The sequence below is a fragment of the Parambassis ranga genome, chromosome 4 (assembly GCF_900634625.1).
Source record: "Parambassis ranga chromosome 4, fParRan2.1, whole genome shotgun sequence".
Classification (NCBI taxonomy): domain Eukaryota; kingdom Metazoa; phylum Chordata; class Actinopteri; family Ambassidae; genus Parambassis; species Parambassis ranga.
The window spans coordinates 15,494,506-15,628,962 of record NC_041025.1 but is presented as its reverse complement, the minus strand read 5'-3'; the positions used below and the strand labels follow the sequence as shown (position 1 = coordinate 15,628,962).

Genomic DNA, 134,457 nt, shown 5'->3' with positions numbered 1-134,457 from the left:
AGGATGGCTGTACTGGCCATCATCATGACATGGAGCACATCTAATAACTGATAACCCTCTATTGGGTTGAGGTTGGCTTCAGTCACTGTCTTGAAATAGATTAACCTATAATATGAAGATTATAATTATAATATAGTACCTACTAGTATAGTATGGCAAGAGAAGATCTGCGTATCCTTCTCGTTCCTGAGGTTCATGTGTGATCCACCGAATGATGGCCTCAAACACAGCTGCCTCCGGTCTCACATTGAGGTTGTCACTGCTGATGATATCACTGACATCCTGGTCCGAGAGCTGCAGGAACTCTTTGCCGAAAACCACTTTCTCAAAGTGACTGAGGACATAGTGGAAAGCCTTGAGGTGCAGTTCAGGGGCGTGGTAGGTTTTTGTGAACTGCCAGATGCCAATGCTGTTGTGTGGGCAGAACACCTCTTCAAAAAAGTTGCAGCATATTTGCACCAGCTTCACTATATTGAGGTAATCAGCTGCCATGAAAAGCCTCTGTGCATTGGACTCTGTCACGTTAACAGAGCTGGTGTATGCAAACTCAATGATGAGCTCCATCATGTCTGAGGATAGGTCAGGAATACTGTAGACTTTCTTGTCAGGGTCAGACCAGCATGTGAAAAGAGCTCTGAAAGACACAGAAAAAGTTCCACAACATTATACACCACTTTTATGCATTTGAGTTTTTAAAACAGATACTAAAATTAGTCACTAAGTCACTGGTGGATTTATGGGTAACTTTATTCAACAGTCTAGTTAAAAGTCTAAATCTGATTGAACATTATCTAACTCACTTATGACTTCTAAGATAAAATAAGTTTGAGCCTATAGAGGGAGAAATCATGATTAGATGCTTTAATGTCAACATGTCAAACATGTCATACCATCCAAGTCCCTCCTAGGGCCAGCAGATTAACACACACTTGTTCACCGGTTGTTTTTGTCATTTTCAAACATTAAGGACTGCTGCTGCTTTCTTTATGTGTTCAGGCTGACAACATTTTCCCCAGCAGTTGACTAGTCACCACAACAATATCAGCAAACACACTAAAACACTGTAAACTATAAAATCAAGATTGCACTGAATAATCTCCAAACACTCACATCATAAACTACAACAAATCCTTGTTTTTGTCTCCCTATGTAAAGGTTACTAACACACAAAATTGAGATAATCAGTTCACCTGAAGTAAGGGGTGCAGTTCGCCAAGATGACTTTGTGGATGGGAAAGTCATCATCCTCCACTCTGATGACAGCATCGCAGAGCAGCTCCTGGTCAAGGAGATCCTTGTAATCTAATTCCCCGTCTTTTTGAGTCATGTTGACTTCGCAGACTTTATATTTACTCTGTGTTTGTTGCCTGTCTCCTCTCAGTATTTGACAGAAGTTCAAAGACACACTGCTTATGGAGTGTCATCAAATCAATGACAAACTTGTCATCAAAGCACTTCACATCACCATGGAGACATGTATACATGTTTACATTTAAAAACTACTCTTTTGGCATTGCATTTGTGTTTTTAGTTTATTTTTAAAACCAAAGGTGGAGGTGTCTGTTTCTATATCAACAGTGGTTGGTGTACTGATGTGACTGTGATCTCCCAGCACTGCTCTCCTGCTCTGGAATACTTATTCATTCACTGTAAGCCATTTTACTCTCCACGTGAGTTTGCTTCATTCATTCTGGCCGCTGTTTACATCTCGCCCGGTGCGGACGTGCACGAGGCTCAGCGTGCACTCGCGGATCAGATCCTGTGTTTGGAGCAAACATATCCGGACTCCTTAATTATTGTCCTTGGTGACTTTAATAAAGGAAACCTGAGCAAAGAACTCCCGAAGTACAAACAGCTGATCAAATGCCCGACCAGAGAGGAGAACACACTGGATCACTGTTACACCACAATAAACGAGGCATATCGCGCAGTGCCCCGTGCTGCTCTTGGACTATCTGACCACGTGATGGTCCATCTGATTCCTGCGTACAGACAGAGGCTGAAGCTCTCCAAACCTGTGGTGAGGACATCTAAAAAGTGGACCAGCCAGGCTGTGGAGGAGCTTCGCTCCTGTTTTGAGACGACGGACTGGGAGGTGTTCAGGGCTGCCACTGATAGTCTTGATGAGTATACAGACACTGTGACGTCATATATACAGTACTGTGAGGACAGTATTGTGCCAACACGCACCAGGGTGAGTTATAACAATGACAAACCCTGGTTCACAGCTAAACTCAGACAGCTGAGGCTAGAGAAGGAGGCCGCTTTCAGAAGTGGGGACAGAGACTGCTACAAACAGGCCAAGTACAGGTTTAGCAAGGAGGTGAGAAGTGCTAAATCACTGTACTCTGAGAAAATCCAGCAGCAGTTCTCTGCTAACGACTCTGCCTCTGTGTGGAAAGGACTGAGGCAGATCACCAACTACAAGCCCAAAGCCCCCCACTCAGCTGACGACCTGCAATTAGCCAACAGTCTGAACGAGTTCTACTGCCGCTTTGATGGACTATCAGCCAGCCCTGACACCTCTCCACACACCTCTCCACACCCCATCAACACGGACATCCACATCAAAGATACCCCATCAGAGTCCTCCTTGCCCCCCTCCTCCTCCCCCTCAGCTGCCCTCTCAATCCTGGAGGAGGATGTTAACAGGCTGTTCAGGAGACTGAACCCCCGCAAGGCTCCTGGACCTGATAGTGTGTCCCCCTCCTCCCTAAGACACTGTGCAGATGAGCTGACTCCAGTGCTCACAGACATCTTTAACACCTCTCTGGAGTCATGCCATGTGCCAGCCTGCTTCAAATCCTCCACCATTGTTCCAGTTCCCAAGAAACCAAGGATCACTGGTCTTAATGACTACAGACCTGTGGCACTAACGTCTGTAGTCATGAAGTCCTTTGAGCGCCTGGTACTGTCCCACCTCAAGACCATCACAGCCCCCCTCCTGGACCCCCTGCAGTTCGCCTACAGAGCTAACAGATCTGTGGACGATGCTGTCAACCTGGCTCTTCACTACATCCTGCAGCATCTGGACTCCCCGGGAACCTATGCTAGGATCCTGTTTGTGGACTTCAGCTCTGCTTTCAACACAATCTGCCCAGCTCTCCTCCAAGACAAGCTGTCCCTGCTGCATGTTCCAGACTCCATCTGCCGGTGGATCACTGACTTCCTGACAGACAGGAGACAGCATGTGAGGCTGGGGACGAATGTCTCGGAAACAAGGACCATCAGCACCGGTACCCCCCAAGGCTGTGTACTTTCCCCTCTGCTCTTCTCCCTGTACACCAACTGCTGCACCTCCAGCCACCAGTCTGTCAAGCTGATTAAGTTTGCTGATGACACCACCCTCATTGGACTCAGATGGGGATGAGTCTGCCTACAGGATGGAGGTGGACCGTCTGGTGTCCTGGTGTGCTGACAACAACCTGGAGCTGAATGCCCAGAAGACAGTGGAGATGACAGTAGACTTTCAGAAAGTGCCAGCTCCATCACCCCCCCTCACCCTGACAGACACCCCCATCTCCACAGTGGACTCTTTCCGCTTCCTGGGTACCACCATCACCCAGGACCTCAAGTGGGAGCTCACCATCAGCTCCCTCATCAAAAAGGCCCAGCAGAGGATGTACTTCCTGCGGCAGCTGAGGAAACTCAAGGTGCCAGCCAGGATGATGGTTCAGTTCTACACGGCCATCATTGAGTCCATCCTCACCTCCTCCATCACAGTGTGGTACGCTGGGGCCACTGCCAAGGACAGGCACAGACTGCAGCGTGTTGTGCACTCTGCTGAGAAGGTGATTGGCTGCAGCCTGCCATCTATCGAGGACCTGTACGTCTCCAGGACTCTGAGGCGTGCAGGTCGGATCACAGCTGACCCTTCTCACCCTGGACACGGACTCTTTGAGCCACTCCCCTCAGGCAGGAGGTTACGGTCCATTCGGACCAGAACCTCACGCCACAAGAACAGCTTCATCCCCTCTGCTGTTGGACTGTTAAACTGTAATTAATGCACTGCTCTGCACTGTCACTTCAGAAGGTCACTTTAGTATAGTCACTGCACAATGACGACTATTTGCACTGTTTACTCCATCTTGCAGCTCCAGCACTGCTGCCGGCTCCACAGTCAGTACCTCGGACAGCTCCAGCACTGCTGCTGGCTCCACAGTCAGCACCATGGACAGAGACACAGCACAGGTATTCACCAAGCGGCAACCTTCGGGGCTCAAAGTTGAAGCCCATGCGGAAGTGTCAAAACTTGTAATTCACGCCGCAACTGCTGGGGGCTGGCTCCAAATGCAAGTAATTTCCCATAGACTCCCATTAAAATGGCCGACTTCACAGAAGAAAAGAACATGTTTACAGCCTGGTACAAAAAACCACTCTGGTCTCAGATGATAGATAAGATAAGATAAGATAAGATAAGATAAGATAAGATAAAACTTTATTAATCCCGAAGGAAATTCTTGTGCCAGAGGTATTAAGTTACATTAAATGCAGTTAAGTACAGAGTATAAGTGTCACTATAATCCAAAAAGAGTACAGTACGCGGTATGAGCACAATATATGATACATGGATACAATATGGAGATGTAAGGTGCTAAGTAAACATAATATAGGAATGACAGTGATGCCTGACATGATTATCTAGCGCTTCTCCCTACAGAAAGGGGAGGAGTTATACAGTCTGATGGCCACTGGCAGGAAGGACCTCCTGTGGCGTTCTGTGCTGCTCCTCGGTAGTCTCAGTCTACCACTGAATGTGCTCCTGTAGGACAGCAGTGTGTCGTGCAGGGGGTGAGACGTGTTGTTACGAATACTGAGGAGTTTCCTCAGTATCCTCCTCTCCGTCACCTCCACCACAGACTCCAGCTCCACTCCCAGCACCGAGCCAGCCTTCCTAATGAGCTTGTTGAGTCTGTTGGTGTCGGCCGCCTTCATCCTGCTGCCCCAGCACACTACAGCGTAGAAGATGACGCTGGAGACCACCGAGTGGTAAAACATCTGCAGCATGGTCTGGCAGACGTTAAAGGACCTGAGTCTCCTCAGTAGATACAGGCGACTCTGTCCCTTCCTGTATATTGCCTCTGCGTTTGTGGAACAGTCCAGTTTGTGGTCAATGTGGACACCCAGGTATTTGTAGCTGTCCACAATGTCCACGTTGGTACCCTTGATGCTGACCGGGTTAGGGAGTGTCTGGTGCTTCCTGAAGTCCACCACCAGCTCTCTTGTCTTTGTGACATTCAGCTGCAGGTGGTTCTGTCCGCACCACTCCACAAAGCTGTCCACCACACTCATATACTCCGCCTCCCGACCTCTGCTGGTACAGCCCACAATGGCAGAGTCATCCGAGAACTTCTGCAGGTGGCAGGACTGTGAGCAGTGTCTGAAGTCCGATGTATAGAGTGTGAACAGGAATGGAGACAGTACCGTGCCCTGGGGTGCCCCCGTGCTACTCACTATCGTGTCCGAGACGGTGTTCCTCAGCCTCACAAATTGTGGTCGACCTGTAAGATAGTTAGTGATCCAGGTGACCAGTGGGGTCTCTACCTGCATGTCCAGGAGCTTCCTATTCAAAAGGGCAGGCTGCACGGTGTTAAACGCACTGGAAAAATCAAAGAACATGATTCCAACAGTGTTACCTGCCTCCTCCAAGTAGGTGCGTGCTCTGTGCAGCAGGTAGATGATGGCGTCCTCCACTCCAATACGGGGCTGGTAAGCAAACTGGTTCTCTTCTAGTGTCGATTCTAGTGTACGGGGGGATGAATTTTTTTACAACCCACTTGTTTCAATTGTATTCGGACTTAAAATTATGCCGCTTGAGTGACAGACAGTTGACGTATCACAGCGTGAGTTTCCTGCTTCCATGATCCCCCGCCCCCCTAAACCCCGCTCAAAACGGCTCTTCAGAAACAAACGGGTGATGATTGATGGTCTCCTCCAAGCAGCTTCATCAGTTCAAGCTCTGGAATGAAAGTGACCTGGATGACTGAGAATCTTAATCAACATAATGCCAAATAGGGTTAAAAATCTATGTGTAACATAATGTACAGAGTTGTTCTTCATTCAGTTTTTGGCACTGTGGTTGTAAAATTCTTATCATGTCTCAGCTTTGATATAAATTAAATGTTTATTCTCAGCCTGTGTGTGACTGTTGATTTTTAGGTCAGTCTGTGTTAAATCAGATGAAACATACAAAGCTGGAGCTCTAAATATGAAGCATGTTGCAGTTTGGATGATTAAATATTACTTGTTTGTGCACATTATTATATATTCATGAGATGAATAGCCATGGACATCATGGCCATGATGAGGTTAAATGAGGGCAAACAAACTTTTTGCAATACTCTAAACTTTAAGTTAAATATTTTTTTTATGATGCTGACTCTTATTTAACTTAGAAGTATGAAAACTAGTGACATGATAAGACAAATCTGTGTGGTGTTGGTAGATGATGGTATCTGCATCTTGTGGGGTTGTTGTTTCCTTGTGGAGAGGCACAAACAAAAAATGTCAGCTGGTCATCCAGTGCTGGAGTTGTTTTTATGTCTGACCACAGATGCACACAGCATATTATTACGAGTATATTGAGTTTATCCTCCCCGCTCATCTTTACTCAGAAGGTAGAGTGGCTTATTAACATTCGGTTCAGTGGGGACATTTTGAGTGTGTTTAGCTGAAGTGCCTTGTTTTCTTTTTAGGTTTGGACACACAGTGTACATTACATGGTCAGTAAGTGTCCTTATCTGTGTGCTGTTTGTTTTGCGCCATTCAATTTGCTATTGAGAGAAGTAAACCAGAGCTAAATTATTATTTCTACTTTGGACAGTCTCAACAGAACCAACAAGTGTAAATGTCCCCTCCATCATCCCCAAATCCAGAGGGACAAACTTCATATTCTGTCCCGTGGTCAACACATGCTAATGCTAATCATGTCCTTCCAGCATAACAAAAAGTTAATCTGAAAACAGGGCTGCATAATCCTACAAAACAATAGCCACAAATAATTATTTTAATTGCTGTACATTGGAATTCACCTCATGCCCTCATAATTTTCCCTGAATAGCTTTCACATGCAACATTAATGACAGATGACTGCAAAGGTTCCTGGAAGGCATTTACAATTCACCGAACCATGAAGTTGTTTTGAAATAACAATTATGTGTCAGCTTTTGATGTGGCAATAACCAGCGGCAACCACACAGAGGAGCTCCTCCAACATCCTACACATGTGAGCTGCACCATACACATTTAAGATTAAAGATTAAGATATAAAAAATTGTGAAGAATTAATCTTCTTTGAGTCAAACATTGACATCATATTGGCTGGCTATTAGAGGTTTTGTGGTGACTTACAGGTGTAAAATGTTGTGGATGTTTTCTCACACTCTTCATAGAGTGTTACCAGATCAGATCATCTGCAGCATAGTCACGTTGAGCAGCCATGGATAAACTCGTCATGTTTACTAACTTGCCTGGCTGAATACCTCAGATGAAATGTGACAGAGAAATATTCTCTCTATATGCATCTGTTGCTGCAGAGGGAGCAGCGCGCTCAAGGAGACTCGATTACTCCCCTACAGCAATAAAGACAAGACGAGCTCTGAGGGATGTGTCTTACATGAAACGGTGGAATCATGAAGGCTGAACACTGAATGGCCTCCGTTACTTGTACTGGATGTTAGGGTGTTGAATCAAGAGAGCATTCTTTAGATTATTATGCAAAAATATCATACATTGTTGTAGACACAAGTAGTCAGGAAGGTATCATTTTAAATTCATTTTCACAATTATGCAGAACCAACAACAACAAAAAATGGGCAGGCAATGTTGTGTATGTAAAGAATCCCTACTGTGAACCTACAGGCTGACGCTCTGTTTTTGGTCACTGTTGTTTGGAGACAAATAAAGACTTTGTGCAATTGTAGAGTAAAGAGAAGTGTAATACAGAGAGACAGAAAAGCCACGGTATGATGTTCAGCAGGATGCAGAGAGCAGTGGCATGGGTCTCATCTCTTAGCAGCCTCATAGAGTGTGACTTTGTTAAGCAACCTCGTTGAGATCAATGAAAGGTCCAAGTCTTGGCCCACAAAGGACATCCAGAGGAGGCATTTTGTTTATTCTCAGCTTGATTTGACTTTCCTGTTTATATGATGTAGAGAGCAATAAAAGGAGCACAGAGCATTCCAATTATAATAAAGGAGCAGCTAGCTTAAGTCTCAATGGGACTGAGCTGCTGCTTGAAAAGAAAACAGATCATTTAACATTTGCTGGGGTGCAGAGGTTGTTTCTTTCCTTGAGAGAAAAAACAACAACAAAGAGACTCCTTGAAGTAACATTTCAGATTATCAGTCACACACTGATTTCTGACCCAGCTGTGATTCAGTGAAAGGTAATCCAAGCTGTTTCTTTGTCAGTTTGGTTGACATTTAACACACAGACCGATATTTGCTGAGAACAATTGGCTGTGACTCAGAAGCTGCTGCAAAAAAGGCTTGCACATGAGAGAAATGCACATTGTGAAGGAGGTTAAGAAACAATGAAGTGTAACTAAAAAACGAAAGACAGCCTCGTGTAATAAAACCAGCCCCTGACTGGGACAAACTTCCTGTTCTATAGGTTATTGTGTCATTGTCATATTAGCCGGCAGGTACTTAAAGATGATGAGATAAAACAGAATTTCATTGCTTTGAACAAACATAGCCAAAACTAAGAAAACTACAGATAAACGGGCAGAAAGCTCTGTAATTGACCTCCGTCACACAATGTAGAGGAGGAGAAAATGGTAACCATGTAAATGCATTGTTTTTGCAGCCTCCATCTGCCATCTTGTCCATATTTATTTGAGTCATACAGAATTCCCCATGAGCAACATGACAGCTGTGAAACACACCCTGGTGACACTGCATATGAATATCCTTCAATGATAGCTACCAGCAGTGATCATGTTCCTTGACTGCCATGATGCTGGTTAAAATTCAGATATTCTGTAAATAATCTGTACCTCCACAACACACTGTTTTAAATGTAAAGGCTGGCTACTGTTCCTTTTTTAATGCCTACTGTATCACTTAGAGACTCCTGCTGCAGAGAGTGTTGTGGATGAGCTGCTTCTGAACTGTGATGGCCTGGGGTCTAAAAGGTGACTGCATGTGCATGCTAAGAGCACCTGTCTGACTGATTTAATGATTGATTGATTGATTGTGTGGCTAAAGGTATAATTTGCAGGCAACTGGCTCATCCTGACTGACACCAGCCTGTGTATGTGTGAAGCAGCTAACGTTGATCTGGTGGGACAAAACTCCTCTCTCTGAACTCCAAGCTGAGCTGCCTTTGTTTGACCATTGTCTACTCTGGGCTTTGTTCACTAGACAGGCCATGGTGATGCATGGTGTGATGGTAGGGCACCAGTTAAAATTGACCTTATTATTTTTAGCCCTTCTGTCACAGAGGCCTCTGGGGTGGCAATGAAGCCCTGTTGGTCAGTCAACTTCTCTGTAGACTGAAATCATTTAATTATATTTAGAGCTACTGCTCTGATTTTTAAAGAAGTTAAACAACTGACTTTGGAGGTTTCCTCACTTTTCTTTGGTCCAGTCTGCTCTCATTGGTCAGCTGCAACGGACTGAGCAGCACTGTTCTTATTCAGCTTCTTTGTTTTTCTCTTTTGGCCAGTATAATGTCTGCGTCTACATTTGCTAGTGTCACACCTGGGACAAAATTGAGCCAAGATCTGATCACAGCACTGTGTTGTTCAGATTTCATTAGACACAAATTTACCACCTCATTAGTGCAGAATGAGTCATCAAACTTATATGTGTAATTTTTCACAAGAGAAACTTAAAATCCCAAAGAGAGATTTAACAAACAAACATTGATTTTGTTGTTTCTAGGCCAAAGATCATGCTTATAAATGACATACAGCACATAAGAATTAAACAAGGAAACGTTGTCTAATATGAGATTTCAATCATAGATACATAAACTGGATTTGACAGCCCTGAAGGCTACTCACCATGTTCCCTGCTGAGTTAAAAAGAATGGAGTGCTCACTTTTAAACTTGCATCATAAAAGAATTGAAATAGTCTGAAAGAACACAAACTAGATATTGATGTGCTTTTTTTATGGAAATTTATATTTGAGCCATCGTATTAACTGATGTATAATTGACAATTTACCTGCCCACATAACTACCTGTTGACAATTCTACTTTTATTTTATTCATGCTGTTTTCTTTTGTTTTTTGTCCTTTCTTTCATTTTATGAATTTCTTTTCAAATGCTTAATTTTGCCTTTAATGTGTGTGATCAGTTTTGTGACACATTACATGCAGCAATTCAAATGAAGTGTGAGTCATTTAATTAAAAACACAGACACCTGACTTTTACTGTGTCACTTACTATTATTATCTGACATAAAAGTTTCACAATAAGAATTGTAATGTAATAAAAGCATAATGGCTTTTCTAACTTGTTCTTGGGAACTGCAGGGGTGTCTTTGAATCACAATTACAATAACACACAGTTACATTTCTGCTAATGGATCATTTGGACGTATTGCCTGACAGGCAACATTATATTACTTTTCCATTAACGAAACACATGATTGTATTATACGACTTGCGAAGGAAGTATCGACCTCATCTTATATTTTCCTGGTGAGGATGGACTGCTGTGAATCTCACTTCCCAAAAAAGTAGACATGACATCAGCTAAATGTTAACTCCACCTAGCACTTCTGCTAGAAACTTAACAGCTGGGTGATGGATCATGTGTCACTGTGCACACATACATGCAGGTCCAGACTCACATTATTTCACCATAAGGCTGCAGTCTTTATCGCCATTTTGTCACCAACCAGATTTCAGTATGGACAACATCGGCAGGTATCCAGGATGGCCTTTTGTTGGGGGCAGCACAAAGCCCTCAATTTAAGAAAACCCATCACTTAAAATCACTCATGTGTGTCTGGCCTTGAAGATCTCACGGAGGTGATGGGAGATGGGAATTGGGGCAGAGTACCATAAAGTGATCTCTGGTATCCCCACTGGAGTGGGGATGGCAGGGAGCAGGGGAATCTATGCAATTTGGGTAAAAGCCATCAGGTGCCCAGTTCAGAATAACGAGAAGAGAAGAAGAGGAGAAACATATCAAAGACAAAGGTATATATGGTTGCATCATCTCTTTGTATTTACATATTATATAAGTCGTGTAATTATATATGTTAATTAGTATAACTCTCATCTGCCTATTGCTATATGTTGCAGGCACAGGGGTACATTTTTCTATTGTCAATCCAACAAGCATTTGTCGTAGTTTCACATTGTTTCATATTGATAATGCATGTAGAGAGCAACAAAACTGTTGTACTACTTTAATGTGTGTCTAATACCTAGCTGTTACCTAGCTGGTTCGGTTGCTAATTTAGTTCCTATTCTGAAAGGCTGATAAAGTGTGCATGCTGACATGTTGTGTGTCAAGTGTGAGTATAATGTGAGACTCGTATATTGTCTTTAAATGTAAAATTATGTGTTTTTTTTCTTTATGGACTGCCAGCAGGCAGGAGGAGCCTTTAAGCTTTCTCATTCAGCATATCAGGAGGAAATAAGCCTAAGACGAACAGGCTTCCTGCATGAGAGGAGAAAAAGAATAAAACTGCAAATCCATTTTCCCTGAACAGCAGAATAAAATGTGTGAAAAAATAAATTAGAGCTATATAGTGGCTTTATCGTCAGCTGAGCTCAGCATACTGTCACAGTAGTCTGACTCCATAAATTAACAATCACAGGCAGAGTAATAGGTACCAATTATTTTATGAATCATCTCTGTTATAGACATTTAGGAAAACACCATCAGTTGTATCCCAGGTTTCCTAGATGTACCTCACTATAATCTAGCTATAAACTAGAATTTCTTTGCAATAACCAACATGAATGACAGGACTGCTTTGCCGAATCACTTTCCCGTGGAATTCATTTTCCTCCTCCATTCACCCACACGTGCACAGACTTCAAAATCAAAGAACAAATATTTAACAGTCAAACCATAAGTCCCAATAACCACTATAAGAATCACTCACAGACCACAATTCCCTGAACAAATGGCCTTTTCTGACATTGCCTGCAGCCCTAACACTGCGTTCATAACATGCAAGCATAACCTCAAATACAAATCAAGCCTCTTTACACCACTGCATGAAAGCACTCCACTTTCATCATTTTCTCTTATTACAATATATTGTGTATCTCAGGATAAAATAAAATTCATACATAGCTGTTTCCTTTGGCATTATAGCTGATAATTATGATTATAATGTTATGATATTTACAGAATGACTGGAATCACAACAATAAATCAGCAAGCACAAATACCAGGATAGTAATTACCGGTAGCTAAATTGAATTTAGTCATGGTATAGTTTTAGCCTTGGTTATTTCTGTTGTGATATGGTACGTCAAAAAGAAATTGTTTAACTTTTTTCCTGAATTTCCCTGAGGGACCTTCCTGAAGGGATTAATAAAGTATATTCTATTCTAAGTATATTCTATTCTATTCTATTCTATTGAATAAACTGAGGGCAGCACTATGGTGCAGTGGTTGCCTCATAGCTGGAAGGTTCCTGGTTTAAATCAGTGCTTTCTGTGTGTATTCTGTACTGTAGTATTGCATAATTACAGTACATGTTGCAAATGTGGTGCTTGATTATGGGCAGAAATCTATCATTAAGGAAAATTCAGGGGGAAAATGATTTCTTGTGCTTGAGAGCCTACAGAAATAGGTAGCACAAATGAGATCCTTCATGCATTGATGCCATGAGGTGGGCTGATTAATGATTATGTTGATTCTAATTATGATGAAGTTGTGATTACAGCCAAACAGGTTCCTCTCTTGGGTGATGAGGACTTCTCTCTTAAATACTGCCTTATAAGTGTCAACATGTTGGTGGCAGGGTAACTGGTCTTTTTTTTGCAAGTCTCCGGTTCACTGCAAAACCAAATTAATGTTACAGGAAAGCTACATTTGTGATACATGTGCTGCTGTTATTTCTGCCATTATATGACACATTATATGACAGACACATGAGTTGTTCACAGTGGCCTCTCGCCCCGAGGCTGCTTAGTGAAGGCATGTCAAAAAATAATGGTTTTTAACCCAAAGGAGAAGCCATCATGTTGTCATGGCTGTAAAACAATCCACAGACACACATGCCACAAAATCAAGGACGTCAGTGCCTTCGGTGATTGCAGCACAGTCATTTAAATATAAGAATGATTAAATATAAGAATTAAATGCTGTTTAAAACAAGAGGGAATGTCTGGCAGCTGCAGGCACACATGCACAACTCCTGATTGTCATGTTCTAAAGTACCACCAAGGCTGCTGGTCAATGATTAGCAGCTAGCTGCAGCATTAACCGACAGGGAACTGGACATTTAAATAGACCAATCTAGTCCGATAATGGCATTTGTGGTAATGATTTCATGTTCCTATCTCAAACTTCCATCTCAATTTTGCACACTGCATGTCGGCTATTATCTTGCTCTATTTGAGGCATTATTGCAAAAGATAAGATAGACGTAGTGAAGCTGATGAAAATACAAAAAGCATTCACATGAAGACTTTGTAATGTGTTTCAATCAGGTACACAATACATGACGACAACCCCATGAAAATGGGGATGAAAATTGCGCAAGAGAGCAAAAGGTCATTGTGATCCCTTATTAACATGCATCAGTCTTGTTCCACATAATTGCGGAGGTCAGCATCTGTTCTGTAGAGAATTGTCATTCATGAAAAACAGAAATGCCATGAGATACCCACAGGCTGGTAAATTATTCACTTTTTTATCTACACCTCTGTTACACCTATAATGATGATTCACAAGTTCATTAAGAAAGCAGGTAATACAATTACTTACAAATGTCAGAATCATCACTGAATGTTAAGTCGGACTTTTATATGGTTTGATTGCTGGAATAGATTAAAAAGTGTCTGACATACGGTTATCTAAAGCTGTAGTGGAATCATCTTGCCTCAGGCTTCTGCTTTTTACTTAAACAGAGAAAGATTGGCAAATTTTTGTCCTCGTAAAGACGAACAACAAGGGTATCATAATAACCAGACTGTGATCTTTCAACCTGATGAGTGCGACGTGATTTTATGTACATGAGCTAAACCTAAGGGCTGGGTTGGAAAATGACAGCTTCCATTGAGTGAGATAGAATGTGAAACTTTAATAGAACTCGGGGCGACCAGGTAATATAAACATTCTGCAGCCCAGAAGGCAAAAACAAATTATTTATCAAGAGTAGTGCTGTTCGTCCTTGAGCTTGGATTGATTGAAATATATTTGAAACAATTCCACTGCAAAATTGTAAAAAGTTTTCAATTCAAACTTTGGCAGTTTAACATGTATCTCTATTCGGTCCAACAAGCTGCCTATAACATAAATAAGGTACCGTAATGTAGCACAGTATACGATAAGACACCTTGCTAACCTTTACTGATAGTGAAGAATATGATTCCACCACTTCACTGTGCGAGGGTTGATAAGATGCTAAAAGAAAAGGGTTTGAAAGGTCAACCTGATGCAAAATGAAGAAATCTGAGTGTTCTTAATGAGTCATGATCTCAATTAGTAGTTTCAAGTCTTCCTCATTGCATTTAGTTTGCACACAATATAAATTAAATGATGTAAAAAAATATAAACAGGGCTAAATTTATACAAGGTACCACAAAACAACTACATAAATACTACAGGAATGGAACAGCCGCCATGTTGAACTTCTGGTTAATACACCCTATCTTCCTGTCAGTTGGTATACAGTAGCATTCTTTGACTGGGCCAAGGTTGTTGTCTAATGAACACATCACCAGTGCAATCTCAGAAATCATGCCTCTGTTGCATGTTAGAATCTGTCAAAACATTCAGCTGTGACCTATCGGCATACTGGAAGTCAGTACTTCACTTAAGAGTCTGGAGGTCTCATTAAACCCTTTCAATGTGAGCATAAAGCTGTCAGCTACACAAGAAACAACTGACTGTGTAAAATTAATTTGCAGATCATGGGGTTTTATAGATCTATCCAGCAGAGGTAATTAGAGCATTTATACTTGTTCATCATTCCTTTGAATCTGCCTCGCTAATTTTGAACAGAGTGTTATTTAAGGTGAAGCAGGTGACAGAGCTTTCAGTATGTTCCCACTTGTAACAACAAAGCCGATTGTGATTAGGGTCAGAGGAGGATACGTTTTTTTTCTGTTGTGAGAAAGATACATGCTGGCAAGAAAGACAGGGAAATAAGAGAGAATGAGGTGAGGGATAAAGGAGGGAGTCGACAGGGATTGGAATAACAGCGAGCTTGCAGGCACTGAGGACACACTGCTGTCTCTCATGGTTTGATGTGACATAACACCCCTTATCTACCAGCTTAATTTGAGATTTTTCAAAAGTATCACATATTTGCTCTTTGTCCTGTGTATAATGAAGCACTGTGAAACTATTGATTTAATCCATGGCTATTTTTGACAAGACAAAATGCAGTTTGTTTTTTTCTGATTTGTATTTCAACTGCATCAGAAATGGGAAAAAAAAACATTAAGTCTAAAATGTTGCAATCATGAGTCATGCTGGAAAAGGCCAAGTTTAATGTTTCATAGATTTCCATTGACCAAAGCCTGTTGGACACTTTCCTGCGATTAAAGACAGAAAAACTGCATAATTTCCAACCTAGCTGCACCTTTTTCTATTGCAGTGCATAAAATTAGAAAAAATTATGTGTAAATTTAAGATTTTGAAGTTTGTGGATAACATATTTTCACTCTTAAAGTGCTTCACTTGTTGATTGTGTAGTTCTGTACTGTAGATGTGTGACTTTGAGGTGACTGACGCAATCCAGCTGTGGGGCGGATGTGCAGCAAACAGTCATTTCAATGGCCTCAGAAAATGGACCTTATCTGACCTTGTCCTGGTGATGATGAGCTGAAATGTCAGACATGGGCCATGTATTAAAACAACAAAATAAGAAAAAACAACACTGACAACTTCAGAGTCAAATTTGATTTGTCTTACGGCTTACTCAAAATTTGGAAACTCTACAGTTTCTTTCAAAGAGGGAAAAATGCTATAATTATCTGTGTGGGCCACTTTATTGCATGTCTTTGATTATGTCAATCACATAACTCTTGACAGCTAGGAGGAGACCATGGGCTTGTACACACAAGACACCACGCCCAAGGCCTCAAATGTTAAACAGCAAACGAACTAATCTCACTCAGCAGGTTCAAGGTTTGGTTAAGTGCACTTAGTAATGCCTGCAGACCTTTAAAGAACCTTATTATTGACTTGGTTTTTTCCAAAAACACTTTTTCTTTTTTTAAACAGTGTTTCACTTGAGGGGAAAACAATTGTCTTTGTTAGCTACTGTCGGTTAGCACAGCCTCTGGCTCACACTCATCTCTGTCCATTACTGATGTGACCCGACAGACACACTGGTCACCTGCACTCTGAGGACAATGGTTCTGTGTGAAGCCTTGTTTTAATGGACACCCATTAAACTCACAGTCCATGTAATGCGTCTGACATGAAGGACTGTGGTTTGTCACGCACATTTTGGGTTTCTGAAATAGCATCAAAATGGTTTTAGGCAGTGTGATATTTTCTGACAGTCTGAGAGTCATGCCTCACTCTATATGATCCAACCTATCTCCAAAACTAAGTGAATGTAGTGCACCTGCTGACTGTCAATGACTGCATGCTGTGTAAGGGCATGAGACTCTAATAGGAACTCTTCCAAAAGGGAAATTAGGAACATATAGATTCAACCTACTCTTTACAGCAGGACCAGTCAGCTGTGAAACTCCATATACAGCCGCCCACCCAATGTGAATGTGCATCCTGTTTATGGCCAATTGACAGTGACTGAAACCAGTCAATTAGCCCCAAGTTAGACTCTAGGAGATAACCCTGGTCTAAATAGCGCTCACAGACAGAACTACCACTGTCTGTAATTACACTGTGTACTTTAGACAGTAATACCTGAAACTGAGTAGACTGTAGTAGAGTTAGAGCTAAACAATGTTGAACAGTTACTTGTATTGAATGTATACTGTAACTCAAACAAGAGAGAGAAATAGGAGATGGTGTTGAGCAAGCTGACAAGTAAAACTGTTGCCCTCTGGGGTCGCTACTTCTGGCTATCATCATATCGATGCCTCACTCCCAATAAGCACGAAGAAATGCAGCCAACATGTTCCTGAATGACTAAATCATCGACCTCATGTTACGTCCCCCTGGAGAGGATGGGGACCAGGTGTGGACCTAAGTACTGTGAGAAAGGACCTAAAGTTCCAGTTACCTGCCATGTAGATTTGAAAGTGCCTGCTCTTTCCAAACTCTTCCACATTCCGTACTCTTCCAACAACAACTTAACTCAAAGATCTCAACAACTAGTTCTTGACACATCTGCATTGCGTATAAGCAATGCTGCAACTCCGCCTCTTTTCCTTGTGGGTACCAGAAGGAATGATGGTGGTGTACATGATATGCAAATAGTAGCACTGATGGTGGAGGCAGGGAAGGTGGTAACAATTCCTGCCCCAAAACAGGACGTGGAACCGAGAGGTTCAACCTGACTACAAACTGTCAGACAAATACCTGAGCATCATGAAGAGAGTGTACAACATACAGTGAGGAACAGAGTTCAAACATGCAGTACATAAATCATGCATCCAACTGGATATGTGCCTCACACAGCGCAGCATGGACAGTCTCGGAGGCACGTGGACACCCACAGAGGGGGGTGGTCCACCCCTTGGGGCCATGGATGGCCTTCATACAGCTACAACACAGCAACTTTTCACTCAGAGGTATGTCAGCCAGTATTTCTGTGAGAAGAACAGACATGAGCACCCATCGCAGACAGACTGCAGCACTTTGGGAGCCACTGTCAAAGCCAGAGACTCATGTCTCACATGAAGGTTTGCATAAAACTCCTCTATATATATGGTGCATAACAACAATGTGGAAAACAGTAAGCACTAGCTCATTAGCTGCATGTGAGGGGTTTTCATCTCAGTGAGCCTATAAGTGAAAGGCGTGCACCTCACATTACAGTAATTATACAGTATGTGTGGGCACTGATAGAAATGATAAATATAGTTTGGGATGTCTACATGTTTATGTGTGAGAGAGCGGAGGTGAGAGAGGATAACAGAAACAGAGTTTGTGTGTGTGTGTGCGCGCTGTATGTATGTGTGTGATTGCGAGTGAGGCATGAGGAGAGAGCGACAGACCAGGAGGAGAGTGGACTCAGAGAGCAGCACATTGTTCACACTGAAGACGCTCCAGATCAGGGTTTACACTAAGGAATAACAACAAGAGGTAAGAAGATTTATACTGCCTGGAGAGGTAGATATGCTGAGCACAAGGATAAATTACTGTAATGCATGTCTCCACTATTAGATGTGAACAATTTCACATTTACAGACTTGATCGTCTATATAAAGTAGTAAATAAATACATTATTATTTCAAATCAGGACTACTCTACACTGTATGTTTCTGTTACTTTAAAGCCTCAGTGGAAAAAGGTATGACACAGACTGTATAATTTAATTTGTGTCTTTTACCTTCATTTCTGTAAGTGGTGTCTTTGAGCATAACTGGATTGCAGGAAAAAGCATTGAATTAAATTTAATAAGGGCATTCACAGGAATAAGAATTAAATGGCTTTGGATAATTTAAAACAAAGATGTGGCTCTATTTTACATTTTTAAAATTTGATGCATTTGTTATATGTCATTTCTGTTTTATTCTGTTTTTAACTTTGCAAAAATGTAAAATATGAACTATAGGCATCTCTTTAAAAGCCTGATGGGGATGATGTATGTCCGAGAAGCAGAAAATATTGGAAGATGAGACATATTTGTGAGAAAAGATAGGAAATATCAGATAGATTTTCATACAGAATAAATAGAAAGGAGATGTTGATACATCAGACTGTGTGATGTATCATGGGCAGGTAATCCCTTAAATTCATTATTCTGGCTTTCTACAATTTTTGAAAAAATCTGCACTTACTTCATGTACTGTTTATGCATTTATAACATTTCTGCCCACTCAAAAATGTCATTTTCCTGTTCTCATAGGAAGCAGTGTCATGTAAGCTTTCGGGGAACAGGATGTTATTTTTTTATCAAGGCAGCTTCACATGACTCAGACATGTGGTTTGGATTATTTATGACAAAAACAAGAGAAACCAGATTAGAGAAGTGTGCACTCTGGGGACAAAAAGCTGTGACGTCCATCTGTTACTGAGAGGCGGAAGCTTCGGAGTGAGATAATGGTTCCACTTTCCTCGGTTGTGATGTCAGAAGTGTTAACAGTGTTACAGACCGGATTTGTATCTGTGAAAGTTGGTTCTATTGATTGCATTACTTGCTGGCCTTGAATCACTATGTTGAGAAGATGAGGATGAATTTCCCCCCTAGTGATCAATAAAATATATTCTACCAACTTACCTTAGAGACTTTCATCAGCAGCTGACCAGTGATCAAATCTGACAGCTTCCCAGACGCTTCAAAGAGAGGTGCTTTGTTTTATTGCTTTGTAAGATAAAACGTGTTGTGACTTTATTTCACTCACTCCAGGTTAAAACAAATCATGACTCTCAGGTGGACCGTGTAATAATCCAACTTTAGAGAAACAGCTTGAGATATATGTAATTATTAATCACCTAATATCCACAAAGTGTTCCTATATTCACACCTATCTGTATTACACTTGGAGTCAGCGTAATATGCTAATATTCATCATAATTGTAATTATGCACAGTAAGCCTGTGCACAAAGAGGTAATGTAAAACTCTTAGGTGATATTTCTTCAGTCTTCTATGTGCAATGTGCTAGTATGTGGCTTGATAGACATCACAGGTTACAATGTCAAAATGCACCTGACACTGGAAGTAATTGATGCACAGAAATGGCTGCACTCTATAGTCACAGGTTTAATGCTTTATGGCATCATTATAATGCAGTGGAGGTGCACACTGCAGTGCGCTGACAACATGCCATGCCATTGATTGTGTTTCAAGCGCCTTTTCTGCCAGACTGAAGACTTTACTAAACAGGCACAGAATGCACCCTGATGAAATACACAATGCAGAAGCTCTCTCCTCTAACACATGCTAAATGTATGGAAATCAAATCACTTTTATAGTCACATATGTTTCCTGTTTGTATTACTTACTATTCTTACTATCCACATTTTTGTCAGTATTACATTTCAGCCCCAATCTATATTCACCTAAATAATTAAGTTTTCTGAAGTCTAAGAGATGGAAGATATCTTTTTCCTTTTCTAATAAACCCACAAAAAGTTCTAAAAGATAATCACATTCTTAAAATGTCATAAATCCCTGCATTTAAATAATCATTTAAACATGGATTATCAATGTGACACAGGATCTTTTTTAACTTTCATCTTGTCCAGGTTCCTCTAAAGTCCTTCACCTGGGAAACAATTATTACCAAATTACTTTCCTTTGACCGGAACTTCAAAAGATTTCATATATACGCATACTGTATAATGAGTCACTGCTTATTGATGTAGGCTCCTTTGAACAGCTGGTACTACCCAGGAAGATATTGCTGGCAATGAGAATTTGTCCCTGCACTTGTAATGTGTAAGCAGTGGCCTGAAAGGTTACCACACATGGCAGGATAAATCTTGTCTGGGTGCAACGTGATAAAAATTCGGAGCCAGCTCTGCCTCATTATCAAGTGTCTTCAGAGAAAAAGCTTCTTGCTAAAACTTACAGTACAGAAGACAAAATCTTACAGTCAGTTCGGTGCTATAGCAAATTATTTCTGGATTGTCAGTGTAGATTCTCAGCTATCCATGTCATTTTTCATTTAAGAGCTTGAAGTAGGACAACTGATACTCTAAGCAGCCTCATGTACAGGTTTATATGTGATTGGGGACCTGGCTTCCTTTCAGCACAGGAGAGTCAGATCCATCCACACCTAAAAAAACAGACTTTTAAGGACAATAAAGTACACATTTTAGCCTGAGGGGCCAGATGGTGTGAACAAGGAGTCAAGAAGGCAATTCTTGTCTAGGTGGAAAAACCGTTCCTTAACAGCACTAAGATCTTTCAAACACATACAGAGCAGTGGTAACATCCATCCCTAGGAGTCTGCGAGTCCTATGAAAACAGTGAGTTGTTTTGACGTGGATATGATGTAGACATCTCTACCTTGACAGTGTCTTATACCCTCTAAACTTATGGTTAATCCAACCATGGACTAAAAAGTGAGGTACAACTGGAATTGACCACTCTGCGTTTCAAACCACCCACTCCCTAAAAGCATGCACAACTCTCTTAATATAATTTATATGATTATCTTGCTTTGGGCGACTCAACAGTGGTTAGCCAGCTGTTAAACAGACTAAGACTGTGTCCAAAATCACTCACTCACTATAAGGGGACTTTGCTGGAAGGTACTCTGCAGTGAGCTCATCACATATTCAGACCACACTACAAAATGGTGAACACACTATAGTGGTCACTAGATAATAAGTAGGAGGTGACTTTGGACACAAAGTTTAGACAGACAGAACAACAAACTCAGGTACGTTTTGGGACATTAACAGCAAGTTTATCTCACTACCTACCTACTGAGATCATCAACCATACAAACCTGTATTTCCCAACAAACAGAATTAATGATGCTGTGGGATAGGCAGCGAAAAATTGTCAAGGAATTCTAACAGGTCTAGTTGCCCTACTTGAAGATTGAACTTAAATCAGGGTAACTAGACGAATTATTACTTTTTGGTTTTTAGCAGCAAAAGGTATGCTTCCAGAAGCTTCAGAAAGGAAACTGTGTACTCAAAAGAGGGGTCGCATACTAAAAATGAAAACACTATATTTCTATATCACACTAACAGCTCTGAAAGTCCTAGAAAATTCAGAAATTGTTGCAATATTTTTGCAGAGCATAATTCAGAGGAAAAAGGTTAATCAATGTTAGAAAATTAGCTACCTAGGTAACAGCAAGAAAACTGACTGAAAATGATTTTAAACTTTTCTTTTCTTTTTTACTTCCAAACTGTATTAACCATGCTGTATATCAATGAACTACCAGCAACAAAAGTTCATCTCCTGTGCCAAAAACTGATGCACATAAACACACCCCAAAGACCTCAGCCAATACGTTGCTATAGTGTACAATCTGTGCACACATAGGCAATAACTTTCCATACAGCAGCCAGTATTCATCATACAAAACTGAAACTAGATTTATTGCTGGATGTTTTTGTCACTGCTGTTTCTTTTATCCTATCAATCATAAGTAGGTATATGAGGTAGAAAATTCTGTTGACGAGCTGGTAGGGGGATTTTGTTACCATACATGAAGAAAAGAGTTATAAAAATGTATCTGACTACTTGCATGAAACTATACAAAACAAACTGGTGCACTTTGAATTACAGACCGTTTCTGTGAGTACACATGGTGATAAAACAGATCTCCACATGTACAAACAAAAGCAGCGTTTCATTATGTTCCATTACGTGTCATTCACACAGGGGCTAGATACCCCACCACACACTCCACCCGGCAAGCGTCAAAGGCCAAGGTAATGGGAAATAATAAGAGAACCAGGGAGGACCTTTTATTGCTGTCTATATGAATCCTCTTGTTCTAAATCTTCCCAGTGCAGACTGACTGCATTTTAATGTGCTCCCACAGTGAAATATTTGCTCTGCTAAGAAACTTCAAAGAAACATTAAAGCATAGCCCTCATGATATCCCATATTTCTGAATGTCAATAAATGCCATGAAAAGAATTATGATACCTAAACTGATGCCTGTGTACCTGAACACTTTGGTCTAGTGAGTTTTGTCGGTATGGGGGATAGGAAGACGGTTGGTCTTTGTAAAATGAAAGTAGATTTTTACCTTTGCCAATGTGACCTACTGCTGTTGAGGGCTCACACCGGCTCATTTAAATAACTATGCCCTCTAAAATGCAGCATGGAATGGCCACCATTCAACCAAAGATTTACTGGAGACTGATGTGTGACTGATGTAGACATCTCACTCAGAAGTCTGAAGCGAGACATGCTGACTCTAGAGTTATCTTGAAAACATTTCAAGCAGTGAAACGTTCAGTTGCCTCGCTTCAAACTACTGAATGATTAGAGAGAATCTACATGTAAACATCTCCGTCCATTTTCTCCATCCTGAGAAAACAACATAATATATAGAAAACTGCTTCAGCTTGTTCACCTGTTACTGTATCTGTACTGTGTCTCTAACAGTCTTTTGGTCCCGGACATAGTGCAGGCTGTTTAACAGACCCTTCAAATGAAAAAGTGGGAAGAGTAACTGTCAAGTTATGGGCCAGACAAACAAGTAGTTCAGCAGACAAACAACTGGAAAGCTCACTCTATTGAAACTTTGAAAAGTTGGCACACGGGTACAGGCCTTTTCTGTGCAATATCCGACTCAGACACTGTCTCAGGACCCCCTCTGTGGCGCATCCCATATCAGATTAGTGAGTTGGACTGAGATTCTACGGAGCAGTGGCTGGCACCAACAAACCAATCTCTCTGATGTCTAAATTTGTTTGTGAACATCATATTTCCAGGAAATTCAGAGTATGTGCGCTTGCTGCAGCACAGACAAAAGGCTTTTGAAGTTTTGGAGCTTTTTCTTCATGGGCAGGAAACAGATGGCAGTTCAAGCTTATTCAATCACAGTTTTCTGCTCGCTGTCAGAAGTGAACTTAAAGACTGTTGACAGGAACAGCAGTAATGGCTAATCTAATTCAGAGTATGGGGAATTGGTAAGGAAACACAGAGACTGATGAATGGGAATTAACTCTTTCTCTGATTATTTACAGTGATCATAAAAACTAAATTATATTTACAAATCTATTTTGACATATGTCATTCCTTTGTTTTTATCTAAATCTGTTTTAAAGGACAGCGATGACTAATGACTCACTTATTGTTAGGGGTTTCTTTCATTATTTGTGATAGCAGCACGGAGTTGACAGCTTTGTCCTCACTAATGTCGAACTCCCCCTTCATTCACGGTTTCACTTAACCACCAATGTTTCAAGATGTTTAGGTAAATCAAGGAAAGTTCAATGGTCATTGTTGTGGTTGTTGATTTTTATTATCTGTCTTAGTCAATAGTGGTTCTTCACTATTTCTCATACTCTACTGCTATACATAGTCATATTTTTCATAGCATTTAATGGTTACAACAGTTTCTTCTCTTCCAGACAGTGAACCTGACCACTTCAGCAGGATGTCAGCTTACAATTGTTCTTTTGTGCTGCTGGGTGAAAGAGGGGAATGGCTTTGTCCGCCAGGAGAAAAGTGTGCCAATGTGACCTCTGCCATTAACGGCAGCCACATCGATCCAGATGATTCATGTCTGTCAGAAGAAATGTACCTAGAGAAATATCTGGGACCTCGCCGCTCACCTGTGTTTCTCCCTGTTTGCCTCATTTACCTGACCATCTTTCTGGTGGGCGTGGTGGGGAATGTGCTGACGTGCACCGTCATTGCACGCAACAAAGTCATGTGGACGCCAACGAACTACTACTTGTTCAGCTTAGCAGTGTCAGATCTGTTGGTGCTATTGCTTGGGATGCCACTAGAGCTGTATGAGCTGTGGCAAAACTACCCCTTCCTCCTGGGGAGGGGTGGCTGCTACTTCAAGACCTTCATTTTTGAGACGGTCTGCTTGGCGTCCATCCTCAACGTGACAGCTCTGAGTGTGGAGCGTTACATTGCTGTGGTGCACCCATTACGGGCAAAATACGTTGTGACACGTACCCACGCCAAACGGGTCATCCTCACAGTGTGGGGGGTGTCGCTGTTGTGTGCTGTGCCCAACACAAGTCTGCACGGGATCTTCTTCCTCCACAGTCATTCCGCCGGCCCTGCTGGGCAGATGAATCAGGAGATTCCTGACTCTGCCATCTGTACATTGGTGAAACCGCGCTGGATATACAACCTGACCATACAGGTGACCACGCTGCTGTTTTTTGTCCTGCCCATGCTCACTATCAGCGTTCTATACATGCTCATTGGGCTGCAATTGAAGCACGAGAAGATGCGGCAGACACTGGAGGCAAAGTCAGGTTTTGGACAAGACAGCTTCTGTAACGTCCGCACACAGCAGCAGAAAGCACGCCGTCGGCAGGTCACCAAGATGTTGTGTAAGTATAATGACTTGTAAGGTAAGAAAATGTATGTATAAAGTTACTACACATGGAAAACTGCGTTTTATGGAATGGCTGTGTTTAAGCATATATAAAAACAAGTAATTGGACCCTAATTGAATTAATTAAAACTATGACGTATTTTTGGAGACATTCACAGCACGGTCTTCCAATTATTGTAGCATATTAAAAACAAATGCTTGATGCGTAAGAACAAACTTGGTTGAGCTATTATTCTTTCCCTTATCTTGATATAACACTATGGCATTGATTTACAGGCTCTCAGATGATAGGCTGCACAGATGAAGTTGTTGAATCGTCTACCTGCAGAATAAAGAATATTTCAAGAGTTATCTGTCCAAGATCTGTCTGACTTTGTACATTACTATTCATGACACTGTTCAGTGTCTCTATGGTTATCATTATTCTTTTTTCAAGTAATATTTCATCAAGAAACCATCGAGATTTTACATCAAGGGATTCTACATTTTAAAAGGTCAGACTGTTCCAGGAGGATTTTCAATCAATATGGCAAAAATGTTGGAAGTTTAAAAGGTCATACAAAAAATAGACAGTTCATGCCCCAACTGTCAGGAAAAGGCATTACTTCTGATGATAGCCCCTGAAGTAGCTTAGAACAGAAAGTACTGTAGAGCTTCACCAATCTAAAGAATAACATTGCGCTCGCTTACGCGAACAGTGTGTAGGCCAGGTAAGGGTAAATGCCACAAGATAAAGTCAGCAGTCATAGCTGCTATTTAATTTAATAATCGTGCTGGTAAGGGGCACTCCAAAACCAGGAGGGGGGGTTTGAGCACAGGTAGCTCTTAATTTAGAGCAGAAAAAACATGTTGTCAGCATCAATCTGTATATTTGTCACCACACATCGCTCATTGTGTCCTTTGTTGCTGTCTTCCAGTTGTTTTAGTTGTGGTTTTTGGGATCTGCTGGGCCCCATTTCACACTGACCGGCTCATGTGGAGTTTCATCAATGACTGGACTGACAACCACCTGGAAATGTTCGAGTACGTGCACATACTCTCCGGAGTCTTTTTCTACCTCAGCTCAACAGTCAACCCAGTCCTGTACAACCTCATGTCCACACGCTTTAGAGAAATGTTTAAGGAAGTCATGTGCCATCGGCCACATCACATCACTGCTCGAAAATACTCACTCAGTGTCACCAGGGTGACCCTTCGCAGCACACTGAGTGACGCTCCGCTTAGCAATGGAGCCACTGTCACCGAAGCCGAGGCAGAATATGGAGAAGTGAGGATGAAAGATGAGACGAGTTTTTCATAATAAAAAAGACATTTAAATGGCATGTCACGCAGGTAACATAACGTATTGTTGGCAGGATTAGATGGTGTTCAGAAAGACTGGCTTTTTCTGAGCCTGTGCAGTCATCACCTGTCAGTAACCACTTTGCCACAGGTGCATCAGCAAAATACTTAAAATAGATTGAGTGGAGGAATTACAGAAAAAAGGCAGATGATGTAGAGATCAAGCTGCCTTCCCTTATGGCTAACGTGGCAGCGTGGTATCAACCCACATCACCCTGTCTCTGGTTGACGGTTGTCTTTCTTTAAAGTTCAATGGAACAAGCACTGCAGAAGCCATGCTTCTAATGCTTTGGTTGGTTGGTTGGTGTATGCTCCATGAATGTACAATTTAATTTAAGTGACTGCTATCCAATGTGTACAAAGTCTGCTAACTGTAAATATGTATTTTTAAGCATTTATTTCTTTTTGGTAAAAAAAACTTGTGTTGAGAAAAGCCATGTAGATGCAGACATTATTGTGGATAACAAAAGATGTACAAGTTCTTTATATAATGACTTTTGAAATTCTATGTTTATGTAACAAAACCTGCATGTGTTAGGTGTTGTGTGGCTTAATGCCTTTTATATTTAGATGTGTTCCGCAGTGTTGTTATTGAAAGCTTTAGAATGAGTTTAATGTTTTTGTTGTCACTGTCATTTTCTCTTGTGTTTTGACTTGATTATGTGTTGCTTTCAAATCTTTTCCACAACAATTGACTGTGTTTCTATAAAATGTGTGTGTCAGGTAATGGAGATATGTGTTTACTAGCTGAACAAAACCATGCTCGGCACATTTCATGACAATAATGAAATGGTGACCTACAAAAGTACTTGCACTTACACTCAAATGGTTTTTAGTGCTTAATTCCTCCTATCAATAGCTGGCTGTCACCAGCAGCACCTGAGTCTGGTCAGTCAAAGTGGTCATAGCCTTGTCTATTGTTATAGACAGTAAATGATAACAATCCTCAAGTCTTGTTGTCATATTAAATTATTAGTGACATCCCCTAATCATCAAGAAAAACAAAGCTTAAATACACAGCAATTTTCCTCCAAGCTGGTTGCCTGTTATTTTTGTTGAACCATAAAAAAGTAATTGAACAACATGACAACATAATTGGAAACAGCCTCTGTATCTGGCTCCATTATATGAGCCATTTATGCTTTAGGTCAGAAGTCCACTGGAGTCATTTGTAGTCCTGGTCACAGGTATTAAGCTTTCAAGGCTGAAACAGCAAATGAAATGACTTTTTGAGGCATTTAAAAATCATTAAATCTCTCAGAGCTGACAGGTGCAAAAGTGCTGGGGCAGTGCAGAGCAGTTTCACCTCCTGTTATTCTAGTACCAAATCATCCTCATCATCATCATCATCAGTGCACAGCAGCACAAAATGCTTTGCTGCATTTTTCATTTGAACCATTTGTGATACGGTTTTAAGGTAGAGAACTTCAGTGACACTGCTTCTTCAAATTTAAAGTGTGGTGTAATCAAAGCTGTTACAGTTAAAACAGACAATCTTAGGCAAATCCATGTGTCATTTATGGTGCTGAAGCAAACCCTTATAGGGATATTCAAGAAAAAAAAGCTTAAAAGGCAATCTCAAAATAAAAGCTCTTAAATACCATGTCTAAGTCCAGTTTTTGTGGACTGTTGTTCACCAGACTGGGAGTGAAGCAATCAGAAAAATAGGTTAAGAGGTTCCTGATGAGCTACTGTACACAAGCTGAGTTTGTTTTTCACAAACAGTGTATGAAGTCAGCACACTGAATCATAACAGAACCCGCAGCAATGCCCTTGGCTCTGTTTTACTTGAGGCAGTGGCTTGACAGCCAACACTCTCCTGAAATACAGTCCTCTTTAATCCCATTTAATGCTATACCTAAGGCTATACCAGGGCTTTGGCTGCATGAACCTGCATGACTCCACAGGCTAACAAGAGTTATACACCAGCTCTCTAAGAACATTAAGTGCATTGGAATTTCAAGGACTGTGCCAAGCAGGGGAAACAAAAAAAAATGTTACTTTCACTTCTTGTTACATTTTCTGTTATTTGTGATTTTCAGTCCGAGTGCCCTCAGCTGAGGACCCCTGAACTCAATACTCATTTTTCAGAACTAGCTTCTGAAATTACCAAGTCGAGGCTCAATTCATTATCAGTACATAATACATAAATAGGATAATAATGTTCATATATCCACAAAAAAGACTGATAAAAACATTCAACCCCTGTGTACATATTGTACATAACATTAAAATAGGAACAGCTGTGGTCCTACTAAAAGTGCATGCTTCATGCACCCATCCAAATAAAGTATAATTGCAACCTAATTACACCATTTGGTCTAAGGTAGAGCTGTCACACAAACTTAGCAAGAGCGCACACACTAAGACACACACACACACTCATACTGGCAGTGTGCACATTCTAACACTACAGAGTTGCAGCACTGAGTGCAAATACAAATGGTGAAATTTACAAGCAAGAGCATCAATCCAACAAACCCTGTTTAAGTCTGCACCAAAAGTGTCCTCTGTGTTGTTCATATAATTCAAAGAACATATGGGACTTACAAAATTCCTATGCTAATGTTTGTGATACGTCGCTCATGGGACATTCTACCACTGAGCTGCACAGTCGTCCATCAACCATCAGGTTGATGTGTAGTAGCCATAGACTGTACATAAAGGTGGACAAACCTTCCAGTATGTCACTAGTAGGTTTCCAAAGAGCCAGCTTTTGGCATATAGGCGACATAGGCAATCGCCTAGGGCGCCACTTGCTGGAGGGGGTGCTGCTGCAGGTAGATCACAAAATTTGCCGGTCATGGCTCAAATCAGGCATGATTCATTTCGCTCTATTTTTATTTTATTATATTCTATTTTAATTCTAGCTTATTTGTTATTTATCTAGTTTTTATGCTTTAGTGGCACATTGTGCACTGTCTTGTTATTTGTTCTGTTATTGTTCTGCTGTATTGACTTAATTTCCCTCCAGGGATGAATAAAGTCTTATCTTATCTTATCTGATATTGATCAATATAAATGTACAGTAATTAGTGTTATACAATGTGGTTACCTTAAAAAACCCTACCTCATGCCCTGCACCAGGGAAATTGCGATGACTGGATTAAAATGTTCTGTTAAGGTTAGTAAAGGACACATGGTCGTCAGTAAACAGTTAAATCTAAGTCATCCACTTTTTGTGGTTTTGCTGATGAATGAGCTTTTTAGACACTCCATGAATAATAAAGGCTACTTTCAAATCCATTCCTTAAAATGCTATCAATTTTGCATGTACAATTCAAGCTCTTCAAGCCTATTTATTAGTGAATAATGGCATCAGAATAAACTGCAACTGAAGGATAAACAATGTAATGAATAAACTGACAGATACATCTGATTATTTCTGATTGTATATTGCATAATGATTTCACTGTAAGGTCCTGAAATAAACCTTTAAACAACACTGCGCAGAGCAAAGGTCTTCTTCTCATAAATATTTAATACTGGATAATAGCATGTGTCAAGATACAAGGGTGGATGCAGGACATTTGCATGACACAAATATCTATCTAGCAGGCACTATCCACTCGCCCCCCGTCAGATGAATAATGAAGCCACTTTAGCAGAGGCTGAAGGCCTCAAATGACACTATTTAGTTAAGTATAACATTCACCTTCCTCTGAATCAGAAATGTGTACCGTGACTATGACTCAGAGTGGTGTGAGGTCAACATAAATAAACGGTTTAGACTATGCATCTTGGAGATCTAAGGAACTATCTTGCAGCGTTCACTTGACATGAGCATGATCTGACTGCCATAGCGCTCAGCTTCCCCACTGCTCAGTTTTCTTTCTTTAATGCTTAAACTCAACTCAGTGCTGGATGAGTTAGCTTTAGACTGAAAAATGATGATTTGCCTATTCTGAAATAAATTCTTTCTTTACAGACAAGCAGGTAGTGTTGTTAAAAATGACATACAGTATATTTAATCTCCCCAATCACGACATGAAAATACTCAACGGATGCCTTTGTGTGTTAGCTGTGGTCTTGGCTACATGTTCAAAGAAACTTTAAACAAACAATTGTTATACTTTAGGATGTGAAAAATTAAAAAACTGTGTTTTCTAATTAAAGATGTGAGGCACAATGCACACTGCTTTTTTGATATATAACATTTTTCTGGGTGTTTTTCACTGCTATCACATTTTATGGTTCTGTGGGCTCATTGTTCACTGTAATGTGAAGTCCCACACTCTAAAGAAACAGAACAAACAAAAATATAAAGCTGCACAACTAATGGACTGCTGGGTAAACTGAAAAAAAATCAAATTAAACTGAGAGGATCTATGTTGACCATTATTCCTTCTTCAGATAAACATTTATTTTTTTGAAAATATCTGAAAAGAAAACACTGAATATGTTTTGTGCCTCTGTCCGAGCTGATGCCCCCCCCTCCCCCTCCCTAAGGAGCCACTGTCTATAGAATTTCCAACTACATATGTACTTAGACTCGGCAATAAAAGATAGAGGTAGGAGAGGGGCAGATTGAGGCTAAGAAGTCACAGTAATGGGGTCATAAAAACTGAAGATATTTCCCTGAATCGTGGATTGAGTCAATTTTTCTGCCCTACATTCAACATCAACATTCAACATGTCAAGCGGCAGGTTTAGTCCTGTTTAGTCTGTGATTCTCTCATGTGACATCACAAATACAACATCAAGGCTAACATTTACTCAAGTCTCTTCAAACCTGACACTGACCGACAGACATTGTAAAAACCTGTCTTGACTTCTGACTTTTCCCCCAGAATTCTAAGGAACACCTGAAATGTAAGCAATTTCCCCCTGGGAATAATAAAGTATCATTGATTCTGATGATGATGCTGATGAAGGGCCTGTACCTGAAAGCTACATCTCTAGACCTTGTAATGCACAAGGTGTAGACACCAGCACAACAAGACTAAGTCTACATGCTTTTTATTTCCTAGTAGTGATGTGTCCTTTCCGACCAAGCCAATCCAAAGATTCATTTTGCAGGAGGACTACGTCATGACAGCCTGTGATGCAAATAGGAAATTGTATTTCAAAGCATCTAATTTAAAGTCACTCTGTGACCTTTAAAAGATGCAGCCCCTGACCTGTAAGTGTTGCATTTGGTTTGTTATTGACTTTGTGATTGTCCACATATAGCAAAGCCTGTTTCTTATTTAACCCTCCTGTTGTCCTCGGGTCAAAATGACCCGCTACTGTGTTTAAAAACCCCAAAAAATGACCTTAATGATAATTTTTGTACTTGAAATTTTATGACTTTTCCTAGATTGACCCAAACTTTACATTGACCCAATAAAAATCTGTGAAGCAAAAGACCAAACGTTACATTTCTCCTTAGAGTCTTTCATGGAGGAGTCTTTCATAAATAAAAAGGCACAAATAAAAACAGGGGAAACAAAAACACTTCCAGTGGATGCTGACACTTTGACGCATAAGTGTTAAAGTAGTGACACAACTGCAATATGACACAATGGTCACTGAGGGTAAGAGACTTGAGATGCAGATATGAGAACAACCAGGCAGCTGTAGTATGGCAGTGAACTTCAACGCCAACTATGGAGCCAATTTCAGCAGGGGAAAAGCGTGACTACATCAGTGGATCTCCAGAACTGAAATCACCTCCCCTTAGTGACAGGTGATAATACATTTCCTGCCACCTTCTACAACACATACACTCAAACAATGTGGACTTTGAGATGCCCCTGATCTTGATTATTGTTTCCTTATATACCTCTTCAAAACTCTAGAGCTTACCAATGCATACAAAGTGTTCCTTGTTACTGACAGCAGTTGTTATAGAAACCATGCATTGTCTCAATGAACTCATAGGTGAAGGCAAATACACACACTGTTCCCTGTGCGCCTCACAGATCCATCTATAAAAACAGAGACTAAAATTGTTCTCTGCAACCTCCACCTGTGTGCTGTGAGGAAATGTTAGGTGAATCTCCACCAACCCTTTAATTATAGGAACATATTTAGTTCAGCATTACTTATAAATACATGAGTACACTTTTCATTCAACTTACCACTTCAATCCATTTCAATATTGTAAGTGAAGAAGAGTTTAAATGACAAGACTCAGATGGGATTTAAGCTATGATGCACATTTTTGATAAAGAGGCTGAAACAAACGTGATTTAAATGTTTCATTTTTTAATGCTGTTATCTTGAGATCACAATGATTCCATTATGTCTTTATCTCATTATCTCATGGCAACAAAAGGCAGATTTGTCAAGATAACAACATTTATGGCAAGAAAATGATTTCTGTATTTAAGAGAGTGTAATTATGGAGATTAGGAAAATTACACCTTAATGTAGTTAAAGCCAGATACAGTCATTTTATCGAAGAGGTTGGCCCATGTATCTGCTTCAGCGAGCAGCTGCTCCAATAAAGGCCACGATAATGGCTGAGGTAATGGTAAAAGTCACAATTAGACAATGTAGTGTCCAGTTAGCTGTTGGATTACAGGCCATTCCATTCGTTATGATTAATAACAAGGAAAAACAACTTTGTTTTTATGTGATAACAAAACAATAAATCTATGATCTGAATCTTGAGATAAGAGCATGAACAATCCTTGTAGCACAGCTGTTTAGAGTCTGACCTGTCAGGTCTGCTCGTGCTTTTGGTTTACAAACCCTAAGGAGAAACACCCAACGAAGGCGATTTCCGCTGCACACCTTCTGATCTTCATTTATTAAGTGAATGAATGTAAACACATTTAGTTCAACCTTGAATGATTGCAGGCAATATTCTCCTATTTAGCAGCACAGCAAATGTTCAGCCTGGCCTGGTAGCACAAAGTGAATAAGAGGATGTAAACACTATTACCCTGAAAAATGTATTTAAAGCGTGACATGGCCTGATATTGTGCTACAGAGGTAGTATGAATGTGCAAAATGTGGTAATCGACTACATTAATTCCAAAGCCAGGGGCACCTAGGGAGTGTATGTTTAGATAGATAGATAGATAAGATAGAAAATAAGTGGGCTTTATAAGAACAACAGGAAAATTGCAGCCTATTATTACTATTCCCTAATTATACTAACTACTAGTTCTTAATAGCCTTCATGGGAATGATCATAACTACAGCACTGGCTGCAAATCTTGCAGTCAGGTAATTATATCTAAATTATAAATACAGCTAATGAGAGGGAAATTGGTTGTCATTGCAAAGTTCTTCAAGGAGTCACACACAGACTATTTAAATGTTACCACTTTGAACTATACTTTTGACACAATATGACAAGAAGCCTTAGTTCTATTAATCAGTGAAGATATCTACCAAGCAGAAAAAAATGTTATTTTTGTTTCATTTACTCACTAAAATCTCTAAAAAGGCCCTTTTACTGACCATTTTCACAACCCACATTTGACCTTCGATCTCTGTTGCAGATAGTTTAGCTCTATTAAATCACCCTGTAAATCTGCATAAATAAAAACCGCCTCCTGTGAAAAGATTATAATGTACAACCACCAAACACCTAAGGAAAACAATCTGACCAAACTTGATAAACATTTGATCCTGAGCAATATATCACTTTGACATTATTATCAGCTCTGTTAGGGGCTTGTTTCTGTAGGTCAATTGTGGCATTTTGTGGTCTGAATAACAAACCACAGCTATGCCAAACCGACTGTCTTCATAGTTGCTGTTGTCATTGTCAAATGAATCCATGAATCCATTCATATGCATCAATTGAAGCAAATATTCATAAAGATGAGCACAAGGAGTCAAAAGCTGTATTCAAAGTGAGTTGCCTATATATATATATATATATATATATATATATATATATATATATATATATATATACACACTACAGGACATAGTATAATACAAGCATCGTGTCAGCAGTGACAGATTAAATATCATCATCAACCCAACAAACATTTTAGAAAGACGCATTATGTCTCAAAATAATAACACTTAAAGTAAAAGTAGACCACAAGTGGCTGACTTTTTTCTTTCTATGCTGTCTGATGAATAGCCTCTGCAATATGCTAATCCTCAGACGTGTTAAAAAAAAACGCACTATAAAACTGCTGTGCTGTATGTAGACAGCAGCGAAGCCATAACAACCATGAATAGGAAAATATTAACATCAGACCTAACCTGTCTGATAATTTTTTTCTGTAACTAAGTGAACATGTACTGCTGTGCCAGCCAGAAAAGAAGACCCTTTAAAATGGTAAGATGAACAATGCAGTTGATAACGCTGTAATGTTTCCACTGCAATGGCCCTGTGAGAGTAATGTGACACTGTGGTACTCTAGAGGCGTATGTTAATACCACAATAAAAACAAAAACATACATTAACCTGCCCATGAAAATCACTGCGCCTGTCCATGTTAAAGCAGCTCATCCATTACATTCATTTAGAGCTGAAGTGAAAATTCCATCCAACATCATCCAGTTTATCCTTTGCTCACACATTTGTTGTTTCCAGCCAAAGCAACTCTGGATTATGATCTAAAGGGCAGGCATTTAGGTTCATCTGTTGGCTTTAAGCTAAAAGCAAAAATGTCTCAAGAGACCAGGGTTTAACTCAGGAAAATCAATATATTTGCTTAATCCCTACACAGGTTTATTGGAATAAAAGCCATGCTCATCTTGGGGGTGAAGCTGACTACAGAAACCTTTGTTTGTTTAGTATATTTGAGGAGAGAGACTTTATTATCATCCATTGCAATATTTTATGCACACAAACAAGGACACTTTTTTAAATACAGCATCTAAATATTTATCTTGCCAGCAGTACCTGGGTATCTCACAAAGAGCTTTACTATAAAAGAGATGAAGAACAAGTCAGTAACAAGGCTCCACCCTGTTCAAAAGGCAAAAGTGAGAGCAAATAACCAAGAAGCTTGTTCTCGTTTTGTAATGAATACTACTTTGTAGCTGTCAAAATAAGGAGTTGGGCACTGTTCCGATTCTCAAAAGATTAGTTAATGTTCTCCAGCTCAGTTGTCAACAAAGCCAAAGAAAGGACTGTCCTGTCACCTGTTAAGCTATATTGCTGACCTCAACATCCTCACAGGGGGATAAATGTCCCCCACTCTTTTAGAAACTCAAGGATACAGAACTTTTACAGAAGAAATTTGTGCTCTTACACTGTGATTGCATCTGCACGTGTGGGTAAGTAACATCTGCAAGAGAACAGAGCAGTCCAGGAGTCCAGACATAAACAGAGTCACTGGAATAAGTGCAGGTGTTAGTTGCATACTCCCACCCACAGTATGAGAGAGAAAAAATGAGCCACACAGATGGAAATGTGGAAAGAGAGGTGCTGTATCCATCACAGTTTCTTGTCCTTGCAAAAAATGTGTTCAGTGGATTTAGTTCTGTTGGAAAGAGATAGATAGCTGTAGGGTGTGAAGTATGGAGTACAAGTGTGCCAGTCAATCCAACTTTGTAACATCTAAATGCATATATTAGGAAACTGAGCTGAATGGCACAAAAAGGAATATTCCCAGTCAGAGTTTGGTTCTATATAAACACTTGCTGAGAGGATAAATTCACTGTTAGTTTTGGTCCTGTAATGGGATTGTCACAGCTTATAAAATAGACCCATAAGCATGGCTCAGACTGGCAGGTAGAAGTCCACATTGATATGCTGACACCCAGGAAAATATAGAAAATCACTAGCCTCATACTTTCAGTGCATTTCCAGCCCCAAAAGCACTGCATCGTCTCATTCAAGTCAAGTAAATGTGCCGAGACCAGTTTAAATGTTGCAAATTGGCCATCTGGACTCAAAGAATTACACTGTTCATTCAAGACTGCCAGTAATACGCCGGTGTGACTGCGACTGCGAGTGCGATTACTGGGCTGAATGTTGTGAAAGTGGATAGGTTTTTGTAAACCCAATACCTTTAAATTAAGCAAATAAAACAGAATCCACTTAGAGTGAAGCATGATTTACGCAAATGAAGTCAGCCTCAATAACCATACATATCTATAGCCTCGTGCTGCATAACACTGTTTCCAGAACAGACAGAAAAGATGAGAGGAGAGGAGAGAGTACAACAGAGGGTACGCAGAAGTCACCACTATCGCTGCATCCAGTGGCAAAGCCTCAACAGACGATGTCTGTCATCGTGCATTCACATGGAAAAACAACATAAAAGGTGCTGGTTAAATTGTGAAGAGCTGCTGTGCAATAAGACTTACAGACAAAGAAAGAAAGTATGGACACTGAGACTATTCAACTGCCTGACTGATGGGACAGTGGAGAGGCAAAAGGAGGTTCTATGAGGTTGTCTAACATAAAAATAAAAATTATTTTCTTACAATATATTTGCCCGTTTATAGACAACCAGGAGTCCTTCTACTGTTAATCCATGTTTGGAAATACAGTAGAGCTTAGTAGACATTGGTCACTACAGTTTATACAGCACACAATATGAAGTCTAGTATAAATTTTTTTTTTTGCGATTACATTTTCAATAATATTCTTTTTTTCTATTGACCTACAATGCTAAAAATAACTAAATGACATTCCCAAAAATCATTCTGTCATTTTTGCGTCTGTCATGTCTCCTTGGGAAAATAATAATCCGGTGGTCAAATGCCAATTTGATTTAGCAAATCAGTAGGAATGATTCACTTCAATTATCCTAATGTCAACAATTTTCAACAAACACTGCAGCCAGAAAAGCAAACCGCCTGCCTGCTCCTACCTGAAATAAAAACATCATGTGGAACTGTTCAATTATTTTATTTGATGTCTGCTTTATTTGAGCTCCATGTGGAGTAAGTTTAGTTTTATCAGCTGGAAGATAATTAGCATTGATACGATGGGTCAAAACAGCAGAAACATCGATGAGTGAACTTGATGTAAACATACGGTACATTTAATCATTCAGATGATTATCAAATGAAGCAGATACCATCCAATAAAACAGCATGCTTTCACCATCACTCTGACTCACAGCGACATAAGACATAAGGAACATGACTGGGTTATGCATAATGTAAAGAGGATTCTCTAAATACTATATATACATCCAACTGTGTGCGCTACTTTGTGCAATGTTGAAAAGAGCTGTAGAGATCAGAAGCTTTTGTGACAGAGGACAGTCTCATTTTTGTCTAACTGCTGTATTTGGAGGAGCCTGCACTGCCAGCTTCAAACTGAGCCACTTAGCTAAAAGCTGAATATGAAAATATAATTCAGGCTAATACATGGTAATACAAACTTACATAAATTGTGTCAGTGCCACCACAAATAAGAGCAAGAAACAGTTTTTAGCATGTAGTATATGTAATCAGTGTATGCGTCATTTGACTAATCGATTCAGATAAGCGTGATCACTTCAGCTGCTCACTTCTGTCTCATTAGTCTTTATATTGCATCTCAAAAGCATCTACTTTTCCAGATGGGGGACCAGTTTACTTAAATCAATGAATGACGCCTAAATACAGAAATAGCCAAAAGTGACCTGCAGCCTAATTGAAGTTTATTTTAAAGTAATTCAATTAGGGAAGAAACATTTGACTCTTTTTTTAAATAGAAATAACTGCCAACTGATCCAAAGATTTAAAAGCTGAAAGGGAAGATTGTTGTGTGACCAAAATATTAAAGTTCATAGTCAGCCTTTGAGGAAAAAGAATGAGACACTTGACAATAAAGGCCACATCATAAAGTCTAAAGAGCTGTTCACGTGGTTTGTTATTTAATGACTTAGAGGTTAGAAAAACGTTGTCATGTCACCCATTTTATTGTGACAGCCAAGTCACGTGGATAAATAAGGACACATAGAATCCACGGACAGACCTTCAGAGGGGCTGTGTGAAGAGCTGCCTCTTTACACTGTCTGAGATGCTGCTCCCTTTTACTATATAGACATGATCATCTTGATGTGGCACAGCATGTACCGTCATACAAAATGACATTTTAAAGTTCCAGATGGTTGCTATTTGCAACATCACATTACTTCAACTCAACTAAATTACCTGTCTGAACTGTAATTACAAAGAGAGGGCTTGATGTTCTGTTATTACCAGTAAAGTGTGAAGTAAGCCTAAGGCTTACTTAGATGTTCCATTGATGTGCAACTCCAAAGTTTTTTTTTGTTTTTTTTAAATAATAATGAACCTCCGTTCCTGCTGAAATCCAAAAATGTTTTACTGGTAAATACTTTTCCTTGTTCTCCTCTTAAGTGTCTGGCTGAACACACTAAACTTCCCCTATCTTTAGTATGTCTCAACTATTGCAACAATAAAATTCAGGTTTAGTTGCATCGTCTGCAGCATGCAAACAGAACAGTGGAAGAGAAAACCCAATATGTCAATTGACCAAGATCCTTGATTGATTATAATGCTGCAAAAAGGAAATATTGCATCTGTCTAATTGCAGCCACTCTCACTTAGGGATGATGCAAAGTGTCATAAGGCATAGATTTGTTTTTGATGTGTGCCTTTGTTCTGCTGTCTAGCCTGTAACCTTTCTACAAACATAGAGCTGCTTGGCTACCACCTGGATTTAATGAGCTAACAGACTTGATTGAAAGCCAAAGGCAGGGCCGTGAAAGAAAAATGCGTTAATGGAGGAGGCAGAAGCATGTGCTTACATCAACTAATCAGCTTGCAGTGACTAACACATTTTCTAATTCTCACACTGGAACACAAGCGACAGATTGCACAAAAGAGACTGATTGGAGTTAGTTGAGCTGTCATGCTGAGGAACAAAAGCGATTCTTTGAGACACATTTTTGGGACATTTAGGAGAAAGCATCACTCTGCTAACAACTTCACAACAACTAACCAGCTTTAACTTTAGTCATCTTTCACCAAACATTACAATGAGCTTCTTCCTGGATCCATTTGTATTTATTTTCTTGTTGATTTGGTCCATCAACTTCATCAGAACATTTGACCAAACAAACATGTTCATAAAGCGTGTGCTTCCTGAAAGCTGACAAAAAAAAAACTTTACTGTAACAGGTTCAAATTTCCTTTTGAGATTTCCGAGACAACTATTCAAAATTGTAGGCAGTATTTCATGATTGCAGTGGCCATGTGAAAAATACAAAGAAAGAAAAATCCAATCGAGGTCACTACAGGTGGCTTCTCATGGCAGAAACCCACAAACCTCAAACTGTATACAGCTAGACATGTGAGAATTCTGTATTTTAACCTTTCACCAGTTTAAAAATATAACCCTTTTAAACATTTATGGCATTAGTTTAGTTTTTCATATTTTATTTGAACTGAGACCACAAGAGTGCCTCAATATAAAAAACTTAAATGTACTCATCAACATTGCCTGTTGTTAAACTCAATCCTGAAAAAATATTAGTGAAGTCAGATAGTTCAAGATCTTTTCTGAAACGTTTTCTTTTATTTATTAAAAAAATCTATAAACACTCAGTGTGATTACTGAGTTTCTAACAATACACAGTGCGACGTACAATAAATATTATCCATTGGTTATTTTTGTGTTACATGTGTTATAGAAGACTCCTACAATAACAGAAATCAGACAGCTGCATAGGAGCATTACGCAGTGATTATGTTCATTATGGTGGTGACGCAGTCACAACAATGACAGTTGACATCAGGAAACTGTCCTAATACTGACCTCTAGTGTTCTTGCAGTGCAAATTCAAGCACCTAAACTTTAATTTAAATATGGATTGTGCTGCAATACATATGACGGCTTTTAATGTTTTTCTAGGGGGAGGAAATTCAATTCATTCCAATTATTGCAGACAGCGACCGCTGCAAACCTCAGTGCTTAGAACCTGCAAGATTAGAAGATCCTAAAGACACAATAAATCGGTCAATAACCTTCAACAGAATTGCTGTTTCAGTCTTTGTTGTAAAATCAACAAAGACTGTCTTCTGAAGTAAACCCAGCAGTGTGTGAATATTCCCACTCTTATCAAACACATTTCTAAATCGGTATATTTACAAATAAGGTGTAATACCTTTCAAAAATTAAATTCTTTAATTATTTAATCATAAATACGATCAATCTTTAATCATCTTGTTGGCTCAAGTAATGAATTCTTGCACCCTGGAGTTGAAATGTTGGTGGAATGCTGTCTCATAAATGTTCGCCTCACATCTCTTTATCTGAGTCACCCTTCCTTTCATCCTCAGTAGTAGTAACTTCCAAAAACCGCCACCACACAGAACAGGTTGTCCTATGGAGGAAAACATTGGATGAATGAATAAATCTGTATTATTCTCATCATATTCAATCTAACTGAGAAGCTGAGCTCTTACATTCATGAAAACATCTTCTGCATAGCTGTCTGTGTCAGCGTCCCACAAACACCTGGAAGACATCCTGGAAAAGCAGTCAGAAATCACCTGAGGCCCAGGCCAGTTTATTTTTGTTTTTAATCTCTGCCTGCCTATTAGTCTGTTTTTTAGTGGTACAAGAAATTCTGCACCATTTGTGCAGACTGTGATATGTTGAATGAGTTTTTGGATATGTAAAGCTTACTTAAAGATGTTTAGCAGCTTCATGACTTCTAACTGTTTGGTGGGGAAACAGGTTTATATGTGGTGAAGGACCTCAGTGGCTGGATGTGTGTCAAACTCCCATAACTATAGTTCTCTCCATACTTTCCTGTGTGGTTATTCTGACTGTCTGGCTAACAACTATGGCGCTGCAGGGGAGCTGTATTTTGTATTAACAGAACCATTTTTTGTATAATCACTTACTTGACTCCCTGCCCCCGTTGTTCACCAATGACCACCTGCACAACAAGCTTGTATCTGTCAAATCCTGCATCTGTCCAGAAAGAGAAAGAAAAGGTTGACGTTTGTGCATCAACACACAATAATATTCTTCCCATGTAATTAAATACGATTTATTCTATTGTAAAGACAAACAATGTCTTTAATGGCATCTCTTTTTGTCACTGATGAATGAACACAGCCCAGTGGGGGAATAAGAAGCAGAATAATTCACTCACTTTTTACTTTGACTTTAATGCTCTCTGCCAATGAACGGGACAGTTCAGGAACCTCTTCTGGGTCATACTGCACCCCAGACAGTCGCTCTCTCAAAACTTCACGAACATGCTCTTTCACAATGGTCGGCTTAAACCTGGAAAGACAGAAAGAAATCAGGGGAGGCAATATTTCTTACATAATTTATCATATAAAAGTGCATACATATGTATAAGATTGTTAAAGAGATTACAGTATATCACAAAAGTCTGTGGGAGTAGTTCAAGTACCGGTAGTTTGAAGTTATGCTAACCATAAATACATAACATACTTATGTACCCAAAATTTAGAACCAATTGGCAAAACTAAACTCAGAAACCTGTAACCTCTATATAACTTTATAAACGAATGTAGCAACCCTAGCAAGGAAGGCTGTCGTTTGACAGCACGACACCACGTTACTCACGTAATAACAGGATTTATATTTATGGGAATATACATGTTTGCTGTATAATATACATGTACGTTAGAGATGCTTGTAAAGAACGAAACCTTTATAAACCCAGCGTCTTAAAACCACTGATGTAGCCCCTAGCTAGTAAGCTAATGTTAGCTACAATCTGCCTGGCTAAAAGCTAAATTACGCTTTATCTTCTAACTGACAGTTATGCAGACTCACTTGTGCTGATGATTTGGCCGTATGAGGTATGTATCTGACCCTTCCATGGCGTCTGAGGGATCTAAACGAATTTCTAGTTTCTAAACGAATAGCATGTAAAGTTGTCTATGAAGCTGACGCGGACTGTTGCAAAGGGTTTGAACCTGTTACCATAGTTACGTCTTCTTCTTCTTCTGTCGTTTTATGGAGGACCTGGTTTCCTGTTTCAAAATAAGAGCATGCTGAAGAACTGCAACTACATAAAAAATCTTTAAACATAAAAAGTTTTTTTTCTTTTTCTTTCTTTTTTATCATTACTCAAACCACTTCAACCTATTCTTGCTAAACTCCATGGTAACCCTCCTATTTTCCATGTTGCCTTCTCTTCACTCTCATAATAACACTGTGCAGACCCTTTTTGCTGAGGCCTTCAAGTGATTTCTGCACTCACCCGCTTTTAAAGCAAATCAGTGGTGCCATTTGCCTTCACTTACGCTACAAAAAAAGAGCACACAACTGCTCTGATAGCTTGGGAGGAAGCATGATTACTTTTTGTGTGCTTTAAAGGTAAATCCTAAGTTTTGATATCAGGTACACTGGGAGATTTTTACAGGTCCAGAAATCCTATAGCATATTAGACTTGAACTATCTACACTACGGTTCTCTTTGCATCACTACCAGTAGTTAAACTCTGTAAGGGCTCAATGCTATGCTACAGCAGCTGCTACAAACACATATTAACACAGAGGAATATTACAATATTTTGTCATGTTGTCCCAGATCAATTGGCCTTGTGTCAAAAGGCCAGAGGGGTAAACACTATTTACTAATTAATTACTCATCATCTGCAAGACTGCAGGCCAACAGGGGAGAAGGGCATTAAATGCATTAACATGTCTACTAATACCAAGACTAATGTTTGAACTGGGTGGCATTCATTATACTCAGTAGTGATCACCATTAACCTTTAGGGTACAGATGAGGGACAAATTGCAGATTGTAGAAATGTAATTGGTCTCTTTTTAAACATTAAACTTGTAAATTAGGTTTAATGAGCCATTAGAACACATTGGATTTTTATATTATTCCCCTGAAAGAGAAAATTAAGGTTTATATGAGTTTATTGTTTGTTAAGCACCATTTACGCTTCTAAACCTCCACTCAAAGCTCAGAGGTATTTTTATTAAATTAAAATGAAATAAAGATATTTTTATCTATTGTTTTTACATTTAAATTTAATAAAATCGTATTTTTTTTCAATATACATGAAAAACCATGTCTTTGTCAATCTGATGTGTCCTTCATTTACTGCATTTATGGCAGATATGGAGGGTTTACACTCTCCATCTCCATGGCTGAAAATAGATCTTGTAATTGAATTCATATAAAATTACAAATAGGCTTTAAAGTGTACCATTCTTACCATTCTATTCTTATACCATAAATATCCAGCTCTATGGACTACTAAGAGAAGAGTGTCATATCACCAGCAGGTGTCAGTGTGACAAGCAGTACTAGAAGAGAACCTTTCAGTTTCCTTTCTTGTGCAGTCATGGTTCATGGTAAAGCCTCAAATGAAACTTAAGGAAACCTGGTTTGCACTTTCAGTTTCCTCACCCTCAGCTGTAAAGGGGCATATAAAAGCTGAGTCACTCTGTTTGTACACATCAGCTGTCAGGGTTTTGCTTCTTCTTCAGCCACCAGCATGACGGTTCCTCCGGAGTGGGTGCTTATCTTTCTGGAAAAAACATTGGCTCTCCCACCAGGACACAGATGGGTTTTGGACTTTGATGACCATATTGAGCCTGACCACCCAAACAGTGGCTGGAAGAAATACATCAGGAACACAAGTGCAAGGTCAGTGTGCTGGAGCAATGTTGACTGCTGCTGCTGTGTACAGTATATGTAAGGGAGCAATATACATGATTATGACTGTATGGTCCAGTGCTGTCTAAGCAAAAATAAGGCATAGGGCCTGATAACCGGGTGGTGGTTAAAGGTCACCTGACTCCATTTACCACATTTTTGGCTTTAAGCTATATGACAAACCTTCATTTCATTTTTTCATTTTCAAGGTTCAAATGCTCCAAGTGTGGGAGAAGCTGGCCTTCCAACCGGGTGATGGTGGTCTTCCACATGTGCCTGATAGATACGAAGGGTGTAGTCAAAGTGAGGATCTTCCGCCAGAAATGCAAGAATTGCAGCGATGCACAGATGGAGAAGCCCAGCATCGATTCTGAAAACATAAAAATCCTCTTGGAGAACTTGGTGGAGAAGATAAGAAGGAATTGCTACTTTGAAGACATTGGTTCAAAGAACAGGAATCCTAAAAGCATTGATGTCAAGAGTCCTCATGAGCCTGATCACTGTGAGGCCTGCATGAAAGGTGTCTGTACCAGGAATGATGCATCTGCTGTCTTCAAGCCAGATTTCTATTAATACTGTAAAGTATTTTTCTTTAGTGTATAAATGTAAGCTCCAAAGCTTTACAAAAGCTTAGTGTGTCTGTTTACTCTTAACAAATAAAATACATTTAAACTGAAGTTGTCTACTTTCATGTTTAAATATGACAAAAATGAACCTGAACCTGATACACTCTCCTTCATATCATATAACTTTTGTTTTAATTTTCCATTCTCTCTCCGGGTACAGAGGGAGGGGGGGGCTTTCTATTACATAAAGTAATTTCTTGTTCACTCATTGCAGTAATTACTTGTGTAAGATTAGAATATAGCCATACAAACAAAGAGTAGCTGTGTTTTTTTTATACATTTCATTTTGCTTCCTCATATTTGCATATCTGATGGTTAATGACTAGTTAAACTGGATCCAAAAGTATCAGAATCATGTGTCGTAGTCACAAGTGTGTGTGCGCAGAGCAGCTCTCACACAACTGCACCACTCACCGACAGGATGGCACACGGTGGCTTGGACCCCAACGCATGGAGAGAAATCTTCAAAACTGAAGCAGCCAATCTTGAAGAAGAAAAAAAACACATATGGGATCTGGAGTTTGATGACTCCATCACACCCAAGTGGCCACAGCAAGGGTGGTCGGTGTGTAACTGGAAGACCAGTGGCAGGTCTGAACATTGTATTTTATTAATAGACAGGTTACATTAACTAAACTGACTTCTAAATTAACCAGATGCTTCCTTATGTTGTGATGTGGCATATTATGCCAGGTTGAATTAAGGGGAAATCAATAACTAATGATGCCAGATGATCTATATATAATGTTTACACTGTTGGTCATCCTGTAGGTGGTAACGTATGGTACATCTAAGAGAAATCTGAGGGAACTTCAGTGTCAAATAAAAATTGTGATCTGAATTGAAGCTAATGTTTTGCATGGGTGGAGTCACATGAAGCCTGCTGGTGACTGTGAACAGCAATCCTTTGTCCCTTTGTTTCTCTTTGGTGTTATGGTATTACTAGTATGTATTGGAGTGCTGTGGTGGTTTGGCTTGCTGTAAATTTGGAAACCTGTTTCTGTTGTTTTTGAAGGTTTCAATGTGACCTGTGTAGACGAACCTGGCCATCTAACCTGGTGAAGGTTGTTTTCATTATGCGCCTGAAAAATGGGCGAGGCATTGTAAAGACGAGGCTGTACCGTCAGAACTGCAAAATCTGCAAAAATGCACCAATGGTGAAGCCAGGCATCGACTCCACCAACATCCACTCCCTCATGCAGAGCCTGGTGAAAAAGATAAGACGAAAATGGTACGAAGAAGGCCAAGACCAAGGCAATCCTCACTTTGAGAGGATTGAAGTCAATCAACAACATGAGCCCCGGCACTGTGAGGCCTGCATTGAGGGCTACTGTGCCCAGATGGAATACTACTGAGCTTAAGAATGATGACCTGGTTTTCTTTCTTTTTGGTGATAGATTTTAATTAGATTTACTTACTCAGAACCTAATAACCTATTTCACTATGGAATGTACCAGTTGTTTGCTGAAAAACTTGGTTTTTGTTGCTTGTAACTGGGGACCTCTAGTAAAAGTAAAGCTGAGTAAATGAAAACTTAAATATTCCTGCATAACTATTGTTTGATCAATTACAGCATCAGATCAGTTTTCAGACTGGGTGGAGTATGGCAAACTGTACTGTGTGTGTTTCTACCTTGAAATAAAACAATTTGAGAAAAATAACATTATCAGTGTCATGGTTTGGGGATGTGGACACAAGTGCACTTTCAGTTTCCTCACCCTCAGCTGTTAAGGGGCATATAAAAGCTGAGTCACTCTGTTTGTACACATCAGCTGTCACAAAGTGTGTGTGTGTGTGTGCAGAGCAGCTCTCACACAGCTGCACCACTCACTGACAGGATGGCACATGGTGGCTTGGACCTCAACGCATGGAAACATATATTCATCATTGAAGCAGCCAATCTTGAACAAGAAAAAGAACACACATGGGATCTGGAGTTTGATGACTCCATCACACCAGAATGGCCACAGCAAGGTGGTCAGTGTGCAACTGGAACACCAGTGGCAGGTCTGAACAAAAGCTCAAAACTGTATTTTATTTATAGACAGGTTATGTTAACTAAACTGACCTCTAAATTAACCAGAAGTTTCTTTAAAATATTTCACTTCCTATGCATCCAAAGACATGTGGCATATTATACCAGGTTGAATTAAGGGGAAATCAATAAAATAATGACGCCAATGATCTATATATTTAATGTTTACACTGTTGGTCATCCTGTAGGTGGTAACGTATGATACATCTAAGAGAAATCTGAGGGAACTTCAGAGAGTCAAATAAAAATTGTGATCTGAATTGAAGCTAATATTTTGCATGGGTGAAGTCACATGAAGCCTGCTGGTTACTGTGAACAGCAATCCTTTGTCCCTTTGTTTTTCTTTGGTGTTATGGTATTACTAGTATGTAATGTACTGCTGTGGTGGTTTGGCTTGCTGTAAATTTGGAAACCTGTTCTTTTTGTTGTTTTTGAAGGTTTCGATGTGACCTGTGTAGACGAACCTGGCCATCTAACCTGGTGACAGTTGTTTTCATCATGCGCCTGAAAAATGGGCGAGGCATTGTAAAGACGAGGCTGTACCGTCAGAACTGCAAAATCTGCAAAAATGCACCAATGGTGAAGCCAGACGTCGACTCCACCAACATCCACTCCCTCATGGAGAGCCTGGTATAAAAGATAAGACGAAAATGGTATAAAGAAGGCCAAGACCAAGGCAATCCTCACTTTGGGAGGATTTATGTCAACCAACAACACGAGCCCAGGCACTGTGAGGCCTGTAAGGAAGGCTGCTGTGCCCGGATGAAATACTACAGAGCTTAAGAATGATGACCTAGTTGAATTTTTTCTTATTTTTTGGTGATATTTTATTATAATTTACTTACTTAGAACCTAATAACCTATTTCACTATGGATCTGTTTGATCAATTATAGCATCAGATCCGTTTTCAGACTGGGTGGACTATGGCAAACTAAATAAAAAAAATGGAGAACTATAACATTATTAGTGTCACAGTTTGGAGATGGGGACACAAGTGCAAAGGCAGCAGGCAGTAGTATGGCAAAACAAAGTCTCTTATTCTAGCAGTGGCTAGTCTGCCACGGTGATATCCAAAAACAAAGCTTGGCATAGAGTTCATTAAACACTCACAAGAACCCAAAAAACAATGTCTGAAGACGAAGTTCATGGCTTAGCATAGAGTTCACAAAAACATTCACGAGAAACATGATCCTCTTAGAACAAGGTTTGAAGGCTGGTAAGGCTTGGTGTGGCACACAAGGTAGCAGGGTAACAAACTGACAAAGGGGAGCACAGGACTTAAGTAGAGACAGACAACAAGACACAGGTGAACACAATCAGGGCGGAGCAGGTAATCACAAAAGGCGGGAAACAACAGGAAAACACAAAGAAGACGGGACTTTCAAAGTAAAACAGGAAGCACAGGACAGAACTACAACACAGCATAGACAGACACTACTAAGGACACCAAGATGCATCAGGAACTAAACAAAAACCCAGAGTAACACGAACACCAACCCTACAGCTACAAGGAAAATAATAACTGAACACAGGATTCAACAGAAACCCAAACCAAGGAGAACAATGCACTAAAGAAACACACACACAATCTGAGTATTCACAGAAATATAGTAAGCTCTCAAACACTCATTAGCCCTCCTTAGATAATATAGAAAAATGTTTGTTTGCACTGCTGAGGAATGTCTTCTGACTTTGTAAGGAAATCAGTAACATAGCATGAAAAGTGGCTGGCTGGCAGAGGGGGTTTGTTCTGACACACAACACGGCACACACTCTTCATTTGCCTGTGACCAACAGGTGTGACTGTGACCACTGTGGTCAGTCTTCACCCTCTGCATGTCACACAGTGAGGTACACTGCATTACCTGTGGGTTATGCTTGCTTTGTATGAAACCACCTACAAAGAAGGCAGCTGCTGTGTCTTGAGTTTTTCATTTCCCACATCATTTGCCAACAGTTTGTCCACAGCACGCTTTGATCACAGTGGCATTAAGTATATATATCTCAGCCACACAGGGTGAATTTAATCTGGAAGGTAGTCGACAGGTAAGCAGTGAGCCGTTAACAGCTTAAAGTTTTCAATGAGGCTTTGAAGAAGAGATTCTGCTGTGACCTTTCCACCTATGAGATATTGAAGAAACAGACAGCTCCTGGAATATCTCCAAAAGATGGCATCCAAGGACTCTACACTGAAGGTAAAGCAGTCCTCTATATGTTATAATGATAACCTTAAATAATAAATCCTTCAATCTGAATGAATTTACTTTACTGTAATTGCAGTGGCGCTTTCCCTTAGTGAAGTCCACCCTGGTTCTTTTCATTATTTTCATGCCAGGTAAGGACCTTTTCATATCGTGTGTTCACAATCACACAGTCAGACTCATGCCTGTCTCTGCATCCTGTCATCAGCTCTGTGCGGTACCATCCAGGTGAACTGCTCTCAGCCAAACCAACCAGCTCTGCTGGACGCCCTGACTCCAGTCTTTAACATGAGCGCCATTCGGCCTGTCAAGAACTCATCAACCCCCACCAACGTTATCACGTTCTTCACCTTGTATGGAATACTGGGAGTGGTATGTTCTAATAATGTTGCTGGGCTGAACTCTTTTTAGGATTCATGTTTTTGTCACATAAACATTTACTGCATTCATCATCTTCTGGTGTTTCAGGATGAAAAGGCTCAACTCCTGACAACTTACATCTGGCTAGATTATGTAAGTGGGGAAATCCTCCACCTTTGTGTCTGTATCAGTCATGTTAGCATGATTAAGGGACATTGCTTTATATTATGATGCACTCTTACACCAGCTGTGTTCTTTCAGTGGTGGAGGAACCAGTTTGTCAGTTGGGACCCAATCCAATGCGGTAGCAGCAACATTTCTCTGCCCAGAGACAAATTTTGGGTTCCAGACATTGTTATCAATGAATTGTGAGTATTGATTACATCATTTATGTAAACCATGCATTGTGCATAGTCTACATCTTCCTCATTGCTCTTATTTTGGAGACATTCCACCTTTTCCTCCTGTTCCGTTCTTACAGTATGGATGAGAACACAGCCCCACCCGTCCCATATGTGTACCTGTATAGTGATGGAGTGGTGCACGATGCTCAGCCTGTCAGAGTCGTCAGCTCCTGCAACCTCAACATCTACACCTTCCCATTTGACATACAGAACTGCACTTTGACTTTTTACTCCTACATCCACTTTGGTAAGACACTTCATCTTTGTTCCCTGTGTAGGTACAAATATGCTGTGCTGATATTACTTTCCTTTTGAGAAACTGCACAATTACTTGCAGTGAAGGAACTAAGTGTCTGATGTTTAGATACTTGCCTAACCAATACGTCTGCGTCCTCCATCATCCTCCATCATGCTCCATTATGCGATGTTGTTTTTCCCTTTTTTACTATCACCATTGTCCTCTTCACTTTTCCTCTCTCTTTCTCCAGCATTTGATATAACAATTAACCTTGGGAGATCTGCAGCAGATATCACAAGGGTCTCCAAGAGTGTGATGACCACCATGGGGGAATGGGAGCTGCTGGACATCACTTCCCACAAAATCATGGAGGATGATGACAAATTTGACTCGCTTACATTTCATGTAGGTTGAGTTAAATAAAAGAGTAAATCCTGAGTTACATCCTGAGGTACAGTTACCTGAAATTGTTTCTGTCTTCTTTCACAGATCAGAGTGAGGCGTCGGGCCATGCTGTATGTGGTGAACCTTCTGATCCCCAGCTGCTTCCTCATAACAGTGGACCTCTTCAGCTTCCTGCTGCCTCCACAGACTGTGGACCGATCCTCCTTCAAGATGACCCTCATCCTGGGCTACACCGTCTTCCTCCTCATCATGAACGACCTGCTGCCTATCACCGGAAACACCATTCCTCTCATGAGTCAGTATCACAAATACTGTCTGTGTTGACTCACTGAAGTTTGCTACAGTAGAGCTTAACTCTCCATTGAAATAATGTTAAGGCTTAAAGTAAGAGAATGGGTTTGGAGTGACAGGTCACTAGACGTCACTCGTTAGCAACCAAAAAACTAGACTTAATAGCTTAGAATAGATTTACATTAATTTACACATAAACATATGCATGGTTCAAATAAATAAATGTGTCAACCATGAATATGTGATCAATCATATTCTAACATTTATTCTGAGTCTTGATGAATACTCTCATCTCTCTCCATCTCTGTGCCAGATGTGTTCTTCTCTCTGTGCCTGGCTCTGATGGTGGCCAGTCTTCTAGAGACAATCCTCATCACCAACCTGCTGTTCGGGTCAGCTGACTTCTCTCCAGTCCCTAATTGGGTCAGAGTAGTCTTCCTGCAAATTCTAGGCTTTGTGGTTTGTCTGCCAAGAAAGAAAGAGGAACCAGGAGATTTAGGTAGGTAGTTTATGAGTGACTGAATTGTGGTGTAAATTAAACGATACAAATACTGTAAGTATAGAAAATCAACACATATATAGATGCATCATCCACTTAACTCTTTGTTTACAAGCAGAATTGGAGACCAGCACTGCCACAAAGTGTACAGCTGTTGAGCAGCTTACAGACACCAGGGGTCCCCCAGTGGAAGACAAGGCTCTGCTAGAGCTGAGGAACCTGAGCAAGGACCTGAAGGCCATCCGCCTTCAGGTGGAGCAGCAGAAAGGCAGCCGAAGTTCAGAGGAGTGGATCCAGGTGGGTTTCATCATAGACCGCCTGCTGTTTGGCCTCTACATCCTCTTCATATCAGTCAGCTTTGTCACCATCATCATTATCTGGGTGAACTCATACAGTCAGTAGATAATTTAGATAATTGCTGTTAATTTTAAGAGTAGTGACACAGCTGGAATTGTTTCAACAACTGTAATGCCAACATTCTTGGAGTCATCCCATTTAAGCAATACACATATAATGCAGTTATTTTACCTGTTTATAGCAATGAATGATCCTATTATCCTCCTGAACTTCCATTCTGCATCAGTTAGAAGCAGCTTTCAGACGTTTTTGTGTGCAATTTAAAAATGGAGGAAACCACTGTATTTAAAAAATAAAATAACTTGAAAAATTTTATTCAGTTTTTGATTGACATTTATTTCAAACATAACAAATGTTATGACTATTTCTTTTTTTTTGTTGGTATTCATGTCAGCTTTTAGTTGTAGCTTTAATTTCTGCAGAAAAAAAGAATAAAGCTAAACTACCACAGTGGTAAAATGTTATAGTTATAATATTATAATCTATCAACAACGTATTCTTTATACTCAGGTCTATAAAGACTACGATTGTTATTTTAACAAGATACTCTCTCATTAAAAAAGCTTCACCAAAAGTGAGATTTAGGTTAGATTTGTAGCCCATGTCCAATCCAGTTGGGAAGTTGTTGGGACAGTGTCCAAAAAAAATGGTGATGCTAGATGTAAGTAAGTGTAGTGTGCATGTAAAGTGGTCTATTTTAACTCAATATGATCTTTAATTTAACATGATCTTACCCAAAACCTAACAAAGTGGTTTCGGTCTCAGCAACTTAAAAAGGGAAGGTTCAAGTGACAAATAGGACAATAAGCCCAACATCTGGTACCATCTGTCCAACCTTTTTCAGACCTCTCTCGGTCTTCATATTAGCTACCATGTCTCCAATGACTAAGTTTTATATCTTAAAACAGATTTCAATAGAAACATTTGTGAATATTTCACAAAATACTGTTAAAAGGATAAAATCTGTGAAGCCAAGCCATCACCCACACACGCTCACCACACATAAAGAAGCACTTTTGACCCAGTGTTAATGTTTTTAGTGCTGCCCGCTGAAAGTCAAGCCGTGTAAGGTTCTATTCATCTTCATCTGCATCTCCCTGCTCATCAGTGGTGAGTACACCTGCTGTCCTTTACTAATAGTTTTGTCTGCATTGAAAAAAAGACAGAGACGTCACTGAAAATAGAGCAGTGGAGTTTTTTTTCGATCAAATCATGATGACAGGTGTTTACGCCTTTCCTCTGAAGCTTCATGCAGTTCCAGCATGCTGCGCTGCTCCCGACCTGACCCCCCTTCAATGCTGGAAGCCCTGGATCCGGTTTTCAACCTGAGCTCCATTCGACCTGTCATGAATTTATCAACCCCAACCAATGTCAGCATTTACTTCACTCTGTTTGGCATTTTGGGTGTGGTAAGTCACAAAGTCATGTCAGTAATAGGCCACTGCACAGCTTTTATTTATTCTACTCATCTGGAAATTGTTTTCATACAAACAATGTTTTGTTCTTCTCAGGATGAGAAGGCCCAAGTCTTGACAACGTATATCTGGCAAACTTTAGTAAGTGCTTAATCTAGCTGTGGTAACATCTGACATTTTAAAGTCTAATCAACTAATGTGATTCTGAACCTAGCTGGTTGTTTCTGTATGATCTGTGCTGCAGCAATGGACTAATGAGTTTTTCAGCTGGGATCCAGAAGAGTGTGGAGTATCATGGATTACAGTTCCAAGATCCAAGCTCTGGGTGCCAGATGTGGTCATCAATGAGTTGTAAGTCCTGTCTATTGATCTATACTGTGAGAACAAGGACACACATCATCAAGGGATCTCAACATGAGATTAACATGAGTCAGTTTATGATCTAACAAAAGAATTCAGTCTATCCAGGTGAGGCTGAGTCAATCAATAATGCAGTCCGATCTGCACACATTTATCTTTATAGGATTATATTTTTTTGTGGTCTTTCTGCAGCATGGAGAAAAACACAGCCCCCTTTGTCCCATATACCTACCTGTATTATAATGGCCATGTAATGGATTCACAACCTGTGAAAGTCATCAGCTCCTGCAGGCTCGACATATATGCGTTTCCATTTGACATTCAGAACTGCACTTTAACTTTCAACTCCTACATACACAAAAGTAAGAGCTGTGAATCCCAATTTGCAGTGCAGATATTTTATCAGTTAAAAAAGAACTGCTTAATCTGACACAACACTCTTGTGTTTCCAGACACAGATGTGCAGGTGTACCTGTCAGGGCCTGTAGAAGAAATATCTGAGCAATCTAAAAAAGTGATGACAACTATGGGTGAATGGGAGCTGATCAGAATCACAGCAAAGAAATTCGAACTACCATCAGCAGGTGGAGGGAATTATGAAGAGCTTTGCTTCTGTGTAAGACTTTATAAAGTTTTATACTATAAGATTTTTATGTATTAACACAACAAAGAACAGAGAAACTTGACTCCTGCAAACGTAATATGCTGCATGTATGGCAATCACATTATTCTGTCCATTAACATATTGGAGATTTACCAGCTGTTACATATACGCTGACTCCTCTGCAGGTAGTAGTGCGACGTCGGGCCACCTTGTATGTGGTGAACCTCCTGATACCCAGCTGCTTCCTGATTACAGTGGACCTGTTCAGCTTCATGTTGCCTCCTCAGAATGTTGACCGCTCTTTGTTCAAGATGACCCTTATCCTGGGCTACACTGTCTTCCTGCTCAACGTGAACAGCCTGCTTCCTGTTACAGGAGACACCATACCGCTTATAAGTCAGTAAGCAAAGCATGTATGGATACAGTCATTGGACAAAAATAGCACAATGCAGATTGAAATCATTGTGTATTCTTGGCTTCTAGATGTATTCCTCGGTCTTTGCCTGGCTCTGATGGTGGCCAGTCTACTAGAAACAATCATCATTACCAACCTCATGTGCGGCTCGGCTCACTATTCTCCAGTGCCTCGCTGGATCAGGGTATTTGTTCTTCACATCCTGGGCCGACTAGTTGGGCTCTCTCCAAAGCCTAGAGCACAAGAAGACACAGTAATCCCAAATCCTGCTGCACAAGGTGGGACGCCAGAACAAGGATGTGAATTTTGTCATATAGAGTCAGAGCTGCTGTCACATTTACCATTTCTTTCCTCTGCAGCAGAGGACAGCAAAACTCCAGACCACAAGGGGGAGCCAAAGGAGGACAAGGCTCTGCAGGAGCTGAGGAGCATGGGCACAGATCTGCAGGCCATCCGGTGTCAGGTGGAGCATCAGCTAAGTAGAGGCCAGGGCACAGAAGAGTGGATCCAGGTGGGGGCTGTCATAGACCGCCTGCTGTTCATCCTCTACATCCTCTTCATATCAGTCAGCTTCATCACCATCATCATTCTCTGGTCGAACTCATTCAACACATCATGACTTAATTTTTAGGTTTTTACCTAAATCATGATAAAATATACAAAATATATTAAAAAAGCTGTAGAATACCTTCGGTCAGTGTGTTGACATTTTGCTTAGGAAGAGTAGTGGGATGTGTTGTTGTCACAGTCACTTAGCTTAGCATGTCAGCATAATAAGTGGTGTATCTACTAATATACATGTCCACAAAACAATAAGGCACTTTGTAAGTTTGTGCTCTTTGTTTAATCCAGGTTATGTTGCAGCCTTGATAAATGTATGAATGTAAGATTTTCAATTACATTATAAATGTATAGTTTGTAGTTCATTACAACTGCTAGTAAATACAGTTACCTTACCACATATGTAAAACACAGTGCGTTAAAATTAAAAAGGGGGTGTTTTTAAGCTTAATTATCTAGTATTGTTCTGTTGTAGGAGTGGAATATACACTGCTCAAAAACTAAAAGGGAACACTTAAACATAACAATGTAACTCCAAGTCAATCCCACTACTGTGAAATCAACCTGTCTAATAGAAGCACAGCCCTCCATGTGCTAACCAGAGGTACCCTGGGATGAGATCCTCAGACCCTTTGTCAGACCATATGCTGGTGCAGTGGGCCCTGGGTTCCTTCTGATGCATGACAATGGTAGGCCTCATGTGGCTGAAGTGTGTCAGCAGTTCCTGCATGATGAAGGCATTGACATCATGTCTCATTCCATCCACCAACGCCACGTTGCACCAGAGACTGTCCTGGAGTTGACTGATGCTGATGGTCTGGGAGGAGATCTTTCAGGACAACATCCGCCGCCTCATTGGGATCATGCCCAGACATTGTAGGGAGGTCATACAGGCACATGGAGGCCACACATATCACTGAGAAGAAATTAACAAAGATATTGGGGGCAGCTAACACTTTCTTTGGGTAAATGCATAGAGTGATTGTAAGGTTTTGACGTTGGCAGACTCCCATGGGTGGCAGGTGTTGAAAAATAAAATGGGTGAATGGTTACTGGAGGTGTGAAAGAACAAGTTCTACTCCGTCCTGTTACACCTTCTTTCCAAAACCTCCTGACACAAACACATATGTACATGTTTAATATTTATCAAACATAAGTGTATATTTAGCTTTTTTTTGTTTGTTTGTTTTATAAGTTTGTTGTTGATTTTTGTTTTTTTAGTTTAGGTTAGTCCACAATTTCACTTTAGTCTAGGCAATGTGGAGCGGTTAGTGATAGTGAGGTCTCCCAGGAATTAAAGTTCATCATTATAATGTCTCACTAAGAAACAAAAACAGCTGTGTGTGTGTGTGTGTGTGTGTGTGTGTGTGTGTGTGTGCGTACACATATACAGGAGGAGCAGTTCTTTCTACATTATTAGATCTACAGTTGTGGAGAATGTTTAGTGCATGTGAAACTTTCAGCATGAGTCTGAATGAGCAAAGAATGACCTTTATCGCAGGATTACTCCTGATGTCAGGTACTGGTAACTTTGTTTTACTCACTAATAGTTCATAGTAGAAGCAGCTTCTTCTTTTTTTAACAGAGTGCTACTACTATTTTTGATTTAAGTAGTCTATCCTGTCTCTTTCAGGTGCAAATTGTTTACGCGTTAATTCTAATTCAATAATTATTCAAAGTGTGCATATATATTTTTCCTCGAAGATATTTTTGAAATTTTTTATTAATATTATGAATTTGTGTTTTGAATTTTCAAGCTTGAATGCAAAGCTCTATGCATATTTTTGCAGTTAGTAGCTTTTAATTCCTTAAGCAACATGTCTCCTTTTGTTCAGTGTCTCTGTGTTGTGGTAAACTGTCGTGCCACGAAGGCCACAGTGGGCCGACCTACGAGTCCATGCAGGCTGTCTTTGACCTCCAGTCCTTCAGACCAGCCGTAAACCTCAGCAACCCCACCATCACCAACATCTCCTTCACCTTGTATGCTGTCCTCGGGGTGGTGAGTGTTTAACTAACAACCGCAAGGGTCGCACATTTAGTTCATATCACTGATAATTTTATTATTAACTGTTGTCATTTCAGAATGAGAAAACACAGATACTCACTACTTTCTTGTGGCTGAGGCTGGTAAGCTGCTTTGAAATATAGAATGCACTGTTATGGAATTTGATGAATTTTAATTACCAGCCAAAACAAACTTTATGTTAAAAGTTTTTAGACTATATTAATATTTCAATTCACGACAGTACTGGCAACATGAGTTCCTGGTTTGGGACCCTGATGAGTGTGACGGAGTGACCAGGATTTCTCTACCCGTGAGGCAGCTCTGGTCTCCAGACATCATTGTTTATGAGTTGTAAGTGTTGCATAGATACTTCACAGTGAAGCCTGTGACCACTAGGTGGCTCCTGTGAGCAGGAGATGATATAACAATAGAGATAATAAGCTGCATGCAAAGTGTTGTTGACACAGATCTGTAGGAGCTCACACCTCAGAGCTGCTAACAGGTTTGCAAACAGTCAGGTATACCTTAGTCCTGATACAATCTGGCAAAAAAAAAATGGACAACTGAGCTGTCCAGATTATGTGAGGCTATACTCTCTGAGGTGGCATGAGGCAACAGTCCTAGAGGCAACAGTTGCTAGTCCTCCTAGGCTTACACAGGGCAGTTTTGTTTTGTGAACACAGACAGATCTGTTACTCATCTAAATGATGGGAAGCCACAGGCTGAGATTTCAAACCACATGTTGAAGGCCCTCAGGAAAACAGGCTGATGATCTCCATTTTAAATACAGTGAGCTATTAATCTATGTCTATGTCTATACACACCTTGTCTGTGTGGTTTTTCCACTTCCAACCCTCCTCAGCGTGGATGATGACGTCTCCCAGGCATGTCCTTATGTCTACGTTAACCACACGGGTCACATCCGCTGGGACAGGATGTTGCGGCTCGTCTCCGCCTGCAACCTTGAGATCTTCAGTTTTCCTTTTGACGTGCAGAACTGTACCTTTACCTTCGGCTCCTACATGCACACCAGTAAGAAAGGAATTCTTATTATGTACACAAACATAAACTATATAATTGTCTCTGCAGCTTTTCCTCTCTGCTCTTCTTTCCTCGTTGATAGTTCGGGATGTGAGGGTCAGTCCCGCTCTGACCTTTAAGGAGATGTCTGGGAACTCTAAACGTTACCTGGAAGCCAGTGGAGAGTGGGAGCTGGTGGACATACTGGGAGAGACTTCCATCCTGCAGTTTGGGATTGACGAGTGGGACATCATCACCTTCTGGGTCAGACAACACAAAGATTGTGTGTTAGCATCACAGTAGTACCTGTTACATAAACAAAAAAGAGTGTGTTTGTTTCAAATCTTCCTCTCATCCTCACCAGGTGGTCATAAAGAGGCGTCCAGTGCTCTACGTGGTCAACCTGCTGATCCCGAGCTCCTTCCTCATGCTCATCGATATTCTGTCCTTCTACCTGCCGCCCCACAGCGTCGACCGCGCATCCTTCAAAATGACCCTCATCCTGGGCTACACCGTCTTCCTGCTCATCATGAACGACCTCCTGCCCAGCACAGCAAATGGCACTCCTATCATAGGTCAGAGGTGGTGATACAGTCTATGTGTGGGGTCCAAGTTCAGAAACAGAATTCACCCTAACATGTGCTTCATCTTGTTGATCTGGTCTTTATCATAGGTATCTATTTCTCTGTGTGTCTGGCCCTCATGGTCATCAGCCTGCTGGAGACAGTCATCATTACAAATGTGCTCCACCACAACTCCATGAAGTATCAGGAGGTTCCAAACTGGGTCAGGGTGGTCGTCCTCAAACACATTGCAAGGCTTATCTGCTATCGCTGGCCAGATGACGTCCGGCTGCCTACTGTCCAACCATCCAACAATAAAACGGAAACTTCCAACGGCAGCTCAGGACAATGCGTCATCCAAGAGACCAGCCAGGCGCCTGCAGAACACCAGACCAGCAGCACAGGTAATGAGCAGCCACTGCTGTTAAGAATTTGTTAGTGTATTGTAATCAGTTTTAATGTTGCATAATTCTCCAGGGAGCACAGCTCCCCCTGAGCTGCAGCAGATCTGTCACTACCTGCGTGACCTACGCAACCACCTGACCTCCCTGCAAAAGGAGAGCGAGTTACAGGACCAGTGGTGCCACGTGGGGTATGTTCTAGACTACCTGCTGTTCCGCATCTATCTGCTGTTGATCACCTTCTACGCCCTGGTCATCATCTCCATGTGGTGCATCTGGATCAGCCAGTCCTAACTGAAGAAGAAGAAGAATTCAGAATGCAAGAATAAAACCTGTTTCTTGATACGGTAAAGAAAAACCCAGATCATGTAGCACTGATGCTTATAAAGTCAGAACAATAAAGTGTAATTAAATCAAGATACAGCCTTTGTTTTCTTCAACACACAGATGTATAACACTTTACACAGCTGTCTGCTTTGGTTCCAGCTGTCATGAATATAGGTCGTTGACTCATACAATACAAATCCACACAAAGATGATTTAAGATCCTGTTGTAAATCCAAACACTCATAATGCAAATATAATAATGAAAGTGTGCATCTCTGCAGCCTAAAGGCTGACGTCACGCTCCTGTGCGTCTAAGTCAATATTAGCCTCTGGAGGAGGTGATAACTTTCAATAACTGACAAGCTCACGCTGCTCTGGTAGAAGATCAATCTCTCCATCCATCCGTCTGAGGGGACAGGCATCGTTTTGTCTTCGGGATTGGGTCATTTTGAGGACTGGAAATGGCAGTGGTCAAGCCTGCTGAGCTCATCTTCATCAGTGTCATGCTGCTTCACGGTAAGGAAGGAAGACATTTTAACGATTAAATAAATAAAACTAAAGCGGATGGCTATTAATTAAATAAATGAAGCTCTGTCACTTTTGACACTATAACGGCAAACTAAAGCAAAAAAATAAAAGATGTTCCTCTATCATAATGTACTAACAGCTCTATTAAATTATAGCTTAATGTCATAATGAATTTTGTTCCTATAGGGATTGTTTGCAGCTTTTATTTAGGAAAAAAAATACGTTTGTAAGAGTCTGAGACACACAAATGCTGCTGTGGTTCAAGTTCACCACAATTTCTATAAACCAAAAGGAACCTCACTTATCAAATAATGTGTCGGCCAACTTACAGAAGAGCAGGACAAATGTGGCAACTGAGTGGATGAAGATTTTATCTCTCATCAAACAAATGTTTTTGTTTGTCTAGAATAAAGCTGATTCAGATTCATGTGGTGAACTTTGTTTCCACTTTTTCTTTTCTTTCCTCAATGCAGGTTTAGTTGCAGCTTTTAACTGCAGCAGTCCGACTCCAGCAGCACTTTTCACAGAATTGGAGAATAACTTATTTTCTAAGAAACTAGTGCCGCCTGTACAAAGCTTTCAAAAACCACTTAATGTGACCATCAGCATCACCTTGGTGGGAGTTCTAGGAGTGGTAAGTCTACACACACACACACACACACACACACAATGTCTCAATTCATTGTTTTCTAAAGTCCTCTGACTCTAATGATTATTATTACATCATATTTGTAGGATGAAAAGTCACAAACTCTGAGTTCAGTTTTATGGGAAGTCCTGGTATGTTTTTATTCACTGAAATAAAATCATCAATCAAAGGTTTACATGTGTGTTTCTGTAATGAGACCATGGTTTCACATTATATAGTTTTTTTTTAATGTTTTTGTTTTATGTAGGAGTGGGATATCGACGGACTGAGCTGGGATGAAGAGGAATGTGGGGCGAGTAGAGTCTCCATCCCTCGGGATAATCTCTGGGTCCCAGACATTCACATCACAGAATTGTAAGGTTTTTTGGTTTTTAAATAAATCTGAAAGATAAAAAAAATATCTACCAATGACTTGTTTCTGTTCTACTTCAGTGTGGACGACAACAATTTCCCCATAACTCCTTACGTCTACCTATCTAACACAGGACATGTGTTTGATGATAAACCAATAAGAGTGGTCAGCTCCTGCCCATTAGGCATCTACACTTTCCCATTTGATGTGCAAAACTGTACGCTGACATTTGGATCATATCTACACGTTGGTAATAAAAGTTATTATTACTATTATTATTACTGTTAGAATATGTAACTCAAAACATCTAAAACAAACTCCTGTGCTGTTAAATGTAACTTTAGCTACGGACATAAGGATGATTCAAGGAGCCTCAGCTCAAGTTATCCTGGGGGAGTCCAGGAAAGTGATGGAGACCAATGGCGAGTGGGAGCTGGCAGATATCGGCATAGCCCATTCCACTCTGGCTCTGGATGGTGGAAACTTCTCTGAGATCAAATACTTTGTACGCTCTTTCTTTCCCCTTTATAGTGTCTCTATTTACCACAATACATACATAACCCCGCTTTTATTCCTGCACTGTACCTGACAAACAAAAATGTACTTTATTCCCTGAACACTCATGCTCATGGTACATATTGTCAATGTTTTGTACCTGTTTCTTCCAAAGATCGTTCTGAGACGCAGGCCGACCATGTATGTGGTGAACCTCCTGATCCCCAGCTGCTTTCTCCTTGCACTGGATCTCTTCAGCTTCATATTACCTCCAGCAAGTGTGGACCGATCCTCCTTCAAGATGACCCTCATCCTGGGTTACACCGTCTTCCTGCTCATCATGAACGACCTGCTGCCCATCACTGGGGAAGAGACACCTCTCCTGAGTGAGTGACCCTGGTACAAAGTTAAAAATGCTCTTAGTGATACACTGAATCGAAGTAGCATCATTGACTCTTACTACCATAATATTTTCATGGATGAACTCTTAAAATCTATACTGCTGATTTTATCAGCTGATATTTTGGGTCATATTTATTCAGAAAGGAATCACAAACCTTTAAGCAGCACTGTAAATCTTCTCCCACAGCTCCCAGACATTGTGGGCTCCACCCTCTGTAAACTCTGCAGCGAGTGTGTTTATTTGGTCTGTTTGAGTATCTTCCGTGCTGATGGTCAGGATCATGTCTCACACGAGATGACAGGTTTTTCTAGTTGTTAAGTAAATATTCTTTTATAAAGAAGATCCTGAACTGTCAGAATTCTATTAGACCTGAAGCTGGAGGACGAGCGTGCATGTGCAGCATATGACTGTGGCTTTTACTGGACTTGATGTGTGTGTTCCTGCAGATGTTTTCTTCTCCATCAGTCTGGCTCTGATGGTGGCCAGCCTGCTGGAGACGGTGTTCATCACAAACATCCAGTTCAGCTCGGGTGAATACAGCGCCGTGCCTCACTGGCTCCGTGTGTTTGTGTTGCATTATGTGGCTGTTGTAGTTTGCCTGCCGCCAAAGAAAAAGAGCAACAGAGTCACAGTCCACATCAGCCCAGCCTGTAAAGGTATATTCTTCTTTTCTTCTATTCAAAAGAGACAAAGATATTCTGACAAGCTGCTCGATGTTTTTGACAGAACCGGTAAGGAATACAAACACCACAAACCTGTCAGTGAGTGAGGGCATCTATAATGACACACCAGCAGTGAAACCGCCTACAACACCACTGGTTCTCCAGCCCCGTTCATCACCTGTGGATCCGGCACTGGATGAACTGAGGAGGCTGAGTAGAGACCTCACATCCATTCGCCTTCAGGTAGACAAATACTTCCAGGGATCCAAAACATCTCAGGAATGGCAGATGATCGGGGAAGTGATCGACCGGCTGCTGTTCTATTTGTACCTCTTCTTCATCATAGCCAGCTTAGTCACAATTTCAGGTATCTGGGCCTGGAATAACTCATATGTAAAGTCATAGTAACAGATTTATAATATTCCAGAGGGAGGTCATATGAAGCAATTTTGTTTGGTATAAGATTTTTTTTCCCATCTCAGTATCATCGTGTATTTCCATGTATTCTCCTTGCAACAAGTCAGATACTGATATTTTCACTGGGACCACAAGCTCCAACACCCCTACAACTTCTTTACATCCCAAATCTGCACATATTTATCTCAGTGAGACTATGAGATTATTCTCAATTTGTACAATGACACTATGTATAGTTTATAATGTATATTTGTTACTCATTTTGAAGTAGCTTTGTTTGTGTATGTGACATATGCTGTGAAGTAGGAAAATGTTGTAGTCCCTTTAAGTACAGGCTCCTACCCGAACTCCAAAGTTTCCCATTACTAGTGCAGGTGATACAGATGCTCTCATGCAAAGACAGAGGTGTCATCAGAGTGATTCTGGAAATAGCTGCAGTTTGGGGGCTGAAAACACACATCCTGACTAAACAAAGTAACTCTGAACCTGACTGTCTCACTGCAAGAGACACAGAAGCATTTCAATGCTTATTCTATTTTGTATTAATATTTTTCAGTGGAGAAACACACTGTATTTGTCTTGTGTAAAATAAAGTTATCATGCAGTAGCAGTTAAAATACTTTTTGTAATAATAAACATAGGTGCTAATAATAAAATATGTAACTTTAGACAACAATAACAATAATTAATAAAAATCTGTTCTCATATTTGCCCCAGATGTTAAGTCTGACCACCTTATGATCACAAAACAGAAGCTCAGACTGTAGCTGATAAATATCCTATGTATCCTACCACCAGACATACTTAGTTCTTGACTAATGTCATCCACCGCTGACACATTACTGCCCCCTTGTGGTGCGGCTGCATCTTTTCTGGTGAAAGTGGAGCAGTTAAGGCTACTACATCAGTGTGCTGTACAGACAAATCACAGTACATTTACTCAACTCCACTAACTTCAATTGAAAAGGGATGCTCAGGTAAATGTTTTATTTCTTATTTCTATACTAATATATATATATATATATATATATATATATATATATGTTATATAGAATTACATGTTAAAGCGTATGAAGCCAGATGGCAGCTTATAAAATGACTGATTACACTTGATCACTGTGGATCTACCCCCACTATATATATATATATATATACATATATATTGCATTACTTACACATTGCATTTGTAGCTCTCTGTCAAAAGCAGCTATTTTTGGGATTTCTGAGTAACTAAAAAGGAAACAGAACAGCTGCAGTGATCTTAGTTTCAGTTCTGTGGACTGGAAAGTAAAACTAAAATGTGCTGTTTTTCAGTCGTATTTCACGATGATTTTTGACCTGAATTGAAATGAAACATAAGCAAGTCTCATACCACTCACCAACAGTCTAGCCAGTCATTTATTTTCAAATTAACACAAACAATAAAGATAACATTTATTAACATTTTTAATAATCTGTAGTGCACTTTAAAACTCCTCTCTCCTCCATGTTAAAGGCGGTTACGGACAGTCAAAGGAGATTTTTCAGTGGAGTTGATAATTCGCTTTCTTCAGGAGAGTTCAACATTTTCTTTTCTTTTTTTTTCTTTTTTTTCTTTTTTAAAAAAACAACTTGGTCAAAGAACCCAACAATACTTGTGAGGATTCAAATACTCATGTAGCAAAGCATGTTTATTAATGGGATGAACTTTGAGGTTTGACTTCTAAAAAGGTTGGAGTACATAAAAAAACTTGTTCTTGGATATTAAATCTAAGGGCAATAAAATTTCTTGCAGGGACAGAAAAAGACTCCGACCTCTTTATTGTCTATTGCTAGAGCCAGCAGTCTGTTAGGTCGTTAGTTTACCAGTTGCCAACAGAGAAACCGTAAAAGTGATTTTTTTAAGGTTTAAGCAAATAAAATATTAAGAAATATTTGTGAGTTTTAGGTGAGCTGGCAGGACTATTTTGCTTGCTGCAAAATATAAAAAAAAGATAGTCCTGGTGTGGGGGAAGAAAAGTACAAATGAAGAATTTTAAACCAAGAGGTGGGACTGAAACCCCTCACAACACTGTGCAACCCCAGTGACAGATGTTTCATCAAAGAAACAATTCAAGTTAAAGTTTCATGTTCTTAAAACGAACAACAGACAATTCCCCCAAAGCGTGACGCCTCCATCCAACAAACACACAGGATCAGTGCAATTAAACTGGTCACACACCTACATCATTAGAAAACAGGCAAGTGCTGATTAGGCTGGTGCAAACTATCCGCGCACGACTGCATGCACAGCAGGTAGACGTGTGTACACACACACACACACACACACACACACCTCACTATTAACCACACACACAAAGCAGCATGAAAAATGGTTTCTATTAAAATAGACTGGCTCTGAAACCTTCTTCTGAAGTCCAGTCCTTCTAGAAAATCTCTTAGTGACCCCACTACATCTGTTCATTGGTCCCAGAGGCACCGAAATCAGGCTAAAATAGCTTAAAAAGGGGGCAGCGTAATAAAGAAAAACAAAGATTAAATATCTGCAGAACTTTCAAATTAAAAGCATCAACATAACCTGAAAAATCAGACGACTTATAAAAGATCTACACTTTTAAACTTTCAGTTTGATTCTTTTAAAAATCTTATTTTTTGGTTCACAAAATAAGCTAAGCCAGCAGCCAGTAGAACAAACAAACAAAACAATCACCTAACACCTGCCAGCTATTGTAGGACAGGAAAAATGATCTGGGACCTGGAAACAAAAGTCTGAGCCCATACCTGTTTTTTGTTAGGCCCACAAAACAGGACGTGCTGACAATCTTTGGCTCTTTCCATGCCTGAAACTGTGTAAGGCAGCAGGTTTTTCCTTATTCACACTCTCTCATACAGAGCAACACCATGAGCTGAGGAATGATGAGGATGGAACGATGGAAGAATAAGAAGCAGCCAGCAGTGCCCACACTGAGTGAGTCACTGGCAGCAATAAGAATTTCTAATCTATGTGGAATTGGAAGAAACAGAATTCTGGAGATGACATTGTTTTAGAATATTTTTTGATTTTTATGTAGTATTACTACTGCAAGTGGGCGCAGTAAAGTGCATGTCTGAAAATCAACAGTAGCCATGTTTATCTTGACACTCTGGTGTAGTAAAACCTGCACATCTGTTGAGGTCAAAACATGTGGAATGGGGGGGGGGCAGACTACAATCATGGTCACATTGTACTCTTCTTCTTTCCTGACGGTGCCAGCACTAAGTCCCACCTCCCTCATCTTCTTGCTCCTCCATGTTTTTGCGAGTCATCCTCTCTCTGCGCTCTGCCAGCCGCTGACAGCGAGGACAGTCTTTACCTGTGCGGAAGCAGCTGCGGTGGTAACACGCGTGGCACTCTGGGGGAAAAAAAAGACAGAAACCGTGATTTAAGAGTTGTGTCATCCTAACAGAGAAGGATCGTGTTCACAGCTCCAGCTGTGCTCACTACCAGTTTAACTGGTTTTCTGTGGAGTTATATGCAAAGACAACAGCCAATCAGGATCAGACCTGAGGGAGGACGGGTGAGGGGGGCGGGTATAAAAGGTGAAGAATTTAAAGGCAGAGGCAGAAAGCAGGAGAGAGCAGATATGTGAACCTAGACCTGTTCAGACCCATCCTGTTCTCCTCTACAACCAAGACTCTCTAACAGATAACTGGTAGATATGTTAATGGTGGATTCATGAAATGATAGGCAACTCAACTTTAAAAAAAATAGTGTTTATTTCATGTCCAAATGAAGATGAAACTTAAATAGTACAACTAAAAAGGCATAAATTACACATTCATTCTGGCACAAGCAGTCACCTCCCTATAATATAAAACTATCAAACTAAAAACAAAACATGAACAGATGAGGCAGCATGATATCAGGTGTCAGGTTACCTATTCTACATTTTCATGACTAAACAAACGGCTCACATCACACAGTGAAACCGCCTCTGACTCAAGCAGATCAAATGGTAAAAGCTGACACTAACAAACAGCCCCAGACTGAAAGTCATGACCAAAGCATACTGAAATGTAAAGAGTGATGCACCTCTTCCTAAAAGAGAAATCCACATGCAAACAACTTTAAGCAGCAATCTCTCTCTCCCTCTGCAACAGAAACAGATGCAGAGCTCAGAGCCAAAGAACAGGAAAGCAGCAACACCTACAGAAACCAAACACCAAAAGCTATCCACCACCAAAAAGCTGCCTGAACACCAACCCTCCACCATCTGTGCAACTGAACCAAAGTCAACACATAACATCATCACCGGTGTTGCAAACTAAACGCCAAAACCGAGAAAGAAGTGAAAAGAACAGAGATATGACCAGAGAGTGTCATAATTATAGGACATTTAAAGTGACAGAGTCATTTAGGATATGTTCACAGCCTTAAAGAGAGTTCAAAAGAAGACTGATACCACACATCCACGAAGCAGCTATAAAGCTACAAACATTTTATCACATCGTGATTTAACCTCCCAAAGTGTGAGCTCTGCTTGAACAGAGACACTGCAAACAAGAGTGTCATGTTAGTGGGTTTACATCCAGTGTAAAAGGCATCAATCTTCTCACACACTTGATACAAGAGGAGTTGAAACTTCTAGACTAAAAACACTGCTAAAAACATGTAAAACATGGGCTGTCATCTCCAAAATGTCAGTCAAAGTGTCCCTTGACAGGGTTATTTAAAGACCACCAGTCCTGCCCTTAGATTTGGGCTGATTATAGTTTGACTTGAGGGACTGGCTGATGATTCTAATCCTTAGTGATTCCAAGGCTGCTTCAAACCTTTAAATAACTGATTTATCTTCATACTGTTCTCACTCTTGTCCTCAATCATCTGCATCACCCTCCTCTGCAGCCCTGCTGTGTACGTCCATATTTTCCCTCACCTTCCTGCCTCTGGTTATTCTCCTGGCTCTACGAGTTTTCAGCCCTCGCCAGTTAGTCTGAGCTGTAATTGGTGGCTCTTCTCCTTGGCTGTCTTCTGTATTCATCTCACTTTTGTCACTGCTTTCTCCACCTCCACTATCATCCACATGTTTCCATCTCCCTCTGGAGAAAACAGTACTCAGCTCGTGAGGTTTAAACAATCTCTTACCTGTAAATTTCGGACTTTCTGTTTTTACTGTTTCAGCTTTCCTTTCCTCCACTGTTTCCTCTCCTTTGTCCGAGGATACTAAATCTATACATCCTTTTGTTCCATCTTTGTCTTTCACTTCTGCTTTGCTCTCATCTTCGCTCTCTCTTTTTGAGAAACCCTTGACTCGTTTCGTTAGGGCTGATACAGTCCAATGCTCTTTCCTCTCTTGTCCAACTTCATCTAAACTTTCAACACTGCTGCATGTATCACTGTCTCTTCTGTCTCCTTTTAAGAGGCTTTTCTTTAGTCTGTCTATTTGCAGAACTTTCAATAAATTGACTTTTTCCCTTCTTGCATGGCCATCTCCTCTTTCCTGACTCTTCTCCCTCTCTTTGCTCTTAACCCTTTTATGTTGATCTACATTTTCCTCTCTTCTGTTGATACATTCTGTCGTTTCCTGCTCCTCCTCACCTTTACTCCTAGAAAAAGCTTTAACCAGTTTTCCATAAGTGAAAGCTTGCAATACACCTTCCCTTTCGTGCCTCTCTCCCACCTCCTCTTGCTCTTTGCTTCTCACATCCTGATTCACTTCTTGCTCTAAACCCTCCTCCCCACCCTCCCCTTCTTTCCTGCCTTGAAAGAGGGCTTTTGCCAGGTTACGAGGCTTGGAGATTTTCCAGTCTCTCCATGTAAGTGAAATGGGGGAACGGGAAGAGGGGGCTCTCAAGCCTCCCAGGCCTGCCACCAGCAGAGAGGGCTCACCTTCGCAGCGTTGGCACTTGTTCAGCTGGAAGGGGAAGATGATGTCTTTGTCGTTGCCGCAGAATTCACACACAAAGCCCTTTGCCTGGCACAACTAGGGAGATCACAAAAAGACAGTGGATTATAATCAAATGAAAAGATATATAAAGTGACTGGATACAGTTTCCATGTTCTATGAATAAATCCACACGAGTGTCTTACCACACAGCCAGCTACATGCATGGTACCAAGTTTGAGCAACTCTTTCATTCTGGGGGCCAGGTCCCCATTACGCACAGCAGTGAGATCACTGAGGGAGAAGAGGTGAAGGTCCTCGGTCAGGTGACCTGGTAGACTGCCAAACTGGTCCAGCACCCTGAGAAGAATAGAAAAAGGCAAAGAGAGATATTCTTGCATCATTCTGTCTCCTCCAATATTTAAAATGATTATAAAAACTAAAAAAAAAATGCACAGATATCTTACTCTTTGGCAAAGCGACAGGTCTTCAAGAGATTTTTCATGTGAAACAGTTGCACCCTCAAAACCTAAACAGCAAATCATTAAAAAATTACACAAGTGTACAATATTGTACAGGGAAAAAAGTGTTTGAAACAAAAGGTCATTTTCAGTTCCCAGGTATGATTAATGATTAATACATTTATAGCCTGAAGAAGAGGGAGATTCTAACACAGCTATTCTGACAGATAAGGCACAAAGTGTGTGGTATTACAAGCCCTATTTGTCTAATTTTGCAAGATGGAGTAGGAGCTCCATGGTAGCCATTTTTTACTGCGACAATGACTCCAAACTAAGTGTGTAAATATAGGAAGGCCACAAACCTATGAGGAATTCCTCACACATTATCTGTAATGGCAGCCTCAAGTATAACAGGCTACCACACCCAACCAAAGTACTGGCTTAAAGGAAAATTTGATTCATTATTTGATAAAGTGAACCACAAGCTGCAACGAACATATTTCACTGCTTTGAAAGGTTATTTCTGTTCACTAAGGGCTGTCAGCAAGAGTCCTGAAGCAATTTTCTTTACTTTTTTTAGCATCAGCTAAATGGCAGCTGTTCCCAAACAGCCACTGGTCACAAGTTTGTTATTTCACCAATAAGGACACTTTTTGTTCAGTGTCCAACTGTACTCTGTAGTGATTAGCTTAATTAATGTAAACAGTTACCACTTTGAATATGTAATTAGATTCCACCCGGCCACGGCCTCCAGACTCACCCTTACAGCCTCCAGTGCTTTGACTTTCTTGTACAGGCCACTGTTAATGTCATTGGGGTTGAACAGAGGATCTCCGGCGATCTTGCTCAGCAGGTCCCGGGCAAAGTTGCTGACATAGTATTTGCTGAAGTCCCACTTCCTCAGAACTCTACCGGGAACCACAGCCTGCGCATTTTCATGGCAGCACTGACAGAAGTAACGGCCGAGGTATTCACAGTAACGCAGTCGCTTAATATAGTCTGTAAGAAAAAAGCAGCATAAACATGGAGAGGTAAGAATCTGTGCCTGAGGACGAAATGTAAATGCTTCTCTTCAGATCATTAAAAGAGAAAATACAAAAGAAGAAAAAAGGTTGGAATAATATTTTAGCGGAAGTCTTACAGCTGCACATTTTGATTGTGAAATGAATTTAAAAACAAGAAGTGAAAGTATGGATGTAAACAGACTTACAGTAGTAACAATTTAATTAATAGATGAACGTTTACAAGTGAAAAAAATATGTGAACAGCAAAGAAGCCTATCTGTGGTGGCTGGCCATACCTGGGTCAATGCGGGTTCCACAGCCAGCACAGCGGTAGTTCTGCTTAGCCACGACTATCTTCCTCCTGAAACGGACGACAGTCATGTAAGTTACAAGCATCCAGGTCCCAAGGTCAAGCTTACCATTTATGCTTTCTATCTATCTATCCTTTCTACTAAAAAACACCTTGTTGTAAGAAAATCTCAAAGCAAGAGTCACTTGTTAGTCCTTTACTTTGGATGTTGCTTATTGATGCATCTAAAAAAGCGGATTTTCCCAAACTTATTAAATGTTCTAGCTCCTTTTGGGTAATAGGAACCATCTGAACTCTTGTAGGGTCACCCCCCCAGTCATTATTCTGTGATTTACAGCTTCTTGGCAAACTCTTTTATTAAATCATACTTATGTATGTCATTAATGAAACAACAAGAAATGAAAAGATAATGAAGGCAGGTGTGGACTCACTTGGGAGCAGGGTGAATGTTGAAAATAATCTGTGGTCGAGGGGGTGCCCACTCGAGGTTGCCTCTCACACGAATCCTCAACTTGTAGATGTCTGCATGCTCACCATCATCAGGGGAGATCGGCAGAGAGTCCGGGATAGGGAGCAACTGGGAGACAGTACAACCAAGGTTCAGTTGTGCAGGCCAACTACATGTTATTGCAACGATTTCAAATTTTAAAATTCCACTTCACTATCTAATATTACTGCACAATTGTGTACAGTAGCAGGCACCTTCTGCGGAGCGTCGTGTTCTGGGACCAGCCAGTCAAGCTCAGAGGCTGCAGGAAGCTGCATGCCCTCAAACTGCCTGAGTAAACCCATCGCAACTGACTCAGCTGAGTTTGACTGGAGGAAGGAGGGAGAGCTGAAATGAAAAGAAAAAAACTAATTTAAACATAAATTCCTTAGTGAGTTAACAACTGAGCTAAAAATGAGTGAACCTTCTCTAGGGAAAGTCCTTCAGGTTTTTCCTTGAGCAATTAAAATAAGTGGGTCGATTCTTTTACACCCAATAGATGTGTTTTAGCATTTAGTATTTGGATGATTAAAACTGGTAAAGAGAATACATGACTTACATAGACTCTGAGCTGAGAAAAGACCTGCCACTGGAGCTTACACTGCGCTTTATATCCGCATCTAGAAGACACAGTTATAAAAGTGAGATAAAAGACATTTGACCATAGATACACACACCAAATAATCCAAAATTTAAGAAATGAAATTTATGATCTTTAGAACAGTGATATAATCTACAAATGTATTAAGATAAGTATCCAAAACTAATTCTTCTCACATCACATCTGATGAAACTACTTACTACAGCAAAGCAGGGTTCAGTATGTTACAAGAGCAATAAAAAGTAAAATACAGGAAATTGCCCTTTAGGGTAATATGGTACACTGGAAATAAACCAATCATATCTCAGAAATAATTCAGCAGGAAGCAAGCAGCAAAAGCTTGAAGTGGTATCAACACACCTCTAAAGCACCACAAACATGTAAGCAAAGGCATGAGTAGCACAGCACAGGTTTGGCAAGACAGGAGACTGCCTGTTGGGACTTCTGCCTGTTTTAAATCACAGGATCAACATTTCTTTTTCCTCACATAAAAACAACAATTTAGTGTTGCAGTAAGATATCATCACATGAACAATAACAAGCAGGCTCTGTTTGTACTGATAGTTTGGGCCGATTGTTACAGGTCAAATTGGTGTAGCGCATCTCAAAAAGCACATTTGATATTTAAAGTCAGAGGCAATTGATTATTGGTTATTTTGTGTCTAGAAGAGAGCAATCATAGCATAATTAGAAAGATGATTTTGTTTACTATATTACCTTTAAGCAGTGTTCCATAAGACTGAGTAAATACTCTAAAACATCTACATAAAATCCTCTTAAGCAAAACTGCAGCCTGATCCTGAAACACCCCCAAAATAAAATATTAAGACATTCCTACATATTTACCACATAGAGCCACAAATGTGCATATGACAACAATCACACTTCATGGACAAGTGCTGCTCAGAATGGATAAAGATGTGAATGGATGCATGGATATGTAAATGAATATGGGTGTTGTTATAGTCACCACAGGATGCAACTTGTTAACCCCTCCCTCGAGCCTTCCTACACTCTAACAGGTACGTGCACATCTGTCCTCTCCTGCACCACCAAAACCCGGAGCGTTGAGCAACAAGCACACAAAACAGCCACAAAGCACAAAGTGTCATGTAAGGTGAGGAGGCAGCTGGCTTATTTCCAAACTGAGAACATGTGGAAAGATTACTGGCAGGATTCTGGAGAGCCTTACTGAAAACCAAAGTGCAACAGCTGCTTTATACAAATATGTTCTTAACGACAGCTGATTACCTGCCTGGAGTGAAATGGCTCTTAGAAACATCTTTTATTAACAATCAGCCAGAACTAAACAAATTGAACCAAGCATGTGATCTACATGTCTCAGGTTTTCTGCTTGATTGAACTGTATCTTGTATTTTGTAGTTCTCATTTGCATCTAGTAAGCTTCTACTGCAACTAAATTTGAGGTTTTATTCTTTGTAACGGCAGTGAGAGTTTTGCAACAGGAATGAAAGGTGGATTTCTTTCAGTTTGGAGCGGCGCCACCAGCTTCCTCTCAAAGAAACAGTCTGTATGTAGCTCTGGAGCCTCGCACAGCAGCCTAACCTGCAAATACCTGAGAAGAGGGAGGCGAGTGACAGGGAGAGGCCACTCTGAGACACCGCCAGCAGGGACTGACCCTCACAGCCATCTGAGAGACAGAAACTAACACTCAGCACCACCGTCACCACATGCTCAGACATTTAGGTGCTCCACAGAGCTCGGTGAGTGTGCATATGTACGTCATTTTCAGAGGCTAGGATACAGCACTCTATGCTGCATTGCTGTGTTGAAAGGTGCATGTGGAGTTCATGCAGTTAAAGAATCCCAACATACACGCATCCCTATACAGTAAAACCCACACTCAAACACATGCACATATGAAAAATCATAGCTTGTGTTAGTAGTGTCAAACCAAACTATGACAGTGAAAATCTTTTAAGTGCTCAATCTAAAACTACTATTCTGTCACCCCTGTACACATTCTGTGCTTCAAGTTTATGGTATATGGTAAAGTGTGACATGGTGAGCAGGAAGTGTGTTGATGAGGTTATGGATGATGACTGCAGCAAAAAATAAGTCATTGACACAAGCAAATGACTGAAATGTTATATTGTATAATAAATTAATTTTGAGGTTCCCCCATCCCCTCTCTGTACCTCGGAGTTCACACTCCTCCACCTCCTCAGCTGAGCCAGAGTCAGACAGGCCCTGGTAGGAGTCCTGAGAGCTCCTTCTGGAACCTCCACTGTCCGTGGAGTGGAAAACTGCACAAAGGACAACAGATAACATCAGCAACCTGTGCCTGTTATTGATTACAACATATGTATATGTATGTATGTGTGCATACTTTAAGTAATAATCATTAATATTTCTGGAACTACCGTAATCAACTATAAATGTCCACAAACTGATATTTTAACTGCATCATATTATAACTATGATAGGCTTACTGTGTTGGGAGGTTGTGCAGGGCGGCAGACGACTGCGTCGGATCTGTTGCCTCCGCAGGCGGATCTTCTGCTTAAGCTGCTGAATCTCACAGTCGCTGTCTCCTTCCTCCTCACCCTCCTCTTCTTGACGCCGCAGGTTGTACTTCATCAGCTCAATGGCCGCTATGAGTGACTCTGAGATGCTAAAATGAGCGTTTTCCTACAGAACACAGAGATAAATGTATAATAATAATTATAAATTCAAATCAAGCTAACCTGTTCTTTTCTACTATTTTATTCTACACAAGGCATGCGAAATAATAATGTTAAATTTGCAATGGATCAAGTACTGACCTTTTCCAGGTCGGCACAGCTGCCAAAGTCCTGCTCTGACAGGTAGCTGATGAGGCTCTGCCCCTCCGACGGCTTTCTGAACATCCCATCTGGCACACAGTTACCCTGGGACCCATCTGAAGCAACAAACAATTAGCATAATAATTATTATTTTTTTTACTGCTAGAATTTTATTAGACAACTGCACTGTAGAATCCCAATTTAAAAATCAAAATAAGTATGTGTCTATTAGGACCATGCTTAACTGAATGCTTAATAAGAAGAATTAATGTGGATTCAGAAATGTTACAGTTACAGTTATAGTCCTCCTGAAGCTAGTTTTAACTACTTTTCTGTAGAAGTTCATAACAATTTATCAGCTAAACACATTTTCGTAGATAAAGACCATATTTTTCATAACCTTGCTGAGACCAGCTGATACTCTTGCTTAACAGACAATCAGGAAGTGACAAAATTCTTCAAGCAACATTATGTGGCCACTTTTGTTGCATATTTTCTTATTTTAAGGGCAACATTAAGTCCTTCTGACTTACATTAGATCATCTCGATACAATGTGCAATACATGGTGGCTAAAAGCACATTTAACACTGAAAATAATATCAGGAAACTTACGGGACTCCATATAAAGAGAACTAGGGGTGCTGGCATCACTGCACTGAGGTGAGAAAGGGCTGTAGTCCTTCATACGGCAGTCGTTTTCTGCTGATTCTGTGACACAGAGTGTATGTTGACAGCCTTCTATCACCAAATAACAGCCTTTTAATTCAATACATCTTTTCTTTAAAACTGATGGGAACATGCGTCGAAACAGGGAACCAACTGGTTAAACGAATTGATTTTATTGATATATTTGTTTCAAACAACCAATAAAATCTATGGAGATGATTCATATTTATGCATGCAGAAACAAAAATCACAGCTAAGTCATAGCACTATCACTGCATGATGACAGCGAGTCATGGGAATGAAATTAGAAATGCACAGAGTGAATGTTTTCCAATAAAAAATATGTTACACAATAGTGACCAAGTTATTCTGCTTTGTACTACACAATTTCTTTGCATCTGCCTGCTACATGTGCACTATACATATGGCTCCTTTATAGTGTGTTAGGGGTGTTTCTTCTTACTAATTCCAGGACAAAGCCATCATTATAAAGAAATCAAGACTTAAGTATCTATGTGTTTTTATGGAAATGGCCATGAAAAATGTGCACATGAACAAAAACCCCAATGACAGTGATCGATCATGGTATTGGAAAATGGTATTGACCTGACTGATAAAAATAAACAAAACAATGCTCAAATAATAAGTTGGGGCTGCACATGAGAGGAATGGAGCTTATCAACATGCAGAGAATAGTAAAAATGGAGAGAGGGGCTGTGGTAAGGGTCAAGTTATGGAGTACAGTAAAAACTGCACTGCCAACCTGCTACCGGATCCTCTATTATTATGGTGATTTTTCTGTGGCCCCCTCCTTCGCACAAACGAAAGAGAAGAGAGAGATAGAGCAGAAGGACAGAAGGTTAGCACAAGCCAGGAGGGAGAAACGATCTGAGCAAAACCAGAGGGTGTTAATTAGGAAAGCTTTAAAACCTTCAGACAGAGATCTGCACCTTCTGAGGAAAATACAGACTAACCACGTTTTACAGAGCTACTTAAACACATAGAAGACTACACAGGTATAAGCTTCAGAGAGATTCCACCTTAATTTCATGTAGTCATGCAAATAAGGTGAGAGGCAAAAAAAGCAGTTTTAGTCAATGAGGAGCAAATACATAGTGCAAAAACCAGTTTTAAGTGACTACTACATTTATGTGAACCATGTTTTAACTTTCCTCGTTGACAGAGGATGAAGTGACTAACTACTGAACTACTGAATAAGGCTGAAATCACCACAACAGGAAATACTATATTCAGCTTCATGTAACTGGTCTGTATGTTAAGTGTAAATAAGGTGCTGCATCCTGTCTGTGGTGGCATGTATTCATCATTTACTTACCATTCCTGAGTTTTTGATTGACCCCCGTGTCAGAAAACGAGCGGGTGTGTCCTCGGGATTCTTTGCCCAGCCCCCTCTGCCCCTCAGAAAACGATGAGCGCCTTGGGGGAGCCGGGGCAGGGGCCGGGGCCAGTGAACTCCGCTGCAAGGACTGGTCCTTGAAGTCATCTTGCTCGCTGCTGTGTGTGGTACTTCGGGAGTCCCGCCGACTGCTCTTCCCCAGGTTACCAATTGCCAGGTACTCTGGACCATCGTCAGAGTCGCCGTCACCAGAGTCGCCAGCCTCTGGCTGAAAGGAAGAGGGCAGAGGGGACTCCGAGAGGGAAATGCACAGGATCGGCATTGGACCCGCAGGAGGGGGTGTCACACCTTGCTCACTTTCTCCTGGCCCAGACACACAAACCCAGGGAGCTCCCAGGCTGCTGGCTGGAGAGGTAGAGTCTGCAACACCATAGGTACAAAACATAATGTTCACATCCCTTCAACAAAAACATTTACAGTTACAGGCCCTGCCTCTTTATCACTTTATTATCATTGCTTCAATCTGCTTACAAGATCTAAATACACATTTTTAATTTTTAATCAAAGTGAGAATACAGTCATATGCTGCTATCCTTTATGACCCATTTTAGTGAGCACACAGCTTAGAGTTTTGTAGGCAATATCAACACATTCTTTAACAACTGACCTAGCCCATAAAACAATCAGGCCTCTGTACAGCTAAGTCAGTCAGTCTATTCACATACAAACTGTGGTGTATTCATAGCTTCTTTCCCCAAACTCTGTAGCTTTGTATGTACTGATTAGAAAGTAGTGACCAAATTCTATCATTTCTTTCACACACAGAATCCTCTGCAATACATTAATTATCTGCAATGATCATCTGAATCACAAGACATTAAACACATGAACAGATCCACACTCTGTCTTGGAGCCTTTTCCTTACTTGTGCTGTTGTTTTGTGGGGCTCCCGTCATGCTTGCCGAGTTGTGGCTGGTGGCGACTGCTTCTCGCAGGGAGCAGTTGGAAGTAGTGAGTCTACGGCTCAGAGGTTTGCCTCTGAGAGCTGTGTCTGCGCTCCTCCAGGCACCACAGGCCCCCGGCAATACACACAGGCTCTGGCTCTTCAGCAGACCCAGGCATGGTGGGCCTTTCAGAGGGGACAGCTGAAGGGGGATAATAGAGAGACTTAAAGCTTTGAAAGCCAGCACCACAGCTTTAACTCACTCAATATTAAAGTTGTAAACAGTACAATGTTGCATGCAAGAATACACAGGTGTTATGCATGTGAATATTTTTAGAAACCCACCCCAACTGTGTCTACTTGGGCCAGTAGCTTGGGATTGTTCTGCTCCACAGCCTCTAAGCACTGGAACATGGCATTCACATGAGGCTCGCTCAGCAGAAAGGCATCATCTGAAGTGAGGTAAATTGCAAATATTACAGTCATAGTGAGTGAATTTGGGAATAAATGTAGTTATAGTTATCTTGCACAGCAATATCATACAAGTGTTGCACTCACCGTTGTAATATTTCTGTGTATGTCCCGGATGCCTGAGCAGAGGTCGAAGCTGAGCTGACAGTTTGTGAACCTGTAAGCTGTGCAGCAGCCAGCGCTCAGCCTTGAAGCTTTCACCAGCATTGTGCATACCACTACTCAGTACCGGCTCCAGGTGACTGAACTGAGGACAGACATTGGGAGGAAATAACACATATAAAACACTGAGTATCAAAAATATTGTATTCACTTTATCTTATAAAACAATACAAGGCTTCATTGGATTTTCTGTTGTTGACCTTTGCCGTGGGTGTTCAGCTCTAGCAGCTGATCACTCTAAACAAGCCACTGTTATGTGTCCTCATTCTTTCGTGTTACATACAAGAGAATATGGCACACTTTGCTCATGTCTTCCAATTCCTTTAACATTCCTCACATTTCATCTAAACAGCAACAAGCAGGGTTGAAACGACGGGCCTGATGGTGTGATAACAGGCTGGAATGAAACGAACATACTAGCACAACACTAGAGGACATCAACAAAAAGGTGATCACATGATTACACAATGGCTGAACCAGCTCCAGGCCCTGCCAGCCAGTAACAGAGGGTGTAATGAGGATAATTGGATTACAACTTATCCAGGCCCTTTGCTGTTACATAAATCCATTAACATTTAACAGAGGGGAGTGGGGGCTGAAAGGTGGCCATTTGCCAAAACAAAAGGTTACTAATCAAACAAGTGTAGCGATTCTAACTAGAGGTACTCTGTGAAACTATATAGTATCCCATCTCAGAGCTCAGCTATGAGCTAAAACTACAAATTAAGCCACAACAGGAAAGCCACTGTGCTAAATAAGAAGTGCAAAACTGGTCTCATGAAAAGCCACCTGAATGCTGGAATGAGCAGACAATTGAACTGTTTGTTGGTGTACAAATTAAACCTGCAGTTAGCAAACTTTGCTTTGTGTGTGTGTTGTCGTCCACACACAGTAATGCACTTAATATGCACATCAACAAATCAGCTTTATAAAACAACAGCTGTTTATTAGTGACACTTTACTACTTCACTAAGTCTGCAGTGAACAGTTCTCAGATTAAACACAGAACGTCTTTCTTTAGACCACAATTTCCTTAGGCCAGAAAAAGGCTGCTATATGCAGGCGTAAGGTTATTGCATTACAAATGTAAGAGGTGTGCATGTGTGCTGGCATACCTGTTCAACATGTGAGGCGAGTTGGGGGCTGATGTGGCAAACACACCAAACAAATGGCCAGTAGTCTCTCTGCTTATAGTACACCTGCAAAACAAAACCAGCTGCTTCCATGACCCATTTACAAAGATTATCAATAGCAATAAACACAATAAGCCTGTATGAAGAAGGAGTGCTCCTCCTTACATTTCAGGTGTGTTTCTGTGGAAATTTTTCTTGTCTTTGCATCTATGATTGTGGTCAGATTCACATTCAAAATGATCTCTTCATCATCTGTCTAAACCCTGTGGTACATCATCAAAGACAACATTGTTTTTTTATTTACCAATCAACCACGTATATTTTTGTTAAAATTTGGACAGCAAACCTTCTGAGTTTGACAAAAGCTTTTTTAATAGATTGGTCAGAGGTTTTTTTTTAAATGCTTGTGATTTCAGTGACACTAATTACAGGCCTGACCTGCTCATTCTTCAGTCTGTGGCTGAGGATGTTGTTCATGTCCTTGTGTAGCCGCTGCAAGCCGCCATACCGTGACCACACGTTGGGGTTGTTAGTGGACACAAGGCCCTCCACTGTTGTCTTCAAGTTGGACAGCAGCTTCCAGTGCTCCTTCCTGAAAGGCATCAAACATGTAAGCCTCATCAGAGTCAGGCAGAGTGAAGAAGGAAATTTAGGAGGTAAAGCAGTGCTGGTGGTAGTAATGTGGTTAATACTTAAATTATTGCTCATACTAACCAAAACACATTTCCCAGATTTAAAATTACAGTGTTCAGCAGTACAGTAAGTAAGTGGGAGTGCTGACATAAAGGCATGTGCCAGCTAACCAACCACACCCTAACATGAAAAGATGCAATATTCTGTATAAACTCAGTTTCAAGATAAGCTACTCTACTGTGCATCCATGAGTAAGATCATATGTGCAATAATGTCTAGGTTATGATGCATTGGTTCTTAACAACAATGGTCAAGATTTCTGACCATTCACTGAAGAACACAGTAGGAGAAATGTCCTTAAAATGTTCAAACTGAATGTAACACAGTGGTTCATATTAACGTCTTTGCCATCAAAGCCCACAGAAGGCCAGCAGTGAGCCGACCCTTATCTTTAGGATACAGCTCCAAGAGCTGTTGTTCCACAAGTGTCTGATACGAGGTCACTGTCCCTCAGAGCCACAAAGTGCTGGCTCACATCCTCTTTTACTCCTAAAATCAGCAATTCAACTGACAAATATTCCAAACTAGTCACACAATTGAAAAGCAAGACAAAAAATGTGATGACATCTACATAACATACAAACGAGCAAACAGATGACTAGTATTATGAGGGTGTTATTTTGAAGGACACCCTTTAGTGTCTTAAATTGCATGACTTTTTACTTTCTGAGAGACTCAACATTGCACCTCAAACAGTGGATGTACACAGTGGCAGGTTCAACAGTAAATAAACCCTAGAGACAGCACATTCATGAACACAAGTCTGTTTTTGTGTGAAGCAACCGCATCACGAGTTGAGCTGCAGAGCTAACTAATCAAATCACATCATGTATCATGGAGAGAAAGAGGGAGGCTGAATGTTTGAGAACATTCTTTACATACTGCAGCATATCATGCATTACATCACCAACACAAGTGTGTGATATGTAAAGGGCATGCATGTGTGTGGTGGACACGGTGGAGTAAAATTCCTCAAGAGTCGAAGAGGTTGCTGAAGTATTAACTCTTTTGTTATATATAGATATGTGTGTGTGTGTGTGTGTGTGTGTGTGTGTGTGTGTGTGTGTGTGTGTGTTCCTCTACAACAAAATCAAGACCAATTTTCCTTGCAGTCTGACCTTTAAACCTTAAACAAATAAAGACTGAAAGTCACCAATGCGTATTCTGCTAATCTATCACTAAAGTGATTGAAGACAGCTGTGCACAACTTTCCCCATTATCAATACACTCACGGCCTTTTCAAAGCAGATATTTTTACAATAAAAACTGACCCTACTTAAATAGAAACTGCGCTCCATTGTCATAATGCAAACTAGGACCTCTGGCTAAAAGACAACAGAATATTCCTGAACTTGTGTAATATTTGAAAGCAGTCCAGCGGTCATGTTGTCAAATATTGATGTTAGAACTTAACTCAATATGTGTAAGATATCAAGGAGCTTGCTAAATTGAGTTATGGTGATTGTTTATGTCCATTTGCTAAACATAGGCTGCTGCAGCAGCAAGGAAAACTTGACTTGACAGCTAGCTTTGGCTACTAGCATAAGCCTGCTACATGATTGCTAATGCTAACATTAGCAACAAACAGCAGCTCTGGGTATCGGGTGAGTGTTACTACAAAGTAATCGATCAGAGGACTTTTGATATCAGACAAGCCTCACAGCTAACGCTGTTAGCTCAAGGCTGTCAAACCATGACATGTCCGACTAGCCTGACCAAGCTTTGCAGGTGGCATTTCACGGTGTTCATACAAGATAAGCTAGCATTTCACAATGTCTTTTCCGCGTACAAAACTGGTCTTTAATCACCTTTGTTTAGTTAGCAAGCGTGTTCTCGGTGGTTACAGTGTCTAGTTGTGTTGGTATACAACCATATTCATTTTAAACCCTGCTAGCCGGGTAGTCAGCCCAGCCCAAACTGTCACTTTACCTGCGCTCCTCCGCTTCTCCCTCCGCCGTGATCTCCATGTCCTCCGGGCGGAATCGAGAGCTGTACAATGCTGCCAGGTTTCCTGGAATATTCTGTCTTACAATGTATAAATAACTTAAACTGCAAAGGCAGGGTTTCTAAAGAGTCAGCCGGAGTTCCAGTCTTCTGCCATCTCTTCCCCTGCTTACCCGAGCTGTGAATCAAAACAGTGCAGGCCGCAGGACCTGCTGCTCTGTCGTCGCTAAGTGGGCGGTGATGATATGATGTGCGCCGCTCTGCCCCCTTTTTAACCATAACAATGCTGTTTGTACTTAAAACAAACAAATAACACAACCTTCCTCAACTGTTGTTTGTCTAAAAGGAAACTGCTAAACTGTGTTTTTAGTGTAGTAAAGAAAGCGAATAAGTGAAACTGACTGACGAAGATAGAACTTTCTGGATGGACTGAAGAAAACCGCGGTCAGTGCTACCCCCTGCTGTCAAACACACGTAGTGCAGGTACCTTAACTCAACTCAACTTTATTTATAAAAGCACTTTAAAATCAACCTTGTTGGTCAAAGTGCTGTACGCCAATATAAAAGCATATAAAACACATAAAAATACAAAAATATACGACGGCGTATTAGGGCCAATGTAAGAAAAAAAAATACTGACCCGGAAGAGGAGGGGGGGGCAATATTCTGAGATTTAAAGTCGTAAATTTACGAGAAAAAAAGTCGTAGATTTACGAGAAAAAAAGTCGCAGATTTACGAGAAAAAAAGTCGTAGATTTACGAGAAAAAAACTCGTAGATTTACGAGAAAAAAACTCTGGAATTCAAATGAAGCAATGAAGCAGTGTTTTCAGTATTTTAATTACCTTACAAAGACTCGAGAATTAAAAAAAAAAAGTAATCCGACATTTTTTCCCCCTGGTAGTCAGGAGGATATCAAGGAGTGTGTTAAGCTGAGTTATTGTGATCATTTATGTCCATTTGCTAAACATAGGCTGCTGTAGCAAGGAAAACTTGACTTGACAGATAGCTTTGGCTACTAGCATAAGCCTGCTAAATGATTGCTATTGCTAACACTTAGCACCAGACAGTAAATGCTCAAACAGCAGCTCTGAGTATCGGGTGAGTGTTACTACAAACTAAACAATCGATCAGTGGACTTTTGATATCAGACAAGCCTCACAGCTAACGCTGTTAGCTCAAGGCTGTCAAACCTTGACCTGTCCGGCTAGCCTGACCAAGCTTTGCAGGTGGCATTTCACAGTGTTCACACAAGCTAAGCTAGCATTTTATAATGTCTTTTCCAGGTACAAAACTGGTTGGTATACAACCATATTCATTTTAAACCCTGCTAGCCGGGTAGTCAGCCCAGCTTTTATTGAACCACTTCATCAATGGTGTCAGTACGGGTTCATTCATTCAAAGCTTCGTTTGTGACCTCTAGTGGTGAAATAGGACACAGCGTCTTAATTACGTGATGAGTGTAACCAGGCTGTGTGATGTACTGATTAATTGGTTTCAGTCAGTTGATTCTATAAATGTATATATGCTTGTGGATATGCCTGGATAGTAATATAAACATTTTTATTGTTAAACAATATTTTTTCCACTGTTTTGGACTGAGCCGGTTTAAGCAAAGTCTCACGTTACGAAGCAGTGTTAAGTGATTTGAACCAGTCGTGTGATTCACTGAGAGGACCGAAGCACTTACTGCTTCAGTTACTGCTTCAACATAAATGCTGCTGCAACTCCGAAGCTTGTATCGGAGCGTCGCTGTCACTTGGCCATCACTACTGCTGAATATTCTGATGAATGCCTGGAATACAATAGATATAAAACAACTTGATACAAGATAAAGGTACAATACAGTGGAATAAATATTGGCGCATTATACAGTTGGATATTGTATGATCAGTAAATATGCATATTTGAATAAATAAATAGAAATTGTAGAATGAGAAATAGAACTTTAATATATCTTGTATGTCTAACTTTGCATTTACAATGACAGTTTTTTTATATTACTGTTTATTGTATATAACGTCAACTTTAATAAAGCCTGCTTCCATCTTTTCCCCACCGGATGGCACCACAGTCTTAAACTGTGTGTTTACACACAGTGTGTGAAAGTGTCCAGTATCACCAGTATCACTTGGTGGCAGTAGTGAGTCGGTGCAGTGGCAGTGTTACTCTCTGTTACAGTAAATCTCATCTTCATCAGTTGTTAGGCGTGGTGGAGGATTAGTGGATGATGAGTAACTGTCCTTGCGTAACACACACGTACATGCGTGCACACACAGACACGACAATGCGGCCAGTTCCTGCAAAGTGACTCAAGTGACTCCTGGGATTGAATAATAACTTCCTTCCTCTGTCCTGCCTGACACACACAAAAATGGTTGGTAATCACATCATTACAAAAGTAATGCTAGTAAAAGAGTTTATGTAGAATGTATGTACAAAATGTTCAACATGTCCTTGTGGAATGTGGTGGAGTAGCTGTATGGAACAGATAAACCCTTCACTTGTCACGTAAAGTGTCAGGTCATGTCACGGCAAGTTCATAATCAAGTTAAAAGGGAGGGGACATGTTGATTGAGGCTTTCACCCTTCATTCACCACATGTAGTTCTGAAATCCACAGGCTCACAGTGACGTCAACACTTGCCATTATTACCACAAGCCATGACTCATGACTGTAACCTGCCACTGCATGAATACACTTGATGTGTGGAAAGTATGTAAATCTGTCACAGTGACACAAGGCCCGGTTCAGCCAGTTTGTTAGTTGGAGCCAAATGGATTTTTTTTTTCCGTTTTACTTTTGAAAATTGATGGTGTTAGAAGTTGCATCCGGCAAAGCAACAACATGTGTGGCTGAAGCACCTTATTTAGCCCACAGGTTGATTTCAGGTCAACAACAAAAAATCAGATGCTGTATAAATCACTGTTACCAGTTTCTGACATTTGTATTGTTCATGTTATACAACACAGTGTTGCATAAGTTCCAAGCTGGGAGTGTAATGTTCAAAGCTTTTTTTTACATGATTAAAAAAAAAAGAAGAAGAAGAAAAAAAAGATTAAATCGATCAAATAAAACTGAGAGGCCGTCCAGAAGTCAGCACAGATACTGGGGTAAAACTTAGCCAGAGGGGTCATTCCACCTTTCATTGGTCCTGAGTGATCAGATTATATGTAACTTTGTAAAAAAAAAGGGAGATTGGATTCACATGGAGGCACCTGTAAACACAGAAACCAGCATTCCAGGGAAACTGCTGTTTTCTACAGCCGAGTTCAAATAAGTGCAACACTCCACTGACCAAACTCTGAGACTCATTGTACATGAGACACAAATTGGACAAAAATGATGCAGCTTAAAAAGCCTAAAAAAAGGTGTCAACTAAGGTTTAATCTGCAGGGAGAGGACAGGAGAGGGCGACCCAGTTAAGTGGAGAGTTGCTGGCATTTCCTGTTTATTTGGTTTATTGATTCTGCTCTTAAATCAGATACATATTTTTGTCACCTCATTGTAGGACCTGTATGAACATAGTGTCTGTTATCTGAATGCATAATATCTGTGGTGAAACTGAACACTGGTGCCTACATCCTTTCACCTCAGACATATACACATATACACATATACACTTCATATACACTACCGTTCAACAGTTTGGGGTCACCAGGTCAGTTCTATAGCTTCTCTGATCAGCATAACAGTTCAGCTGTGCTAACATAATTTCACAGGAGTTTTCTAATCATCAATTAGCCTTTTTAGCACGATTAGCTAACACAATACCATTAGAACACAGGAGTGATGGTTGCTGGAAAATGGCCTCTGTATACCTTTGTATATATTCCATTAATTCCTTTTCTAACTACAATACGTAGTCATTTACCACATTTACAATGCCGAGACTGTATGTCTGATTACTTTAATATCTTCATTGAAAAAAAAAACATTTCAGACATTTTGAACTGAGCCCAAACTTTTGAACGGTAGTGTATTCAGTTTGACACAGATCAATACGGAATCATGACACGTAGCATTAAAGATTTTAGCCGCAGAGAAGTGTTACATAAATGAGGGAAGCCACAAAAAAAATCAATTATACCAAAAATAAGCTGGATGCTGATGTGATTCAAGCCTGGTGATGACCCAAAGCGGGGCTATGAGGAATCCAAAAACCCTCAATGGAAAAGAACTTAATATAATAAAGGTAATTTTCTGAATTGTTATCTTTCATTTATGAAATGTACTTTAGCTGTCACTGGTCTGAGGCCAACAAGCTACATCATAGTGCTACTTTGAAAATAACCACCTTTTTTAAGTGTGAACTCATGTGTGAAACGACAGGTAGCTGATGAGTGACTAAGGATGGTTCATCTTGGATTTCACCTCAGCGTGTACAGGTGCTATTTTCTCTTCCTTGTTTTTTTCCCCTAGTCTGCACTCAAAACAAACACAAAGCACACGCTTCCTTCTTTGGAAAAATACGTTCCTCCAAACAGCTGAGCAGATTCTGCAGAGTGATACTACAATCTGTTTCCAAGGAATGAGAGGAGGAGGATTTGAGTTCCTTGTTGTGACACAAGGGGGAAGTGATTTTTAACGTGACGTTTGATCACTGGAAAGATAAAGAGACAAACAGAAAATGTTGTGAAGCTTTCTATATACTGTTAATGTTGAAGCCAAGATTATGTTTATGACAAGAAATATAAAACCAGAAAAAATAACAGATGTAAGTGAGAAAGAGAAAAAGGAGAAGATGAAGGTTGTTATAGGAACAAGAGGAAGATGCAGAAGAGAAAGTCCAATGAAAAGACCAAAACTTAACTATACTATATAATATTAAATAATCCATCCATCGATCTTCCAACTGCTTATCTGGGGCTGGGTCACAGGGGCAGCAGTCTAAGCAGGGACACCCAGACTTCCCTCTCACTGGACACTTCCTCCAGCTCCTCTGGGGGGACCCTGAGGCGTTCCCAGGCCAGCCGAGAGACGTGAAGAAGAAAAAGGAGAAGATGAAGGTTGTGTTATAGGAACAAGAGGAAGATGAAGATGCAGAAGAAGACAAAGTTCAATGAAAGGACTAAAACTTAATATTATATAATATTAAATAATATAATAAATTACCTCAATTTGGAAAATGAGCAATAAATTAGATTTGTAAGATCTTTTAATAAAATAGTCTTTATTTAGAATCGATGTTCTCCAAGAAATCAAATCACTAAATTGACCATGGCCTCCCACCACTGTCAGGAGGTCTCATAAATAACATTTGTATTCATTATTATGCAGGACGCTCATGCAATTAAGTTTAAATGACCTCCTGTGGGCCTATTTTACATAAAAATCCTTGTTCTAGAACAATGCTGCCATTGAGGATTTAACAAAAAAAAGAAGTGGTGTGGTGGGTTTGAGAATAAACATACGTGACTGCATTGTTGTAATAAAACAGTAATTTATTTTTGACTGAAAACTAAAATCGTCTGAACAGCACATTACAAGGGCATCGTTAAGATATTTTTTTCAAGGCTCAGTGATCACTTTCATACAGTACATTTGGCATGTACACGGCATCTCCTTCAAATGAAAGAAAACGAGAAAAGAAAGAAGCTTGTTTGCAAAAAAAAAAAAGGAAAAGTCTTAAAATGACTGATTGTACAATTACCAAGCAATTTGGTTTGGTTCTAAGCCACAGAGAAAGAAACCAGATCGCCTGACGACAGCAGGCGTCGGCTCAGGAGGCACAAAAATGTTGACATGGACGGGACATTCAATAATAAGTCTCATACACAAATGACTGTCAGTGTAAAAATGTTTGATAGTTAACTTCGTTTTATCTTGTTGCAGATATATTGCTGTCTTTGTTGTTTCTGAGCACAGAAAACGAAAAAAAAAAATGAATCTGCAATGTAACAAACCTCTTTTCGCTGCATATGAAACGTGACACATGAAAAGATGACTCCTTCTCTCTGACTAAACACCCTCCATCTGTCTGCCTTTTGTTTTTTTAAACATCCTCATCCACAGCGACTTAACTCCACCCTCATTGTTCCCTTTCTCTTTCATAAATCGTCTCACAATCATTCACAGAAAAAGAGTGCTGGATAAAAACATGAGGTAAGAAAGTGGTTTGATTATAGATCATGCAGAACATGCAAAAAAAAAAACATAATATAGGGAAGAGTAGAAAACAAATATAAGTGTGCATTTAAAAATGGAAGAAACAAAAAAAAAAAAAGGACTTACACAGCTTTGCGTCTTTGGTTATAAAGTAGGTCGAACAATTTTCACAGCTTTTCATCTCCCCTGACCAAACTCCCAAATTCATTTCTATGTTTTTATTTGTTTGACAAAGAAAGTCTAGAAAAAAAGTACATTAATAGTTTTCATTATCCCATCACATCATATTTCATTATCTTAACAGGTGCTCTGCTTCACAAACCCTCAACGCTCTTTTAATACTTGACACTTTACAAAATATACATTCAACCTGTATTCGCATTCACCTATAATGTAAGCTCTGCTTTAGTGTTTCATGAGAAGTTTCTATTATTGCCTACTTAGTGAGATCTACTTGTTGCAAGAAACTACCAAATTTTTTTATACCTGACAGATTCTAAAATACCAAAAGACCAAAGAGAAGGGTTTCTTTTTTTGTTTTCAATAAGTATCTCCATGACATTGTTCATTTACATTATGAAAATAGCAGCCCTGAAATAAATAAATGCAAATACTAAAACTGAACTAATGAAACTTTAATTATGAGTCAAAGTATGGTGGCTCTGAGAGGAAAAAAAAACACAAGCTTTTTTTTTTTTTTTTGATGCAGCATTATAACAAGCCGAGGTTATCGACTTGCTTCACTCAAGCTGAGGCATCCTCCTCCTCCGCTATGGGAGGATGAATCCCACCATCCCTCGACTCCCCCCCTTGCGCTCTTTCAGCCCTGCAGAGACGTGGGGTATGGACACCGGGAGGAAGGACAGTCCCTTGCTGGATGACTTTTGTTTTTTTTTTAAGGGGACCCTTCTCGTCACATTGGTCCTCTTCGTAGGGCTGTCTTCCACCACTTGTTGCCCCATCAAATCGAGCTCTCTGTGCCCTTTGAACCCCCCTTGTCTCCTGCTCAAGGACATGCAGTTTATTTAGTGCGTGCCGGCTCCTCTGCCCCTAACCCACTTTTTTTTCAGCTCTCCTGCAGCCAGGACAGGGCCAGAATAAGACTTACAAAGATGGTAATTGTCTTAGCAATGTGATGGCCCGTTGACAGCAGCGTGCACACACTGAAACATGGCTCTTGGTGAAGATGGAGCATACTGAAGCTGAGCCTTTTGCTGTATGGGGTTATGGGGACGGTAGTAGTTGTAGTCTTTACTAACACTCCTGTCCATGGGAGGTGTGTGTTTGACTGCGTGCATTAGGGACTAAGGGGGTTCACGCCGAGGTGATGTTGGGCTGATGTGGCAGGCTCTGACCGCCCTCGTGGTGAGGCAGAGCTGGGTTGCTGTTTGTCACAAGCGGATGTTGTTGTTGCTGCTGCAGCGGCGGCGACGTGCTGCTGCCCTGGGTGAGCTGATTGGACAGCTGGCTTAGCTGGTCTGTGTTGGCCAGCGACTTCAGCACGGCGTTCTCACGCTCCAGCACTGTGTTCCTCTCGATCAGCTCCTTGATCTGCTCCTTCATCACCTCCACTTCCTCGCGTACAGCATACATCAGGTGACTCTTCACCAAGTCCTGAAAGAGGACACAAGAGAGGGAGAAGAACTAAAATTAGACACTTGAGAAAGCACACGAAAGATACAAACAAAAGAAAAAGGACATCACGGCAGAGGTTTATGTGGTATGTGTGATCTTTTTTTGGAGCTGAAATGTCTTTGAAACTGCTTTTTCACTTCAGTCAATCAAATGGCTACACAGAGACTGAATATTTTACATTTTTAGCCTATTTTCCCAATAAAACATCAACTAAAAGCTGGATGAGAAAGTATTTGATTCATTATGACCTATTACACTGTTACCATAAAAGATCTACTGAGTGTGTTTGATGGTCAGGCTCTCTCATATGATTATGTCAGCAATGGAAAAGCCGTTATGAAACAAGTCATTGTACAAGCTGGCAGATGAAGTGCACCGCCTGATTCCATTTGAGATAACTTGTAAATATGGAAAACTCACCATTGCCTGTTCAATCTTGTTATCGATGGCAACGACACTGGCACCAGATGCACTGTAAAGAGAGAGAGAGAGAGAGAGAGAGAGAGAGGTAGAGAGTTAAAACAGGATATTCATCTCACATACTTAAACACATGCTTTAGATTGATATCAGCCCCTTCACAAGCCAACAACTGCCAAATCTGCAGCCAAACATGACCACAAATCACATTCAATCACATCAGAGGTAAAAAAATAAAACAAAACAAACAAAACTAAAGGTTAGCAGTTGCATCCTCTTGCATGTAAAGACATAACACAGATTAAATCTTTTTTTCCAAAAAAAACACACAGAGTATTTTTAGTCAATTTGATAAAGTGCCACACAAATGGAATGTAAACACAAGCCAGCAGAATCCCAGTGAAACCTTCTAACATCTACCTTTTGTCTGCAATGGAAAAGTACAACAAATGGGTCAAATGACTGCACAGTTGTCACAGGTGTTGTTTGGCAGTGATGTAAACCAGACACCCAGACACACACATTGATTTTCGACACTTCCTCCATCTCAGCCACAAATTTCATCTGTTTCTGTTCTGTTGTCTTTTTGTTGTTGTTCAATGATATTGACATAGGGATGGGAGGGGGCCTGCACAAATAAAACAAACTCCATTATGTGTTGACTATACACTGCATTTACATATAGTCAGCAACAACTTTGTCAAACCAGCTGTCCGGCTCACAATTAAAAGGCATCCTACATGAGTCACAGCATATATGACACAGCAACTAAGCAACTACGTCTTTCCTCTCCCTGTAAAGTCAACACGCCTGGAGCTTTAAACACTCCGACCACTCATGTTACTGTCAGATTTTATCCATGACTCCACTGTAATAAAACCGATAATATACACAGTGTGTGTGTGTGTGTGTGTGTGTGTGTGTGTGTGTTCCGGGTGGGGCTGCTTAAACCATGAGCGAGCGTTTCACATTATCACCAGTCAAAGCGCTCTGTTTATAAAATACACAAAATAACACAACACACATATATCTATGTATATATGTGCGTAAAGCGCCAACAACTTATTTTAAGCTTCTACAGGAGCGCAGCGTCTTCTTTTCCAAACGCTTCCTTTTGTAACGGAAGAAACGGACACTTAAACAACAACTTACTCTGCCGAGCTACAGATCCTCATACAGCAAAATGATGCCAAGCTAATTTTTTTTCCTTCATCAACTAATAAAAAAACAACAACATAAAGAAATGTTTTCGTCGTCCCAACCTTTAAATCTTCACAAACGCTGTCCGCCCCGTTCAGAGGTGGATGCAAAACAAAAGGACGTGCGCGCTTCTGCGCCTGTAGAGGGCGCTTTGGCATAAATCAGATGGCAGAGAGAGAACATAATGTGCAGACCGCCTCCAATAAATAGTTTTAAGAGTTTAAGTCTGACACCTGATGATCCAGTTTAGTGAAAAAAAACATAACATTGAACATTGAAATATTTTAAATACTGAAAAAATAGAGAAAAGGATTTAGGCCTATATCCTGGATCAACTCTGACACTAATTAACTACAGTGCAAAAGCCTAATGAAGGATTAAAGAAGAAAAAAGTAAACTAAACAAGAAGCCAATGTATTTAAATAAAACATTAGCATGTGCATAAATGTATCAACATGCTGTTTATGCCTTTTAAAAAAAGGAAAGTCCGTGCGTAAATCTGACGGAGTTTTAAATCACTTAATCACAAAAGATGAATTCAAGTTACTGTAAGCAAATGTAGGTCAGTTTAATTTATATATAATGAAATGTGAGCTTTATGCTTCGCCAAACGATGACCGACAGCCTCACATGAAGCTCCCTATGGAGCCTATTCATCATTTACATCCTGCGTGCTGGGGCGCACGTTCGCGGCTGTGAGTAGCCCCCCCCCGGCGAACATGCGCCCCAGCACGCACACACACTAACTAAACACATGGCATATGTGAAGGAAACAGACTGGTTTGTGTGGATGGTGACCTACATATCCAACCGCTGCTGGCAAAATACATTAAATGAATGCGGGTGGCAAAATGAACGCGAGTGGTCAGGTAAGATTTCATGGAACAAACTCAGAGAACTCAATGTCTTTATAAGAATTTAACTGTTTCCAGTTAAGCTGAAGAAATTCTCAGGGATAGTTAAGCGTGAAGGTAAATCTGGTAATAAAGTAAAAATCCTCTACCTGATGCTTCTCGCCCTGTAAGTCATCAAACGTCCTGAATAGGTGGGGGAAGTTGCCGGCGAGCAGGGCAGACTGTAGTTCATTTTGCAGCGCATGTTTGCGTTATCTCCGGTTGTTTTGTTAAAAAAAAATAAACTTGTCCACTGAGTGTAAAAACACGAGTGTCTGTTGTTTGACTATGAGCTGCGTGTTTCTTAAAACCCCGCTTGATCACATGGTGGGAAAACAAGAAGGCGGAGTCCAGCCTCTCCTCCTCTCTGGCCCTCCCACACTTACTCCTGAGCAGCCTCTTGCATAATAATAATTCACTGCCGCCGTCTGCCAAAAAATGATCCACTGTCCAGAGGCACAGGACGACTTATGGCTCAATGTTAACAAAAAAGGGAGGTAGCCCTTTGCATGTACAGTCAGTTCTATTGTTGTAGTTTGAGAGCAGGTTTTTGTAACCAAATGAGCCCTTTAGTGAATCAACATCATCTCTTCAACCACAGCTGCCCTTTGAATGTGACATCAGTTATTTCGAAAGAAACTGGAACCATCTTTTAATCAGTCACATCAATATCCATGATTTGAAACATCACAAGTCATGCAGAATCCACTCAAGTGTGCTTTTGCAAGTAATCAAATTTGTAATGCAGCACATTCCATTTTCATGTGAAGCATTTTAGGACGTTAAAAATGTTGTCTCATTTTTCCACTTATTTGCGGAGCAGCTAAAAATAATTTAACAGCATATTGGAGCTGATGTATTGCATGACAGATCCACACTGATGCTTTAACAGTGAGGGGTAAATGAGCTGCATTCCACAATAAACGTCTCACTCCGATGTGTGATCCCAACACTGATAAACAAGGCCAGGAGAAGACATTCCTCCCTTTGAACCGAGCATTTACACATGTGGGACAGTAAGGGAGAAGAATGTCCACGAGCTTTGGATGGAATGTGTTTTTATCAATAACAAAAAATCCCACAGACATCCAGGTTAAATTAAATTATCTTGTTAGATGACTTTGTACTGGAGGAGTTATATGAAATGTTAAGAGGAGAGAGAGTGGGGGAAAGTTACCATTCAGCGTCCAAGTAAAACAAAGCAAAGAGTACATTTTATTCAAAGAGGAAGACATGTGGTGGTTTATATAAGGACCACTCACTGTGTTAACCTCAACATGGGCCTTCCCTGCAGACTGCAGGAGTGTACACATGTACTTGTCACCCCTCAACAAAGTCTCCAGGACCACAAGGCAGCACATTCCAGCAGTGGCCACCTCCGGCCCAGAGGCCAGCGCCTCTAAAGACAGACATCTGTGTCAGAGCAACCAGCACACTGGACCGTCCTACAACCACAAGGCATTTGGTTTGATACCAGCCTGATTGTCTGCCATTGAGCTATTAGCTCATTCACTGCTGTATTCCACAGCCTAACTTTCCATGTGACTTCATATGAGCCACATGCAGGACAAGAGTGTGGTCTCCTCCATGTCTCCAAGTGAATCACATGAATTTATAGCTTCAGAAATTCAATGTGGTCTCCATTAGGGCACAGATGCACCGGCACACGTCTCTGTCCCAAAGCAAACAAACAGTCACTGTGGGGGGAGACAGCTGTATAAATTAACCTTACAGTGATAACCACCCCCCTCCCCCCCTACCCTCCTCAATGAGTGTATTTCAAAATAATAGCTGGAGGCTGGGGGGCTGCAACAACAGATGAGTGTGCTTGCTGACACTTCACTGTTCTCTTTTAGATGCAAAAACAAGCTTTCAGCTCTGAAACTTCTCTAGAAGTCCAGTTTAGAAGATGCAGTTCAACTGCTTCACCAGATGGGGTCAGCAGAGGCTCCAACAAGCTGTGAAACAAAACCTCAGTGAAAAGCAGCTTCAGGCAAAAGCAGTTTAGTCATGACTTTGCTTCTGGTTCTCAATGAGTTCATTGTTATAGCAGAAATCAACCAGAAGCTTCCATCTGATGAAGACACAGCTCTTTCAGAATATGACCCTTCATTATGCCTCACGAATCATCTGAAATTTGATTATTTCATTTTGTTTACTTTATAAAACTAAACCCTGATTTTATTTCCTGTATTAACTTTACATTCTATTGGTTTGTAGTTGCTTTGATGATTTAAAATAGTTAGAAAAAACAATTAGAAGGTTGTACATTATTCTGTACTGTCCCAGAAAAGAATGCATAATTCTTTTCTTAACTAATCCAAATCACTAAAGGTTGCAGACTATGCATTTATCACTGTTTTAGTTGTATCAGACTAGTCAGGACTGCAAAAAAAATATTTAAAGATACTGTGAAATTGTTTGCCTGTTTTGTCCGGCCATCGCAACTAATTGAAAACTTTTCCAATGAAAACACAAAAAGTTCTCCTATTCAACAAGCTCCGAAGCAAGAAAATCATTCACTTTCTTTGAAGCAATTCAACTTCTCAAGACAACTATCTGTTTAGCTCTCTAAAAAAGGTAAAAACAACTGCATGACCCAGCAGCCACCTAGGCTGGCCCCTCAAAAATCCACTCCTCTAATGATCACCCTTTCTGAATACAAAGAAACCAGTATCTTTGCAAGAGGCTGTCCTCCCTGCCCCTTATGTTTACCTATCTATTTAGATCAATCTTATTTCCACAAAAACCTCTACTGTAGAGAAAATGACAAAACAAAAATAGATTTCTGTGGAATGATTGATGAGATTAACATATTTTTAAAAACAAGTAACTTAAATAAGTAATGCAACTTATATAAGTTTTCTCCAACCTTAAATATCTTGAAATACACTTGAAATTCCTGCGGTTAATTTGCATGTTGAACCACAATGGTCACAAAGAAAAGAATTCAGGCTGACCAATTCTGTCCTAATGCTTCAAACAATGGTGACAATTGCCGGATGCTGGAAGTATGTTAATATGTGTCACTGAACTGGGAGGATTTTTAGGAAAGCTGACACAGTTCTAACACAATGGAGACTAAACAAAAATAAGACAGAAGTCTGAGCACTTTTATTTTTCCAGTTCTAAATCAAAGTCACAAGTAGGTGTGCCACCAAGCTTCCTCGTAAACAGGCCAGAGGAACTATCCCACTCGCACCCCCGCCTGTTGCATAATCACCAGACGGGTGCACTCGGACCTCGACATCCAGCTTATGTCCCTCCAGTATGTAATGCGCTGGAAGGTGAGCTCCCTTAAGATATGCTAGTAGACATCTTGGTCAATAAACCGGATGACGGGGAGCATGAGAAGTAGCTTCGTCTCTCTGGGGTTTAATACAAGCAATGATAAGATCTGAATGAGTTGAATTGAGACAGCGGATGAACTTCATCCACTGTTACTTTAAGCGGTTTATAGAAGACCTCATTATTTTAGCCTGTCTAGGGGCTAAAATAACTGCTGGCGGGGAATGTTTGTTAATGGTTGCTGAGCCACCTCTGCAGCTCCTGAAGAAAAAAGATGAAGAGACACAGTGTAACACTACCATTAAACTCCATATGCAAACACAGTGGGGGACCCAAGGCAGGGGACCTCCAGCCTTAAATAATCACAGAAAACAAGGTGTTCAACTCAAACCAGATCGTAAGCATGCATCATGTGCCTTGATATCAAAAATCACCACTAGTTTCTATGCCTAAGTGATTTGGACTTATGCCATTTGTTTGGATCAATCTGGATTAAGACCTCACTGGAATGTGTTGGAAGTAATAGTGTTACTCCTGAGGCCTAATGGGAAAATCCTGGCACCTCGCTGTTAACGAGCCTCTGTATTCAGAGGGCATTTATCACAGGATCAACGACTTAACCTTATTTGGGCTTCCTCTCAGAAGTAAAGGGTTTAGGTCACACTAATGTCATTAGGCTCTATGCTGTAAAAACATTGGATCTAATACATGTCTTAGCTGCTCCTATTCATGGTGGCCTCAACCCGGCATAGATCAGAGCTTCAATAATGATTTCACAAAAAGTGATAGCACATCAATGTCACAATGAAGTTTAGCACTGCAACACGTTTTTACTCCGAGCAGCAGAGGGATGAACCAGTATGGAGTGATAAAGTTTCATGTCCTTGGAAAAGCCTAAAAAAGTTATCACTACTGTAGTGATGTTATTTGTGTTGCAGAATTTCTTGTGAAATCTCTTAAACGTGTGTTAACACAGCCATATCTGCCAGTCTTTCTTCACAAGCAGTAACTGAAGCCTGACAAGCTGGATTTATACAAGTTGGTGGATGCGCAAATCTCACAACCAGAGGATAATGGGTTTTTTGTACAGTGTGAAATAGGCTTTGGTTGATCAACCCATATCCAATAAACACAAAATGTTTACTGACTTAAAAAAAGGAGCACTTGGAATAATAAACTGCAGCTCCAACTGACTTGGAGGTTAACTGTATAAATTGTTACCCTCCTTCATTAACTACTGTTTGTATGACCACATGTATGAAGCTGGCCTCTCTGCTGTCCCAGTGGGTATATTAAATGGGGAACAGTAAGATGCCTGTGGTTATATTAGGTATCTACCAGGTGTGAATGTCTTTTACTGATCAAGTCTGGGGATAATGTTAAAAAAGGTCCATGTGTGCTCAGCTAACCTTCTACTGAATAAATACAGGTCAAATGTCAGAACAGTTTCCAAAGATAAATCTGCCAGGATGGAAATCCTGTCCCTGTACAGGGCTGTCATTGTGATATGAGGTGTGTTATGTAAGTGGTAATATTCTTTGAGGTACATAGCTGCCATCCATCAATTCTTCCCTACAGCTAAAAGGCTTGAGTTTAGAGCTCTACATGTCAAGTCATGTCATATCCATTAAGGCTGTGCAGTTAGTGATTGCACTGGAGGGGGGCTTGCATACAACCGCTGAGTAATCCACTCAAAATTACAGTACTTCAGAGCAGAAAGGCCCTGCCACTGAAATGGGCTGGGTCTTCCGAGGATATGTCCCACAACCTGTTAGCAATTACAGTGTGTTCTTCTGTGTGAGTGTGTTTTTCATTTGTAAAGGAAGGGAACGTGACTCCCACTGAGTCTATGCCGAGGAAAGTGCAGTACTTAGTAAAACCTAAGCTTTAACAAATGTGGAATAAACATACGCACAAAAAGGCAGATTCAGGCTGATAGTTCCCCTATCAGGGGTGAAACTACAGCTTTCCCACGTTCAACTTTCCTCTTCCAGTTCCCTTGCTCCAATAATGAGTGTTTGTTTCTGTGTCATAAACAGTGGCCACATACCTGGTCTGGATCAAATAACTCTGCATGGCTGACTCTGGGGCCACTGATCAGGTGTGCTTAGGCACAGGAATATAAATCTGTCTTTTCTTTATTGTCCATGATCATAAAGTTGATCATTGTGGAAAAAGTGTAGTAAAAAAGCTGCTCCTGGTGCTGCTGCTGCTGCTCTACATGGAACCAATCAGGGTTTCACAATAAACCCATTCAGCGGACCAACAGGTCACTTTCTTGGAATGTTTACAAATGGAGAGTGTAGCTTTTAATCTAGTTAGGCTAAAATAAATTTGTCTTTGCAGTTGAAAGATGAGCTGATACCAAGACAAAATTTAAGCAGAGCTGTGTGGGGATCAAATAGGGGTCAGTCAGATTCTGAGTTTAACGAAATATTATGGATTATTTAAAAACTCATCAGTCTTTGAAAAAATGGGATGCATGTCTGTGTACAAACTAAGTTAACTGCTAGAAATAATGTATTTCTATCATTGATTAATTTATCAAATAGGAAAGGAATTGTCTGAAAAGCAGTCTAAATTAATCTGTAGGCAGAAGCTGAAAATTTTAAAAAAATTAAGGGGCTGCACAAAGAAAACTTGCAGCATGTTAACAAAAACAATCTTTACGTACCTCAACATCTTTTCTACACATTCACAAACTCTTACTGTATGTTTCAGAGAAGCTATAAACAACTCCTAATTTTAAAATCCACTCTGGATTATCCCACGAAAAGTCATTCTGGCCCTATTTTAGCTGGAGCAGATGTGGCATCATAAAGATAAACATGTAAGCATATTTCAATGCCCACAGCATGGCAGAAACACGCAGGAGGCACACTACCCAACTGAGGTTTTACATTTTTCTCAAAGCAATCATTTTCAGGAATGCTTCTTTATGCCCTCAAACTGTTTGTGAGCAAAACCACTTCTTTCACTTCCAACAAGCCCGACCTTGCAAGAGAGCTACTCAGGACAAAAGGAGACAGAATGAGGCGTCTCCTTTCAGTTTACCTGTGGTTAGTTGAAAAGGTTTGAATAAAGCTGCACTGTTACTCCCTTAGCCTAGAGGCAAACATGAGCTGGATGAAGAACAAACACAAGCATTGAGCCTTTTGCCAGATATGATGACACTTAGCTTAACTGCTACTGTTATTTAGCATTAACAGGTATGACATCTCACCTGGATTAAAATCAGATTTTCCATGCTTTTCAACCTCAATTTGACAAACACTTTGTAGAAGCACCTGCGCGTTCATAAACAACAGGCATGTCACTTATTACGCCGTTATGTAATTGTGCGTCACAGCACGTGGTTTTGAGTAAATATCCAAAGTTGAATTAGGCAGGAGAAGCCCTTAAGGAGCTCTTTGCTCACACTGACTCACAACACATCAACCACATGTTCAACATCAAAGGCTTGATTGAAAAATGCATCTCAATTCTAATATTTGTTTACCTGTGCCTGTTGGCAGCCTCCATGAGACACAACATGGAACTGTTTCGTTTGTGGAAACCGCAGACTTATTTATATTTTATTTACAAGAAGAAGAATAACTTAGAATAACTTACCAGGTAAAAGGTAATGTTGCCCAATGCTACATGTCATAGGGAAACACAACATCTCCAAGAACTGTTGGAGAAACCGGAACAAAAGAACTTTGTGCTTTATGGCCTTAAAAATTATTTTAAATATGGTATTAATCAGGTACTTTTTAGTTTACAGATACATGATCACATGGGAAACACTTGGCTTGGTTTTCAATTGACCTGGGAGGTTAATTTTTGGTATTTTGCCACACATGTTGAAGAAGTGAGGGAAACTTGAGCAATGGATCCAGGTGACAGGCAGAATGTACAAAATTCAAAATGTCACAAAGCTGTGAAATGCTGCCAGATTCAGACTGTGACAGTTCAAACGCACCCTGATGCTTCTTTCAGTGTCAGGCTCTCTGCATGCTTTAAACACTCACACCTGCTAAAATGTCAAGCCTGACAAGGGATTTAATTCAAAAGTTACAGCACATAAAGGGCCTTTTGTGTTGAGTGAAATAAGAAATCAATTGTCAGTATTTGAAAGCGTTGTACAGGGTTGAAGGGGTGCAGGGTCTGGTTTAGCCAGCCAGTCCAGCCCACAAATGCAAACACACCCGAACTCATACCTATCACTGATGAGCTTTGACCCTTGTAATCTGCTAGGCCAGAAAGCTTGGTAGAAAGCAGTATAGGGGTTTCGGCATTTTAAATTGAGGGGGAGGAAACAGAGACACGAGATACATGAGTAAAGGAAGAGAGACGCATACACTAAAAAAAAAAGGAGAATGTGAATGAGAGAGTAGAGGAACATCCTGAACCACACTGAGAGGTCAAAGGAAATAGTGATACAATCCACATTGCTCAACTCTTGCACAAACAACTGCATCTTTAGTATATTAAAATAAAACATATAAGACATAGTGCAACACACCACATGCAAAAATCAGTGTGTTAGAAAGTAACATATTTAAGTTGTCTTTAGATAAGTTGACCCAGTTTTTAGTATTCAATGCAGGTCAGGGATTTTCTTGAACAAGAGGCTGAAGTCCCTCCTCAATCAACATTCACAAACTTACAACACATTTTGACTACATTTCTGAACTGATTTGCAGAACAGTGAACTTGAAATTGTTTTCCTGACACAGCACCTGACTGTTGGCACATAGTGTCAATAATACAGCCAAAAATAGTCTAGATATTTTTATTGAAATATTTTCAGATCAATTCTTTCACCACCACACAATAAGTATAAATCAACTCAACAAGTCTGAAGCAGGCATTGCCTTGAACTTTTACTTTTACTTTCATGAAAGTGACACCAACACTGTAACAAAAATTGGCCAGAAAAAGATACCTTAAAAGATGGGATCAGAGTTTACAAATCATACATGCTTGTGCTAAAGCTGGGTTCAAGTTCATGTCAGTCACCCTGTTGTCTGCGCCCTCAGTGTAAAACTTTTTATGGAAGCTGTATCCCACAATAAGATACGGGGTGGTCTGCAAAAATCGTAAACTGGACAGTTTCACTGCACACACAAAAGCAGGCAGGAGAAAGGAATTCAAAAATTCCAAAAACTAGAAAAGTGAGGTTAGCCATCTACTGCTGCATTTTGCTGGTGACTGTCAAGTCTAATTTACTGTTTTTCCTCCTATCTGAGGCCATGACAGATTTATTTCTGCCACACCCCACAAACAGCAGCTCAGGACCTTTGAATTTCCTAAAAAGCTAGTAACATATTTATACAGTGCATGTTTAAAGAGTCCACAGACAACATGCCTCATAACAGAAGCTATGACATCAGCTCTTTGAGTGAGCCAAAATACCTGGGGATGAGGAAGAATTCACTACCCAAATGAGTCCATGGCAGGAGAAAAGACAAATAAAGTTATCTGAAGAGAAGCTGAATGACAGGGAACGATTTGAAATAAAGGAAGCAGATATAGGGGAAAGTCCGGAGGAAAAAGTGGAATTGTGATGCCTCGTCCAGAACCTTCTTCTATTCCACTTTAGAGGGGACAAAGTAGTGTTTATTTGGTCTTACACTCTACACATGCTTGAGTAACGCTCAGAGTACAAGAGAAAACTAGTGTAAATTAATGACAACCAGATGTGGAGAATATCAGGAGAATAGAAGAGCCACAAATCTCAAACTCACAGTTCATTCTCATTTTCTGTTTCAGATTTTTACTACAAAAAAAATCGCTCTTAATCTTGTCATCGTACTGTGGTGCAATACTCTACGATCAGTGCATAAGTGTCTGTGTGATGTAAATTTTGTCAGAACGTGCAAATGTTTGTGTCCGCGTGGTTACTAGCTTATAAGGCCACAAAGTGTATATGAAGTGTTGCAGAACAGTTTTTCATGGATACAATGTCTCCTTTAAACATTCTGGTACCTTCTTGCCTCTTTGACCTACAGCCTGTGGATAAAATGACCTAGAAATGTCACAAGCACCCCTTTGGCATTCACTTAGAAGACACATTTTGACTGATTTGCACATGACGGTACTTGTCCTTAAGGTGAGCTTCTGTCATCCAGAATAAGAGTTTACCGATCCTCTTGCTTTAGCCTTTCAGTGAAACACAAAGTGCCTGCAGCTTGGGCAGTGCTTGCTCAATGTCACTGTGTGCTGTTCAAAAAGCATCTAAACCAATGAGATGTTAAGTGGGGTCACTTCTGACCAATAAGGTCTTGTGAGTAAAGGTGTGAACAAGGTCACTTTAAAATAATGTTTATATAATAAAGTTTGTAGGGGTCAAACAACATATCACTTAATGCAGGTTATTAAACATTATGATTCTGCTGCTTTCTCTGCGATTACAAAGTGTCTATGTATCATTTTACACATATAAGGCCCAAATAATACATGAATTCATTTCTACAGGTGGAAGGAACTCAAATGTGTGAGATAAAAGGCACACAAGATATGTGTCATCCTGCATATAGACCCTTGTCACACCTGTCAGATCTGATACTGTTCCATGTTCTCTTAATGTGTGCTTATCATGAGATTTAACTTCTGTCAATAACAAAACTATGTTGTTGTCACAACCCTATATTGCATATGAAAGTTAATGTCAATTTAAATGTCCAGAACTATTTTGAACAATTCTTGGAACAAAAACTGGTCATTCAAATATTATGTATTACATCTTTATCTACAATGGCACGATAGGTTGACTGTGCTGTAACACAAACCAGCTGTAATAAGGACATTTTAAAAACAAGTACGCCCAGTGAAATTAAGTTTTCTCCTAGCAGAACAACTTGAAGCAAAGTCGAATAGTCTTTAGGAGAGGCAGCATGACACACAAGACCAAACCCAATGCAAACACGAGTTCCTATCTGCTGGTTGTTTTTCTTGCAACTTAGTCTTTGATGTTGACCCCTACACATATAACTCTTTCTGTACACGTCATGCACACAAAAAAACAGTGTTCACGAGTGAAATGGCTAAAACTGGTCAGTGTGATGTGAGCTAACTGGAGTTCTTCTCATAAAGTAATGATTAGGAGATGCTGTGGGAGAGAGAGGCTTGATGGGGACGTGACCCTCTGCATGGGGCCAAGCCTGCAGCCATATCCGACTCAAGCAAAGTCCCAGCTGAGCAGCTAACCACCCCTGACAGTGCAACCCTGCCCACAATCCTATGGGAGGCTGCAGAATGCAGGAAACACAGGGAGGGGTTTGTTGTGAGCATCTGTGACTCAGAGTACAAAACCGTCAGTAAATATGATCAGAGCTCAGGCCTTAGCATTAAAGGCAGGCTGCGACACCTCTGCAAAAGCTGTCGACATGTAAAGGCGGTGAAAATATGTCACACTGATATGAGCATTCTCGTAAGCAGACGGTGTTAATTTCTGCTTGGGTTACACATAATTGTTACCATGAGCACCGATGACTCAGTATAATTCAGAATGTGGGGTGGTTCATTTAGTTGGTTGACAACTGATAGCATGTGCCTGGAGCTACAAAGCCAACCTATCTGCTCAATTTCACTTTGTAGGGCTCAAGTTCATTGACTCTGTCGGTTAAATAAAGTGTAGAATTGGTTCCTGAAGCGTGACACTGGCCCAGTGAACTCTGCCATACTCGGCCCTCGGGTCTGCTTCTATCTCTGCTTGTCAGCTGATTTGCAACAACTTTAGCTTTTCAATCACCAGTTTGCCTGGGGTTGCACGGGCAGGCCAGGCCACAGAGATGCACATATCTGACAGAAGGCTTGGCAAACTGAAATGATTCTAGATACAGCTGACAAAAAAATATCTCAGCACACTCCTTCAGTATGTTATATGCAGTCCCAGAGGGAGCCATGCTTCCAATGCTAGTGCAACTGTTCATAACAATGCTTTGATCACATGTTCCAGCTTTTCCCAGCTGTCATATAGCTAGCTCTCTGCGCATTCATATCCCCAGAAGCACTAGCAGATTCCTGTGACAAATCACAGCCAACTCTTTTACATACCATACATTGGGTGTGTCTTGCGGGTACTGCATGTACTGCCCTAAGGTAAACTTTCCCTTAACTGGATCTGTATCTTGCAAAAGGAAGTGCACAATCCCAGCAATCTTCTAACAGATCTAACAGAAAGCATAAATGTGGAATTGTAAGATTGCTTTGGAATGAATCTATAATGCATAAAAATGTAAAGAAAAGAGGTACAGTATCTCAAGTCCCCCACACCCGGTGAAATAAACATTTCAGTGGGTAGTTCAGTGATAAAATGCCAATGGGCTGCCCCTCCTGGTCTCAGCTGCTGTCTGCTTGCTCGCTGACAGCACAGGAAGTGGTAGCTGAATATTTTCCATTGTTTGGTATGGAGTTTTTTGGCTGACCTCGTTCTAAGCCAGAGCTCATGGTGGCAGTGTGACAGCAGTCCAAAAAAGATGAACGACATGAGCACAGTCTTTTGGTGAAAAACATGAATGAAACTTTTATTTCTTCTCTTTTTTTTGTACAAAACATCAAGTGTACCATAAAGTGCAGTGCTCAAGTGAGCTTAAGTGCTTTTCAGATGTGTTCATGTTTCACAGCTCAGTACAGAAGAATGTTAGTCAAATATTTTTAACATGTTAAACTTAGAGGTTGACTCAGATGAAAAGTACAGAGGCACGACAGTGTGAAAGTTCAGTGTGAACCAGTCATTTAGCCTCACCAAAGTGCTGACCAGGAGGCCAACTTGTCTCATGTGGGTTAAATGCTTCTTAAATGATGTAAGACTTAAAAAAGGCAGTGCTGAAGCTACCATTTAAACACAATGAAAGGCCTGTGATTAACACAGCTGGAGCTTTTGTATATTTCATAATTTTTTTCCTGAAATAATCGTGACTGACTAACAACATCGTGATGCAATAAGCTGAGCAAAGACCTATGAAAATAATTACCATTTCATGAGGGAGCAGACACTTAATCACATAATCACAGGATGTTATTTAATGGTAGCTTAACCGATATCATCTGGATGGTCTCACGGAGTGAAGAATAATTATTCTGTGATAAGCCTTGGTGACACCTGTTTGATGCCACAGTTTTTCGATTGAGTGAAAAGTCTTTCATCAGTCTATCAGACCACAATGACTCACGTCCGTTTCCTTGCTGAGGCCTGCTCGTTTTAAGACACGAGAGGAGGTAGTGGGGTGAGAGTGAGAGAAGACACTCAAGACGAACTTAACTTGAAGCCAGACAAGGAAGAAGATGACAAAGAAAGTGCTTGACAGAATGTGAAAGCGGACAACAAAGCAAAGAAGGAAACAGGTTCTCTTACAAAACCTGCACATTTCTCAGCTGACACCACAGCTGATGTTAGAATTCTCTTGCAGAGCATACATGAACTTAGTTATTGACAAAGAAAATGGCAAAAAAAAGGCTGCCTGGCCCTGGAGAGAAATCCAAACATGAACATATCCCCACCAAGTCTCTAATTCCTCACCCTTTCTTCTCAGCCAATCCCACACTGTCACACAACACTTACAAGGCCAGAGAACAGATGAAGAGTCACCAGTGAGCCAGATCAGTAGACGAAGCCCATTGAAAAGCAGGCGAGAGCAAAGAAAAGAGGATGGATGACTCAAATGCAGCTGCCTGCTATGCTTTCCACACATCCTCATTACTCACTATGCAGATATCCTGGTCTCGCAGGGCCTTATTGCACTGAAACCTTAGTTTTGGTAGACTGAATGACTTAAACAGCTCCACATTTTCTGTCTTGTGAAGTGCAAACTACACTAATATCCCACAGATTTTCAGTCAACTCGCCTACATTACTACATTACTAAAGACTAAGCTGATCTGTGGTCAGCCTTAAAAAACTGCTCTACAAAAAGGCATTGTGCTATAATGACTGAATCAACTGCCGAATTAACCTCAAGTGATTAAAATTTTCTGTCCTCTTCCCCTTTACTGGAAATGCGATACCTTCTTAACTCATTTAGCAATACTCATTAGTATAAAACAAGAAATCAAATGACAAAGAAAGTTGTGCACAGTGGTTGTTCAGGCATCGAAACATGACACTTGCAAAGAAAAAGTCCATGAGTAGGCCCCGACAAACCTCTGTTTTTCACTTCCTTAATTTTGTATCAGAATATCTGACTTTACAGTAAACCGATCAATAAGAGACAGCAAAACCGGAAATATGTAAAAGAATTCGAAAGAAAGACCAGAACTGCTGTCAAAAAGGGAATTGCTTTAAAACAGCGTGTTAATGCCAGAAAGTTCATTGAGATTTTGGTCTTAAAAAAAAATGAGTGAAAGTTTCTTTTGACCCTTTATCTAGATTCACTTCCTAAAACTGAAACCACTACTTATAATTAAAAAAAAAAACATTGCTCCTCCTACATTTGTTGTCAGAAAATTACAAAATGCTTCACTCTTTTTTTGAGGGTACTACTAATTATTACCATAGAATTGGAATGTTTATTCTACTTCTGTAATTTTTAGGCATTTTTTATGAAACTGCTGAGCTGTAAAAACAGTAATATTACTGTTAAACTAAGCCAACTGATATTTTAATACATACCATCTTTATATGTTCTACATATTGATTGCTAAACCCGGGAAAAATTAATTACTGAATTAATTACTGAACAGTTGCTGAAGTTCTGGCACATCCACTGGAACATTACACAATCCCACAGCTCAGTGTAGCCCCCCCTCCTCTCTATAGCAAGTACAGACTGGTCACAAGGGCCTGTCAACAGACTGTCCTTTTGCTCATTGTGGTGTCCCTTTAAATTAGTCAGATATACTGTACCCATCCAAAAATGGGGTCTAACCTGTTCTAAGACATTTTCATTTTGGATAAGATAATAACCACCAACAGTTTGGACACATTGTCCTCATTCCTGGAACAGCCTACAACATAATCTGCCACGATTCAATTGCTTTGCTTCCAGCACAAACTCAGTTAGCAATAGTGGGCCGCCAGGAGAGCAGTTGTTTACTGGCTTTGGCAGATCCACTCTAATTGGAAGTGAACCCTGACCACATCTTGCTGAGATAACAGGGTGGGTCCTGCTATGCTAACATATTCAACCACTTTGCCTCACACCACTGACCTCTTTGGATCTTTATACTAAAGAGAGAAAAAAAAACAAATCTGCCCTGTCTTAAAATCAAACACACCACTCTTTACCAGCACAAAAGAAAAGTTGGTATTGTATTAGCGAAAAAAAGAACAAATTGTGTGAAATCCAGTAATGAGCCCTATTAGGGTCATTCCAGAAGACATCATTACAAGCCAAATCTGGTCAGTCATTATGCTTGTGAAAAAAATGCAGGGATTGCTCAACATCTAGTTGTTAACACCTCACTTACAAGACACAAAGAGAGCAAAGCAACCACATTAGACAGAGGCAGACAGTAAGGGAAGGGTCAGTGGTCCAGCCCAAAAACAAAGCTGGTTAGAGTACACGCTCTGCTTAGCTACAGGCCAGGGCGTCCCACAATCACAGTCATTCAGGCCTGCTGGAATATGTCCCCTGGAGGTTCAGTCAGGTCAGCTATCTGTGGAAAATAGCTGCTGCCTTGTTTCCAGGCACTGCAGAAACCAAACTGCAACCAGCGCACACTTACACACATACATACAAACACATATCACCCCAAACATGACTTTCCATTTCTCCCTGTCCTCACAATCACGATCAATCCCACAGTGTAAAAAAAACTGCCAAAAGGTAGAATGTAGGGAGGTGCAGTGCCAACAACCGCATTAAGAGTACAAATAACTCCATCCATCCATCCATGTTCTGAACCCACTTTGTCCCGTGACACAAATAACTCTAATAGTTACTACTCAAGGCTCAACACTAATTATTGTACTTACAAATAACTGTTTCTTATGTGCTCCAACATAGACATAAAGCATATACACATACTATATTTTAGCACTGTACAAAATGTATGAACCAGAGGAAGAACCCCAATTCTCTCAAAGCGATATTTTTTTTAATCAATTCAACACCCAAAATGAACTGGACTTGTTGCCTTCTGCTTGTTGCAATTGTTACAACACTTAAGATACAAATGTTTGTGTAGTTTTCTCCACTCGGTGCTGGCCACTGCAGCACAACAACCCCAGTACATCTGCTTGTGTAAGTAGTGTGACCTGAGCTAAACTGTGCACTTAAAAGTCAGTGTCAGAGATACAAACAATATATATAGTTATCCCTGCTGTCAGAATAAAAAAATGTGAAAAACATGGATACATGGAGCAAAATATTCTTCTTTAGGCCTTAGAGGCATTCATGGCAGCTGAAATGACAGGTAAAATGACACCTTTGTAGCACAGCTGAGAGCCATTAAGGGATAACCAATGACATACCCTACTCTCTCTTCAGGTCAATCAATCAGTGTTAGCTCATTTTGTCTGCAAGGCCTTCCATCAACATATAAGGTCGACATTTATTCCCCATCAAATGACTCTTCAATAGCTGGACATCATGTTTTCTCCAACTCAAAATTTCCACTAAGTTGAAGTCACACTCATTTTCTGCCCACCTTTAATAAAGCTTTCAATCAGATGGCAAGACTGTGCAACATTTTATGTGTGTGAGCAGAAATTCATCCTGCGTGTGTTTGAGTTTCCACAATTGCACCGTGACATCATATGCCAGCGATCAGAGAAGTTGAAGAGGTCTGTAAATCTGGCAGCTGGTGTAGGTTCCTTTTGTTGGCTGAAGTTCATCAACCCGTTTGATGATAAGAGCAGCCATGTTTTTATCTGACAGAAACAAACTGAAGTTTGTAAAATCAGGCTTGTGAATCAACAATGGCTTGCCTAAAAACTCCATAATAACTGGGAACAATAACCTTCAGTCAGGCTGTGGGTCAAGTATGCACATGTGTATATACAGGCCAAGAAAAGCCTACACAGGCAAACACAGTTTTTTACCTAACAATCAACCTGCTCATCAACCACATGAGATGATAACTTGCCATGTCAAATGACACAGATGGTGTAATTAAACTTTCTGCAATGCCATTTCAGAGTTCTACCTCAGGTAAACTGACATTTAACTTAAACACTGGGCCTCAGAAATTGCCTTAAGAGAGATAGCAAATACCACTGTCCATCTGCTCAACAGAGAGACTACGAAAGTTGAGGGCGTGCAGGAGGAAAACAGCAGAAAAGGAAATATAAATAAAACCAGGAAAGGTAAGTAATCATGAGCTTTACAGGGTTCAAAAGAGCAGTATGACTCACACACACTGATAAATGCAAAAAATATTCTTCCTGTGTCATTAATTTCTCAGCAAAATCACATGTGTGATGTTTCAGACCTAAGCTCCTTACCTAAAGGGAACAATTAGAGGCTGCATTTTATTAACACTGTTAAGTCAATTTGAAAAAAAATGCAATCAATTAAGCGTTAATAATTAACATTCCTAATTGAGACAGAAGGGAAGGTGGTCTGCCCAGGGATAAGTAATTGAGTTAGAGCCTGTGTGCTCCAATTGAAGGGAACCAATTTGTCCCAGGGGCAGCTTCATCACTTTATTTGGCAAAGATGCAGTGTGCTGAGCACACACACTAACCATTCCAAGCTGAGGGGGAAATCATTGTCATCTCACTACTCCACCCCCACAACGCTTTGTTCCACTTTAGTGATGCACTTTAATTCAAAACAGAACAATGAAACTTGGAACATTTTCCCCTGTGAGACTGAGCTAGCACAATTCTGCCAGAAGAATATGTCCCATCAAATTTGGGAGGGGGGGTTTAAGGTGTCCTAAAATTAATTTTGTGTGTATATTTATGTGAGCATATGTCAAGCAGACAGACTCGATATGAACCATTTTTCTAAAAAACTATAAAATGATCAATTATGCTGAAGAACAGGAAGAAAGTGCCTCCTGCTGCATCAAATAAAGACTTGTTGCTTTCAAACCCAGAGATAATACAGTACATCCTCTGTTTAAAGTGTGATGCATTTTTGACAGCGGAAGAAAAAGTAGTTGTCATAATGAAACCTTCTATCACATACATTTCATTATAATTCAAATAAAACACAACCAGACAAAAGGTCACCAACTTTAAGACAAACCATTTGACCTATTATTTTCCCCTCAGGGAAAATGATTTTACTGAGAACAAGAAGGAGCCTAAACCTCTAACAGGTGAGCAACAAGTCAACACTAAGCTAAGCTTATGTTTCACCAAAGAAAGCCCTCAAGTCTGAGAGTCAGAGCAGAAGGCAGCTGTCGTCCTGCTGATTCAGTCTGGCCATGTCATCGCTGCCACAGACAGAGCAGCTTACGTGCCTACTATCATTGACACAGGTGTGTGTGTGTGTGAGAGAGACAGAGAGGTAGGTGCGTGTTTGTGCTCATGTCTGTCTGTCTGTCCTCTCAACCTCTCTGACACATCCCGTTCTGTCCTGTCCTGCTGCCAGCATCACCATAGCTACACAGACAGCTACTGATGTCACTCTCACACACACACAGAGGAATGACAAGGTAGTGGGCACTGCCTGTTCCACTCATGAGATCAGGGACAACATAAAATGTTTCTGCCCTCCACACATCATCAACCCATGGTTGATGCTGCAGGGGATAAATCCTCTCGGCAAACAATAATAAATTTCACAGATGTCTGGAGAAATGAAAATAAATAAAATCAGCACTCAACCTGTCTACAAACTCTCAAACACACACACCTCCTGGTGTATCATTCTTAATAAGCACAGAACAGAGCACACTGATTAACACTGAGGCCTACATACAGTAAATACAGGACAGACTATGTTCGCGTGTGTGGACACCAGCTCTCATTGAGGTTATTCTTGGCTCAAACATCATCTTTCGAGCAGCACTGCTTGCTTGGAAAGGCAACATTTCAGCTCACGCTCAGTGAGGGCCATTCAACAAACCCTAAAATAGAGTTTGCAAGTTAGAAAAGGACTTTAAGCAAGTGAAGAATCTGGATTTACAAGGTTTAAAGTTGGGAAGCTGGGACAACTGCCCAGGCCAAGTATGCAAACCGTCTCTCCCAGACAAATAAGAGGTAAAAAACAGCCGCATAAGTTTGGGGAGTTGTTCCATTCTCACACAGCAAAACACAGCTACTACGAGTGTTGTAACTTATCCAGGGGCTTGTTAACATCCCAAAGCCCAAATATGCACGAAGGCTGAATGGAAGTTAAAGGGAGGGGGGCTGTGTGTTTCTGACAGACAAGTTACTATCCAGTGTTTTGTGGGTCCCCTATTAATGACAAAGAAAGAAAATTTCTCCTGTGTCTGCCCTCATTCAGTCTCTGTCCCTGTAATTCCACATGCCGCATAAACAGTGAATAAACACAAGAAGAACAAAACATGTTTGGGTCATGGAGTACTTTTAGATATAGTTTGCTTAGTTTGAACAATGGTTAAGGCAGAAGCATTCTTCACAGTGCTAAGTATGACTACACTGCTGTAGAATGAAACAAGAATGTTTAGTATGAGCACAAACTTTCAAATACACAATGACTCAGATCACATAACACACTCAGATCTCTTGCTGTGCTATTACAGTAATGACAAAAAGCAATAAAGAACATTACTTTTCATGGTCAATTATTGCATTGTGTTCTCTTACCTGTCTTCATCCACATCCATGGTAATATGTATGCCAAACAAGCTCTTGACAGCAGGAGTAGGCAGGTTGAGGCCCTCGCTGATAAGAGGCTTTACACCATCTTTCCCAGGAAACATGCCAGCACTGTGCTGAGGTAGGGCATCAGTCTTCTGCCTACTATCTTCTGCCTGGTTACTGAAGCCAGAGGGAAGGCCTGCTGGGGCTCCTCCATGAGCCCCCTGGGGCTGGACAAGTCCTCCTGTACCAGGTGTCTGACTTGGCACACCTGGAGGCGAGTTGGTTGTACTGGGCACTGTGGCAGGCACATTCTGGCCACTGCTGTGGGAGGTTGTGGTGGTGGTGGCAGGAGCAGGGGCAATGCCTAACCCTCCTGAAGGCTGAGTCTGGCTGACAGATTGCTGCTGTCCATTTCCTGGAAGGATGGGTGCCATGGCTGGTGTGCTCCCTGCTTGTAATAGGAAGCCCTGGGCTGAGGCAGCCTCACCGCCCAGCCCCTGTGTTCCAGGACCAGCAAGAGGTGAGGGTACCTGGCTAGCTGGAGGCCCCACAACAAGGGAATTCATGGAAGGATTCTGGTTGCTTGAGCCAAAATGATGCTGATGATAGTCTGGGTGGCCAGCTGAGAGCCCAGTAGGATGATTAGAATAGGCGAACTGCTGGGCCTGTGTTGCAGGAGGTATAACGGGAGACGTCTGCTGCATGGCACCTTGGTGCACGCCATTGAGGCTGTTAGAGAGAAAGGGCTGCGAAGCAACAGGCTGCATATTGACCTGAGCCTGTTGTGGTTGCTGTGATGATGTGTACCCTGTGGGCTGAAAGGCACTTGCTCCACTGCCTATCTGAGGAGCCAAGCTGTAGCCTTGCTGCAGAGACTCTGATGGTGGGTGGGGGTGGCTGGGGTGTCCAGAGACAGAGTAGCCACTGTCTGCAGTGTTCTCCAAAACTTGGGCAGAAAAACTGCTAGTGACAACAGAATTACTGGTGGCCCCTAGCCCACTGTCCCTGTCTATACTGTGATCAAGAGTTACAGTTGGCTTTATGCTGTCCACAGTCCGATTAACATTTGAATCTGAATCTCTGTCATAGAACTCAGTGCATGTCCACCTGCCCCGTCTAAATGGCTCTCCAGTACCATGGTCAAGTTTAATGACCCTGAAACGGGAACTGCAACTGGTGTTCACAGGGGCTGTATAAGCCACACTGGTAGACACTGTGGCTGCCGTTGCTGTGTTGATGGCTGAGCCCGGTACAAAGGGTTGAGCTGTAGCTGGCACATGTACACTTCCTCCTGCATTTTGTGGGGTGGAACGACCCGTGCCTAGACATTTATGTGAGAGTCCCCCGTTGACAGGACCCATGTGAGGCTGCTGGCCCTCTTGAGGCTCTCCCACATTGTTCAAGGTTTCTTCGGATGAACTCCTATCACATACTCCCAGCTCGGCCCGAGAAACGTCAAATATTTCCGATGACACGTCCTCTGTCCGGGACTCGTCCGGATCGTCAAGGCTCTCGGTGTCGTCGGGGATGCTGCTGGCAGCCACCTGAGCCTGCGTAACACTCGTGATCTGGAAACAACTTTTCTTCTTTGCTGGCATTTTCGACATGATGACTATCTGCGTCAAGTCTGTCAGTTCCCAGATGAAATCAAGTGCTGCGCTAATGTCTTGAGGTGTAATTCACAGTTGAAAGATATGATACAAACACGTACCGTCACAGGACATTTCCATATCGTGCCTTGTTCTTTCTCTTGTTCAAGAAAAGTGTCACAAGCAAGGACGAAACTCCTGAAACGCTCCGCGGTGTCCGGTCACAGCACACGGGCAAAAGTCTTCGCTCCACCCGGCCTCTCCACACTCGGTCGGCCTTCCTTGTGTCCCGGCAGCGTAGTTACAAACAGGCCCTTGTCAAAGTTCTTGTCCAACAGCAGCCACCGGTACTTTAGTCTGAGGCGGGCCCGGTGTCTCAGCCCACTTTTCTCTCTCAGCTATAAATCTATTTCTCACCACTTAGCCAAGTTAGCTGATGTTAGCTAGTCTTTTTCTACCACTGTACCAGCATGTGGGACATCATGATGTAAACAAAATCGCCAGTCGTTGAAAGACAATATAGAATCCAGCAGTAGTTTGAGAAGACGTGTCAAAGTCGATGAAGTTTGCCCCTCACCGTGTGGACAGCTTACTTTTTTGCAGCTGCTACAAACAGCTAGCTGACAGTTTACCACCAGCTTTCTCACAGCGGCACTAAGCTAACGGGTAGCTACCTCCAGCCTGCCGCTCTCAACCAACCACTCGACAAGATGGCAAAAGCGAAGTGCATCCTGGGTATGGAGGTCAAACTAACTTTGGTTTTCATTAAAACTAAAAATATTATATTATTTCAAGTCAGATAGAAACATTACATGGTGTGTGCCGCATATCAATTTAATGTAGTCGATATTTGTATAAAAATTATATTGAACGTGGCTAAAAAAAAAAGACGTCATGTCGTCACTTCCGAAGAACGTCCACCCGGAAACGCAAAACGACTTCGCCAGCTGTCTGTAGCTTACGTTTTGGAGTAATACGGGACTTTTAAATCAACATTTTACGGCATATAATGTATTTGTAAGTTTAGATGTGTATTTTTTATATAATAGTAATAAATACACTCGTATTTACTTTTTTATAATAATACTAATGATATAGAATTTGCCCCCTTTTGACGTCTAAACATGGACGAGGAGAAACTGCATTTGGTTGTACTTTTCAACTTTTCAAGTTGCCTTTTGGCAACAGGAGTGGTCAACATATGGACAGAAAATGTTTGAAATACAAGTTAGGGTGGAGGCAGGGTAGTGACACATCTCATATCTGGACTTTTGTATTGTCCCTTCTAGCAGATGTCCTGCCCAGGTGATTTCACAAATCACACCCTAATTCATGACTCATACTAGCACCTAAAAGTGACTTTAAAGTGTGAATAACGAATGATACATATTATTCTCATCAAAACAGATGTAATATTTTTGGCCAAGAGGACTCTCATTGAACTTTGAACACTTGAAAAAGTAACTCCTTCACATGATTTTATACACTCTATATTAATGACATTTTTCCTACAGAGTGACTCATTTGCAATGAACAGATGACTACTGCATCAATAAATGCAATCAGAAGCCTCATGCCAAAGTGGTGGTTTGTCACAAGATACAAGATAAACACATGATGCAAAGAAATGGGTCATGATGTTGGCATGTGTTTGAGTGACATCAATGGTCATAAATGAGTTGTCCTTATGTGTTTTTCTCTGTAAAACACACAGCACATTTTAAAATTGAGTTATGGTGACAGGCTACTCCCAAAAAAAGAGAATGAAAATATTTTAAATGTTAAAAACACACACATACACACACACACAGTTTGTCATCTTAGAGGTTGGATTTCTGTAAATAGTCTTGTGTCTGTTTCCTCTAATTTCCAGTCAGCTCTCATTTAAAATGCCATAGCAAAATATGTCCAAAATTAACTGCTCACTGCTTTAATTCCAAACAAGGCCACAGTGGAAAAGACAGCATGCAATGATATGCAAAAAAAATGTTAGTGAGAAATTAATAAATAGAAATAACACATTTCTAATGTATTCTGCTTACAGAATATTATCCATTTTATATTTAATGTTCTACCCCAGAGCTGGAAATAGAGATTCGGATCCAGCGAATGAGGGATACTGAGGAAAAACTTAAAACACTAGTGGATCTATCATTTGTATAGAAGAAATAATTTTAATTTTACCAATATTTTCCAATATTAATGTAGAAAATTGGACTCTGCTGAGTCTGAATAGACACATGGCTGCTGTTAGTGTTTCATTACATATAGCTGTACAGTTTTTCAGTTTCTTGAGAAATGAAATGAGCGTGACACTCAACTTTAGACTGAATATCTCAACCCATGCTGTTTAGTGAGAGTTTCACAGCTACAGTTTACAGTGTGGCCAAGTTTTGAATACAACACAAGGACACTTTGTCGGCTTAACCCTCAGGTCAGCATCCCGTCTTGTGTTTTTCTTTATTGCAACTTTATTGCCCTGAAAATATGTAACAGTATGAGAAAACTAGACTAACGTGACACAGCTTTAGTATTACAAAGTTGATGAACTTTGAGGTTGCAAATAGATTCATTATATTATTCTGTCTGCCACAACTGACTAATCATGGAATTACACAGTTATATAATGTCCGGGTGCAAACTCACAAGGTCTGTCTGACAAAAACAATTTCACACAGTCCCTAGATAAAGACACACGAGATTGAAAACAGTAACAAAACATGAGCTGAAACACATTGTATTTGTAAGGACTGATAAAATGTCAAAGAATTATTATGAGTTATTTTATGTAAACATCAAGTAGAAGTAAAATTACTGGTGTTGAGGTTTTGTGATTGGAATGTTTCAGGTTTAAATGTGTTTTTTCTTATAGGCTGGTCCCAGATTTTTACTCCTCTCTATCTGAACCTGAAAACAACTCCTTGTAAAAACAATGTTGCAACATCAGTTCCAACAAGCTCCTCTATACTTAGACACCCTTCTTTGGTAGCAGGCCGTGCGTGGGCTTTCCCCAGCCATAGCCAAAGTGTTTGCAAAGCTGGTTGTGTTTATTTACTCTGGTCTGAGGGCGAAGACTACCAGGTAGCACACTTTCAGTGTGCCACCACAGTAACAAGACAGGCATTGTGCTGGCTGTATTTTAGAGCCAGCGGTCACTTTCAGCAGTTCAACCTGTGAGACCTCTGGCCTTTTAGTAGGCCATTGTGGGGTCTGAGAGTCCACGATCGACGAGCGCACTGACCAAACATCACTCAGCACTGGCTAAAAAAAGGGCTTCCCTAGGGAGAATGAGGTATAAGCGGTTGGTTCAGGGCAGCTTGACCAGCCTGGAGCTGAAAAATGAAACACACACATGAACCTGGTTTATGGTTTCAGATTTACTGGCCTCCGTTTTCCAGAAAAAAAACCCACATATGTTAGTCTCCACCTGCCTCATTTGTGTTCCCCTATGTTTGACTGCTAATAAAAGTAAATGTTAAATAAAGTTAATTTGCCATCACGAGTCTGTCAAAGTGCAGCTCTGTCCCAGATGTGCACAATTCACAGAACAAGCTCAGGGTTTAAGTCTGCTCTATTTTCAGAGATCTTTGGTTGTGCTTTTCTGTTGGAAGGAATGCATGTTCATCATGTTTCCCTACCTCACAAATTCCTTCAGAAGCAGCCTGTTGAGGGAGCAGTACTCATAGTTCAGGTATTACATAATACCCCGACATTATATAATACAGTATATGAGAGTCTGCCCGTATAGACATAAGTGGGGGGAAACAGACTTCCATGTAGGTCACACACATCTTGATGATCTGCATCTGTTTTAGGGCCTCTGTGCATGTGATACCACAACACATGTGTCTCCTAACTGACTGTAACTTACAGGGGACCATAAGCCGCCAACGCAACCTTTCCTTCCTATTGAAGCTTTTGGCACAATGACTAACACAACGGACAAGCCGGCGTTACATAGGAATTCCTATCTATTCCTAATAAGGCCTATCAGGAACACAGACGGCTTCAGTGTGATATTACATTACATTGCTGCATTACTGGGAAATCTAACAACTAAACCTATTTTGAATACCAAAACTTTTCTGGAAGTCAAGATAGTGATTCAAACAACAACATTCATCATCTTAAATCAGCTTTTTTAGTGTTAGTGCAGGCTCAAAAGTGTACTTAATTGCATTGCATTTTATGTCATTTTATCTGCACAAAATATCCAGATATGACTAAAAAAATGTGAATCTTGTAATATATTCAATATTTTTTGACAGTTTATTTAGAAAACCATCAGTATCAAAAACAGTTCTAGTTTTAGCTTTAGTCTTCATTCAAAAAAATGACTCATTGGATGAACTCAATAAAATCGTTGGCAGGATTTCCATCCGATAAATATGTGTGGCCCCAGCTCAAAACAAGCACATTTGTGCATTATAATGTATTAGTAGTCCAACCTAGAGAGAGCTCAACCACCTTTGAGAGTGGCAGGGGTGTCACAGCAAATACATTTTATATGTTATTATATATGTTTATGATATGAATGTGTCACCTCAAGAAGGGCTTGAATCATTTTCTTTTTAAGTCTTGACAGCAACGACTGAATAACATGACAGTTAACTGATTTGTTTTGTGGCACCTTGCCCCATTTTCTCCAGAAATACATATAAAGTCACACTCCAGGAAGTGAAAGCCTGATGATATATTCATTAACTAGGAGGTTATGTCACCTCCAGTTCTCCTTGAGGTTCAGAATCTCTCATTTGTTCTGTGGACCCTTTAATCGTCTACCTGTCTGAAGATGTTATGCATGCATGTGTTGTTCATTACCTGTGATTAAAAGTTAATTTTGGGTACCTGAAGTAACTAAGAAACTAAGAATATATATATATATATATATATATATATATATATATATATATATATATATATATATATATATATATATATATATATATATATATATATATATATATATATATATTCTTAGTTGCTTCAGTAGTAACTAAGAATATATACTAGAATAACTAGTAACCCTTTGTAGTATTTCTGTATACAAACCCTAATAATGCTAAATGTTGTAAATTAAACAGTATATTAAAAGTTTTTCCTTATATTACCCCCTCCCTCCTTAAAAAATATATTTTTCTGTCGGGTTTCACACTGCAACATTTTTTTCCTGAAATCACAAGCAACAAAAAAAGTCCAAAGTTCAGGGTCTTGGAGTCTTTAAACTCATTACAGCACAGAGAAAAATGCCTGTTAACGTGAAAACTGGGGAAAACAGACGTAACATTGCTAGAGAGGACAGATTTTTCAGCTGTAATCCTGAACGAGACGGAGCTTCATTGTGTAAAAAACAGCAGCCGCTGCATAAGAAAACAAAAAGAAATCTCTCTTATTCAACTAGAAGGACTAAAGGATTATTTCTCAAGTGTCTGTGTAAGAGAAAGACAGTGATTCATGAATGTGGATACGTGTTCCTGGGCCACAACCTTTACTCCACAGAACAAACTCAATATGTTACAACAAAGAAAATCTAAAATTCCACTGTGGTTCTTCCTTTACTGGACTTCTGGCATGTCTTCAAACATGAAGCAATGCAGGAGGTCGTGTTTCTCACAGTTCACATGTAAACAGGCGTTCTGATTTCTGATCTCATCCTCCGTGCTCGCAATGAGGTGTTATCTTGATCATTCAGTAGAATCATTTCTGCTCAACTTGTCATAACAAAACTCCTACAGAGACAGTTCACCTGTGTGCTGCTTGTTCGGTTGAGTGTAGATGCAAATGAATGCAGTCACTGCAATCAAAACATACAGGATGAATGTACAGTCACCTTGCAAAGCATTGTTGGTCTTCGGGCAGGTTTAAAGCAGCTCAGGTAAAGATCGGTAAAAACTGCTGATAGTAGGACTTTCAGGTCACCGTTTAGACTGGACATGAGATGTAAGAACGACCTCTGTGGCCCAAACAATCCTCAAGTCAAGTCTGAGGTCGTCAAACTCCAGACTAAGTGTAATGTGACTCACAATCTCTGACTCTTCTTTTTAAATTTCATCTATCTTTTATATTTGGATGTTTACATTAACATTCAGTAAGTAATTGTACTGGTTAGAAGAACTGAGCGTTTCTTTCAGTGTAGAATTCCACAGATAATTCTTTTTATCAGTGCAAGAAGCAATGCCAATTTTCTTAGAATTTAATTGATGTCATAACTTTCAACTCAATTTGCCTGCAGCAGTCAGGACATAAAGAGAATGGAGGAAAGCAAAGTGTAGTAGGTCACCACCACCACCACCACCCACCATGACTCAAACTTATTTGCCTAGAGTGAAACATGCATGCTCTCGTTTCAAATTAGATTTCAAAGATATGTTATCTTCTGCTTTGCTCCCCTTTCTTTCCCTTCATCAACAACACACCATCAACCCATGTCTTATAACGTTCGCCCTGACAGGCCCTCATATCTCCCGCTGTTAATACTAGCAGGTGTGCTTCAATCTTTCAATCTTCTTATTGTATTCCAGATCATGACCAACTTATTTTCTTAATTGCAGAGTTTGAAGAGATAATGGTGTATTATTAGGATTCTCAGGGGTCGTTAGGGCATCAGGTTGGTTAGTGTGGGGTGAGAGGGTCAAAGGGGGCAAAGATGGCCCAGGGGAGACATGGCATCATGGGAAATGTAGGATATTCTGCCAACTTCATCGGTGAGGGTTCCTGATGTTAGCATTATAACAAGGGTTTAACATCAGCAATTAGATACAGTCAGCATATCATTATTTTCAAAAATCCCTGAACACTTCCACACCCTAACCTGAATACAGACAAAACTACAGCATGTTTATATGTAAATACATGTTTTAGGATTTTCATTTTTCAGTTTAAAATTATTTTACCATATTTATCTTGTAGAGCTCAGGTCAGTTCTTACTTTTTCGGCTGAACAGGAACCATGAGGGAGGAGTGGCAGCATGTATGTTATTTACTCAGTTTTACTGATTATTTGCCGAGTTCACTTCGGGACATCTGTTCTACCAGTTCTTCTACCAGTCAGGAAACTGACATAATTCAATTTAAAACTGAATCTTTTTCTCTCTCACCTGAAGATTTCTGCCGCTGACCTGCCAAAGTTTTTCCAACCAGCAACTCTAGAGCACCACCTGTGTTACACTGCTCCCATGACAGTTGAATCAAAGCTGTAATAAACAGTCATGGCCACAAGGTGTCATCACGGAGCAGTGAAACGACAGACAGAGAGACTCCTCTGTTCAACTATACAGCCTGTTAAATATTCCATCATCTATATAAGGGCGTAATTTGTATAATTATAAGTGAAGACAAAGAAAAATAGAACTATAAAATAAAAATATTCTTCTGACCCTGCAGGTCAAAAGTCCACGTTGTTATACTCAAATGAGATCTATTTTTATTTAAAATAATGGTATCAATAACAATAGAGAAGGTTAACATCTGTTATACACTCAACAAAAATATAAACGCAACACTTTTGTTTTTGCTCCCATGTTTCATGAGATGGACTTGAAGATCTAAGCTTCATTCCAGATACACAATATTACCATTCCTCTCAAACATTGTTCACAAATCTGTCTAAATGTGTGATAGTGAGCACTTCTGCTTTGCTGAGATAATCCATCCCACCTCACAGGTGTGCCACATCAAGATACTGATCTGACATCATGATTAGTGCACAGGTGTACCTCAAACTGCCCACAATAAAAGGCCACCCTGAAATGTGCAGTTTTGTCTCACAGCAAAATGCCACAGATGCCACAAGCATTGAGGGAGCGTGCAATTGGCATGCTGACAGCAGGAATGTCAACCAGATCTGTTGCTCGTGCATTGAATGTTCATTTCTCCACCATAAGCCGTCTCCAAAGGCATTTCAGAGAATATGGCAGTACATCCAACCGGCCTCACAACCGCAGACCACGAGTAACCACACCAGCCCAGGACCTCCACATCCAGCAGGTTCACCTCCGAGATCGTCTGAGACCAGCCACTCAGACAGCTGCTGAAACAATTGGTTTGCATAACCAAACAATTTCTGCACAAACTGTCAGAAACCGTCTCAGGGAAGCTCAACTGCATGCTCGTCGTCCTCATCGGGGTCTTAACCTGACTCCAGATCGTCGCCGTAACAGACTTGAGTGGGCAAATGCTCACATTCGATGGCGTCTAGCACGTTGGAGAGGTGTTCTCTTCACGGATGAATCTCGGTTTACATTGTTCAGGGCAGATGGCAGACAGCGTGTGTGGCGTCGTGTGGGTGAGCGCTTTGCTGATGTCAATGTTGTGGATCGAGTGGCCCATGGTGGTGGTGGGGTCATGGTATGGGCAGGCATCTGTTATGGACGAAGAACACAGGTGCATTTTATTGATGGCATTTTGAATGCACAGAGATACCGTGATGAGATCCTGAGGCCCATTGTTGTGCCATACATCCATGAACATCACCTCATGTTTCAGCAAGATAATGCACGGCCCCATGTTGCAAGGATCTGTACACAATTCTTGGAAGCTGAAAATGTCCCAGTTCTTGCATGGCCAGCATACTCACCGGACACGTCACCCATTGAACATGTTTGGGATGTGCTTGACCGGCGTATACGACAGCGTGCACCAGTTCCCACTAATATCCAGCAACTTCGCACAGCCATTGAAGAGGAGTGGACCAACATTCCACAGGCCACAATAGACAATCTGATAAACTCTATGCGAAGAAGATGTGTTGCACTGCATGAGGCAAATGGTGGTCACACCAGATACTGACTGGTTCTGAGTCCCCAGACCGCCAATAAAGCAGAAACAAAATGCACATTTCAGGGTGGCCTTTTATTGTGGGCAGTTTAAGGTACACCTGTGCACTAATCATGATGTCAGATCAGCATCTTGATGTGGCACACCTGTGAGGTGGGATGGATTATCTCAGCAAAGCAGAAGTGCTCACTATCACACATTTAGACAGATTTGTGAACAATGTTTGAGAGGAATGGTAATATTGTGTATCTGGAATGAAGTTTAGATCTTCAAGTCCATCTCATGAAACATGGGAGCAAAAACAAAAGTGTTGCGTTTATATTTTTGTTGAGTGTATTTAATTTTATTTATTAATGTTTGCACCATTATCACATTAAGCTTAAATAAATCAAACCTGTGTCAAACCGGCCTGCACATCTACACAGAGGGCTGAACACTGCAGTTTCCATTTATTATTTATTTGACTTGCAAATGACAGCCACTCTGTTAAGAAGAGAGAGAGAGAGAGAGAGAGAGAGAGAGAGAGTGTGACATGCTTAACTGTGGGTGTGGTTCATACAGTATGTGACCTGTGAACGTGTAATTATATCAGTAGGTGTGCTGGTTCAGTTAAAACTGTAGAATCACTCATTCTACAGAGAGTTTATCAATAAGGCAGCAGCAGAGAGAGAAAGAAAAAAAAACAACCACAGCATCAGTCCAACGATGTCATGCCCACCTGACAGGAGCTGTTTGCACATGCATGTTTACTGCTGTGGTAATTAAATGAGCAGTAAAATAAACAAAACAAACGCAGTGTTTTCTTTTCCATCCTACAGAGACTACATTAAGGAGCTGCTCTGAAGTTCACTCACTGAAATCAGAGGACTGTGCTTTAAGTATATGTATATGTATATATACATCATGATGTTCATCTTGTTGCACAATACGCTCAACAACTGAGCAACATACCAGATATACTGTATAGGTTGTACCTTGTTTGTATTTTGTTTGTATTTTGCATTCTTTACTTAATGCTCAATAGTGCTGTAAAATTCAACAACGTTTCTTATGTCATCTTATCTTTCCATCACTGGTATCCAGTCAGGCACAGCAGAGTATAAAAGAATCATCTCTTTTTATGTGTTTTCATCTCAACATGTCATGTTTAATGACTTGTTGGTACAATGATGACTGCACAAACTGCACATGCATGAAAGCTTTTAACTTATGTTTGTTTTTGTTTAGCATCAGAAAATTAAATCTTATGTGGAAACTGTGTTGTGGTTTATTATTTCAATCTGTTTTGAATGCATGTTTAAGGAAACAGGCCATGAAGAGAGAAAGAAGAAAAGAACAGCGCCACCTACTGAAACTCAAGGGTTGACCTCACAAAGTTTAGCAACACACACAAGACAAATCCAGAACAAGTCAGACTTCACAGATGCAGCTGCCACAGAACATACCAAAGGTATACTCTGGGTTCAGGAATTGTGGTGAGACTTTGCATCCATGTTTCACCAGAAATTCTGAAACTATAATTCATGATTTAAAAAAAAAAGTACAAAGGGACTCAGTTAACAGGGAAACTGAGTGGAGAAGGAAAATATCCTTTTACTTTCACTCTGAATCATGACTATTCATCAGTGCAGAACAGTGGGGCTTTATATCCAGTCTGTACATTCTCCTGCTACAGTGTAAGCAGGACTGGATAAAAAAAATGTCCTGAACAAGATATAAATCAGCTGAGATATAGATACAAATAAAATCACATGAGGATCTTTGTGTGTTTACTGTAACTGACCTTTACGGAAACAAAACGTGGGTGCTGGATGAGCTACATTCCTACAGCATTTTTATGGAGAGAGCGTCAGAAAAAGGGAGTTTTTACACGGAAGAAGGAACAGGAAGCATGCAGAGTTTCATTCCAGAATGAAACTCTGCATGCTTCCCGACACAGAGGAAGTGTTTCTTCTATTTATGCAAGATTTGATTGAGTCATTTCTCACGTTATGTTGCATTATATGACTCAGATTTATTTTCCAAGAAGCTGTATCCTACATCTACAGTCTTTGTCTAATGCCTGTGGAGCATTTGGGCCCCTTCATTATAAGCATCTTGGATCTTCTGAAAGGGTCCCCCTGCATACATTACACCATCATCACTGTTACAATGGCACCCACTGAACTCCTTCTTCAAGGGATATGTAATCTTATGGTGTCAAATCATGTGAATAAAGCATCCATCACTAACCAGGACTCATGAGCTAGAGCATGGCCCTGTTGTCACTCGTCTTCTCAGCTCTTAATGGCGAATCTTTTTGATTGTCTCCAGTAGCTGTTTATGATCCTCTTGTGACTCTTTTTTGGTGGTCTACCACACTGGACGGTATGAGTCAATGGGCTGGTTATCGGTTAGGGTTACATGGTAATGCACAGGCTCGGGCTTCCGGGGCCGAGCCCAGTAGGCCCGTTCAGTAATCCATCCCTGGTCCATCTTGCCTGCAGATATCCCAGATTTAGCTTTCTCCTATTTAATCCCTGGCCGAATACTTATCAATTGCCCATTTTAATACTACAGACAAATCAGAAAAGGAAGAAGATAATCTCTTTTATTTGTAGCCTTTCTTCTTCTGTCTATAGCAGGTGAATCTTTCTGGCCGCATCATCGCTATTCAAATCCAAACTAACCCACTGCTTTTACCGTGCCTGTGGGCTTATGTAAGCTCACCTTTTTGCATGTGTGTGTGTGTGTGTGTGTGTGTGTGTGAACCATGTGTCAGCTCATATGAGAAAATATGCGTGCGTCTGCTTAGACTTAATTTGCATGTGTTTGTTACGGGTGTGTGTATACTGCATTCATGATCAGTGGAGCTAGTATATCCATTCCACTGATGAGGGGGTGTTCAGGGCTCTGTGAAGGCCTCATTGTATGTCCCAGTGTGTCTGACACATGCAGACTGACTGCTGCCTGAGCAGATGGATCACCTTTGATCTGCCCCGCTGATCTCTCACACAGGGTGTAAAGGCTACTGGAGCAACACAAGCTGATTGTCACATTTTAACCCAGTCTGTCACATGTAAAACAGATATGAGGATTGCATTTTTTCCTGCTTTGACCTGACCTTGCTTAATAAACATCCTCCATAAACATCTTTGAAAGGACACTCGTCGCATGTGTGTGTCTTCTGACAACTCATCTGTCAAAGCGTTCTACTTGATTTCTCAGATGGTGATGTTGTGTGCATCCCTTGCCCCCCACTTCAGCTGTTATTGATTTTCTTTGTCTGTACCAGGCCGGGACCCGGAGAGCAGAGAGGAGACATGTTCCTGGGAAAAAAAATAGCAGCACCACTGCTCCATCTTCTACCTGATTCCGCTCAATATTTAATGACTTGCACCTTAGCTGCAGCAGGAGGGAATGAAAAACTCTTTAAAATGTTGGTTGTTATGTTGACTTTCTGTTAAAGCAGTGCCAGTGTACCACTAAACTAGCTCTAATACCAGATATCTGCAACATTAGACAGCTTGTTAACTGGGTCAATATAAGTAAATGAAAATTCTCTTTACAAATTTGTGGTGTGATTGCAGCCCAAATGGTTACATTTGGGCAATAAGTGCAGTATAGATTGAAAAAAAACTCTACATGAGACAACGTGTGAGCTGATCTTGTGAATAAAAAGGCTTGAATTATCTTCAGTTCAGACAAAGCAGGACCACAGACTTCTTTATAACCTTAAACAAAGTTCTTTAAACATATTTTAAAGCACCTTAAAGAAGATCAGGGTCAGGCCTTCAGTAAATATTCAATATTTTAATTTTAGACAAACAAAACAGAACATGCATTTGACAAAGGAATTCTGAAAGCCAAATTATGGGTAAAGCGCCTTGTAATTTGTAGAAATGCTCTTGAAAATAATGAAAGGATAGTCCTGATGATAGTACCAGTACATTCTATTCTATCATTCATTGCTATGATAAATCAAGTTACGAACCATACTGGACTTAATACATACTAAAATAGACCCCCACCCGTCCAAAGTTGAATGAAAACTTGAATGTGAAATCAAGTTTTTCCAATATATGATATTATACGACACTTTGATCTGTTTTTATTATTCTAACTCTCATTTCCTCCTCCTCTGATCCCCTAGGATTTTTTGTTTGTAAAAACCTGCCTGGGAAGAAAATTTTAGTAAGCTGTTCCTCATTCTGTGACCTGTGACAAGAACGCAATGCTTTGTGTCACTGTCACGAGCTATAAACGCAAATAATACAAGCTGTCAGCAGGTTCAGAGCAAACAGTGACAACTTCTGCTGTCAAAACCTTTTGCTTCCCTGCAGCTTCAACATTTCACATTAGAAGTCTCTGCATGTTTAGACACGAACCACAGGCAAAGAAACAAGAAGATTGTATCTTATGGCAACGTGCACTTAAAGCTGTAAATCAGTGGGAGACAGATGGTATATGCATCTCTGCATACCACAGCACCAGGTGTTAGAAGTCACAATGTGAACTATATGCTGACCTAAAACAAAGTTTACCTAAGTCAATTATTACAATATTAAACACTCCTAGAGTGCACTTGCAACAAAAAGGGCCTTGTGTTATCCAGCTGTTATGATGACAATGCATGATGCTAATGGGCTTGTCAGAAACTAAGCCTTTTGCAAAAGCAAACAAGTTAGCTGCTTTAAACCTTCATGACTCATATACATGCTAAGTGGCTTTGCTGCATATGGTACTATTTTGACAAGGCAGAAGTGAAAACAGAGGTGGCCATGGAAACTGTAGACAACCAATAGTGGAGCAGGATATGGGTGTGGCTGTCTGATTGACATGCATTTGTGCCCTGCTCTCTTGCTTCAGGCTAGTCAATTAATAACTTTTTTTTGCACCCAGTCTTCTGCAGAGGGAAAGAATTTAGTCAAAGTTTCTGGAAAGAGATAAGACTATCACATCCTGCAGGGCTTCATGAAGGAAGCAAGTTGTAGCGGCTCAGAAAAGTTAATTTAGTGTTGATGAACTGTGTGGGTTATAGTGTGTGTTGTGTCATTGGGATTCAAGTCACTGATAAATGCTTTCAACTCACTCCTTGTATTTGTTTTTGTACACATGCTCAGAGGAAGCTGGACACTGTTTAAGTGTGAGCCTGTGAGTACATGGTGGAGGTGGAGATGGAGAGAGAATCTCAACATCATCCTAAGGGTCACATGGTTACATTATTAATGGTTTCCATGGAGTGATCACAAACACGTGTACAGTACATACAGCACACCATAGCATGTTGCCATGCTGACATCATCAATAGGTGTGCACTTGTAGAAGATTAAACTGATCACCCGAGTGGTGAGGTCATCATACACTTACATACAAACTGCATGCAGACAATAGTAACATAAGATGTAGCATCCCCAGTGGAAATGTGTTTTTAATTATTTGTTAAAGAGTGATTTAGTGTTTTTACCACTTCTTTTGTGTCTCATTATAGAAACTGTATGTGACATATGTGACATTAAAGCACTGTACTAAAGTTAAACAAGAAGGACGCACCCTATGCCAATATATATATTAAATTAATGTGAGTGAATCTGTCAATGCAGATTTGGTTATGTGTATAGAACTATATGAATACTGCAAGATAGGGGAAAAAAACATGAAAATTGTGTATTCAAAAACAGTTTCACACATACCATGTCCAAATCTGCTTCTAAGAAGATTGCTCTCTGGAAAGAAAAAAAGTTTACTTGTGCAACTTCTGTAGATTTCGCAGAAAATACCAAGACAAGACTTGACAAGAAAAAATAAGCTGTCTTGCTTTTTGTCAGCGTGATCAACCATGATATTCCTCCGCCGCGCGGTTATATTATGCAATGAAAGGAAGGGCGAACAACGACCCAGGCGGAGTGATATAGAGAGGACTACACCCAAGTGCCTGTCCGATTGCAGCGGCTTCTCTTCGTTGGCTAGACCAGAAGAAAGCTGGGACGTGACGGAGCCGGGGGGGTTTTGCTTGCTAGAGGCCCATTAAACCACCGATAAATACAGCTTCCTCACAGTTTCTTCGTCACTCAGGAGACGATTGCGATCTAACTTCACTCAGCGTACTTTTTTCCACGTTAGAACTAATTTCATAAACATGAGCTGGGAAAGCTACGTGGAAAACCTGATGAAAGATGACACTTGCCAGGACGCGGCCATTGTTGGTTATACGGCGGAAGCCAAATACGTGTGGGCATCGCATGCCGGCGGTACCTTCTCCCACATAACGGTTAGTATTCTCTATGTGCCATTACAGTAATCTATGTAGAGGAAAAATGTACACTTTGCATTCCAGCGCGATTGTCTGCACAGCTGGGCCTTGCTGAATGAGGAGTGTGGTACACATGGTATCCGCTGCTCACACACAGGATGCATTAGCAAGTGTGCACCGTAGCTTTTTAGCCCATCGTCGGTATTTTGTAGCTTCATTTTGTGACACAAAATAAAGCAGATGAGTGGTAGTTTGTTGCCAGTTTTCTTTTACACTCGCCGCAGCAGCCAAAGATTACCCAAGCTAATAAGTAACGGCACCGCTAACTGAAGCTAAAGAGGCTAACATGGGAAGCTAGCTGGCGGCACCCGTGTTTGCTTTTAAGACCGGTCAGACAAGATGAGCAAGTCGGGGCATGCATAAGAGATTTTCAAAGTATTCCAAGCGTGTATTCAGTCATACGTCATGACCTGGATGATTCGTTTATATGTTAAAAGGTGCTAACTAGTAACTTATTAATGTTAAAACGATTAGCTATAACTATAGCCCACTGAAATCAGGCCGGTCATCTCCATTGGAAAATCATTCTAAACCTAACGTTAGCGGCGCTCACATGCGTCCCCGACGTGCTGGCGTGCCGTTGGTCTTTGAGGTTCTTTCCTATTTTGCTTCTGTGAATCGCACTGCCGCTACCGCCCTTATTTTCCAAGATGGCGGATACACTCCCAGTTTCTTATTCATTTTGTTCATGGAAGCTCGTCGAGACGTGTGGTCTGGGTCATGATTTGCAAGCAGCAAGGGCCTGTGTTGTAAACCGCACACGTTGAACACATTGAATCAAACTGACATTAATATGAACGTTCTTTTACTTGTTTGACAATCATATTTAGCTTTTCATTTAGCCTCCATTTTGTCTGGCAAATAAATTAAGAGCAATTAATGAAAATATATTTGTGAAGTTTCGACAAGGCCTTTAGCTAACGCTATTACATGATAGGCATTGCTGTTGTGTGTGGAGTGTGTGGCTGTTAGCTAATGCTACTTGGGAGTGTCCACTCGAGTATAACCTTTTGCTTTTGAATGATTTGTAATGATTTTTTTTGTCGTGGGGAAAAGACTTCACGGAGCCGTAGCGATTGTTTACTTTACCTTATCGCCACCTCAGCTTTTTATCCAGACCTGGTTGGTTACATTTGACAAACGAAGTCGCCTTTCATCGGAATGCAGCAAGTTAACACAGAATATGTTGCTGCAGGGCGAGATTCTTCGTGTGGGAATGCAAGAATTGGATCTCTCCAGTGGGAGACGGGCGTTGGTGTAATTAATTTTACCAACCGGGCCCGGACATGTACCTAGCCGCCATGCTAACGATATCCGAGCCAATAGAAATGCTTTGAGTTCCTCGCTTTTCCTTCCATGAAGGCGGTCGTGTGTGCCATGACTGTGCAGTTCTGGAAGTGAGGGGCGACGCCTTTTGTTTTGCGGATCGATCCAAATGAAATCTGTGTAAAACGCATGTTTAATAACAACAGTACTTTTTGTACACCTTTCGATTATTAAACAGATTTTTTTTTACGGTATCTGTACCTTATGTTGGATTTTTTTCCCAACATGTTTTGACCGGTGCAGTTGGCCTATGAGGCTTCAGGATTTGCTCCTGACAGAATAATGGAGACAGCTGCGCCTTTAAAACAGAGGAGGGACTTCTGTGAATAGCTGGGTAACTGTTCTCAGTGCTAATGCTAAGCAAGCAGACCTGTTTTTATTGATCAATGTTCAACCATTAAAACTTAGTGATGTTAACTTTTAGACAGATATTTTTGCAAATCATGTGACCATAATAATCCCTAAACTTCCCTAATTCAAAGTTTTACATCTTTAAGCCAGTCAAAACGGTTTCGTACTAGAGGAAGAACCAGGAAGACGAAGAAAAGGAATTAACATGTTTTTGTTTAGTACTTACGTCTCAAGGCCTTAAGGTAGTCATGCTCTTAGAGCAATAAATGTAGGTTCTGTGAGAGAGCAAGGGTGAGAATGTAAGGAATAAGATACAAGAGGCTGTGTCTAAATATGTGGGTTTTCTTCATTTATATTTAACACAAACTTGACTTTTTTCCTTTTTTTGTGCTTTCTACCAGGCTGAAGAAATCGATGCGTTAGTAGGAAAAGACCGAGGCCCACTTTTCACCAAAGGCCTGACCTTAGGCAGTAAAAAGTGCTCTGTAATCAGAGACAGCCTCAATTCTGACGGCGACTGGACAATGGACATCCGGACAAAGAGTCAAGGAGGAGAGCCAACATACAACATTTCTGTAGGCAAAGCTGCCAGAAGTAAGCATCCTTTTCACACTCATCACTTCATATTGTTTTAGTAGTGCCACAGTAGTCCACTTTAATAGCTCTCCTAGTTATTTTTTTACAACTTGTGTGTTGCATGTGGGATAGATGTTGAATGCACCTTTCCTCAATATATGATGGATAGTTGTAAGTTAGGATTATGAGGGGGAACTAGTGCATCTCAACAGTGTGTTATAGGGGAAAAACTGAAGCTGTTGCTTGAACAGTTTTGGTACTAGAGGAAGAACCAGGAAGACGAAGAAAAGGAATTAACAAGACAATTGAGTGAAGTGCATGTGATCTTCCTTGAAGGTGGTCACAGTTGTATTGACACATCTTCATATATAATAATACAAATTTTGATATCTTTACCTATTTGACCTTCAAAAATTTTAAGTGTAGCGTGTTCCAATTATTTTATATTTCTGTTTCTGCCATGTATAACAAGATCTGTCATTACCAGAGACCATAAACACTGCAACATTGGTGGGCCCTTAATGTGAAAAGTTGTCAAAGAAGTGTCTGTAGACAAAGATCATAGCTGCAAATTATGTAGCATAAGAACCCTTAGGTTGAGGAAAAGTCCTTCACAGGGACTTGCCTGAGAGTTGTGCCAGTTTTCATGTTGCCTGGGTGGACCCCCCACACCCTGTCCTCTTCCAGAAGATGCTAAAGCCAAACAGGTGAGACTGCATCAAGGCAAACTGGTTTGACTTTTCCTCACACTGGCCTCACTTTCTCTTAAAAAAAACTGCATGTCTCTTTCTCCTTTCTGGTTAACACAATCACTCCCCTGCCTTCAAAGTACGAGTCTGTCTCCCTGCTCACATGCTTTCACTCCTGTTAGGGTAAAATATGTATTCGGGCACCTCAGGTTCTTACATGTATTGAGGAGAGGTATTTCACGCATGCTGCTGTTATATGCATGTAGTTACTAGCCAGAAGATTCACCTTTCTTGTTCTTTGCTGCTGGCATGGTGCATTTTAACAGGTATAACAAAAACCTATACAGATAGAAGGTAGTAAAGCCTGATATGAGTACAGTGAACACAAAGGTGCCTCCTATGCCAGGTGTAATACTTAAGTAAAGCATATTGATGTGCCATTTCAAACTGCATACAGTGATTGTATCCAAATAAAAAGCTGTGTAGGTTCAGGTCCCCTTTCACCTGTTTGAATCATCCTAAGGAGGGCTTCTGAATCAGGTGACCTATGATGGTGATCCTCTCTGTGAGATCAGATCAGCCCTTCAGTATGGTCTGTAGATCTAGACTCCCATGACTAAATTGTGGCTCTGCGCCTTGTTTTTGGTCAGCACAGGATCTTTCAGACTGACGCCCAGCTTTGCATGTATCCTCCTGTTGCACTCTGTCATCCTAATTGTAATGTGACTTGTCCTGTTCTACCACCACCAGCAGCACTGATAAGAAAATGAATGTTTAGGCTTTGTACAGCCTTCCAATCCAACGGTGTCATTCTGCCTTTTAAGTGCCATTGTCGTCCTCCGTAGCTGTCTCGTCTGCTTGCTGCTTTTGGCTCTGTGCTCGTCTCTTTTCACTTGTGATCTCTGCACCTTCTCTAAATGTCCCTTCTCTGTCTCTTTTCTTCCAGTCTTGGTCTTGGTAATGGGAAAAGAAGGGGTCCATGGAGGCGGATTGAATAAGAAGGCATACTTGATGGCAAAATACTTGAGGGATTCAGGGTTTTAGTTTAGTTTTGATGTAGTGTATGTGGTGTAGTTGAGGGAGAGTTAAAAAAAAACACAAAAAAACAAATAAAAAGGAAAACAAAAAAACACAAAACTTGAAAAAAGTAGACAAAAAAATACCGTCCATGCCCCCTCACCAAATGGTCTCGTTAAACAAAATTTTGGGAGCAATTCTTATACACAGCGCAGGGTTCAGGCACTGACCCCAACAATGTAGCCTCGTATTTAGCCAAAGAGGCAAGAAGTGTTTTTTATTTTCCAGGCCAGCACTCATCATACCTGTTCATTTATTATGTTTTTTTTCCCTTTGTGTACTCCAGCATTGGTTGTGGTCATGGGGAAGGAAGGTGTCCACGGAGGGCAGCTCAACAAGAAAGCATTTCAAATGGCTGAATACCTGAGGAAGTCAGCATACTAAAGCAGCCTGTACCCAGCTACCTAGCAGCTCACCCTTACCGCCCTGTTGCATTTCACTCTACTTCAGTCCTAGTTTGTAGTTTTCTTTCCCCTGTCTTCTCACCCCCCCCATTTGTTATCCCTCTTTTGTTGTCATGTCCCTACCCTAACCCCCCACCCTCTGTCCTCAGCACTCTTTGCACTGTGTACCCTCATTACCCCCCTTTTTAAGCACTCTTTAAGTTGATCCATAGCAAAGATGAGCATGTTGCTAACAGGATGTCATGACAAACGTATACTTTAACCAGCAAAAAAATCTGGCAGAATACTCAACGACAGCTCAATTTTGAACTACATATTCTCTCTTTTTGTCATGGTGCCCATCACTTCCAGTCCCTCCCAAACTGATCCTACACTCCCTCCCCTAGCAGTTGATGCCTTTGGAGCGCTTGAGCAGTAACACAGCTCATAATGTCTTCTTTTTTTATTTTTTTATAAATGTCCTTCATGTCTGGGAGGTGAGACTGCGTGCATATCTTGGACCACTGTCGTTTCCCTCTCACTCCCCCATACACACACACACACCTATTCTCTCTCTTGCCAAAACTTTCACTTCCCCTTTGTTTAAATCAGATGACACTAACGTTAAAGACTCATCAAACATTCACCATTCCTTCCTTATTCACCTCTCTGTCCTGAGTACATTTAATAAACATGGGGGTTGGTGTGTGTTTGTGTGGGGTTGGATCAGCTCTATCATGAACCAGCTTTATTATTGTTGGTTTCATCCAGATGCTGGTAGCCTCTCCTCCTGACATCACACCCTCCGTGACTACACAAACACCCATGGACATTCCACAGTAACAATGGCTCAGGCACTTAATACTGTTTTGTTTGCCAGTTCCTGTAATATATATTTTCTTTTGAAAGGCTGCCATTTTTGGACAGTAGATATCCCAGCATATTACCACCTGGAGTGTGCCCAGTATGAATTTATTTTTTTCTTTTTATAGGACCAAGTGTAGTCGAAGCTCGGGTGTTTATACAATTGCTCTAATTCATGTGAAAGATGATAGCTAACCTTCTGTTGAAGGTAACAACAGTAATGCTAAGATTGAAACTAGGAAGCTACAGGGGAGGTAAGGGTGGGAGATTTTTTTCTTTAGTACATTTAAAAAAAAAACTACATTTGTACAAACCCATGCTGTGTTAACTACAAAACTGTGGAATAAATTGCCTTCTGCTCTATAGTCAGCTGAGCTTTGGGGTCTCACGTGAGTTTCTCCATGCTCAGCACTGCTAACTGTAACGTCCAACTGAGGGAAAAAAAAACACTTAAAAGTAGAAATGACGCTCAATGGGAGATGGGATTAGAACAAAGACGCTCATGGTGTTTGAAACTTATCTGCAGAACCTGTGTATCCTGTGCCATAATGTAGAGAGATCTGTTGCTGTGGTATGACAGATTTTACCCACTCTTCACTAAGGAGTCAGTTCATTGGCACTTTTTGTGTTCATGTTCTGTTTTTTTTTCTTTTCTATTAGCTTCAGCTCCACTGTTTAGGGCTTGTGGGATATGTGTACTCATTAAAAACCTGTTTCGAGTCCTGTTGCTGATGTGTTCATTTCCTTTCTTCGCCACTTTTTTTTTCTTACATCTGGGATACAGTCTCTTTAATGCATTTGATTTCATATGCATAAAACCAAGAAATGCCATAAGTTGATTTATCACCTTGTTTACAGACAGATCAAATAAATTTATTCCAACCAGATGAGAGTTTGCTGTCCTTTGTTTTTGTTGTGTTCTCACTTGAATACTGATCACGTTAAAAGGAGTAGGTTGATTCCACTCATGTCTGTCCATAAGAATTTTTGGAACCCAAACAGCAGGTCTTTTCATGAAGTAGTTGGTCCTCATCAAATTAAAGATGTTAGAGGGAGGGGTGTTTGTTGCTCTAAAGATCCAGAAAAAACTGGTTGACCCTAGAGAGCTATTTTCTCCTGCCTCCTCAAACTGGTGTCAAAAGTTTGGTTCTCTTGATCTGGACCAAAGCATATAATTTGAATTTTCCAAATCAACCAAAATACGCAAGGGGTTTGGATTAAACTGAGACCCAAAGCCATAAACCGTGCATGAATGTGCCCTTAAATGAGAAGTGGGGTTTAGAGTTGATTCTTGAATCAGAAACAGCAGCACTTTCACTTCCAGGCAGATTTTGATTTCCAGATTTCACATCACATGATCTTCATCAGTGGACAGGGTGTGCTCAGCCACCCCGAAAAATGTGACTAGCATCACTGTCCATTCTGTGTGTGTTTGGGAGCTTTCAGTCATATCACATGGTCTTCATCAGCACATGGAAATTTGCTATGTTTCAACCAGCAGTGAGAAAAAAATTTGCTTGGCAAATTCTAACAAGATCATATGAGACAGCCTCATATGATGTGTATATATATATATATGTTTTCACTTAGTCATATATAGAGTTAATATATCCCTCTTTTAAAATGGTATGAATGAAAAAAACATCTTCATCCAGACACATATGGCATGTTACAGTTAATGTGTGGAACCTTAACCCCCACGCCAGGCCAAACGTATTTTTGTGTGGTCGTACAATTGCACCCATTAACTGAGAAATTACTGATATCTAACAAAAGTGTGGAAGTAATACAACTTCTACTTCTACCTAATGAGCCATGCAAGACTTAAACCG

At 40.6% G+C, this 134,457-nt stretch overlaps 9 protein-coding genes and 1 long non-coding RNA gene across 12 annotated transcripts; 6 read left to right on the top strand and 4 right to left on the bottom strand.

The window, feature by feature from the left end:
• Positions 1–18,296: 18,296 nt before the first annotated feature.
• nmur1a (neuromedin U receptor 1a) lies at positions 18,297–26,540 on the top strand. Its single transcript, XM_028404286.1, has 3 exons — positions 18,297–18,375; positions 24,291–25,235; positions 26,158–26,540. Exons 2-3 carry the CDS (start codon positions 24,317–24,319, stop codon positions 26,538–26,540), a joined length of 1,302 nt encoding a protein of 433 aa, XP_028260087.1. The 5' UTR covers positions 18,297–18,375; positions 24,291–24,316.
• Positions 26,541–39,435: 12,895 nt separating this feature from the next.
• Positions 39,436–42,377, bottom strand: dynlt2b (dynein light chain Tctex-type 2B). The gene is made up of 5 exons (XM_028404027.1): positions 42,213–42,377; positions 41,557–41,690; positions 41,303–41,372; positions 40,859–40,922; positions 39,436–40,776 (listed from the first exon to the last, which is right to left on the bottom strand). Exons 1-5 carry the CDS (start codon positions 42,257–42,259, stop codon positions 40,729–40,731), a joined length of 363 nt encoding a protein of 120 aa, XP_028259828.1. The 5' UTR covers positions 42,260–42,377; the 3' UTR covers positions 39,436–40,728.
• Positions 42,378–43,812: 1,435 nt separating this feature from the next.
• Positions 43,813–44,734, top strand: LOC114434794 (receptor-transporting protein 3-like). The gene is made up of 2 exons (XM_028404197.1): positions 43,813–44,048; positions 44,267–44,734. Exons 1-2 carry the CDS (start codon positions 43,897–43,899, stop codon positions 44,628–44,630), a joined length of 516 nt encoding a protein of 171 aa, XP_028259998.1. The 5' UTR covers positions 43,813–43,896; the 3' UTR covers positions 44,631–44,734.
• Positions 44,735–45,058: 324 nt separating this feature from the next.
• Positions 45,059–48,807, top strand: LOC114434495 (receptor-transporting protein 3-like). The gene is made up of 3 exons (XM_028403788.1): positions 45,059–45,274; positions 47,156–47,348; positions 48,677–48,807. The coding sequence occupies exons 1-3, from the start codon at positions 45,105–45,107 to the stop codon at positions 48,695–48,697; spliced, it is 384 nt and encodes a 127-aa protein (XP_028259589.1). The 5' UTR covers positions 45,059–45,104; the 3' UTR covers positions 48,698–48,807.
• Positions 48,732–54,950, top strand: LOC114434494 (5-hydroxytryptamine receptor 3A-like). The gene is made up of 19 exons (XM_028403787.1): positions 48,732–48,914; positions 49,000–49,054; positions 49,129–49,292; positions 49,389–49,433; positions 49,542–49,648; positions 49,762–49,931; positions 50,173–50,327; positions 50,412–50,622; positions 50,932–51,117; positions 51,236–51,414; positions 52,515–52,584; positions 52,720–52,883; positions 52,986–53,030; positions 53,134–53,240; positions 53,442–53,611; positions 53,702–53,865; positions 54,039–54,249; positions 54,337–54,546; positions 54,592–54,950. The coding sequence occupies exons 1-19, from the start codon at positions 48,888–48,890 to the stop codon at positions 54,885–54,887; spliced, it is 2,736 nt and encodes a 911-aa protein (XP_028259588.1). The 5' UTR covers positions 48,732–48,887; the 3' UTR covers positions 54,888–54,950.
• On the bottom strand, positions 53,735–54,725 carry LOC114434496 (uncharacterized). Its single transcript, XR_003670495.1, has 3 exons — positions 54,610–54,725; positions 54,405–54,501; positions 53,735–54,219 (listed from the first exon to the last, which is right to left on the bottom strand). It is a non-coding gene; the product is annotated as an uncharacterized LOC114434496 (long non-coding RNA).
• A 1,343-nt stretch (positions 54,951–56,293) lies between the features above and the next one.
• LOC114434618 (uncharacterized) lies at positions 56,294–63,050 on the top strand. Its single transcript, XM_028403938.1, has 17 exons — positions 56,294–56,348; positions 56,665–56,828; positions 56,912–56,956; positions 57,076–57,185; positions 57,697–57,866; positions 57,958–58,118; positions 58,219–58,429; positions 58,528–58,821; positions 58,895–59,087; positions 60,280–60,307; positions 60,409–60,453; positions 60,570–60,676; positions 60,755–60,924; positions 61,019–61,179; positions 61,345–61,555; positions 62,019–62,228; positions 62,299–63,050. Exons 1-17 carry the CDS (start codon positions 56,294–56,296, stop codon positions 62,637–62,639), a joined length of 2,676 nt encoding a protein of 891 aa, XP_028259739.1. The 3' UTR covers positions 62,640–63,050.
• A 981-nt stretch (positions 63,051–64,031) lies between these two features.
• On the bottom strand, positions 64,032–81,928 carry rubcn (rubicon autophagy regulator). 3 transcript variants are annotated; one of them, XR_003670490.1, is made up of 22 exons: positions 81,499–81,928; positions 79,315–79,468; positions 78,859–78,942; positions 77,669–77,828; positions 77,456–77,562; positions 77,093–77,312; positions 76,147–76,587; positions 74,757–74,852; positions 74,144–74,259; positions 73,811–74,009; positions 73,517–73,624; positions 72,934–73,008; positions 71,316–71,376; positions 70,972–71,104; positions 70,701–70,846; positions 70,256–70,320; positions 69,716–69,954; positions 68,962–69,023; positions 68,701–68,854; positions 68,500–68,593; positions 64,940–66,022; positions 64,032–64,896 (listed from the first exon to the last, which is right to left on the bottom strand). XR_003670490.1 is itself a non-coding variant. In XM_028403433.1 (21 exons), the coding sequence occupies exons 1-21, from the start codon at positions 81,534–81,536 to the stop codon at positions 65,886–65,888; spliced, it is 2,889 nt and encodes a 962-aa protein (XP_028259234.1). In that variant the 5' UTR covers positions 81,537–81,928; the 3' UTR covers positions 64,032–65,885. The 3 variants fall into 3 exon arrangements, 2 of the variants coding, with proteins under 2 accessions (XP_028259234.1, XP_028259235.1); XM_028403433.1 differs by having other exon boundaries at positions 64,032–66,022; XM_028403434.1 differs by lacking the exon at positions 72,934–73,008 and having other exon boundaries at positions 64,032–66,022.
• Positions 81,929–86,938: 5,010 nt separating this feature from the next.
• tsc22d2 (TSC22 domain family 2) lies at positions 86,939–112,993 on the bottom strand. The gene is made up of 3 exons (XM_028403253.1): positions 110,707–112,993; positions 89,676–89,727; positions 86,939–89,234 (listed from the first exon to the last, which is right to left on the bottom strand). Exons 1-3 carry the CDS (start codon positions 112,308–112,310, stop codon positions 88,935–88,937), a joined length of 1,956 nt encoding a protein of 651 aa, XP_028259054.1. The 5' UTR covers positions 112,311–112,993; the 3' UTR covers positions 86,939–88,934.
• A 13,994-nt stretch (positions 112,994–126,987) lies between these two features.
• On the top strand, positions 126,988–133,512 carry pfn2b (profilin 2b). Its single transcript, XM_028403428.1, has 3 exons — positions 126,988–127,317; positions 129,438–129,630; positions 131,665–133,512. The coding sequence occupies exons 1-3, from the start codon at positions 127,186–127,188 to the stop codon at positions 131,760–131,762; spliced, it is 423 nt and encodes a 140-aa protein (XP_028259229.1). The 5' UTR covers positions 126,988–127,185; the 3' UTR covers positions 131,763–133,512.
• The last annotated feature ends 945 nt before the right edge of the window (positions 133,513–134,457 follow it).

Excerpts from the sequence above, each read along its gene's own strand:
- tsc22d2 (XM_028403253.1), bottom strand. The coding sequence starts at position 112,310 with ATGTCGAAAATGCCAGCAAAGAAGAAAAGTTGTTTCCAGATCACGAGT. Across the intron at positions 89,728-110,706 it reads ATGGATGTGGATGAAGACAG|TGCATCTGGTGCCAGTGTCG; the intron begins GTAAGAGAACAC and ends CTCTCTTTACAG. Across the intron at positions 89,235-89,675 it reads ACAAGATTGAACAGGCAATG|GACTTGGTGAAGAGTCACCT; the intron begins GTGAGTTTTCCA and ends GTCCTCTTTCAG.
- LOC114434618 (XM_028403938.1), top strand. The coding sequence starts at position 56,294 with ATGAGTCTGAATGAGCAAAGAATGACCTTTATCGCAGGATTACTCCTG. Across the intron at positions 58,822-58,894 it reads ACACCAGACCAGCAGCACAG|GGAGCACAGCTCCCCCTGAG; the intron begins GTAATGAGCAGC and ends ATAATTCTCCAG. Across the intron at positions 60,454-60,569 it reads CAGTTTTATGGGAAGTCCTG|GAGTGGGATATCGACGGACT; the intron begins GTATGTTTTTAT and ends TGTTTTATGTAG.
- dynlt2b (XM_028404027.1), bottom strand. The coding sequence starts at position 42,259 with ATGGAAGGGTCAGATACATACCTCATACGGCCAAATCATCAGCACAA. Across the intron at positions 41,373-41,556 it reads CATTAAAGTCAAAGTAAAAA|ATGCAGGATTTGACAGATAC; the intron begins GTGAGTGAATTA and ends CTTTCTGGACAG. Across the intron at positions 40,777-40,858 it reads CAGAAGATGTTTTCATGAAT|GACAACCTGTTCTGTGTGGT; the intron begins GTAAGAGCTCAG and ends TTTCCTCCATAG.
- rubcn (XM_028403433.1), bottom strand. The coding sequence starts at position 81,536 with ATGGAGATCACGGCGGAGGGAGAAGCGGAGGAGCGCAG. Across the intron at positions 74,010-74,143 it reads GCTGTGCCGACCTGGAAAAG|GAAAACGCTCATTTTAGCAT; the intron begins GTCAGTACTTGA and ends TGTGTTCTGTAG. Across the intron at positions 73,009-73,516 it reads GGAGGAGTGTGAACTCCGAG|ATGGCTGTGAGGGTCAGTCC; the intron begins GTACAGAGAGGG and ends TCTGTCTCTCAG.
- LOC114434495 (XM_028403788.1), top strand. The coding sequence starts at position 45,105 with ATGGCACACGGTGGCTTGGACCCCAACGCATGGAGAGAAATCTTCAAA. Across the intron at positions 45,275-47,155 it reads AACTGGAAGACCAGTGGCAG|GTTTCGATGTGACCTGTGTA; the intron begins GTCTGAACATTG and ends TTGTTTTTGAAG. Across the intron at positions 47,349-48,676 it reads ACTCCCTCATGGAGAGCCTG|TTTGTCCACAGCACGCTTTG; the intron begins GTATAAAAGATA and ends ATTTGCCAACAG.
- LOC114434794 (XM_028404197.1), top strand. The coding sequence starts at position 43,897 with ATGACGGTTCCTCCGGAGTGGGTGCTTATCTTTCTGGAAAAAACATTG. Across the intron at positions 44,049-44,266 it reads ATCAGGAACACAAGTGCAAG|GTTCAAATGCTCCAAGTGTG; the intron begins GTCAGTGTGCTG and ends TTCATTTTCAAG.
- pfn2b (XM_028403428.1), top strand. The coding sequence starts at position 127,186 with ATGAGCTGGGAAAGCTACGTGGAAAACCTGATGAAAGATGACACTTGC. Across the intron at positions 127,318-129,437 it reads GTACCTTCTCCCACATAACG|GCTGAAGAAATCGATGCGTT; the intron begins GTTAGTATTCTC and ends GCTTTCTACCAG. Across the intron at positions 129,631-131,664 it reads TGTAGGCAAAGCTGCCAGAA|CATTGGTTGTGGTCATGGGG; the intron begins GTAAGCATCCTT and ends TGTGTACTCCAG.
- LOC114434494 (XM_028403787.1), top strand. The coding sequence starts at position 48,888 with ATGGCATCCAAGGACTCTACACTGAAG. Across the intron at positions 50,328-50,411 it reads TTGACTCGCTTACATTTCAT|ATCAGAGTGAGGCGTCGGGC; the intron begins GTAGGTTGAGTT and ends CTTCTTTCACAG. Across the intron at positions 54,250-54,336 it reads AGACACCATACCGCTTATAA|ATGTATTCCTCGGTCTTTGC; the intron begins GTCAGTAAGCAA and ends CTTGGCTTCTAG.
- nmur1a (XM_028404286.1), top strand. The coding sequence starts at position 24,317 with ATGTCAGCTTACAATTGTTCTTTTGTGCTGCTGGGTGAAAGAGGGGAA. Across the intron at positions 25,236-26,157 it reads GCAGGTCACCAAGATGTTGT|TTGTTTTAGTTGTGGTTTTT; the intron begins GTAAGTATAATG and ends GCTGTCTTCCAG.